General features: G+C 40.3%; 4 protein-coding genes across 16 annotated transcripts; 2 read left to right on the top strand and 2 right to left on the bottom strand.

Annotated features, from left to right (window-relative positions):
* Window positions 1-6,873: 6,873 nt before the first annotated feature.
* On the bottom strand, window positions 6,874-79,826 carry zic6 (zic family member 6). 12 transcript variants are annotated; one of them, XR_010929684.1, is made up of 8 exons: window positions 79,739-79,826; window positions 78,903-78,995; window positions 27,460-27,600; window positions 25,859-25,952; window positions 10,914-11,132; window positions 10,752-10,777; window positions 10,086-10,147; window positions 6,874-8,144 (listed from the first exon to the last, which is right to left on the bottom strand). XR_010929684.1 is itself a non-coding variant. In XM_067599620.1 (2 exons), exons 1-2 carry the CDS (start codon window positions 37,469-37,471, stop codon window positions 33,987-33,989), a joined length of 1,587 nt encoding a protein of 528 aa, XP_067455721.1. In that variant the 5' UTR covers window positions 37,472-37,707; the 3' UTR covers window positions 33,474-33,986. The 12 variants fall into 12 exon arrangements, 1 of the variants encoding a protein (XP_067455721.1); XR_010929683.1 differs by having other exon boundaries at window positions 10,086-10,399; XR_010929681.1 differs by lacking the exons at window positions 6,874-8,144; window positions 10,086-10,147; window positions 10,752-10,777; window positions 10,914-11,132 and adding exons at window positions 11,144-12,929; window positions 13,114-13,182; window positions 13,294-13,353.
* Window positions 45,124-49,800, top strand: zic3 (zic family member 3 heterotaxy 1 (odd-paired homolog, Drosophila)). The gene is made up of 3 exons (XM_067599619.1): window positions 45,124-46,446; window positions 47,318-47,481; window positions 48,099-49,800. Exons 1-3 carry the CDS (start codon window positions 45,456-45,458, stop codon window positions 48,279-48,281), a joined length of 1,338 nt encoding a protein of 445 aa, XP_067455720.1. The 5' UTR covers window positions 45,124-45,455; the 3' UTR covers window positions 48,282-49,800.
* A 35,832-nt stretch (window positions 79,827-115,658) lies between the features above and the next one.
* On the top strand, window positions 115,659-119,917 carry gpr101 (G protein-coupled receptor 101). Its single transcript, XM_067599621.1, has 2 exons — window positions 115,659-115,983; window positions 116,123-119,917. Exon 2 carries the CDS (start codon window positions 116,521-116,523, stop codon window positions 117,868-117,870), a length of 1,350 nt encoding a protein of 449 aa, XP_067455722.1. The 5' UTR covers window positions 115,659-115,983; window positions 116,123-116,520; the 3' UTR covers window positions 117,871-119,917.
* A 685-nt stretch (window positions 119,918-120,602) lies between these two features.
* On the bottom strand, window positions 120,603-132,821 carry tm9sf5 (transmembrane 9 superfamily protein member 5). 2 transcript variants are annotated; one of them, XM_067599622.1, is made up of 18 exons: window positions 132,510-132,821; window positions 131,836-131,903; window positions 131,633-131,726; window positions 131,386-131,513; window positions 131,080-131,209; window positions 127,641-127,768; window positions 127,360-127,474; window positions 127,158-127,237; window positions 126,945-127,050; window positions 126,451-126,501; window positions 125,941-126,073; window positions 125,206-125,325; window positions 125,034-125,091; window positions 124,691-124,850; window positions 124,412-124,563; window positions 124,172-124,283; window positions 123,662-123,833; window positions 120,603-121,683 (listed from the first exon to the last, which is right to left on the bottom strand). In XM_067599622.1, exons 1-18 carry the CDS (start codon window positions 132,645-132,647, stop codon window positions 121,616-121,618), a joined length of 2,013 nt encoding a protein of 670 aa, XP_067455723.1. In that variant the 5' UTR covers window positions 132,648-132,821; the 3' UTR covers window positions 120,603-121,615. The 2 variants fall into 2 exon arrangements, with proteins under 2 accessions (XP_067455723.1, XP_067455724.1); XM_067599623.1 differs by lacking the exon at window positions 126,451-126,501 and having other exon boundaries at window positions 132,510-132,820.
* Window positions 132,822-134,311: the final 1,490 nt, after the last annotated feature.

Here is a 134,311-nt window from a genome sequence, read left to right on the forward strand (position 1 = left end):
AGCACAGGATTGCTAATGCATGCTCCTGATTCATTTACATAAAGAAACTGCTTTTTTTTTTGTTAAAGGAATGAAACCCCTGGAAAACATGCAGGGACGTTTTATTTATGACTTAATCATTTAACTTTTAAATACCCCCCCCCCCCCAAAACAACTTGCAATTGAATTTCTGCTCATTATGCAACATATCAAACCTGAGATTGTGAAGTTGTATTTCTGTGAGGGGGGAAAACGCTGGGTGATAAAGATCTACTAATCTTGTTTTATGCTTATGACGGCGAGAGGAGATCCCCCCCCCACCCCTACCCCCCACCCCCCCGCGATGCGAAGCTCACCTGAAGAAGCAACCGCAGCTCCACATGACTCCTCCGCTGCTCACATCTCCGTGTCCTGAGAATTGGGATTTAGGGAGGATTAAAGCAGAATATTTCAATTTACCGCCGGAATTTACCTGGCTGTGCCAAAGTAATTACCTACCCCTTCTGGAAAAATGCAATTACGGGAACAAAACACACCTACAGCCGGGGAAGATATAAAGGGCTCTAAGTCGAATAAACAGGAAATCTAGGACTGTAATGAAAGTAATTAAAAAAACCGCCGCAGCTGCCAGAAGTCTTAAATTATTGCCTAAATTGTCAGTGGTGATTGAGCCGAAAAGACATAAAATGAGACAATACTCCTTTCAATGTTACTCCTTGATCGCTAAACTGTCCTGTTAACCCTTTAGTGTCTAGATTTCGGTATGTTAAATAGGTTGACGAACTCATTTTGTTTGATTTTTCGGAATTAAGTCGCTGAAGATGATGTATCCAAAACGGAAAGGAGAGAAACTTATATTTGGAAACATTTGGCATTTTTTAGTACATATTTTGGCTAAACAGATTGTAATTCGTCTGTGTTCAAGGAAAAACAAAAAGGAATCTTAATCAAAAATATCCATCTGGAGTATGGAATTATAATCGTGGAAAAATTATGTCCATGTCCAACACAATATATTGATATCATAAAATCCTCTATAATCTCATAAGGTCGGCCCACACACATTGATACGCGACGCCCTCACAGAAAAAAATAGACAATGTATTTTAATATATTTTTTCCTCGTGTCAAATCCTGTAGAATACATTATGGACACGTGCAGAATTATTGCGGCCTGACCTGGTTGTATTGTGGGAATCAATGACAGAGATGAAGAAAAAAAGTGCCTATAGCACGAAAAAACAAAAAACAAAAAAAAAACCCTGTCAAAAACAATCATTTTAATATCACATCAACACCCTGCAACTAACATCTGAACAGGCTGGTTATGGTTGGGGTTAAAATTGATTACTGATGTATTTAAAGTCCAGAATAGGTCCACTATAGATGAAATTTGCTTTCTGTAATTTCAATTCATTTTGACTTGTAAAACAGCTTTGATTGAATCTGCGTACGTAAACAATAAGTGTACCTTATATGCTGGTTATGTCATAATCCTTTCGGTTAAATCTGATTTAGTTCGTCTGTGTGGTGCGTTCAATTGTTTTATCGAGAGTTGTGTTTTTGTAAAAGGAAAAAAAAATGCCTGAACACAATAATTTGGTGGTCCTGCTTTTGACATTCGTTACAATCTGGTCTTGTTCTCATAATAAGTATAAATAAATGGACAGAACATAGACATAGACATGAACAGTCTAATAAATGTATTGAGGTAAACTTTACACGTTCAGCGGAGTTCCAACCTGACAAATAAAATTGTAATTATTCATCTTAGAAAGTAAAAGCTTTATAAAAGGTATGTAAACAGATGTAAATAAGTAAAATAAATCATAATTATAAGAAATAATGTTAGTATACCTTTTGTATATGGCCACATTACTTGTTTTGGTTTTGTTGCAGATTGCACTAATGATCATTCACGTGGCCCTTCATTCGCACGTGAGAGGGAAACAAAAATGAGTACCTCTGTCCGGTCTGACGTGCAGGGATGAGATGAGACAGAGGCCCTCTGTGGGTATATCCCATGTAAACAGGGCCCTGTGCATTGTGTAAATTAGGTGGATTAGCCCCTGCTTTTGTTGGACATGGTGTGTACACACGGACACTGATTCAGCTCTCTTAAAGCCATTTTGGCCCTCACAACTTTAAGGAAGTCTTACATTCCCAAAACCTTCAGCCGGAGATGATCTAAAGGGGGACTCCTTTTGAAGCATCACGGCATTCAATCTTTGTGTTAGTTCAGGGTTTGTTTGACGAAATGTAAAAACTGTTAATTCAGTCGGAACCTCCATTGAAGGAGAAGAAGAAAAACATCCTGTTGATGACTTAAACGTAACACATGAAGCCTTGAATATAATAAACTACTGAACCACAGTGACTATAGTCTATTATCGAATCAAAAATCATTTAAAGACGCCTGAACGATTGATTTGAGTGATACGTAATTTGTGTGGAAACGTGACGACGAGTTGAACACACCCCAATAAACACACACACACACACACACACACACACAGACTTCCAGTCTTATTGGCCCACCCGCTGCGTATGCACACGAGTGCACGCATGCAGGTGTAAACATAAACACTTCCACATATTTCTTAATAATTCCAGTATTTGGACCAATTAAGCCAAATAACTTTAAAAGCTGGTTTATTGGCTCCTGCTAATTAAAGCGTCCCCAGACAGTATTATATGTGTCTATCATTCATTCTAACAGATTCATCCAAATAATTGAAATAAATAAATAAATATACGTGTGACTCAATTGTCTGTGATACCCTTCAGGTGGTTTTGAGAGTATTGTCTTTTGAAGTTATCACGTATTTTGTATTTTCAATTTGTGCAAACTTTGCGGATGGGAGGGAAATACACTTCCGTCTTTTTTTATCTACCTGTTTCTTCCCCCCACTTCCCCCAGATAACCCTTTTATTTACTCTCTACAGCCTTTTTTGAGAATATGAAATGCAGCAGCAGACCTCTGAGAATAAAGAGGTAACTTTATTTCATCTGACACCAATTAATGTCGAATAGGCTCATATCTAATATCGCGACGCTTTTTATTATTAGTGGCTAAAATAAAGCTGATTGGAAACTAGTTTCAATGCGGATATTTTTAATGAGAAGCTAAATAAGCGGAGTATACATCAGAAGGCCTACAGGCCCGCACTCTGCTCATGTCTTCATCGTTATTCATCCACCTGTGGCATCGGAGCTGCTTTGGACTTTACACCCGCTGAAAGTTTTTTTCATAATATCAAAGTGGTTTTGTAAAAAAAAAAAAGAAAAGAAATGAAAATAAAAAATAAAAAAGCAATTTCGTTTGAGTTTATTGATTGTTTTGATATTAGTTTACTGTTTATTAGTAAAACTGGGCTGTTCTTTTCCCGTCATGACTGACGCCATTCTTCAAAGTATATTAAGACTGTCAATTTTGACATGAAATCCCGTCACATATCTGCCTGTAATGTGCCTTATGGTTTGGCAGATGACTCATTGTAACACACAAGAAAAAGCTCATTTATGTGATTAAATGATCCTCTCATCATTCAAACTGTAATTTTCAAATTACAGTTGGCAAATAATAGTCCAGCTGACCGAGCTGAGTAACTATATTATATTATAAATATGATAAAACAAACTTTTATTATCACTGGCGCTTGGATGGGTCTTGATTTTCTATCATTGAAATATTGTCGTGTTAAAAAAAAAAAAAAAAAAAAAAAAAAACTTTTTAAAATTAGATTTCAGATCGTCTAGCAGCCCGCAGTGACTGACTTTGATTCTGCTGAATATGAAATGAATTTGCGTCTTTGTGTCTGTTTGTGAGTAAGCGGATTAGACTTGGAAAGAGTAGTTGCAACATGTGGTGATAACCTCTTCAAAGAAAGAGAACATTTCAAGGGGTCATCACGATTTCTTATATTCCATTAAAATGACTTTTTTTAAAAATAAAACAGACACATAAAAATATAAAGTCACGCTCCTTATCACCTCAGTGAGGTCGAAACTGAATGGAGGGCTAATTGTCTCCAACATAGAAATTAGTTTTTCAGAAGAAATAAAGCATCACAGTGGAGTTTGTCTTTCTCAAAAGAAAAAAAAAAGCAACACAATGGTTTTTATTTTATAAAAACTTTAAACATGTGTTTGTGTATGCTTATTGTCCATGCTTATTAAAAGTAAATCTGCCCTCTGCCTTTGCATGCAGTAGAAAGTTTTAATAACACATTTCCTCTGTTTTGTAAAAGGGTGAATGTCTCACTATCTAATCCTCTGAGATAGAGACACACTCCTGTCCAACAATCAGGGGAAATCATAGAATTTCAGTAACTACTTCAAAGTAGTATGAGTCACTGGTGCAAAAAAAAAAAAAAATCTGCTTAAATAGTCTAAATCTCACATGTGATTCACAAACGTAACATCAGTGTGGGAATATTTTTGTTTTTATCTCATCAGGGTCCAGTTAAGATGTCTATGTCCATCTATCTGTGAACACATCTGACAAGAAGAAGACCAGCAATATGAAGCAGAACTGAAAGACGAAACTCTGCCTGTCCCCTCAAAAATGACAGTAAGAGAAGAACAGATTTAACATTTTTAACTCCTCAGCTACATCTGGGAAATTGGATGAACGCTTCACATTAGATTGATGAGGAGGGATGACAAGAAATAACATTGAAAAAGTTTGATAACTAAAGGTGAGTTTCCTGGAATACATATTGTTCAAAAATCATTTTTATCACTGAGCCGAGAGAAAGCTCATTTCCTGTTTCTTTATTTAAAGACTGCAGGGTCATTTAATTAGCTAGTGTGGGGAGTAATTATGTTACATGTCTAATTTTACAGTATACAGTATGTCTATGGACTTAATTGCGCCTAATTGTGTGTGTCCTGGAATGTGCATGTGCTCCTCATAGTTGTCTTTTTGTCTGTGCCTCCATGTACCCTATGTGCCAATGCAAGTGTGTGCCCATATGTGGGTGTATGAGAGCTCCACTGTTACTCTGTGCCTGCGTGTGTGCCCATGTGTGTTGTATGCAGCCTATTAGTGGAGTTTAACCCCTGTGTTCAGGGAGTCACATCCCCTCAACACACCAGGCTCCATTCTTACTGCAGCACGTTAACATTTTACTCTCTTCCCTCCCCACCCACCCCCTTCACTTTTGTCCTAAGAGGGCAATTAAGGAAACAAACGTTTTCCCCAAGATAAGCTGGCTGCCAGCTTTGCATACTAATGCAATGCCAAGTGGTTACAAATAGTGAGTGCTCTAATTACCGGCACTGTTTTCAATCAGAAATTGCTCAATTTCCCAGGATGAGGTCTCCATGGCTTGAGAAAAAAACACAACCTGACACAGGCAAGAGACAATCATCTCTATGTGGAGTGTGGTGTATGTGGATTTTGTCTATGTGTGTGTATTTCACGTGCTCACATGTGTGCACGCGTGTTGGTGAAAATAAGCTGATCTGCCTCTCTGTGTATAGACCCCGGTGCGACCCTCTCTATCACTGCTGCCCTTGACAAGTCCAGAAATGGATCCTGTCAGCCTCTACAGCATTTAGCACCACAATTATCCCCTTTCACAGCCTGGCTGCATTAATGTAAACCACACCAGGCAGTAGTTGCCACTCAGTGATGTGCACGATGTGGTGCACCATCTCTGGGTGAGCAATTTGGTGCAATTGTGTTGCTGTGTGATCATCAGTGCAAATCAGGGCCTGCTCATTTATTAAACAATTTCCTTTGGAGAAAATTAGAAGGAAGGCTCTTTTAATTTGGCAGGGGATAGTAATATCTCTAAAAGCAACAATAATGCATAATATGACTGACATAAAAAAAGGGGGAAATTCAACATTTGAAAGAGTTCAGCCCACAGGATGCATCAACCCATCAGTGAGGGGGTAACTATTATGAGAGGAATGGCCATCCTCATGTGGCCACCAGGAGTAGGGGGCGGCACAGACCAAAAGTGACAAGGACTCACTCCCTGGGTGTGAGAATGAGTCACTCCATAGGATGCGCACACAGGACGCATCCGTTGGCCTTAGCTGACCTTTAGCTCTAATGGCGGCTAATGGAGGGCTGGCCCTCGATCAATGCACTGAGAGACTGGGCTCCCCATCCCTGCCCTTTCACCGGGCCAGGAAGGGAGGGATGCTGCCAGAAGCCACGCCGCGGAGCCATCGACCCTGCCACTCTCCCATCCTGTGGGTGACAGCTGCGGTGCCAATGAGCCTGGGGACGCCACGCTGCCCTGCCACGTTGGAAGGACAGCCAGCAACTCTATCTCTGCGGTGGTGGGAGGAAAAGTCACTGATGATCTGCTTGTGAATGTCAGATCCATGTAAACAACCCCAGCAAACACTTTGGTGTTGAGTAGATGTTGATATGACAACCCATACTTATGTTTATGTAGCAAAATGAAACAAAATTAATAACCAAGTGCATTATTTTGTGGAAAAAGGATTAAATGTCTTCCTAATGTCACTTTAAAACTTATTCTAAAGCTGTTTCAATATGATTTTTTTTTTACATAGACATTATATCAGGCTTGTTAGGGTTGTTGTTGAACCTACACGTCATGTAAACATAAGAACAATTATCATCCAACAAATGCGCGCTTTGACTGCAAATGGATCCCACTCAGTTGCTTCAATATAAGTTGAATACAATTTGTCCAAATGCTGAGAACTCCTGCAACCTATTTTCTGTGCAAAGTTGAAGCCACATCAATAAAGCACAACTCCTGCATAACCCATGTCAATTGTTAGGAGTTGCGTTTGCTTTTTGAGTGTTCTTGGCATTTGTTGTGCACTTAAAATGTTACCATAGGGAATATATTTTCTTGTGCAGCACCATGTTGCTAAGATGTGCCTGATGTTGAGCTTGGTGGTGTACTTTGTAACCCAGATGGCACACCACTGTAAACCTTTCATCACAGCAGCCTTTTTTGTCAATAGGCAATGTTTGCAAAAAAAAAAGGAAAAAAAAATACTAAAACAGCATAATATTTATTGTGCATTTTAATTGCATAGACTTCAATTCAAACATGTAAAGATATTCAGAACAATAGCAGATAAAACATTCATTCCATATGGGGAGAGAAGGAAAAACATCCAAGAGGTTTAGCACAGATTGTTCTTTTTATTATCATTAACAGTAATGTGATTCTGAAGCCCCCTGTGACCTCCTCACAGCAGCACCTCATCTCAGAAGTCATTCATTAGAACAAACAGAAGGCAGGCAGAAAGACGGCGAGGAAGAGACATGGGGAGAGAGCATAGTATAAAACAAATTAGATTGTTCTTATGAGATGAACCACTTTGAGATTGTAAAAGAGAGAATGTTCCAAAAATTCAAAGGATAGCCAGTAGTGCAGCGTTTCAGAGATGAAGATGTCATGTGCAGCCCGTGATCCAGTTGTTGGGTCTTGTGCTATGTGTGTAATCACAGTTACACTTACTGTCCACTTTGGATTTGAAGGCCCAAAGGGAGACTTGGAATATGGGTCTGAGCGGTGTATGTTAGGATTGAGATTGGGCTGCAGTGTCTCTGTTCAAGACCATGGGCTGATGCAGGCTGTGGTGAAACTAATCAAAAAGCTTCTTATGTCTTCCTCGTCTGATATAAATGGATTGTACAGTCTTTCCCCCATGATTTTGCCCAGTGTTTACTGAATGAGATTTTTTACACTAGAGTCACAGTAAAGGCCACCTCTCTCAATTAAGCCCCCCTGGTTCCTTTTCCATAAGAGCAGTCAGACATATCTGCACCCCCCTGGTGCGTCTTATCTTACCAGCGTTGTAAAGGTCCAAATGACCCACCACTATACATGTTAATGTGTGAATGTATACATATGTAAGGATAAAATAGAAGGAAAGAAATGCAGAGTGGTCAGAGGCTCGGCTGGAGGGGGGGGGGGGAGGACAGAGGAGAAGGGGGAGAGGGGAGGGTGAAGCGAGCCGTGTGGATCCTTGGAGTGGTGTGACAGACTCCCCAGCCTCCTGGTAGGATTTGTTGGAATGTGAGAGAGGAGGATTTTAGCACCAGACGAGCCACGCCAGAGTGCTGCAGACTTCATGCCATCTGTCTCAGCCTCCATCCTCTCTTTGCCAAACTCATCAGACCTTTATTTCCTCTCCCTCTATCTCCTTCTCATCCCTGTTCACAAGAGTAGCAGACATACTGAGATCTGCTAATGTATTGGAGGGAAGAAAAAAAATGGCTGGGCTTAATAAACAGATTCAAAAATCTCGATTGATTAATATGTATTCTTGGAGCTAATTGTCCAACAGCCCTCATGGAGATAAAATGTGTGTTCGATAGCCCTGCCATTTGTTACTTGACCAACAGGGAAAGAGAGAGATTCATACCATAGATCTGTTGATCAGTTAATAATGAAACATGTTTCAAGTGAGAGCCAAAAAGTGGAATTGAATTTAAACCATTATAAACAAGCTATTACCTTAATTAACTTCATTTGTGAAGCTGTGAGAAAGATGTAGATCCTTTGCATCATACTATGTTATGATATATATATATATATATATATATATACATACACACACATATAGTCACTTGAAGAAAGTAGATGTCTTGATTAAATATTTAAGTCTTCTTGACACCTGTCCATGAAAACCAAAACTGATCAAATTACTCTCATGTTGAGTAATATGCATTCTAAGTTCGTAGTTCAATCAAGAGAAGATTTTCACATCAAATGGGTTTGTGACTGTGCAGCGTTTGGATGGGACTGATCTCTCACCCTCTCTCCCCGTGTGGGCGACTGGGGAGGAGGCTGAAGGAGATCACAGGGAGGAGCTGTACTCACTCCATGTCCTTAACCTGTTTGCAGAAGGGCAATGGAGGGTGGAGGGAATGGAAAGCAAGTATACCCCTCATCCAAAATGGAACACCAGGTGGCAGGAAGTGGGCAGGAGGCCTTTGAAGCTGACCCCTGGTCTCAGCACTGGGATGGCCCCGGCTATCGATCCAGCCAGAGATGGCAGGGAGGGGAGCCAGGTGCCCCCAGAGGGCCTGCAGACCACGCAGATCTATTATGGGTGAGGAGGAGAGTGGAGTCGGCCCCACTGCTCCCAGTCATATCACTGTACAGACAGCCAGAATCAACTGGCTGCATCCTAACAAGCAGGCAAATACTGACAACAGTCTGGTGCACAACAAGCTCAACAGGCACATTCTTCATATGAAAACTTTAGGAAGGGCCTCAACTGCAGAATGCTGTCATATCTGTGTATAAAACATTGTATAACACTGAATAATTAGTGTTAGCGTGCGTACATGCTGGTTTTTCTATGTTTGCGACAAATGGAATAGCTACAGGTCAATGAGCAGCTTTTGGAAACTGACAGCACAGAGCAGATTTTCAAATCAAACAGAAATGAGTTACTTTACTTCTTTAATTTATTTTTTCACAAAATACAACCGCAGTTGCAGTTGAATGACTTGTGAAACTGTGCTGCAGAAGTTGAAATTATGAGATTCAATAACGCTACATAACAGAAAAAAATGGGGGAAAAAACATCAAAAAGGAACACAAACAAAAAGAAAACACAAAAGCAGAAAATTAAATCAGCAGATGTTGTGTGTGTGTGTGTGTGTTTCTGCGTGCATGCGTGCGTGCACATGTATGTGTTTTTATGCACATGCACACACGTGAATGTCGGAAGCCGCTAAGTGATCCAGTAAATTGCCAACATCGCTCTGGAATTGTCAGAAAGAAAACATCAGAGCAAATACTAAGCAGCCATTATGTGTTTTGGGATACTTTTGTATGTAATACTAATGCAAAATATCTGGTGATACAGCTGAAATAATGAGAGAAGTCTGTATTCTAAGTAGGTTTTACGTGTCTGTGAATCAGGCGTTCCAACTAGAACGACAGTGGAAATCTGTAGACTGCTCCAGCATTAGTATTTTGGGCAGCTTTTGGAGGAAATGAGTGCTACCAGTGTCTCATCCTTCTGTATCTCTAAGATGTTTACTGCACACAATGTGCAAGCAAACACACATGTGCACACACACACTTAAATGCACAAACAGAAACTCAAATCCTGACCCGCCCCCCCCAAACACACACACCTCTCCTCTCCTGCTTCTCTCCTCGGGTGTGGAAATGAAAGCCGGGCACTCAGAGAAGATGGCTGGAAGAAATGAAGACATGTCTGATTTCCACAGCAACCAATGGCGATGCAGCGCTCCGTACAATCTTCTCTCTGATAGGTCTTTGTCACCCCTCTTCATCTCGAGGCCCATGTCATTCCCTCTAATCCCCCTCCCAAACACAAACAGGCCAATCCCAAGACAAGGCTCAGGGGCTGGGGAGGCATGCAGGGACTGAGACATGGAAGGAGTGAGGGATGTAGTTCAGGGAGAAGAGAAAGGAGCACCAGAAGCTGATGTGGTGTGAGAAGAAGTCAGTGTGTTATTATTAATAAAGCATTAAAAAAAAGTGAGCACATCAAAGCATACAGGGGCTATGCTATCATACATGAAAGTAACGCACTATGGCTTAATGTTTCCTAAGGCGTGTTATGGTGACGCTGCTTTGATTTGAAATGCATTGTGTGGAAAATGGATTTACAGGAGTGAGGAGAGAAAGCCTGGTGTGGGTGCAGACCATAATTTAAAACCTGACCTCATATGCTCTTCAAAGTCTCCGTGAGTGTGGATATTTAGGACTTATTTACAGTATGTGTGAGGGACCTAAACCCCAGCTACATAAACAACAAATAAATACATACATACATGCAGGCAAGGGACATGGAGGACACCTGCAAAAACAGAGGATACGCAATCAATGTCACAACATAATCAAGAATTAATAATTCAACATTTTGATCATTAGAGATGATTGGAACTAATTTTTTTCATTTTTCTTTATTCCTCCATGAACAAAGGGTGTCGCACCTGATTATATTGCACTTGCTCCTTCGCCGATTGAGGCCTGGAGGAAGTGAGACATCTTTCACGTCGAGCCCCCACAGCCAGGTAATTATCCTAATCTACCTTCCTCCTGTGCTCCAGCTCGATGCGCCACACCACTTGGCCACACTGGCTCAGACCACCTCTGTGGCTTCATTATCAGTGCCGGGACTCAGTAATGGCTTGACGGCATCACTGTGCAAGCTGCTGGCAAAGAGAGACCAGGGGAAATGGAAAAGGAAAAGAAGAAGAAGAAGAAGCAGGGAGGAGGAGAATGGGGAGGAAGAGGGGAGAAAAAAATGACACTAAAGAGCAAGGGCTGCCCTGAAGGTTAACATCTCAATCATGAGGGACAATACTCTCAATGCGATGGCTTTGGCTCCTTAAAAAGTTGTCGTTCGCTGATGGAGGATGAGGCTATAGGGCATCACAGTGTCAAAGAGGCAGTCATGAGATCGGCCAAAGTGCTCTCTGCAGGGTGAGATGACCATGGGGATGAGTGTGTTTGAGGTGACAGGTCACCGTGTTGCTGTGTGCTTCCCATACACACCCCCCACCTTGTGTGTTTGAAACAGCTATAACCTCACAACATACAGAAGGACTGGGGGTGGGAATTCAGTTTCACTTTTTTTTTTCTGACAAATGACACCCTGACAGTTGGAAAAAATGTTGGGGTCCCTGAACAGATTTCTCAGTTACAAAAATAAAACGTGTTGGATTAGACAAAGACAGACATTTTACATTCTACTTTTGAACCCCAATGAGAGCACTGACAAATGCCACCCCACCCCCACTCCGTCTGTGCCATGATTGTTTTTTCTCTCCAGAAATGTCATATAGTTAAGAGGTGATAATTCTATATGGCACAAACAGACACCAACTTCTTCCAAGTGTACATAGCATATAGGCTGACACAGATTGAGATGGTGCAATGTGTCTTTGCTTCACTCTAAATAGCCACGCAAGCTTTACACATTCTTTATATACCCAAAGATTCCAGTGGAAACCTTTTGAAATGGATGAGGAGCTAAAACACAGTGCCCTAGAAGTGAAAAAACAAATATTTTTAGGTTAAAAATAATGCAGACCTTAGTGATGTGTGAAAATCTATAGTTTCTGTGTGTAGCAGTCCACATTCCTGAAAACTCCAGAAATGCAGAAAACTGCATCAATAAACAGCATACTAAATCCCCTGAGAGTTAACATATTCAGTTTGGTAAGAGCAACAGCCAACAGATCATATGTTAAATGCATATTTAAAAAATGCTGATTGATGTCAGTTTCAGTGAATCCACTGATACATTTTTTCTGCTTTCAACAGTTAGAAGAGAAGTTCTTTTCAGATTTATATATATTCCCAACTTAAATTTAGCACATTTGAGTGTTCTTGTAGGCTTTAAGTGTAAAACAAACCATTTGAAAGGCTAAATCTGAGATACAGAACTTAACTAGAGCTGCCACTACAAAGGTGTACACTTCTATCATAATGAATGGTATGTGTCGGTGCACTGGTAAAATGAGAAAAATTCTTTTTTTTTAAACACTTCCAGATTAAAACATCTTCTTTCACAGACAAAAATTTAATTGTGCTCTTTTGCAGTCTGGTGGTAGTACGACTGGGACCAAATCATCATCAGAAACATTAAAGTAACTCAGCAGACTGCAGGAAGCCAACAAAATGGTCATTCAAAGTTGGATTAAAATTAATAAATTTGCTCAGGGGACAATTAAATTCATTGTACCTTCCCAGGAGAAAGTAAGCTTAATTGGAGCTATAAACAGAATACAACAAGTTACAGTGCGAGTGGCTTTTGTGTTAAAGTTGGATTGGTTTATCCAGATAAACAAAAACACATTTTCTCCCCTACCTCTAGATAGTTTTGAGATATTGATCTCTGCAACTTCTGCCTCTTCCTTTTACTGGACTATTTCTCTGGTATAAAGTAGTTGAAAGTGTTCACAGAGGGGTCTGTGGATGATCCAGGATAACGGACACTGTTCCTGGAAAGACACATTGCTGCTTAAAAATATGATTCAATTAATTCATTTCACCTCCATTATATTGGCCTGGAAACACAAATTTCAGTGATTGATATCTAAAAACCTGGGCAACTAAAACCAAACCCCACTGTATGGCCACATACCACTAGAGGAAAGTAAGGGCAAAAAACAAGGGTCAAATGACCTTTTGAGACGGTCATTCTGTCATTATGGGGGGATGTTAATGCCACCAGAGCTCAAGAGGTGTCTTATCCTAAAACAGAAAAAATCTTAAGTAATGGCAATGCAACTTTAAATGCGTTAAATGACAGTGTATTTAATAGAATTATAGCAAAATCTGAGATTTTAAAACATCTTTGCTCACTGCCAGAGTGCTGTTCTGCAGAATTCTCCTTAATGCTGCCACAGGTGGCTGAAGGTTATCCTGAGACAGAAGAGTTTAAAATATGAGGATGTAGTGAGAGGAAAATATGTTACAGATGATGATTTATTTCAAAATAGCACATGGAAATAACATGCTCTTGTACAGCACCCTTACATGATTGTGTTCTTTCATAATTGTGTTCTTATGTAGCACTTGCTCACAATGGCAGCAGTAAGGGAAATGTTACGCTCTTACACTCTTAATAATAACTATGTGCTAGTAACTATCTCACATCTCAGACATCAAGGACCCCCTTTTTTATTTTTCTGTTACATAGGTACACCACACATCACCACCACTCACCTTACAGTGTCATAACAGAGTTCTAGTTTTATGAAAAGCCTTTGTATTTTTTAAGATTTGTCAGATAAGGAAGTTCTGAGCTCTGGTAACATTTACATCCTCCTAAAGGTAGGACTTGAATGGAAGCCCACTATGAATAAGCTCTGCTTTTAAGAAATGTATGAAAGCAAATTAGCAAAAAAATAAATCATTTTCATTTGCATAACAATGTTGAAACAATACTTTCAGCAAAAAACACCAAACACCATTTTCACTATAGCAAGACTAAATATCAAAATGGTACCAGTATGAACTACTTTGTTGGACACCTATATTTGGTGAGCATGTAAGTGGAAGAATTAGGGTGACAGTAAATGTGTATGCTTAGGGCTCAGGAGGATATTAATGTATTCTCCACCTGAATATTGTTGTCAGAGTCAGATGGCACACACAGTGATCAGGAGGGTACAGCTCTGTGTGGGGTTTGGTGCAGACAAGCATGAAGTAATGTCTTATTTTTTTGTCAGGGGTAATGAGATGATACTTGATGCTATAACAGTCTTTTTATGCAGGATTCTTAATCAGAAACATGCTATAAATAAATATGCTAAAATGAGTTCTGATGGGTTTTTTTGGGGGAAAAAATGGCTTCAAATGTTTCTTTTTTCTTCCCAGAAAAACCCATTTAGTGAGAAAAGAGTTCTTGAAGGTGAGAGGTACAAGCAAAACCTTTTTCTGGCCTTTCCAGGTCAGAAGACTGCTTGAAAGGTAAGGGTCTGCTTATCTAGGTTGCCTCAATTTCTCTGGAGGAGATCGGAACCTTTTGTTTATCATCCTGTGTCATGCGGGTAACAGTGTTGGTTTCTGCTTCAGATCTAGCGCTGAGCAATGTGACCACATACCATGAAACACTGCGGGGTAATGAATCTAGGAAAGATTTTGCAGTGTGTAAAGTGTATGCGAGGGAGGATACAAGCAGTTGAAGGCAGAGGTGGGGCAGTTTTTTCACAGTTCTTTTACATATAACAACCAAAACCTTAGTCGCTTACATAAAAGGATGATGAAGGAATGTAAAACCTGCTCTTCTGCAGCTCTGCTTTGACAAACCAAAATAGGATCCGGCTAGGACGAGCATTCCTCACAAACAAGCATTACTACAACAGATGAAATATGGGTTTTCTGCTCTTTAAAGGAGTGCTGGAAACACATAAATAGCACTGATACAGAATACAGTGAACAAAACACTGTCATATAAAATGTTTTGCAGTATTTTGATTAATTGTAGTGTGTGTTTACACATGCAGCTTTACAAAAATGTGATTTACCGGCAGTTGCTGAAATATGGAGCAATAAAGCCATCTAGCTCTGAGCAACCCCACTGCCTCAAAATGGATATGTTAAGGTAATTTTAAGGAGATAAGGTTGCTCTGAGAGAGCACAGTATGTAGAAAAGTATAATATGTTTATCACTAACATATTTTGAAAGTGAAAGTTTGTTCTTGAACAATAGTTTTGCAAAGTAATCTTAACTTAAGGTCCACTTACTGGCTTTTCCCTGAGCTTTTAAAGGCATCTGAGCTTCCACCTGCAATATTCCACCACATGCAATATTCAATTATAATTTCTCATGATTTCTCTTATGTTGCATGAGATTCCCTTAAAGGATAGGTTCAATTTTTCAAGTCTGTCCTAAGGTACCCAAATGAACATTGAAAGAGGTTTTGCCTGCTGTAATCATTCCTCCTGTTCATACTGACAGTCAGAAGATCCCCTGAAATCCACACAGTCCTCGTTTTGAGCAAAAATGTATTTAAAAGTTCAACATTTTTGTATGGAAGGAGGATTGTGGATTTTGTCCCCCATCACTTACATTGGAAGTGCATTATGAAAGGATTTCTTAATGGTCAGTATGAACAGGAGGAATGATTACAGCAAGAAAAACACATGCCAATGTTGAATCCGGCACCTGACTATTGTTCTAGGACAAAGTTTGAACCTGTCCTTTTTCCTAAAAGGTAACATGTGGTGAAGGAAACTTGTCTTTTTCTGTTACTATATGGCCACTGATTTAAATGTCTCACATGCTGTATATACCTGTCACCATCCTTACAGCAGAACCTTTTCATACACTAATCTCGTGTATGAATCCCATGTATGATACAAAATCAATTTACGCAGGAACATTCATACCACGCTACTCTCAAAAGGTAAATATTGGGTTGTTGACACAGGAACTGGGTCTGTCACCGCAGCTCTGTATGTTGACAAAGTTTTTTACAATGTTCTTTTCTAATGAAAAGTACAATCATCACCGAGATCTAGATTAGGTGTGTATAGCCCATATCATGAACAGGATTAGAGCACCGGTTTAGACAATCCATGTTGACCCAAGGAAAACTTGTTTGTGTCTAAGTCGTTCAGTGTGGAAAAAAGTATAAAACATACTCTGATCCCCATCTTCCACAGTGTGCTGAAGGTGCGCATTTAACTGTACAGAGGAGTCTGTTAGTCAAACAATGGGAGAGCATTAAAACATGCCAATAGAGCAGTATTAGTCAACAGCCTGAGTCAATACACCCCACTGGGCTGCATGTCTTCCTACAAACACAAGCAATTGCTTTAGAAGGCCTCGGCACTAGATAGAAACATCAATTACAGTAAATTACACCAAAACAGTGTGTAACACTTCAATTTGTTTAATCTCCTGAGCTGTCTGAGCTGTTTTGGATGAAAGCAGAGCAGAGCACTGGAGTAAGATAACATTCAATAGCCCTAAGATACATAGCCCTATCTATCCTTGGTCGTGTTTATGCATGGAATGGGGGGTTTATTTATATTTTGATTCCTGAGACTTACTTCGAAAGCATTATTAAACACTGAGAATGGAATATTCTTTTCCTGTGTTCAGCCAACTTTTTTCTTATTAATGTAGACTATTATGAGCACTCTGTGGCAGCCTCATGACTTTTAAAATCCAAATCAGCTCCACTGTGTGCCTAGTGTGCTCTTGGCATTGGAGCCATTATAGAATACAAGTAGTACTCTCAGTTCTGTCCAAGTTTATAAAGCTGAAAACACTTGCAAAGGCAGGGTTAAAGACGTTTTATGTGTTTATTAAAAGGCTTTCATGTCAGTATCCTGAGACACAGGTTGATAAATTCTGCAGTAAGGCAACTCTGAGGATGAAAACAAATGATATAACACCATCTTGGTTTTTCCTGAACAGAGCAACCACAAATGATGGCCTAGTAAAGGTAGCGACTATGCACCAAAACAAAAACCTCTAGTTTCAGCTAAACTTTGTAGTTCTTCAATGACTTCTCTTGCTATGGTTGATTATCCAGGAGGGGTATTGGTTGCTGGGGACAGATGAAGATTTGGCTGTTTCAGGGAACATTTTGGAGGGGGGCGGGGGGGACTGGAGTAAATGAAAGACAAATGCGAGTAGTGCCCACTCAGCTATTTTCCCAGTCAAGATCAAAGGCACGCCGGACTGGCCGCTCCACGGGAAACTTGAGATGGGTCCTGCCTTTGTTTGCTGTTGCTAGGAGACCTGCAGAAGGCTGAAAGTGTTTGCAGTGGGGTACAACATCAAAACCATTTCCAATATAAATTTTTAAGACAGCCATGTATTTGTGTCCTAGGCTTTCAATTTACTGAGTACACTGAACAACACTAACATAATTATGATTCATCTGTCTGTGTTAGTCATGGAATTATTTTCTTGGTGTTTGTTTAAAAATGAAAAGTAGTTACAGACTATCCTACATGTGCAGGCTTTTCAAGGGCGGTCGTCAGTAGTGTGCATACTATATATAGCATCTGTGCTCTGATAGTATGTAAGCATCGCCAAGTTGATGTACACTCTAAATTCGCCAAAGAATCGTAAAACAAGATTAACACACTTTTTTTTGGCCCAACGCAGTAGCACGCAGCATGTGAAACTGCACACCGTGTACAAACACAACTTAAATATAGTTAGATATATTTGTAAGCTTAGGTTTGGCTTCCCAGTGAAGCTAATTACGATGCTTTTATCTATTAATGGGCCCCATGATAGTAAGGGTGGCTAGACATGTGTCACACAGAGCTCATTACATATCATTAGTTTAACACTCCAATAATGTCCACACCTGCTGAGCAGAAGATAATGACTTGGCCCCTGATATTTGCAGAACTATTGTCTACCAAGAAAAGCACCACCAAGAGGATAGGTCCACAGGATGGAGAGCTGCATGAAAACTGATAAAGCTATACAATAACTTAAGGTACAGTGGGTTTTATTGGTTGTAAGATGCTACAGTGAAGGCAGCAGGGCAAAGAAGCAGACAGTTTTTGTCTGGGTTTTAACAATAAAAGAATAGTTCCTACTCACTAAACAATCATGATGAGCCTCCTATGAGCCAGCTTTCCATGTGTACATGTGGTTCTGTTATATAAGTCTTAACAACTGAGAAATGTACAAGAAAAATATGACAAATAAGCTATGTGATTTGATGGTGGCTTACATCCTAATAAATGGCTTGATCACTGTGGTTATACAGTAACTCACCCAGTGTTACATAACCTCATCTAAAGAATTTGACCTCAATCTATTTTCTCTTAATTTCAGAGGAAAATCAACACAGGCACAATGGCAAAATATTGTGTTCAACTCGGTTAAATATGGACGTTATGAAGATCAACGAGTTATGGCCTGCTGTAGGTTATGTGTAGATGCATACATAGTATATGGAAAATGTCTCGTAGCTAATGGAACACATGAAAACTGCAATCGCCACAAAAGTGACCTTCGTGTCTGGAACGATGAAGATTAGAATCGTGCTGTGTCTGCCTTGTGTTTTCACTACTCGAGCCAATTGGCACAGCGCTGGCGTCCTCTCCCCGGCTACCAGTCTGCCATGATGACAATGGCAACCAGATACCGCATGGCATGTAAAAATGACAAAAAAAATACAAGCAAGCCAAGGGATTTTTGGAAGATCTGAGGATAATACAGCACAACTGGTCAATAGCTCTGTGAAGAAAATGTATTCCTGTATTCCATTGGCATTACCTTGAAGTCCATGTTTAGAATACAGTGTGTTTTTAATGGCTTACAAAAAAAGCTGCAATTTCTAGCTGGAAATAAGGAATTAGGTTCCTTAAGGATTCTAAGTTTGTATCCTCTAAAGAGTTGTATTTCCTCTAACTAGCAAGAATTAAAAATGGCCTATATTCAAGAATGCCACAAGCTTATCTGTTGTGTCCTGCTTTAACCTGCTTGATTTGGTAATAGCATGTGAGCTAGTGAAGCTTCAACAGAGAACAGGCAGCATACAGCAGGCACACACTGACAAGACAAAACAGATTCAAGATAAAAAAAAAAAAAAAAAACATCAAGGCTAATCCCAGGCTTCTATTGTCTTCAGCTGAGGAAGACAGAGTTGTCTTCTCCTGTCACTGCAACGAGGCATCCACCCCTGGGTGACATCACTGTGTACACACTGCTGCCAAATCCCGCATCCCACACCAATTAAATACACTTTAATTGGTGTGTAAAAAGCTGCTGCATTAACTGAACACCATGTAGATTTATGAATGCTGAGTACAAGTCTGCACTGTGCTTGAATTAGTTTTTGACTGAGAACGACTTTGTTCATTTGGCTGCCAACTGCCCCTCAGTAAAACAAATACGTCACTATGGTTAACAACACAGACTCGTAGCGGGTAGAATATATTTGCCAAAAACTCTGGATACATTCATGATTTCACCACCAGCAGGCTGCTATTCTGAAGTTTTTTTTTTTCTGTTTTAAAACATAATAAAAATTTGAAACCTCTTGTTCTTTGGGTGTTCTTCTCCGCAAAGTGCAATATCATAATCAATAAGTCATCTAGAACAGATTTTATTAATAATGTAGACTTATAGCCATCAGATGTTTGCATATATAATAACCATGAAAACACAATAAGCGAGCTTTGAGTAGAGTCATAAAAAAAGTATGAATAGCAAAAATATGGCTCATAAGTTCTTAATTTATGGTTCAATTAGATTTGATTGATAATTGATGATAACATTTCCATTCCAATGATCATCTTTACTCTGGTTGGTGTTTCAAGTTGCAGAATATTTCTTTCCAGTTTGAGATAAAGAGGTTGTTTATTGTGCACTAAAAGCAAGAACTAGTTCACAATGACGAATCCACTTTGTGTTTGTTGAGCGTCTTCCTCTCAAAGCCTCGACAGGTCTAAATGATAAGTTAGCACAGTAGCCATGACGCTTTTCTAAACAGTTCACCTCTGTTTTGGGGATGACTGCTGCCTGAACTCTGTACCCCCACTGAGACAATAAAACGGTTGGATGACTATAGGACTAGCAGAAAGGCCGACAGTTTACAACTCAGAGAGGCAAAGCTATACAGCCTGTGTGAAGATAAAGATTTAGTAACGGTAAGAGATTGGAATTCTCTCAGTCTGAGGTCAGGCAGCCAAAGTTACCTTTTTCAATTCCCTGAGGGCGTATGAGGAGACAAGCTGGAGCACACAGTAACATCCCTTCAGCTTTAGACAAAAGGAGTCGTCGCAGTGAATCAGAGGCCTCATCATTCCAGCAAATAATTGCTAACTTGGTATGTAAATGACATGCACTATCTTTAGTTGGACACAAAAAGGAACATTATAGTCAGTCTCATGTATTCACTTTGCTGCAACTTTTTACAACCTAATAGAACTAGTAATATATAGTATATACGAATGAGTACAGATGATGTTTTCTTTAAAAGGAGCGGCTCACCTTATTCATCGTAAATGACTCACAATGAGTTGATTCATTTTTTTTCTCCACAGATGTTATTTAGACCTATATCATTTAGTTGACACTCAGTGTACAAAGCATGCAAATGTGAAGAGGTGATTTATTTTCTTCTCTTTTAGGTCATTTTTTGATTTAATCTTAATTGAAAGAGGTAAATCACACCAAGATAAGAATGAGCGTCCTTTACACTATCAACCATTTCAAGTCCATTAATGTCAGAAAAAAATAGAAACAACACAAGAATTCAGATCCTCATTTGCATGAAGTAAGTAACTGATACAACTACAAGAACGTTTAAAAATACAGAGCGATTAACTAGTTCTTATTTTCAGTAGATAAATGTGAATAAACAGACATGCTCTATGTACATTCATATATAGACAACTAATGGTAGCATTAATTGTTGCATTTCAAGATTTTTCAATTAAAAAAAGAAACAGACTATTCTATAACATAATGTTCACAATAGAAAACAAATTAGCGTATTCTAAAATGTGAAATGTTTTGGCACTGTTTTAATTTGACTATTGTTTAAGTGCTGCTTTAGTTTTCAAGTTAACAGAAATATGTACATTGTACATACGTAAAACCTAATTTTGTTCAAATCAATCAAAACATTAAACATTAGACCAGTATTATCTTAAGAGTGACTGGTACATTATGATATAGGACTAGTTTAAAAGTCTTGATCTTTTCACACTCTTAGAAAGAACTGTTATTGGAGAGGATTTGCTGTGAGATTCTCTTTTCATTCTAACGGTATTAAAAAGCGTAAAGACCGGGAGACAGAGGAGTGAGGCTGACGTCACAGTCCAAGAGTCACCCGCCGTGTGTTCGGCGTCTCCAAGTAAAGACTTATCTGCAAAGAAGTTTGGACGGACAATATGGGTGGACAGGGCGTGAAACTACTATCATCATCAGTTCTGAATGAAAAAAAGAAAACATATCTTCCACAAAAAAGAAGGCTCATTCCAATTCAGCTGCGTTGTTAGGACAACGAGAACCATCCCTCAGATGATTAGTTCCACTTCAAAAGAATTTACTTTCCGCAGTGGAAATGTCCCCCTTTTGTGTCCTTACACAGGGTTTTCTCAGCCCAAAAGAAGAATCGTCTGTCTAGTCAGCCTGTTTATTATTCCTTCTGTTCACACTACAATTGTATTAAATAAATAGAGTACTACCAACAAAGGCCTATTAGCCCATAAACATGTCCTAGTACACACAAAAAAGGCTAAATCACAGCCTCTGCAAAAGAATTAAGATACCCTAAATGCTGGTAAAGACAAAAACTACATTGCTTGGGACATGGCGCCAACTCAGAATATCTTGTCATTGACATTATGAAACATGCATGTTATGTGGCACATATTTTGTCTAACTGGGGATTTGTTATGTGGCTCCATCTCAATTTTGACAGACGCCGCCCCTTGGAAAACAGCGCTAGTCACTGGTGATGCTGTGAAGCAGCAGTATGCACTGCAGAACGTTTTCAAAAGGATGAATGGATTTTGCTTGTTCACTTCTGATAAGCCTTGATAGGTAGCCTCATTGTAAGAGCTAAAAGTAGATAAGTTTGAAAAAAAAAAATCTACGGAACATGCTATGCACACTTTAAATTTGCAAAATATCTAATTAACTGTTACAGTGTGTTAAACATTTTTACATCGAATACTTTAACTTACTCCAGAATTTACTAAAATTACAAATGTTGAAGAACCCCTCAAAAGTCTGCAAAAATGTTATTTGCAGGTAAAATATTCTAATGTTTGGTGCAAATTACATTCAACTTAATGTGATTATTAATGTTTGGTTAAAACAGCAGATCAAAGAGAGCTTCGGCAGTTAGCTTGATTATTAACTCTGACTTGCTTGAGATTTTAAAAAGACACAATTTGAATGCAAAAAGGCAGAGTTGAAGCTCTGCTGGTTGCTCAGATAAACCGACATCTTGCCTGAGTCAAAATCCCAAAAGGGGCGGAGAAAAACATGTAGAACACACCTAAATGCAGATAAGTGGAATCAGGATGAAAAATAAAAATTTACACAGCCTGTGACTGGCAGCTGTGACATCTTGGTTACTTTTATTGGATTTGTCATTTTTTGAACATTTATTTTTTTTCTCTGAAGCTGAAAGCCCAATTCAGCCTGGAATAAAAATATGTCTACGGGCCTTTAGGCAACATGCACACAGTAGCAACAATAAGTAAACCTTTACTTTTGAAACACTAAACCTGTGTGTACCAAGGTTTCCCATATGGGCAGTCCAAAGGGAACTTAACAACAACAAATATAATTATATATTTATCTTTTTAATTGGATGAATCTCACAATTTAGGGTTATACCATCTACTTTTTCCTATCCATGTCTTGTTTTCATAAAATTCTACAACTGGAAATTCCCAGTTGATATTTTTTTTTTTTTAAGTGTCTTACTAATTCAGTCATGTCAGTGGTTGACTGCAGCACAGTCTTTGATGACTGTATATTCCAGTATGAATATTGACTGGAACTGTGCCTGGTGTGGCTCAGGAGTATCCATCCTTCCCTTCATGATCAGGCAATGAGCCTCTTTGTGACCTACAGTATATTAATATGCTCAGCAGAAAGAGGCCTCTTGGCATAAGACACACCAGCAGCAGCCCTTTAATGTTGGCAACTGTCAAAGCTTTGATTTCTGATTGATGAGTAAGGTCGGTGCAATAACAGAATGACACAACCGGTCATCTCACCCACGTCCCACAACAGGAAACATATCTTTTGACACAGCAATGCTGGCTTACCCCATTCAGACTGTAACAACTGCCACATCACCCGTTTTAAACTGTATATATACATGAGTGCCTCACAGCTACAAATGTACAGAATAAACAGGGTATATCTAACACAGGTAGGGATGCTGTGACCGAGCAAATATGGCCAACAAATAGAAATAAGGTTTCTTTTTCTATATGCCAGCCACGATGAAAGAGAGAGATTGAAAAGTGGTAGCCAGTCTATCTATTAACATGGCACAAGCCCTCCTGAGAGCTGAGGACTTCTTACTAAACCCATATTTTTTGTTATTTCAAAAGACCATTAACGGAAAGTAAAAGTATGTAGTAAATTTATTATATCAGGAAGTATATACTCAGTTGTCAGGGTATTATGTCCGCCGAGCTAAAATGAATGCAGTCCAATACATCAGCCTTGCAATAAATTCTACCTTCATGAAGGTTATAATGTTCAGCTTTAAAGAGGTGTTGATTCAACTTTATAGTCATTTTTGAGGCTAGTTTGTGGTGCTGTTGAGTTATATTGCATGATACTGAGAAGTGTATAATACTAATATTCTGCCCACTACATATATATCAAGGTAAACTAAATATTAGAAACACCTCTTATTATACCACAACATAATTCAACAGCACCACAAACAAAAGCCTCCAACATGACCATAAAGTTGCATTAAACTGCATTAGTGCTAGCTAGATGTACCTAATAAACTGGTAACTGAGTGGTGTGTGTATGTCACTTTAAAATGTAAAAAAGTGCGCCTACATATTATTGCCCATACAGCACTCTACACTACATGTACTAGCATAAACCACAGGGAGAACCATCACCAGAATATGTAGAAATAAATAAAGTCTTTTAACCCAAAATATGCTAAAACTGAAGAAGGAAACTGAAATATGGTTAAAATGCTTTTTTTTTTTCCTTTTTTCGAATAAATGAGGACGAGCTGACTTGAAAAAAGGACTTTAACTCAACTGCAACTAATTGCTTCTTTCATCTATCCAATTAAAAGCAGAATTTTAATCCGAGTAGTTTATTTCTTGTTTTGATAGCTCATCGTGTGCCACAGCCTTTTAATCAGCACAAAAAATGTGAGTATTGCATATTAATTCAGCACTGTGGGATGAGGCGTTATTTACACTACTGATTTCCATCATTCTCTCCAAGCGCAGGACTCCTCTGGGCAGATCCCACGATGACTGGGCCTAATTGACAACTACACTAAAGGATGTGCTGGCATAGCTAGCCGCTAACTGCTAACATTTTCAATCCATACCCACTCAGGTGTGTATGTGTGAGAGGGTGTGAGGAGGTTGTTAAAATGGTGCTGAGGATCAATAGGATGTTGTTGTTAGTGAGAGACCTTTCAAGGGAAACATCAGTAAGGTGGCATCACAAGTTGTCATGTGTGATGTTTGTGAAATGTATCTGGAATGTCTCCACCTCCAGCTGCCTGTATAAACAGTCAGTACCGACAAGCTCAGCTCCCCTGCATTTTCTGTGATGAAACAGCTCGGCTGCATGAGGTAATCTCACCCTTACCCAAATGAGATGGTAATGCCTTCACTCAGGGAATTCAGCAACACACAGCAGCACCTAGAAGGAGGGTATGCACCTCAAATGGGACTAATAATAGAGCCTCCATTCTCTTAACTTGGAATCTATATTATATGCTTCAAAAATGAGATCAACTATATGGGTCAGTGGGATTTCTGTGAGAAGAAAAAAAATTAGAAAGGAGCAACCAAAAGAAAATATGCTCTGCTGACAACAGATCTAAGGAACGCAGTAACTAATAAGAAAATTATTTGGGCAGAGTAACAGCTCAGAACTTTAATTAACAGAGCTGGTTTTAACTGATTGAAAGGGAATACATGTCCACGCTCGTGTGCATGGGAGCCTAATTATTTTCAACTCCTTGATTGTCTAAATAGGCTTTATAAATAAAAGCACAAGTGACTTGAAATGTTCAAAGGAAATTATTTTAGAAATGGAAATGATCAAAGAGCAGTCTTTCATAACTTCTGTGGTCTGTGGAGCTAGAATACACGGGGACTTCAGACCTCCATGCTGCAGCCTTGGTTTCATTTTAACTTTGGAGAAACACACACACACACACACACACACACACACACACACACACACACACACACACACACACCAATACTCCACCCCCAACATCTGGCTTCCTCAGGGGACAATAAAAGACATTTATTAGCCTCCATCTTTGCTCAGGCTGTCCACAAATTAATCTGAACTAATAGAAAAAACAGGAGTAATTAATATCAGATGATATGATGTATGATATGATATGAGATATACTGTATGATATGTGATATATGATATGATATGATTTCATCACCTCTATGCTTCTTAAGCATCATGGGTGATGGATTTACAGCATGCAACAACAGTGAAGCCTGTTTTATTATGGAGATGAATAATAAAACGTGTTTAGATAATTATGTCAGTGACTTCACGTTGCCTCTGGCATCTTGTTCACATGTGTGTATTAGCAACAGCCCACGCTGGGTCCTGATCCGTTTACTCAGTTTTTTATGTAACTGGCTCTTTACTCTATGTGCTGATAAAAGGAACTAAATGTACAACATTAAAAAAACAAAACAAAAAAAAGCACAGTTTGGGACTTACAGCTCTGTGGTAACAAGCCGGAGAGGGAGTGGCATCTTCTGTTTTCTCTTTGGGTTCCTTGGCATTATTCATGGCCCTTCTGACGTGGTATATTCTGAATTAAATCAATGTACAGAGCATAGTTAATGATGTGTTTGATCAAGTGGTAATAATACCAGTCAAATACAGTTCATGCACAGTTTTTAGTGATTAATTTATATCTGGGCTAGCTATGTTGATGCTCTTAAAAGTTTCAAATATTTTAAAATTTCAAACAAGAATGTCACTGTTTCTACAGTAAACACAACTTTCTTTTCTTTTGTTTTTTTTTAAGTCAGACTTTGTTTTAGTATTGACCTGATATCTGTCAAAGCAAGTTGGGGATTTTTAATGTTTTATATTTCATTGTGTTTTCATGAGAATATCTTCTTCTTTTGCAGATTAATATCTCTGAGATACACTCCTACTACACAAAAAGATTGCATAATTCTGTAAATTGCACAACTGAAGGAATATTATGACAGTACAGATAATGTAACAGATACTGGAGTGGAGCTGAGGACAAGTGCTAATTACCTCAGCTATATCCCCCTTTAATAATGGACCTGAAGGAACTATATGAAACACTCTGTTGTTGCATAGGAGATGGATTTTTGATCCCCTGCCTCTTCCAGATACACAGAACACAGGATTATTCCCTGTGGACTGAAATAGATGCAGTCAGTTCTGCCTTGTTCTTTTTGAAAGTCATCTGTAGAAGGGTGCAAACTTCACAGGTTTAAGTCAGCAGTGATACTGACATAATACTGATCCTGGGACAAAATCACTGCAGCTGTTTTTGATGGTAAATGTGCACACCTACGCAGAGCACACGTACACACGCTCACACATCGCATATCCCATTAGCATATCATAGTATGTGTCCAATACAAGGTTAGGCTGCCTCATTGATCATCAAAAAGATGAAGGGACAGTCCATCACTTTCCCTTTGCCACTCTTAAATCCGTTACCTGGGCTCCTCAAAGCTGCACTAGTGGCTAATTACTCTCTCTCATGCCCCTTGTGCTCCCTTTAGCCTGTGGCTAATGATAAACTATTTCCATCAATACTTCTTAAACTTCAGAAGGATCTAGATGTCACAGTGGTCTGTCTGGATTATTCATTCGATGACTGTAAATAATAAAGCAACAATAGGATACCTTGCATTTCTTACTATTGCTTTCGTGCCATTAGTGTGTCTGTCTGTGTCTGTGTCATGCTCTTTAGGGTCAACAACACACCAAATCACATTTGTCCCTTCCATTAATGTCACAGCCCTAAAGCAACATATCATCACAGCGCAAAGCTTGGTCTAACTGTAATTGAAAAGGCCCAAGGGGAATTCCTGAGTTCTGTGTGGGGGCCCCCTAACCCCCGCCACCCTACATCCATCATTGTAGAGTTAGGCCCTGGGGTGTTCTTGTAACGCTGAAGGTTAACAGCGAGATCGCCATGAGTTCCTCACTTACAGCCTCCTAAAATGTGGCCCCGTGGGGCCACAGTACTGCTATAAACACTAGACATCAGCTGAAAACCACATACAGAATCATGTCAAGTACACATTAATCTGGCGGCCACATACCAAGGAGTGCAAGCCTGAGCACATCAACACATCTATGTTCAGCGAATGGATGGACTTCAGTGGGGATGTGATCAGAAACAGAATCCTTCCTTCAGATGTCGAGTTCACAGGCTTGATTACACAGCCGCCTTGCAATGCATACTGCAACAGATAAAATTAAACACTTGCGATTACTCACTGCTTTGAAACAGCCTGGACCGTGATCAATGTGATCCTTTTTTTTTTAAGTTCAACCTCAAACAGCAGAGATTTGAGAAATCATACAACATGTATTCAAATGCTGTATCTCACAACACAACCAAATTGTTGCTAATGAAATGTGATAGTTTTGAGAGACAGCAAAGACAACAGGCACTTAGGATCTCTTTGCGATATTTTTGTCAAATCTAAGGCATTGTGCTCTTTAGGCGTGATGATCAAAGCCTTTTTAATATTTTCTAACAAACACTTCAAATCCATTCTGTAAAATGCGAATAATTAAGCAGAGACATTAAAATGTAACTGATAATTTCTCAAAGATCATATACTGTTAAACAGTTAAGAGGCACAGATGAAGATAAAGGCATCAATTTTTGCTCCAATGTGCAGATTTAAGCATATTCATCTGGCTCTTCACATACATGAAAGCAACCAGCTGCCCTTGCCAGAGAGTGGAGGACATTAAGGCTCAACCTGGTTGATCTCTGATGACAAGGGTCTACAGGAGGGATTAGAAGCAAGGGGACCAAAGTTATGGTCATTCCCTTAAAAGGATGGCATTGCATCTCATAGGCCTGGAGCTTGCAGGAGCTGAAAGATCTTCAAAGGTCTGTTCACCTCATACAACCTACTCCCAACTCAGAAAAAACCTTGGAAGTATCAATTTTGAAAGATGAAGAACTTTTAAAATATTATCTATTTTTCTTTTGCCTTGCGACAGGCCACAACAAATATCGCCATATCTAAAAACTTTTGCTTTCAGTTTGTTGTTTATTCTATATATGAAATAATCATTGCCAGTCATATGGACACCTCCTGCGCAGATGAGCTCCATTAAAGTCTTTATGATTTCTCAGGAACTGGCTCATCAGAAACTGTCAAAATATCCGTTATGTAAGGCATGGATAATAAATGAAAAAAAAGGGGAAAAAAGACATCTTTTAAGAACCATCCACAAGGGTAAATTGCAATGCATCAAAAGACAAATATGCATTAGATATGAGGATAGGCGGGGCCTATGTCCCTGTCCCACTGCATATCGGCTGTTCAGCAATACTTAGTTTTTGGAGAATTCTGCAACAATAGTCGGAGATCTGAGTGTTCGAGGGGTTTCAGCTTAAGTTGACAGTGGAGTGACCGTTGGAAAGAGTGAATAGGAGCCTAGTTTAATAAGCCCTGGTACAGGCTGGACTACACAGGGGGCTGGCACCGCTGAAATCAGAAAACTGCAGTGCAGATGAAAATGAGAAAGAAATCTGAAGGATCAGTCTGGTTAAATCATAAGAGCACAGCGCTGGGACTCACCATTACTACTCACCATTTTATGGTTTGTAAACACACTTTACACGTGCATATAGCTGTAATAATTACATTGTAATGATTGCACAAGAGCCCCGCTTCTGACGGTGCGTTTTTAAAAGCGTATTAATTGTCAAACTGTCATATTAAGACAGATGAAACAGATTACCGTACTAATGTTGTCAGAAAAGAACAAGTGAGCTATATATTCAGTTCCCTTCACTGTTTCATCTTATTGATTGAGCTGTATTATATACTATTCAATATTTTATTTACCTTAGAATCAATCCTTTGTTACAGTTGTTACAATTGCCCTCATTATGCATTGTTAGCATCAGAGTTGCCTGGATGCAAAACCCTTCAGAAACCACCATGCTCCAAATTAAAGCAGTGGTGCAGCTGCATCCAGTTTGCCATGCGGGGTTGCAATTTTCCATGGAGAGAGGGACAGTATACTGAGAAAAGCAGATATATGAGTCAAGTTCCATGCATGTTTGGGGGAGAATCTGGCGGAGGACACCTACTTACCATGGAACCACAATGGCAGAGATTAGGGGGCCATCATAAAGGAGCCATAGAGGGTGAAGATAGCCAGGAGCTGCAGGGATAGAGATAGATGAGACAGAGGAACAAGAGGACCTGGCAAAGAAGGGGAGGGAGCACAGAGGGGTGGATGAAAAGAAAGCAAGTTGGGGAGCAACAGCACCGCTGGCTTGACCTGGGGAGGATGGGGGGAAAAGCCAGAGATCCAATTAAAATAACACTTGGTCAGTCTCGTCACTAATGCCAGTCAGAGTCAATGCTGACGCAGCCTCTCCAGCCCCAGCCGAGTGCTTAAACCGTACTTGGAAAAGGTAAGGAACTCGCACAGTGTAAGTTATGCAAGATGTCATGGTTATGATGATGCATAAAACCAAAGACCTGGAGTGACAAAGCAGCCCTCCTCCTGGTACGCAGCTGGGGCTCAACCCAAGTATGGCATAACAGCAACCCAGGGGTGCAAAATGGCAATTCAATGGATCCCCAGGTGAAATGGATTTATTTACATTAAATTGATGTATACCCTGTACACCCTGTCCAAAATGGCGCCTGCCGCTTGTTGCTAGGCAGAGAGCGCAAGAGTAAAGATGGCGGTCGACAAGTGGCAAACTGGGAAGCGAAGGTCTAATCAGTTGTGATTACTGGGGGGAAGGGTGTGGCAGGGTTCAATGATTATGGAATATTACCACAGCTTGATCAAAAGGCTACATACTGTAGTCAGAGAAAAATCACGGTTTCGTTTTCTGCCTTTCGGCTTTACACGTCCTCGCAAAACAAACAACAGTTTTCCTCATACAAATACAAAGGCTTTTTTGAACACAAAATAATGTTTGATAACCTATATTGTGTTTTCTGTGGAGAGATTTACTGGAGAATTACTATGAGGTGAACTAAGCAGCATGTGGCAACTTCTGGGGTTTATAAAATGAGCTTAAAAATAGAAATACAAAATATCTTGAGAGTACTCAAAAAAACTGAGCAGTGTATCACCAAAAGCATTTAACGCAAGCTATTGATAAAGTTACAACATAAGAGAATGTGAGCTCATAAATTTCTGTCATCATATCATTTAAGTACGCTGATCAAAGCCAACCCAGTTTACCTCAATTTACTTGAAGAAAGAAGCATTTTGCAATTTATCAGCAACTTTAAAAGATCTATCTCGCACCGCATCATCACAAAACCTTTAACTACATTAAAAATGATTCTCCTTGTCAGCTTCGGTAGTATTGATGCGGCAGTACTTACCCAGGTGCACATTCAATAATCATTAGCTGAATAAACACTTAAAAAAAAGCTGTGTTTTGCAGGTCAAACAAACTTCAAAATTGAAATACAGATACGGAAACTTGTAGATGATTTTCAGAAAGATGCCTCACGAAAAGCTAGAAACAAAAATTAACTGCAGTCAAACTCATGGGGGATTTGCAAAACACATCATCAAAAATATCTGACTCTCCCTAAAGATGTATCCCCATGAGTATCATCATGTGCAACATACACTTTTAACCAGCACACAGCAACTTCGAACGCGTAAACAAGTTCATGATATCTTTGTAGCATCTCGAGAACAATTATAGCGCGAGCACCTAAAAATTTAGGTACTTACTTTGCATGTTGCTCGTAGAAATATGAAAACAGTTTTGTGTACTTTACATATCTTACATTTTTATATAGAATGGCAAATCTTGCAACAAAAATAATGAGTGGCCTATATGCCACTTTCGTCTTACAAAGAGTTGTAATGTAGATGGTCATAATAGGCACCCAAATTACAGCGTTGTAACAAGTCCTCTGAACTTTTAATGAACCTAAAGTGCCTTAATATAGACACTGCAAGGAAAACATATTCTAATACAGTTTTGGTGCATTCACCCCATGTATTTTTGTGGCAACCCTGACAACTACCCCTCCACTAAATCCTCTCACTTGAAAAAAATCTTTTTTTACAGCTAGTTTGCTGTCAGATCACTGTAAGCATATATTTCAAAGAAATGTAAAATTATTGCACTTTTGACCTGATTTCCTTTTGATATGTGTGAAGCAAATGAGTGTATATAATGACAGTCATCAATCGCATGTTTAATGGTATAAAATGCTGACATCCAGACATACAGGTACAAAGTATAAAGCTTTGCTACTGGCAGTGGAGCAGAGGTTTGATTTTCATTACCTTATTCATCATAATTGTGACCTATCTGACCTCCACGATAATCAAGCTGTTGCAGTACTTTGCTAAGCAGGGCAAGGACAGACACTTACTGTGTACATCATTTTTACACACCATTAAATGTCCTAACTGTACTTCAACCTCGTCCCTCGGTTTCCAACCACTCTCCATTTGAAGTAGGAATGCTTTTTACTGGGAAGTGTAATGTTTAACAGAGGAAACAAGGTAAACTAAGAATGAGCTATATGACAAAAATAACTATTCTGAGATGAATTTAGATTCTGCACCAGTACTAGCAGTGGCACTGAATTCAAGCTTTGCCGAGAAAGCTTCAAACAGAAATCTTCTCAGCATATTTTTCTAAAATAATGAGGCGGGGTTTTTTTGTTTTGTTTTGTTTTAGGTTTTTTTTGTTTTTGTTTTTTTTTTTGGTTGTTGAAATTTACATTCCAAAACGTACAAAAAACAAGCAGACATTAACAAATATGTCAGGAAAATCATAACTTGGATGAAGTGAAGCAAACATTTTACTACCACCAGTGTGTGCATAAAAAAAAGAAAACTTGCTCTTCTTTTGCTTTTTTCCCCCCAACTTTTTCAACTTTTATCACAAGCCAAATGAAACAGAACAACACATATCTGAGAGGTATTGTGATTTTGAATAGTAAAATCCAGTAAAGTTATTAATTCAGACTCAAAGTGAGGAACACAAATTTTATGAATGTAAAAACCTTAATGGAGTCAATTTTATGAATAAATAATGATGAATGGACAGTTTAGTTATTAGTACTTGGACAATATAATATTGTAAGGCTACTGGGTTATATTTGTGTGTGTGTGTGTGTGTGTGTAGTGTATGTGGTGTGTGTGTGTGCATGTATGTGTGTGTAGTGTGTGTGTGTGTGTGAGTCAAAGAGAGAGAGAAAGAGGGATACGGAAAGAGGGAGAGACAGAAATCGAAAATAAAATTGATTAATTGGATATAAAATCAGCAAAGTGGCCTTGAAGTGGAAGCCAAAGGCAATATGGAGGACGTGCCTTCTTGAAAGAAACACATTTGTGCGTGACCTCGGCCATTATTGCGGTAAATACACCTGGACTCCAAAAACGCACGCATCCATGGCGCAGTAAACTGAACTTAAATTTGATTGAAAGGCTAGCGCTATTTGGCAGAAAATATGCTGACTGATAAACATAACCACTAGATTTTAGCCGGTCTGCAATGTCACTGTACACTCACAGGATATTTACCTCAGTCAAGTCAGTTCTATGCATTAAGGCCTGGCTAATAACTGACACAGGACTAAAAACACAGGAAATACTGTAGGCCGCTGGATGTGAGGATGTCCTGCGTATCCAGGCCACTGCACAAACCTGCAAATATGGCTTGGGCTACTGGAAATTATAAAAAGGAAAAAAAAAGTTTATGAGTTCACTATGAAAATGCATTGATTGGGTTTAACCACACACGCCTGATCAAAGAGAATATAGACACTTTAATAAAATATAGAATACATAATTAATTATACAGTAGCCTTATGTACAGAACTGTAGGCCTATGCTAATTAAACGTTTTTAATAGTATCACGAACACTGTGGTTTATGCTCACACTGGTCTTACTTTGCACAGAAATGTGAAATATACATATAATACAAACAGGAATACGAATGTGTAATGAAAAGGGGGCGAAAAGTGGAACTTAGGGGAAAAAAACCTACTGAGCCTCGCAGTATTTTAATTACAGACAAATCGTGCTTCAGGCCCATCACGCAGGCTTGTTAAGGCTCAAAATTAAACTTGAGAAAAGATATTTCAGATATTTATTTCATCTTGCGAAATACATAAAGACATGAATAATGTTTCTATACTTCCCCGACATACATTACACCTAATTTACATTCAACAAAGACCCCTATACGTAGGGCTACATTCAGCAAGACTTACTTTCCAGTAATAGCCTATAAGTTCAGAGGACCAAACACGCAGATTTCCATAAAATCCTTTGTCATTTTTTGTCTCTTAAGATAGATATCTTTAATAGTTATGCAACACGGCGAACAATTAGGCATATACACTTTGTAAAAAGTTCCTATAACCCACTGTGGGGAGATGCAGCTACGAGCCAAACCCGACCGAACAGGCCTCACGACAACAGATAAAGCTCGCCACATTTCGCAATGCAAAATTTCAATAGGATGACTCAGGACGTGTTACTAAATATTTCATACAACATTCACAAACATACAGATAGTAATAGAGATACAGCTTAGGCTATAACATGAAAATATAGGCCCAAAAAAATTGGGTCCCAACAGGAACTCAGAGAGACGGAATGTTATTACACTGCTTTGGTGGGAAAGAGTCCACGCCGCTGTGGCATGTGTACCATCCATTCACAATACTTTTCTGAAACGGAGAGGTGGAGGGGAAAGTCCTCGAGCTCTGGGCAAAAGTGTGACCTGTCTGGCCACAGGGGTACTGGGAGGACTGGGACCTGTAGCTGCCTCTCTGTAGTAACAAAGGGTCCAAGAGGGGCTGTGACCTGTGTGGGGAGTAGTCCAAACTGCTGTCAAACGTGTGATGGAAACGTGACCTCGGGGTCGACTCGTCTCGACTCTCTGGGGACAGGGGGACTTCTTGGGTTGAGGTGGGGGGTTGAGGGGGGCTGATCGGGCCTCCATCCGGGACTCGGGTTGACCTGGTCTCCGCAATGTGACCCCCGTCACCAGGACGCGCGTCGCCGCTTTTGGCTACGTGGGCCTTGTTGCAGTGGAGCTTCATATGCTTTCGCAGGGAGCTTGGGTGGGTGTAACACTTGTCGCAGCCCCTGACCTTGCACATGTAGGGTTTATCACTGGAGTGCACGTGAGAATGCTTCTTTCTGTCGCTGCTGTTCGCAAACCTCCGGTTGCAGCCCTCGAACTCACATTTAAAAGGTTTTTCACCTAAACGTGCAGAAAAAAAGAAATGACGGCGAGTTACGAATATGCTTTAAAGCCCGTGCATGCTATCCTTTGCCATATAAGTTAATACTTATGGCATATGTCAACTGAGTGCACTCCATATCTAACCATTTTATTTAAAAAGGTGACCTTTAAAACCAAATATATGCACATCCAGACTCTACTGTCCACACTGTGAAATCACTATCAGATCTTCAGATCACCTTGATCAGTGAGCCGCTTCCCAGGCCACATCAGCCTTCATTAATGATGCCACAATTCTGTAATGATTTGCAATAAATTATTTAAAATGTGCAAAAACTGGCTACGACTTCTTAAAATACAGAGTCCAAACTAGTTGAGAAAACTTTAGTGCGGTCCTGATCGCAACAAGTGAGGCTGTGAGGCTGCGGACTAAAGCAACAAGGCTGGAGTTGTAAGTAGCTTATAAACCTGCTAGGCCAAATGCAAAGATATGTTTGACTGCAGTGCATAGAATGAATCATTGCTATCAAGACGCTAATTGACCATTTTGTACAAAATTGCCTACAGCTGCGAGCTGTCCCTCCTGCACACATAGTGATGGGGCAGACAATCAGGAGCTGGACTCATAAATAAAAGTTTAATAGTGTCTGTTAAATAATCATTTTATAGGTCTGAGTTAATAGATGTCTGGGTTTTTGATTTAAAAAATACCTAATATATTTTCTGACATAAAATGTCTAATTAACAATTCACTGCGCATGTGCAGTTGTGTAATAACATATCATTAAGCGTCCCTTTTCTGTCTCTTTGCTTTCATTATATTCACACCAGAAGTAAAAGGAGATGCTTCATAAAAAGCCTATTTTTTCCCCCTCAAGCCTCTCTTTTTTTCTGGTGGCTATTCACTTCATTTGTTAATTATATTTGCAATTTGAAATTCCACATATCAGTAAAAATACACCTTGTGAGATCACGTTTCTACCACAATCACTGATGTCAGTGAGAATAAGAATGAAATCATATTGCGCAGTAAATCTTTATAAATAATATAGATGATGTGCTCATGTCAGGGACGCAGTAGGGAAAGCCCAAAGAAACTGAAAATGAAATACATTTCATGACATAATTTCACACCACTCCATGACAAGTGACAGGCCGATCAAAGTGATAGATATTTAACGAGGAGAAGGCCATAAATGAATTGTCTTTTCCAAATAGGCCTCATCATGTTTACATTGATAATTATTTCCTTGTATTGACTGAGGTCATCCGTTTACCCACCATTAAATTTCCTCCTACACCACTGTGTGCTGTGCTGTACTACTGTTCCTGTGCACATGATATGAGTCCCTGGGAGGTAGAGACAGCGTAACGGCTACGTCACAGCTCTCCGGTGTCCCGGCATTTATTTAATAATTTCACTGAATGAAGTGGGAGAGGCACCCAAACCACTAGGCCCGCAGACTACACTCTTTTGCAGCTGTCTTACTACTACTCGTCTCTGTTTCCTGCAAGGAGCCTTTATATCCTTTTTTTTCTTGTAAAACCAGGCAGCAGCACTAAAAGAAAGGGCAAGAAGCAGCGCGAGAAGCTTTGCATTACAACATTTTTTTTTAAAAATGGAGGCCTAAATAATACCAGCACCCAAAACCAACGACAACAACAACAACAATAATACTAAAAATAAAAAGAATAATGCAGAATTTAGAAACACCCATAATCAATTAAATAATGAAAAATAAAAAATATGATCACACAAACAAACAGTGCAAAACTGATAAATATGAATGAAAGTTTTTGTGAAGTTGAAAAAAACTGACCACATTTTAATTAAAATGACACCGATCAAAATGTGTTGTTGTTGTTATTATTATGGTATTTTTAAATTGTACATTTTATCAGGATTATTAACTAACCTGTGTGAGTCCTCTTGTGGATCTTTAGATTTTCTGATCTTGCAAAAACTTTCTCACAGCCGTGAAAGGGGCAGGGAAAGGGCTTTTCCCCTGTGTGGACTCTGACGTGGTTCACCAGCTTGTATTTGGCTTTGAAAGGCTTCCTGTCCCTCGCACAATTCTCCCAGTGACACACATATTCAGAGTGCTCTGGTCCTCCGACATGCTCCACTGTCACATGGGTGACAAGTTCATACATGGTCCCGAAGGCTCTGGAGCAAGGCAGCTTCCCAGCCCCCTCTTGGCCGTCACTCCACTTGCACACCAACTCATGCTTCACTGTTTGTTTTGAGCACCTGAGGAAAGCGTCGCCTCCTCCACGCTGAATTGCCATGTTCAGGGGCTTGTACAGACCCAGGAATTGGGTGACAAGTTGCTGGCTGTTTCCCTTGGGGCTGATAGTTTGGCCATAAGGGTGAGTCCGGGTGAGGAGGTCGCCAGGTAGACCCAGCATCATCTGGCTGCCGAGATCTCGAGTAGCGTCGCTGGAGCCATGGGCCTGCTCCTGATAACTTGTGAAAAAAGCATGGCTTCTGTTATCTCTGCAGCCGGGAAAGTCACGATACCTTCCAATCCCGCCATGTTGGTTAGCTCTTGATGCCAGTTGATCAGTGACGGGTGGCATGCCGGCTCCAGTAAGATTGGCTCCAATGATAATGCCCCTTGGGCTGTGCTCTAACCGGTGGCTGCTGGGGTATCCAGAGTCTGAAAAATTGGGAACCGAATGGTCAACATATGCACTGGACCTCGTCTCGGGGTAGTCTCGCAAATTGTGCGAGGGGCAGAGTTTTAAGGAACTGCCAGTGGGGTGTCCCATGTGCTCTCCTGCCAAAGGTGGCAGCACCACGCTGGGTTCAGTATTGCTCTCCCCGGGGTTGACGCAAGAGAGAGGGCAGCCACTAAACCTCGAAAGGCTTGTCATGTTTTGTTGTGAGTTTGGCTATGCGTTTGCAAAATAAACCAATTCGGCACTCAGGATGCACCTAGAAATTCTGTTTCCATTTTCCGTGTTGTATATCATCTGCATGTGAAATTCTTGGCCGTAAACTTCGCAGAAGTAGGAACCAGACTCAATTTCGTTAAAGTTGGTGTGAGTCCCATGCCGTTCACTTTGCCCTCTTGATTTGTGGCAATAACCGTGGTAGTAAAAATGCTTCGAAACAGGCCATGGTGCAATATAAAAGCACAGCAGGCAAACCTGCTTTTAAAAAGGGAGCTTTGGGATTGGTTGGAATGCGCTGTGATTGACAGGCGCTGGGTTTGTTTTAAAAGGGACACGCAGGCGTTCACTGCACGACTCCGTTTTCAAATATCGCAGAGAAAATGCTTTGAAATGTGCCGCGATACTCCCAAATATTGCTGCCTCTTTAACTTCAGGCTCCTTATAAGACCCCTTCTCTAAATCTCTACGTGTGGAAAAAAAAAACCTACAGGTTAACGTTTAATACTAATCATCTGATAAAAGTCAAGTGATTAAATGCAGACATGAGCAAAACACAAGGCATTCACAGCCCGATCCCACATCTTTTATTTCACTGGAAATCTTGCCAGAGCAAATGTCCCACTCCTGCCCTGCAAGAATAACAGAGAGGCTGACCACTGCGTGTCCAGACCAATTACTGTCAAGACTCGCGTTTTGAGTGGAGTGCCAGTTTTGAAAACATTGAAAGTTACAGAAAACTCATTCTAACAATTAAACCAGCTATTTGAAATTATTAAAAACACCAGTAATGACCTTGTGAGCCACAAGCTTTTATGATCACAGAGTTGAAGGCAGCATGTTTTATTTAATAAAACATATGCTCTGATGGAGGTAGGAGTATCTCTGCATTACATTTTTACTTTAATACATTTTCATGAAGGCACATAAATGACTTTGTTGTCCTCATGTTATAGAAAAATAAAACTTTGCTAAACTAAAGCAACAAGTACTTCTACACGATGCACCGGGCCGCTCAAATATCTTTAATGTAAAAAAAAAAAAAAAAAAAAAAAAGAAGTTATTTCATGAAGACATTTTCCAGCAGTGTAACTGGGGAATACTACAGAACAGGGTGCACTATTGTACGTTTGAGTCCAAAGTCGGATTGTGCAGACCATGTAAACTATTCTATACACAAAACCCTTCTCATTAAAATAATTTAATAATCATTCATCTTGCAGCTAGCGCAGTTAGCAGAGGTTAAGCTGCACTGTTGATAAACTTTCTTACTTTGGGGTGCTGTGAGGACAAGCAGCTCCAAGCTCTCCATGCTCCTCTGTGCACCACATATTTCTGCACGTTTCCTCGCTTTGACGTACGTGGCCCTGATTCTATCAACGCTACCTAGACCACTTTAGCCAAATTCCTTTATCTGTTGCTTTTAATTTAAATCTAAGTGAAGTGGCATGGGCTCCGGGCTGCAGCTTATAGGTTTAAGGTGAAAACCCTTTAAGATTGTAGCTAATGGCGGAATTTTCAACTTTTTCTGTAAAAAAAAAAAAAAAAAAGAAAGAAAAGAAAAAAAAACCCTTTCTACATTGTTATGCTGACGTCACCTGCAGTAGATCCTAGTCAGAGACAAAGCAAGGGGGCCCACTTGATATTAAGTGCCGCAAAATAGTAGACAGGCCCAGGACTGGCCTAATTCAGTCATGATTGTAATGGACGCTCATGTTTGTCAACCTTTAACCCGATGCATTTCCGAAAATGATTGAGGGTTGAAGGCCAATAAACCGAAAGTCTCCTATCTGTCATTCAGATAGCATAAAAGGGCTGACAGACCTGCGCCCTAAATCAATCCAGGTCTTCATTTGAAGCAAAAAAGAAAAAAGAAAGAAAGAAAAAAAGGCTAAACAAGACCTATCTAGAAAAACTCCACATTTGTGATTTATTACAATACGATTATATGAGTCTGTTTAGGCTCATCTTTCAATAAATGAGGCTAATAGCCAGTGAAGTGTGCGTTATATGGGCCTTTCATTGCAATATACTGTTTTAAGAATAACATTATTTAAATACTCATAACATCTAAATTTGCCTAAATGTTCAAATTACTCCTAAAGTGTTCATAACTTAATTAGAGTTTAGCCTAATAAGCACTTTTCCATAAATTACAAGTCTATTAATTTCTCTGTAATACAGTTTGTAAGTCTAGTAATGTGAGTGTAAGAATTTAATGAGTAAATCAGTGTGTTTAAAATTTGCCAGATAAGTTTAACAAAACTTTAATTTTATTGAATTGCACTTGGAGTGATAAGTTTAGCTTCACAGCAACATACAATATGATTACTGTATCAAAGTAATGGAAAAGACGTGTGTACTGCAATTATTTGCTATTTTGTTTGGGACTTTGTCATGTTACTTTAACATCTTTCCAGATTTATTCTTTGAATTGGACAAAGTATCAGAAATCTGTAGCAACGTAGCATTTTAACTTTAACTACACATGAATGTATACACGGTTCCAGTCTAAATATCTCCATCATAACAAATTTTTGTTTTTTGACATCTACAATCCCCCCCCCAACCCTCCAGCTTTATACATCCATTTGTGTTGGTTTGGTTGACAGGCCAGACAAAATCCTAGTGACTGTTGCATTCAAAATATCACTCCCAACCATCAAAACATTCATGTCAGGGAATACTCTTTACATCCATAAGGTCCAAGTCACTCCCAATACAGTAAATATGGACCAAATGAAAGACAAAGATGCTACGCAGAAATGAAATGAATCAGCTCCCAGCACAAAAAACACAGTTTTAACGCCATTTTATAGACTGGACTGAAAATTCTGCAAATTTTCAATATTTAGCCGGCGATGGCGATGAGAAAAAATTCTTTTAAAATAACGTTAAAGAACTTGTTGGGAAAATATTCACAGAAAGGCGATAAACAAATGTGTACACATAAATATGAACAGACATGTAAATATGTGTATATGAATAAGAATCACTAACTATACTCCTCGGTGATTCAAGTGAATGTAACAAAAAAATATTGTGGAAAAATAAAGATAAACAAAAAAGATAATAAAATAATTTCATCATGTATCCAAATGCGTGTGTGGTAGACAAACATAAAGTAACTGTGTTCATCTACAGTATGTGGTACTAACAAGGATGCCTCATGTGTGTGTGTGTATTTAAACAACTGCATGCATCAGTGTGGTGTGTGCTGCAATATTACTGATGAGGGATGGCAGTGCACAGTCTTGCCATGACTTTATGAAATTTAGATGAATTAACAGGTTTGGGATGAGTCCATTTGCAGACAGATGCTCCAGTAAATCACAGCAAGAAGTCAATTAGTCCTCTCCATCAGCCATATGAAGGCAAACACCAAATAGCAGTCACTCAAGAGCCAGCTGACCATATAATCTATGAAATATAGATAATGATTTGTGCAGCTCTTGTGCTATAAGCAAGTGTAAACTTGTGTTGAATACCATGAAGCAAATGCAGAATAACGAAACACTTCTGAATCTGTGTTTCTCCAATGACTGACAAAAGAAAACAAACACATCCGCAGCACAAAAATATACCCGATAGCGATGTAATACAGTGAAGCATTACATTGTGAAATTACAAATTACAAACACAGTGAAATTGTCATTCGTCATGTAAAGCTCTAGTATCTATGGTGACAAAACCTGAGTAATCATCAGCTGCTACACTTGCACAAAAATATAAAACAACATTTGACACTTGCAGGCTACATATATTTGAAAATACAATGCATGATGTAAATATTTGCTTTGGCAAAACACTGAGCATTGTGAAAAATGGGAGGATGCGAATGTTGATTGTATTTAGTAAACAGTCGTACTGTAACTGAGACCAATGTGAGTCAAAATGGTAACTTATATTATTCAGATGATGTATGAAATCTGCTGTATCTGCTGGATTCAAATATGAATGCAAACCAGAACCTGAACCTTATCCTGTTGAAGGCTCCAAAGAAAATGTTGTGGAAAATGCACCCCATGCAGCATACAGAAAACAACAATTAAGTCTCAGTTTTAAAATTTGTGTATAAGCACGGTCTGAGAGTTGGGATATACCACATTAAACCACAGCAAAAACCTGCAAGTTCATTCAACACATTGTACATTTCAGCAAAACAGTGAATGACTGTAGCATTCATTTATTCATTTGCACCGCTGGGATACATTTACCATTTTTCTGTCTGTTCAGAAGGTAAATATGGAAAACACATTCAAACACAGTGATATTTACTAAATAGAGGTAATACTGGGTTATGATTTTGCAGAATTTCACTTTTGTTTGGTCACTATTGAGTTAACTGCAAGTCCACAAACTTGTCTATACCACTAGCAGCCTGAGCCAGCCAAGTATAGTTGTAGGCTACAGGCCAGACAACATGGATTTAAAAAAGAAAAAAAAAAAAAAAAAAAATCACTCAACTTTGCTTTAAAAAAAAAAAAAATCCTGAAATTTGGACTGCTACAGGCCAATTTGTTGAGATAAGAAAATAATTATCATGCATCTAGATCACTTATTCAAAAAAATGCAGTGAAATAAGCTTTAGTGTTACAGCTGCTGACTCTAACAAGTCTTGTTATAATAAATGTATAAATGTCAGTTGTTTACTATTAAGGCTGATGATTATTTTCTGCTCTTCAGCATAGGCCTACTGTCACAGAGGTATGCACACTACAATATTGTAATATTTTAAAAGGTAACGCGCATGCTCAGTTAGGAGAAGATTATGTTATAACCAATGGGGTATCCCAACGCCCAATGAGGTAATCCCAGCAGAGATAACTAAATAATCAAATTATACATATTGCACTCCTACAGAATAACCTGCTATATTTCAGACGTTACATTACGCCTACGTTGAATTACTCATAAAATTTTTCAAACTGTGTTGGACATTCGAGCTAAAGAAAATATGAAAATATTACCCAGCAGTTTTCTACAATTAAAATTAACATCTCTAGTGATTAAACTAAACACAACACATTGTATTTAAATATAAAAAAAGAAAATTCAACTAATCAAAAATTTTCAGAATTAAATAAAATAGGAATGTCAAAAAAAGAGGTGGTGAAAATGTCATAGCGGAGGGCGGCACGCTCGAGCACTGGTGTAAAATATTTTCTGGGGGAAAATGGCTGGTTTGAGTGAGCCAAACGGTTAACAAAAGTGCAGCTTTACAGGAGGTCTATAAAAGCTGTCTTTCCCTCTGTTTCTTAAGTTTCCCCATTTTCTATTGTCCAGTAAAAATACTATTAAAGCTCTAAAGCAGTCTGCTCCTTTCATAAAAGGCAGAGGCAGATTTTTTTTTTAAAAACAACAAAAAAAAAACAAGAATTGTATTAAACTAATATTCTTGCAATTCTAAGCATATCCTAGCTTTGTCACGTCACAAATAATTAGAAAATGTGTGTGTTGAAGCCTTCACAGTCTCATTTCACATTTGAAGAATTAATTAAATAAATAAATATTCAATAAATATCACTATACCAGAAGAGACCTGCAGTAGTTTAAGATTGTTCATCATGCAACAGTTGCTTTACATTAGGCCTAACTGATGACAGCCCCCCCGCCCTCCACCCCCCCTTTTTCTCAGCAAGAGCTCAGTGCCTACGCTGCTCTGTCGCTCACAAACCTTTGTGACTCATTTAAACCATGTTACTTAATTATTTCACAGTGATAATATGGCTGCAAATACACGGCACACATAACCTTAAGGGGCTTATTGAGCCTTCACGTTTCAACGAGCCAATAAAATATGGAGGGAATATAGGAAAACCTTAACAGGCTGCTTGTCACTTGTGGAGGTTCACAAAGGTCGCCATAAATCTCATACTGCAAAACTGCAAAGGAAAACTCCGTTAACGGTGTGTGCGTGCGTGTGTGTGCGTGAGTGAGTGTGTGCTTGTGTGCGTGCGCGCGCTTGTGTGTGAGATGTGTGTGAAGACGAGTGTGTGTGAGAGTGAAGGGGGGAGTAAACTGTTAGAGGTTATGCCTTGGTGGTGAGAGAGGGAGAGAGAGAGAGAGAGAGAGGGTGGGGGAGAGAGCGAGAGAGAGAGAGAGAGAGAGAGAGAGAGAGAGAGAGGGTGGGGGAGAGAGCGAGAGAGAGAGAGAGAGAGAGAGAGAGCTGCATACGGAGGAAAGGGGGAGATGGAAGGAATCTCATTCGTCGTTTTGCTTCTAGATAAGTTGTTGAGGTTATGTACAAAAAGCGCAAGTGTACTAATGTGCACGACGACCATAAAAAAGAGAGGTATGCAGGTCCTCACAACAATTAAATTACCATATGAGTAACAGGCCTAAACAGGCTATCTTCACTTCAAGAAAACTAAATCCCACGCAACCTCCAGAGCCCAAATATAATAAACTGTAGATTTACACATTTCCACAACATGCACTTCACACTGGCATACCTCATATCAGCTTCTTAGTCACACTGAAAGACGACAGATAAGTAAGAAAACTCACCTTTTCAATCTACAACTCTTTCTCGAGGAAATGTTCTGGGAGTGAATGCGGTAGGATGAGGGCGAAAGCAGAATGAAGGACTGATTTGAAGATTTTTTTTTTTTAGTCCAGATCCCCTAAAATAAAGAATGTGAGCTCCTTCCTGGGACAGATTGAGGGGGGGGAGGATGTGAAAGGCTTGGAGTTAAAAAGCGCCGCTTGAAGCACTCAGCGCGTCTCTGAACTTGATCAGATTTTATGTGTCCTGCAGCGAGTCAGCGGCAGCCCTGTGAAACTTGCTCAATGGCACGAATTTTTTGGCTGAGCGAAAAAATCTCAGGATATTACAATTACTGCCATCTTTCTTTCTGTCTTTTATTCCTCCGTCTTACACCCTATAGAGCTTTGCAAAAAAAAAAAAAAAAAAAAAAATACCCCCTCCCCTTTCAAGCGGCTTCAAGAAAGCCACATTTTGGAACTGTGCCAAGTACATTCAAGTTTTCAGTTAATAAGAGCCAAACTGGTGACATGAAAGAGAAAAAGAACGCAGATAAGTCAATATCTGTAGATATATCAATATATAGATAGATAGATAGATAGATAGATAGATAGATAGATAGATAGATAGATAGATAGATAGATAGATAGATAGATAGATAGATTAGTAACGTGCAGGCCCTCTAACAAGTTATATTTTCTTTCCAAATGTATTGAAAAGTTTTTTTAACCCACTAAAAATGACAAAATAAACGTATTTCACGCTGTAGATTAAGTTCAGAAATATTGTTTCTGTAAAATTTTATAAGTTCCTCTAAGTTTTGGACGGAATCTGGTTATTAAAAACCTGCAGCAAGTTTTACAGCCTGTACATATTCTATTTATTTATTTTATTTATACAACTGTTGTGGAGTTTCTTGTGGAGTAAATCGCGTATAGCTTCATGAGACATGCGCCGCACGTATAACACATAAGATCTGCGCTAGAGTGCTCTGTATACCTGCAAAATAATGCCTGTAAGAGCCAATCAAATGAACCCAATCGAGACGACCTGCCATCTTCAATACCAAACTGTGCCAATCACCAGAAATCTAGCCAATTAACACCCTCCTTCGAAGTCACGTGTCAGAGGGGTAGCTGAGCGCTGATTGGCTGTCGTAGCACTGCCTCCCGAGTTCATTTATGTTCTGGGAGTGAGTGATTGACTTTATCAGTCCAAGGACATCATCCGCCTGGAAAGGGGGGGAAGTTTGATCCTCTTTCTCACGGATCGCAGTCAACGGGAGTTTTTTTTTCTCCCAACTCTTTACGCATAGGATTTTTCCCCGTTTTGGCTTGGTTTGTTTTTTTTATTTCAGGATTTTTTTTTGCAAAAACGTGGTAAATCTCCGCGCGGCGTCTGCAGCTTGCGCGCTCCGCTAAACTGGATTTTAAATTTATTTTCTGTTTTCTTCACGTCTCCTAAGTTTGCTTCAAGCTCATGACTATGCTTCTTGATAGCGGTCCGCAGTTTGCATCGTTAGGAATGGGGGGTTTCGGGACACCACGGCACCACGAAATCGGTAACAGAGACCCTAGTCTGGGACTGAATCCATTCACCGATTCCTCCCACTCCGCAGCATTCAAAATCAGCCCTGTGGCTCACGATATTGCCTCCAGCCAGACATCAGCTTTCACCCCGCAAGCCACTGGATATGCAGCTGCGCTGGGACACTCTCACGGCGGGCAGGTGGGCTCGTACGGTGGGGGAGCGTTCAATTCAACACGGGACTTTCTCTTCCGGAACCGGAGTGTTGGAGAGTCCACAGCGCCGAGCGCCCAGCATGGGATCTTTGCAGCTTCGGCGGGGAGCCTCCACGGGCCGCCCGGGATCACCGATAACCCCGGACATCTGTTGTTTCCAGGACTTCACGACCAGGGGGTGAGCCACACTTCACCGAGTGGACATGTAGTTAACAGCCAAATGCATCTTGGCTTACGCGGGGACATTTTCGGAAGACCTGATCCGTACCGTCCGGTCGCAAGCCCTCGGACGGACCCCTACGGGGCTCAGCTCCACAACTACAACCATCCTATCAATATGAACATGGGGATGAATGTGCCGACACACCACGGTCCAGGGGCCTTCTTTAGATACATGAGGCAGCCGATAAAACAAGAATTATCCTGCAAATGGATAGACGAAAACCAGATGAACAGACCCAAAAAGACTTGTGATAGGACTTTCAGCACCATGCACGAGATGGTCACTCATGTGTCCATGGAGCACGTCGGCGGCCCCGAGCAGAGCAACCACATCTGTTACTGGGAGGACTGCCCGAGAGAAGGGAAATCTTTTAAGGCCAAGTACAAACTCGTCAACCACATCCGTGTGCACACGGGCGAGAAACCGTTCCCATGCCCGTTCCCCGGATGTGGGAAAATATTCGCCAGATCGGAAAATTTGAAAATCCACAAAAGAACACATACAGGTAGGCATCAACAATACGGTGTAGCCTAATGGTGTGCGTAAAATAACATTTAGAGCGCGTAGCTATTCAGAATAGAAGTGCTGTGCCTTAGATATTGTTTCAGAGTGCTCCAAAAATGTGGGTGCATGTTTTTGTTGTTTACAAGAACCATTTGAGAACTTGGTCCCACATTTAACACGCTGAATAGTTCTTAGTGTTGCTCTCAAATTGTTGTTTGTGCTGTTTTCTCTTTATCATTATTAAGCACTCTGATAAATCAGCTGTGGCTCAATAATGCACAAAAATGTGATGTAGTGCCCTCGAACAACTTTGGTGTGTTGTTAAGTCTCATTAATACGTGTAGCTTTTGTGCAGAGGAGTTGTGTGTATTCACTCCTTATACTGTGTATAACGATAGACACTTTACTCACTTGTCAAAGTTTAAGTGTGGTTCTATTAGCTGTGTTAGGCTATTTAGGCAGACTAAGCACTCTATGCTTTATGTGCGTCATGTACAATTGCTATTAATCATTTTCTGCCCGTGTTTATATTTCTCGCCCTTGTTCACCCATTACATAGTGCAGAAAATACCCTGTTGATTCAGTGTTTACTATATAAGAGCAGACGCACAGTGCAGGCTAGTAGTAGCATGAAGGAGCAGGCCTCTTGAATAAATAAAGCCTGACAGAGCAGCGTGTAGTAGTGGAGCTGTATCCATGTCTCCCCGAAAATGTAGGTTACTCTGTTATATAATAGGCTGCAGTCTGCAGACAATTTACATCTCCGGGCTTCTGGGTTTACAGGTGGTGTTACAATGGGAGTTTGTTTGTGGACTATTGGAGTAATTCACGGTTGTGTGTGTGCGTATGTGTGTGTGTGTTTAATCCTGCAGGTGAGAAGCCGTTTAAGTGTGAATTTGATGGCTGTGACAGACGTTTCGCCAACAGCAGCGACAGGAAAAAGCACATGCATGTGCACACATCAGACAAGCCATACATCTGCAAAGTGTGCGACAAGTCATACACACACCCCAGCTCTCTCAGGAAACACATGAAGGTAATTAACGTCTTCATTACTCCTTAAACACATTAACACACACATACACACACACACACACACACACACGCACATACACGCACAGACACTCCACCACCCCCCACAGACAGGGACTATCACAACTTCAGGCACTTTTTAAGTTGCAATATCACTGTCACACTGCAAAAAAAAACACAATTTGAGATGCATTTCATCTATTAAGGGAACTTAAAATCTTAGTTTAACTTAACTGAAATATAGTAACACGTGGGTTGTGCGTATTCCACTTGTAGTCATTCTTTGATACTACACTCACATTTTCCTCTTTGTTTTGTTTAATAAAGTAGCGTGTTTCAAAGAAAAAAAATAGTTATGAATTAAAACCCATTTACTTTTAAGGAAAACTACATTTTTAGATAAACACAAACTGCATGTTGATGTGGGTACTTTTTTTTGCAGTGCAGAAGATGCCGTACCTGTTTGAAGTTTGCTGTGCTGTTAAAGTTGCCCTAAATCCAAACTTAATCTCCTCTATCAAGCCACTTTAAATGCACATTGAGGATTAATGAATAGTATGATTCAGTGTCAGCGACTGACTGTTCATGTCGCCCTTGCTTTTTTTTTTTTTTTTTTTGCAGGTACATGAGTCTCAAGGATCTGAATCGTCTCCAGCAGCAAGCTCCGGTTACGAGTCGTCCACACCGCCAGTGCTGGTTTCAGCCACCACCGAGGACCCGACAAAAACACCGCCGTCAGCCGTGCAAAACACGTCTGGTCACAGCGAAGGACTGGCACCCAACTTTAATGAATGGTACGTTTGAAGTCAGAAGAACAAACTCTCTTCTCAATGTGGACTACGGGGTTGAGGATAAATGAGGATTAAAAAAAAAAAACCTTAAAAACTATTCCTGTTCACACTTCACACACACACACAAACACATACACACACGCTCTCTCCAACACACACACACACACTCTCTCTCTCTCTCTCTCACACACACACACACACACAAACACTGTCAGACACACACAAATGGGATTTTGGGACAACAACAACAGGAGATGAGAGCAAAAGCCAGCACCAAGCAGGCCACGTCCGTTCTCAGGATCACGAAATTTGACTTTTATTCCGCAGTTTTGAGGAAATCAAATCAATCACGAATAAAACAAAAACGTAATACTTTCTCAGTATAAATAAATGTTTTTTTTATCTTTTAGTTTACAGATTTCAGGAAAAAATTGTTTTATTTTTCATTTTATGTATTTTCTCAAATTTTTATTTAAAAAAAAGAATAAAAAGGAAGATTATTTCACGCTGTTTTATATGAAGGTGACGCGCTGTTGTCGCCTCTTCAATTGATTGTTGGAACTTCAAACAGTCTTAAGAAACGTGCCAAAGTCTTTGTCATGAACTTGAACACAGAAAAAAAAAATCATAAATAAATATTATACTCGTGAATGTATTTCCTTGTTTGATGGGGTCGAATCTGTTGTCAACGTCCGTTTTCAGGTGGAGAAATGTGGTATTAGGTTACGATTGTTACCGTTGAATATAACGTTGCCTTTTGTTAATACCGTTGTAAATACATATCCATGATGCCATATTTATCAATTTGTAATTTAATTATGGGTATAAGTTCTGAAACTTAAATGATATTTATGGAAATGTTTTCTAACAAGAACTGTACAGTTTTGGTCATAACCAGCTTAACATTGAACAAATGATAAACTCTAAAGCTCCAACATCGCGATTGTATCCTTCTGTTTTTTTGTTTGTTTGTTTTTTTTCTTTTCTTTTCTTTTTAACCAATAGGCCTACATGTGTCTTATTTGGATCGAAGAAATCATCTATATGAATATTATGGATTTGTCTATAGTATATAATGCAGATATTTCCGTCACTTTTATTTTGTTTATGAGACCATTGACATGTAAATCATTGACTTTGTAGAACTGAGTTCAGTTGAGCTGAGAAGCTATAAAACGGTTCTGTTGATATCTTTATTTTTGGTTAAATTTCAACTTTTTTGTGTATTTTACTTTTATAGAATCAGAAATAGATGTCAATTCGTAGCATAAACTCAGTATTGAAAAAAATAAACCCATCAGCCTATTGCACTCTTCCTATAGACGAGTGTAAAGTTCATGATTTCCAAATCAAGGTGACAGTATTTTGAGTCTTTCAAATTCGGGTCAAGCGCCCAAATATATGCGCCTGTATGGCAATCTTTATAGTTCCAGCAATGTCTTTGTGCAAGTATGTTTAAATGTGTGCATCGGCAACAATGGAACTGTCACAACACAGTATCTTCAAAAATAAAAAAAGTTTTTTGTCTGTCAGCTTGCATTGTTTTAAATGTAATTCTTCTGTGAAACTAAGCGTGTTATTTGTTGTGGTGTTGCATATAGAGCAGTTTGATTACACATTTGCTTGTTTTGTGTGAATAACTTGTCAAGATGGCATTTTTTGTGTTAACAAAATTTAGTGGAAGGAATTCTAGATCTATGTGGGTTGGGGGGAGAATACGTTCAGTGGCAAAAAGAGTTACAGCATTGCATTGTAACCTATTCTCAAGAATTAAATATTATGCATACACAAAGTATATTGTACTCATATGAGAACAATTTCAGACCACCAGCACTACTTTTAAAATAAAATGTAAAAAAACAGTACCTCGTGACAGTGATATATGAAATAAGTTTATTTAAATAATTTAAGGAATATATGTTTTATATGCTATTTTCTATACCTTAATTTAAAAGAAGTACTTTTTCTTATTCCCGCCACCTTTCTGCCCCATGTCCAGAGGTCAGAGAAAAATATCTGATGTATAAACACAGCTAGAATGTGATGTTGTAACACTTTCTGGGAGAAATGGGTCACACTCCAAGTTATTCCTGAAGAGCAAAAATGTTTTACTGATGAACTGTGTCACTGTGCCACATTGAGGCAAACCATGTTACAACAGCAGGCCTATGCGTTAGCCTTTGTAGCTACCAGAGGCAAAAGGTTCCTTGTACTTTTTAGGCTACTGTATGTTGGTTGATTTGTTTTACCAACTATTTATGAAGAAATGTGAACGGAAATTTTGATTGAAATTAAAAAAACATTATGAAAAGAGACTTTCAGACTGCGACGTTGATTATTATCACCATGATGTTGTTCTGCTCCCTGCATCTATGCGCATAAAGCCGACACTCTGTTTGCCATGCTGTTTGTATCAGACTAGTAGGAGTCACTTGAACTTGACACTGATTAAGGCGCCATCTTAGTATCTTGGCTGTGTGTGTGTGTGTGTGTGTGTGTGTGTGTGTGTGTGTGTGTGTGTGTGTGAATACTGGGAAGTGGAAGTTAGAGAATCACTTTTCGTGGCAGAGAGTAGGGGCTTAGACTGGGGAGGGGGTCTTTCGTGTATGGCTACAAAAGTTGCACATGCAAAGTTTTTTTTTGTTTTGTTTTTTTTTAATGAGCGCTTACACATTATAATAATCCTAACGTGCAGACTGGAAGACGGGCAACTGAGGACACTGTGTGACCGTGAAAGTGGAGTGGGATACGTTGCCAAAAGTGGCGCTGCCTCAGCGTCTCCCACTACCCGATTAACAAGGAACCGCTTCATAAAAACAACCAAAGGAGTTAACTCACATCAATGGACGCCATAATAAGCATTTAAACGGCGAAAATAATCAGTCTGAATCACAACAAGAGCTCATGCACAGGCCTGAAATCTCTAATATTATACAGTGTCATTTATCCAGTGTTTTAGTGAACAAAATCCGTTTAAATGAAAGAGAAAAAACAACAAATGAACGCTGTGCTATTTGAAACACTAATTTAAAGCGGAGACTTTACTGTTTTACTTGCCATTGGAGTTCATCTCAGCTAAAGCAGAAGAGTGTTACCCTCACAAGGTGTTTCAACCCCCCATCCCCTCACACACACACACACACACGTATACATACACAACCCAACCCAACCTTCAACTATATTCTATTTATTTAACTCAATATTTAGGAATATTGACTCACATCTGTTTCTAACTTTTGCGCAAGCGCACCCATTGCAGTCCGTTTGATTTCATTTCTTTTCACCCCCTTCCCTCAACGCCCCTCTTCCCCATCCCATCCTCCCTCCCTCCCATGCCCGGCTAGTCTAGTCGCACATTTCAAGTTCCTCCTCTCAGACACCGTGACGTCAAATAACCGAGACCCGGCTTTCTCCGAAACACGACGGGCTCACATGGAGGCTGCATTTTTACGCATGCATCAGTGATGTGCTTGTTGCCGCTATACAGAAAGGTGTCTGCGCTCTGACCTGCAGTAGGTGATCATCATAAGAGCAGAAGCAAAATAGGTTAAATGAATACATAAAAAAAGATTTATTTTTTTTAAAACACCGGAACATGGATTAGGCTATATCTGTTCTACATTGCCATTACACCGATTTGATATGGATGCGGGTCATTGCTGTCATATTAAACTGGGTGTAATTCTGCAAATAAAACGGCGGGTGGCTTTTAGGTGTGTTTACCTTCACTAGCCAGTGTTATTGACTATGCACGTGCTTTATGCTGACGCCCAATAGGCTGCAAGTCATCGTTGCCAGATTAGGCTATATGAGAAACTGGAGCAGGCGATGCAATCCAGAGAGGAAGAGAAAAAACATGAAAGGCTCCTTTCTGGTGGATTCTCAATGGATTAGAAAGCAGTGACGGTCACGTGGATGCAGTTGTGTGAAGACTAGCGGCTGTGGGCTATCACAACAATGAATCCGCTGCAGCAGACTACAACTGGCTCTGAATTACGTTAGCGCTCATTCATCTCAAGTTATTTTATGGATTGCTATACTGGGCTGCAGTCTGTGGACCCGGAGGATGGCAGCTGAGTGTTGGCAGCGTGCAGTAGCCTATAATCTCTATCTGCCTATAGGGTCTGCCTGTAGTATCCGGAGGAAGAAGGGAGAGGAGGCTGCTGGGGGAGAGTGAGGGTTTATTCTCTTTGAAAAAAAATAGGGATGACTTGTAGACTACTCCTGGCTCGCGCCTGTCGCTGAAGTTTGATATCGGATTGATTGGTCCACCCCGTCTCCCTTCCTCCGTCTCTTCAGTCGCAGAGTATTTGCTGGCTAAGCAGGAGAGCGCGCTCTAAGAGGATAAACCGACTCAAGCAGGTCCCCAACGCCTTTTGTCACGCAACGGAGGCTGTGATCTTAATAAGCCCAGTGGCTAATTTATCACTCATTCATAATTTAGCAATTATTAGACGCAACATGCATAGACTTTATCTCAATGAATTTAAAAGTTACCCACATTTGTAAAAAGCTATAGCTGTGCATGGAGGACTGCTTATTTGATGCTTTTAGTTGGCGCTGTTAATGCTTTTACAGTGAGTGAGGTTGTGCAGGCTGCAGAATCTTGCTCAAGGGCACTTAAGCAGGGCACTTGATGGCTTATTGGCTGATTAGGTTTGCTGAGACATTCGGGATCGCAGTTAACCCATGCACATCATGACTAAACTCCCGTCTGTCACACCCCAGGATGTTGAGATTTCCTCCCATTACTGCTCTAAATAGACAAGATGCCGCCAAAATTGAATCATCGTGAATTAATTCAGTAATCTGAGCGTGTGTGTGTGTGTGTGTGTGTGTGTGTGTGTGTGTGTGTGTGTGTTTGAAATGCAGGGTTTATCTTTCCACATATAGCAACGGAACAAGTTAACATAGTGGATTACTGAGTATTTCTGGCAGTGGTTTCTTTAATCAAGGCATTAAGCCTGCACGGGTAACCTCAATATTTTGTCACTAAACGCACCGTGACAATTAGATTGAAGTGAGATGGATTTATAACATCATAAGGAGGAAAATATGTCTTGATAAAACAAATAATTGCAAAAAAAAAAGCTATAACATACATCTGATAATTGCTAAACCGAGGGCTTCCATTAGCGCGGAAGTTGATGTGCTCGCCAATTATCGATGCTTATTTCACCTCCAGCAGGGCGTTGAATATGCATTCACAAAGTACCTTAATCCACGGTGTGTCTTTATATTTTAACGTGTTTCATGGTTTTTGTGATGCAAACTGGTTAACACAATGGCTTTGTCTTTGAGTTCAATTATTCGTCAAATGACTCTTAAGAGACATTTACATACATCCCACCATACTGTATAGTTTAGCCTGCAGGCATTTCTCCTGATGAGGAAATGAGTGAAAGTGTTCGGCCTGCCATTTCTGAAACATTAAGTGATATGAAGCTACTCAATGAGTGCAGTTCCTAAAGCACGTGTACTGTACTTGGATATAAGTAAGCCTAAAAAATACCTAACAGATCAGTCAAACTCATTGTTTCAGTGGCCAAATGTGCACAAAAACAGCCCACAGCACACATAAAACATCCACCTCTCAACTAATATTTCTATTATGCTATGAGTTGAAAGACACTATTAGTAGGATGTCCAACAGGAGACAGCCCTAATTCCCCAACATCTGGCGGGGTGTCAGAAACTTGATGAATTCCTTATCAGAGCAGGCGCAGAAATCAACGCTAATAGGTCCCCGGAGTGGAGGCTCCGGCAAATGCTCATTCAGCAAAGCAGATGTTCAGCAATTGTGCTTTGCGTTTGTCTTTTGACAGATATATTTTCAACACTTTTGAGAGGTGGTAAATGGATAAATGAGCAATTGACATCATTTTAATGACCCGTTGCTCTGCCCTGCACGCTGCGGTTTCCCCCAAAACCAGCGCAATAACAAGAAGTCCCCCAGAGGAGTGCAGGCTACAGTTTTATGAATCATTGAACAGCAGGTTATTGGAGAAGGTGTGATGATGAGTTTTTAATTGTTCAGCAGACCAAACTGCCATCGTCTGTGATTCAATTTTAATTAAAAGTAAAGCAAAACAATGCGTTTAGCCGTTAAGTAGTCTGCAAAGTCAGCTAAAAAGCTGGATTTGTTTCTGCTTGCGTGGATGGCGTGAGTCAACACTTTGAACGAACCTTTCACCTGAGAGCCTCCCCTCTGTCCCGGGACAACCTCCAACTCGCAGGACGGCTCTCCCCTGAGGGGACGGACAGCAGCGCTCACATATTCATCACCCGCTCAAAATAAAGAGGACAATGCTCGTTAATGTCCCCCTTTCTTGAGATAATGAATTAGAATTGGATAGTGCCTTTCCATTATTTAAAGACTTCATTCATCGCCTCTCGTAGTAATTTTCCTGCGCTTGCGCGATAGATAGATAGATAGATAGATAGATAGATAGATAGATAGATAGATAGATAGATAGATAGATAGATAGATAGATAGATAGATAGATAGATAGATAGATAGATAGATAGATAGATAGATAGATAGATAGATAGATAGATAGATAGATAGATAGATAGATAGATAGATAGATAGATAGATAGATAGATAGATAGATAGATAGATAGATAGATAGATATTCCATCACAAAAATGTATCACTACTACAACACATTGAGAAACAAAAGTAGCCCTTATCTCTTGCACAATCCCGATTTGTGCCCCAGAAATGCCAATCAATGCAGTAAAAGGCGAGCTCTGGTTGCATAATGTTTGCGCAATCTTTAATCCGTTATGGATATGCATGAGGCAGGGATAGCACCGTGAATAACAATCCGCTTGATCCCGCCACAGCCTCAGCACGTGTGTGCGCGATTCCTGGCATCGTCACACAATGAGAGGTTGACACACTTTTTATTTTAGGAATAGAGTTCACTCACCTTTATAGAATGACACTAATCTTTGTGATGTAAACTCATGGAACACAACATGGTAAATATCGCCACACTGATAGTAGAGGCTCATTCCGCCAGAGGGAATACACCAATATGCTACTGGAAATATATATATTTTTTTGATTTGTTTGTTTTATGATAAGTTCATGTCAGTCTTTATCCACCTGTTTATTTACCTCTACATCACTGTCTCCATCAGGGGCGGCCCGTGGCATAGGCCACATAGGCCCAAGGCACGGATATGCTTGCTTTGGAAATACGCACTGGCATGTTTTCATCTGGTTTGATTTTCAAAGCCTTACTGGTCCGTCAGCTTTTCCGTCCGACAGCCACAAAACTTCATGTGCTACCTCAGGCCACGCCAGCAAACACACATTGAATGGCACCTTGACCCCCACTTGTCTTTTGTCTGGAGGACTTGGGGGTGCTTGTCTGGGCTGTAGGTACCATTGTTGCACTTCATTTTAGTGCGAGTTCATTTTGAAGTTCATGGACTGGAGGAACTACTGTTGCACTTTTTTGGGGGCTCCAATTTAAATCTCACCTAGGGCATCAACATAGTCAGGACCGGCCCTGGTCTCCAATTTCTATTAATAACACCCGCTTCCAGCATAATAAAGTACATAGAGTCAACATTGCCGACTGTTACTCAAAGAACATTGAAGTCATTATTTCCCAAAAGATGAAGAGATCTGATGTGATTCAGATTATATTGGTGCCTTCAGTGAATCTAAATATTCTTCACAATGCATGCATGATAAACCTTTTCAAGTGCTGTCTCCTGTAAGTGCTGTAGACTCACTGAAATGCAGTTGATCATCATAGTATAAAAGTAAAAATATGTAAGTGAGTAAAATGAGTCCCAAATTTGTCCTCACACTTTTAATTGTGTTAGTTTTCACCACTTATAAACTTTGAATTTCAAATTTGACTTAATTTTGACCTTGAAATTACATGTGAATTTTAAGCAAAGTACTCAGAAGGAGCACATTATAAGATATCTACTAAATAAATAAATTTTGTTTCAAAGGTAAATTTCCTAATTCCTTGCCAAAATCTCTACAAGTTCCATCATAATTTAGAGAATCACTAAACTGCTGTAACAAATAATTTCTTTATAAATAAACAAGAAGTATCCTTGTGTGCATTTTCAGCTGCTTTCTAAATGATTACCAGGACTAGAAGCCACTACAAAAAAATATTACTGTGTTTTTTAACATCTGTGGCTACAGGCAGTGTGGGAAGATGACTGTGAAGAAAGAGGAAATGAGAGACATAATAGCAAACAGAAGCCTGAATCCATAACAACAACAACAACAACAACAACAACAATACAGGCTTGATTTTCCATATGTAGCGCTCAGGCCCTTGTTGTGCTCTTGTAAGCCCATAATCAGAGGCGATCTTACTGTAATAAGATGAGTTTGGGTAGCTGGGCCTTGCAGGAAAGCACCAGGTTTGTGGGTGTGTGGGTGGGTGGCAGGGGTTCTACTGCTAAAGGAGAGTGATATTCAACAGCTGTGTTATACAGGTTTTCAACAGCCATAATAAAAAGTGTTAGACATAGCACCAGTTATTTTCTCCCTACTTTTCCACTAATCTAGACTCAACTCTCCCACTGTGCCTTTTGGCCCACAGTACACCAACTGCCTCATATTTTCACAGCATTAGATATACTATTATTCTGTGTTTTGGGTTGGGGTTTTTTTTTGGTCTTTGGATATTTTCACGGATCTGTGTTGAACTAACCAACAAAGCAGTCAAAGACATTTTCTCCCCTTGAAGTATCAGCAATCAGTCCCATCATGATGGGAAACAATACAGTGTGATTGAACACCTTCAACTTCTGCCATACTTGCTGGACAGTACAGATTTTTTATTTTTTTTCTATAAAACGGTCCCCATCCTGGGACAATAACAGGCAAGCCGTATTTGGAAAGGGAGGAGGAGGTGTAGGAGAAGAAAAAGGGAACCAGGTAGGAGGGCCTGGTGAAGGGAGGGGGGGGAGGGAAAGCCAGGTGCTGGTGGAAATTGGCAGGCGATTGCCAAAGCGACCTCATGCCAGGATAATGCATGGGGCCATAGGTGTCCCCCAAGCCAATCCCAACCCTCATGCTGATAGCTTTTCAATGCCTGTGGGACAATCTCTCCAATAATTGCTTTTCCTGTTTCAATTCTGGTCTCAGGGCCAGTAACAAAAGAGAAGGGACTTTGTTTCTCACAACCATGGCAAAAGTGAGTATTGTATTTGGAGCCATTTGTATTCACCATATAGTTATGAAAGGAACTACAATTTATCTTAGCATGTTATGCAAAACACCAACCAGTGGGTTTAAATTTTGATTAAAAGATCACCCCAAAAATCACACCCAGAATGATTGAGAGTATGCTTTCAAAGTCTGTATGATTGGCAGATCCCTCCTTAATATATCACACATTTTCCTACAGGGAACCCTTGGAGGTTGCAAACTAATCTCCTGTTTGCTAAAAAGTAACATAGCCAAATATTTTCATATGTATCTCTGAGACACCCTATCCATCCTCAGCTATGATGACCGATGACATATTTCTCTCCTGATGGAGGGAGAGAACCTCAGCGGGCCGCAGTGAAACCTGAAACCTCTCTCCACCGTTCCCCCCCAAAAAAGTCCCAAAGTTAATGGAAAGTTTGACTTGTTGCTCTAATAATAATAGTAATTTCAAAAACTTTATTTCCCCTTAAAATAAGTTATTCCCACTTAATATTTTTTTCAATTCTGTGTAACTTTGAATATTTAATATTTTAAAAATCCTTAAATCTCTAAAAAGTAAGTATATTCAAAGTACAATTTGTTAATATTAATACTGCTATTATTAAGTAGATAGATTGGGATTTTTAAAATTATTATTATTATTATCATTATTTATTATTATTATTAGTTTATTTATATTATTAAACTCGATGCTCAAATCAGATTATGTGAAAACTGCTGCAGACTTCAACTTTATTTTTCATGTTTGTTCATTTGATGTCTGCATGTAGCGCATTCAGAGTTAAAAGAAAGCAACAAGGCCCGTTTCTTTCAGCAGTAATAACCTTCCTTTTGCCGCTTTGCACAGATCAGAATAATAGGAAAAAGAAAATGTGCGCATTTGTAATTATTAACGACTCACTTGTCTTGTCTTTGAAAGGTTTGGCCGCAATGAAGTCAAGGAAACCGATTCCAATCAAAGCAGGGACACTTTCTATAGAAGCAACTCTTTCAAGCATCGGTGCAACAGTGAGGAAACCCCTTTTATTTAAAGAAACCGTTCAGTAAGTTTAAGTAATTACCACGTTGCGTCGGCAGAAAGGAAATATACTCGACTTTTGTTTTGGACAAAAAAGGGTCAGCATTTTAAAATTCAACCACTATCAACTCTTAAAATTGTAGAAATGCGCTTATTTTTATTTTCCATTTAAGCGCGATACTTTTATTCATAATAAAGATAACGTAATTTAGATAGATTTCTTCTCTAAATAAAACAAAAGGGTGGGGGGTTTTGACTCAAGCTGTGTGCGGGTCAGGGTACAGTTTAAGACTGAGAAACGTTACCACGTAGGCAGTTTGTTTTCATTCTTGCGCAGCATAAATAATGTAGAAGCTCTCCTGTCTGTCAGTTACATTGAATATGCCGTCGTTCATGCATTAGAAATGAAGGTGGTGGAAGCTGTTGTAAAAGGTGATATTATAAGACGTGACACTGGGAACTGGCTCAACCTTCATGGACCAAGTTCACACCTTGAGAAGAGATAAAGAACTTGGCCTTTTTTTCTTTTTTTTAATTACTACAATATGGATAAATAAGTGAACAAACTTACATGGCAGTTTCCAAAGGGAGTTGATTTTATCAGAGAATCGTTTCAGCTGTAAAATAACTGGGGAAAGAAAAATGCAGGTTTATGAAGTGGAATAAAGTCTGTGTAGAGCTCAATTTCATTCCCAGCGTTTTACAGTCAAGTTTATGTGGTGAAAAAAAAACCCCAGCTCTCCCCTCACTGTGTTTTCTTTTGATATTCTGTTGAAATTGGCAACAGTGTGCCAGTCCAGTACCCAGTTTAATTTACCTTGTCTTGGGAATGATTTTTCTCTATTACCTAAATAAGGTGAAATCTGGGGCATGCAGACTCTCTACTGCTTGTCGGAATCAGTGGAGTGTGAAATTGCAACACCAGACAGCCAGGATAATAGCTCAGAAGGGGGCTAATGTCCCTGCTACATTCACAGAACATTTTTATAATGACTGAATTAAAAGGGAAAAAAGTATAGATTTATGCTATAGTCCTTTTTTTTTTGTTTTTCACTTTATTCCTGTCTTGATCTGTGTTTTATCTTTCTGTAGGTGCATTTATCCTGTTAGGATTAAGGAGTGTAAATAGATTTAGATCCAAAATGTTGTTTGTAAAATGGAAATAACCAGTGTAGTGCAGAGCAGTGTGGCCTTTCCTGGCTCTCATTTGCACCCTTTAAGACCCTCCTTACTCAGCCTGCCTTGTCAGAGGAGGAACAGTTGGACCAATTATTATTACTGAGTGCTATTTTTGCTCACTCAGTCTCACATACATGACCACAGATAAGGCACACATGCACTTTCAAACTCTTACAAACGTCTTTTTTCTCAGTCTGTCCTTGAAACATATGCACACACACACACTTATACTCCAACACACACTTAAATTACATGGGGATTATTGAGACTAGTTCTGTTCTGTTAGCGATGTCACCAGCAGGGCCTGATTTGTCAGGCTTTACTGTTCCCAAATTTGGTTGGTAATACGTCTGCTTTTAGATCACTCCAAATAGCCCCCCAAATCCCTGAAACTCACCATTTAACACTCCCACTGGTGCTAAACCTAATCTTTCCTCTGACTGGGGTCACCATTCTGGTGGTCTTAGTTTTCCAGCCACTGGACCAACTCTTACCAACTCAGTCCACAGTCTGTCCCCCATCAAATCACACAGCTGACACAATGGGAGGTACACATGTTTTTTTTTCCTTCGTGTATTGACAAGGCAGGGTGGAGCAGTGTCAATAGGTGCTGGAAATGCAGCCATCAGGTAGATTTATCAGAATTTACGGTTGTGTTTCACCTAAAACTGTTTGTAGTTAATAATGAATGATAAAGACTTGTCCTGCATTTGCTTCATTAAAATCATAAACAGAAGTGGAAAATTAATTTAAAAAGTTGATCAATCATTGTGTAGAGAGAAGACTTACTCAAAAAACACACTCAAAGTAAAGTCAAAGTCATGTTTTTTTCTGAAGACATTCTGGTGACGTAAAAATGTCAGTGATAATCCTAGCTTGTTCTCAGTCCCAGAACCTCATGAAATGTGTCAAAATAAGCATGTTTTCATGTTCTCTGGAGCCCATAGACTAAACCCAACCCTCTTCATTAGGAAGATATAGTGTTTTTAGATTGTTTTGATGTAGTCGGGTAGCAGACGGACCATTGGCTAAGCATTGGAAAGAGCAGACAGACAGACAGTCCAAGCGGTTTAGCCTTGTTTAAAATTATTAATCCACTTCTAATTCCAGCTGGCCCCCTGACAGCATAGAACCCTATCAAAAAAATCAGCGCCTCCATTGTGAGGCCTGGCAGAAGGGGACTGGGCGTATTTTTTCTGCTCCAATCAGTTTCTAGAGGTTGGGCGATTAAAAAAAGAATCCCGAACCCCCCTTCCTTGCACAGCGGGGGAATAACGGAATCATTAATTCCCCATTAATTTCAGAAAAAAAAAACAAAATGTCAACTCGATGTAGTGCCTTAGACAAAATAATAAGACAGGAGTGACGGACAGGAGCGACAAGTGCTTTTGGTTGCCCAAAAAGTGTTGAAGGGTGACATTCCAAAACTCGACATAGCCTAACTTTAACATGATATTTAAATTCAGTGTGTCAAATATACAGAAAATATAGATTATTATAGTCTTATTGACGCACAGGAACACATCTGTTTACAATTTCATCAAAGCTGATGTCTTTCGGAGTTTTTGTGTACTTTTTGTTTCCCGTTTTGTAACGATTTTTTGGAAAATAATTTTTTTGAAGTACTTGGTACGGGAGCATTCAGGGAGGTGTAGTGTCTGTTTGGGGCAGATACATGAAGATATTTTGGGGGGTTATGATGTGCAGTAAGACAGAGTTGTTTATAACTTACACTATTAGTCTTGAAAACAGTGACACCTCAGTCTTCAGGCGTCAAACGTTAAGTGCACAAAGACAAGTACATAAACATATCTATATATTCATACATAAACTCATAAACATGTCAGATTTTAATTGATATATGTTTACTCAATGAAAAGTGTCTCCAAGTTTGAAGTAACTAAATGACAATAGCAAAAACAATGGTGGACCATATTCGGCTGTTTGCCAATTCTCAGTATGTGGCACTGAAACTCATACATCTATTATGTTTGTTGAAACTAACCTGTTGATTACTTTGAGCTTGTTAAATCTGTTTCTCCTCTTGTATCTCATGCTGTTTTAAAGTCTCACATAAAATGTGGATGGTCAGACTCCTTATTTAGCAGGTTAAATTATGGTAATGCGACAAATGATATGAAAGTCAACCAGTTGTGAGCCACCTTGAGGCAGTCTTTGTGATTAAGTCACTTCAGTGTTCAAGTCCTTTTTCCATGATGGGTTTATATCATTCTTTGTAGCCCCCGTACAAGCTGTTCATAAATACAAGGATGTTCCAGGCTGCTAACCTCACATACAGCAGGGTGGCAGGAAGGGAGGGTGGAGACGGCAATGTCAAATCTCTAGAGGGGACAAAGAGGTGGTTCTGCTCCATCTCTCCCAATGTAAACCCCATACCACAAGCACACTGATGCACACCCAGCCAGTGGATGGGTTTTGATTAGGAAGCATGGTTGGGCCCCAAGTGTGGGCCCCTATCATCACCCTTTCATGAATACACACACGTACACACACACACATACACACACGCTCGCTCATGGGGCCATTATAGCTGTCTCTGTTTAGAGTGACAGCCTTTCATATTTGTCTGTCTCCAAGCCAAGTGGTTATCATCTATGCACCCCAACCATTAGGAAATGTCACAAACACACAAGCTGACACAGTCATGCGCACACATACATGCGCGCACGTGAACACACACACACACACACTTTTTTTTCAGGAAATGAGGTCCAATTAGACATAATCAATGGCAGATAAGTAAAAAGCATTTCAAAAAACTCAATGCTTTTAATTTTTTTAAATTGATTTTTCCACTAATTTCTATCTCTCTCTCTTTCTCTCTCTCTCTCACTTGCTCATCCGCTTTCTCCCCATCTCTCAGGGTGACTTTTGAGCGTTCAGAGATTGACAGAACAAAAGAGATTGTTGTGGAGATACTAATTATTTAATGAATTCTTTCTTTATTTTAAAAGTTCCCTGGGTGGCGATGTGCCCAGACTGTTACAGTAGATGGAAAATTACAGGCTGGAAGACAGTGAGTGACACATGAACAGAGACAGAGGGGCAGGCCGTGCCATCCAAACATGCCCATGCCCTTAAAGCCATGGAAACACCCCCCCCTCCCCTCCATCCTGCCAGACCCCCCCACCCCCAACCCCCTTCAACCACCCCCACCACTCCTCCCCACCTCCATTTGCCACATTCCATTTCAACAAAACTGCCATATTAATCATGTGTGCTCGCTTCAATCCAGCTTCTGTTTTTTTTTTCTTTTTTGATTTTTGTTTTTTGTTGTAATGCTCCGTTCAAAGTTCCAATTTTCCAGAAACAATCCTTAAAATGACAACAAATGACAGCCAATTTACCTCAGCGAGGGGCCGTATGTCCACTACAATGAATGCAAACCGCTAAAATATCTTTTCTACACATAACAAGCTTTTGTCAAAATGATGTGTCCTCATCCCCCCAAAACCGATAAGTAGGGCATGGGGAGAGTAGGCCACTAAAGACCGGGTCATTATTGATTTGACAAGTGAGTGAATAATTCATCTCTAGTGGCAGGCATCAGCTGGGACAACCGTTTACCGCTACTACTGTTACTATAAGAGACATATCCCAAATCTGACCTCTCCTACGTGTCCCCCACCAGTCTGTTATGTAGTCTAGCACTCTGATACTGCTCATCCCATGCTCTACCTCTGTTGGCCTTCCACACTTTATAGGAGCTCCTCTTATGGTCTCTAGTAATCTTTCCAAATGTTCCTTTCAATCCCAGATTTTGTATGATTTCTTCAGCCAAGCGCTGCTTAATTTACGATCATTTCCAGCTTCCCTGTAGCTCTTGGCCAGTGGGACACAAGGACAGCTTTATGCATGGGTGTAATTCACACACTCGTTGGCACTGGCCTTAGCAACTGCCTTCTATACAGAAATACTGATTTACACACTACCTCAATAGAAGATATTAGAAAACAAACAGTTTTGATTGGCTGAGTCATGTTCAAAGCTGTTGCCTGATAAACACAGATGTGATTGCTGAGCTGTTAATATAAATCTGCACTTACTCCAGTGCAGACTACTATACTGCTTGGTGGATGAATAACTGCTAGTTAGTCTGTGGTTACGACATGCACAGTAGTGCAAATCTGCTGTAAGTCAGTCTTGTTAGTGCTAACAAAAACACAAGGGAGATTCAAAACAGCCCTTGTAGTGGTAACCTCACGAAAAGGTCATAGGCTGATTCCAGGATTTAACTAGCTAATGCCCAGTGACCATCTGAGACTAACAAATCAATCGCAAAGCCATGACTCCAATCCTCCTTCTTGATTTCTTTAAACAAGTATTACTTAAACACAGGTATTTCTTGATCATAAAGTTGCAGTCTCACAGGTCATTCCAGTAAAATCTGAATTACATCAAGTCTTTGACACACACGCACCTTGTGAGAAAATGACTGGGATCTGAGCAACCCTGAACCTATCCCATCTGTACACAATAAAAAATGAACTCCTGCAATTTATTTTACAATAAAGGAACGGTTGTGTTCTTGAATAGAGCTCTCGGGGTGTGTTGAGCGCAGAAAGGCAGAGTTAGTTTCAATCTGTACTCAGGCTACCTGCTGAGTTACCAGATCCCTAGCGAGTGTGAAGTCAAGCAGACTGCTTCTCTGACTCACTCTGCTTGCCACCACCTCCACCACGCTGCATCACGACCATGACAGCAAGACGTTGCAACTGTAAGATTAAGACACATTCTGCCAGATCGCCTGACACTGATCACCTGGCGGAGAAAAACATGTAGACATGTGTTTAAGCATATCATACAGTCTCTACATCCACTACCTATACATATTCAGATTTAGTTACATTTTTCCATATACGGTACACACAGTATATGCAGACACCAGCCCACACGAACACACACACACACACACACACACACACACACACACACACACACACTGCTTGCCTGTCAGCAGGTCAAGGCACCATAAAGAGTGTCAGAGCGGGCTGAAAAATGAAGAGTTATGTGCTTGAGCTGTCTGTGACCTTTGCTGTTTGTTCATATGATATGATCACTCATAGAGGAGGGAGCTGCGTTACGCCTCAGTCTTAATCCTGCCACTTTTAACATGCATAACAGTTTCAGACTATCTACACTTTGGGAGAACATTTCTCTACATTTGGAGTATACATTAATTCTCTAGTCATCTCATTTTCTTTTTCCTTGAAAGCAGCCGTGAGGTTTGAAAAATCGCTTTTCTTTCTTGCTCGCTCGCTTCCTTTCTTCCTTCATCTACATCTCCCCACTCATTCAAACACACATACACACACACACACACCACACCACACAGGGGCTACAGGGAACTCCAAGTTTCCATTCATGCTTCTCATTATCGGGACATGTCGGTATTTTATGAGGCCGTGTAAACCACTGAATAACTGCACTTTAAAATGCATCCTGACACTATTACGTGACCATGTTGATGGAAAGGCCTTTCATTGCTGGGGCGAGGACCTAAAATGGTGGACGACAAAAGAGCATGACTTGTTAATTATTTTTAACTGCCGGATAAAAATGATTATGAAGTAAGGCAGGATACACAAATGGCTGAAGCCACATCATAAAATGACCCCCTGTCTATGGAGAAGAAATAACTTTAGTTTTAGAGGGGAAATGTGAATACACACCAAGCAGAACAACACACCATCGTGCCCGCTTATAAAATACACTTTATTTCATCTAATTGAAACAATTAAATAACACTATTTACAAATGAGTCACAATTTCCTGTTTGATTAGGAAAAAGATAAACAAATTTGGCTTCAATAATGCACAATAGATTTTCAAGCTTGTTTCTGTTATTTACAGATCAAAAATAAATCACATCAATAAAAAACGGATCAACCTAAAATTCATGATGGCATATTAAATGGTGATGAAAAATGCATTGCAGTGAATTCATTCAATTTATTCTGACATGCTATATTAATTACAGTAGTAAGTGAAATAATTCATCACAACTGTCTTTCCAATTTAATAAACAAGCACTTAATTAAGCAAATTTCTCATACTGACATACACAAAGTACTTCTGAGAAATATCAGTGGATTGTGTGTGCGTGCGTGTGTGTGTATGTGTGTGTGTGTTCCAACCCCTGCCTGTACAGTTTTTGTGCTGCTGATTTTTTCTTGCATAAATGCATTGATTAAAAATAAATTTCTACAAGCAATTGTCAGCACAAGTCCAAAAACAATAACTCAAACCATATCTGCCTCATTAAAAATGCAGATATGAATTTACATCTACTATTTATCATAGCTGCTGTTCACTAAAAGATCGTTGAATGCTTCAGATTTGTGTACAGTTATCTTAGACATTTAATTTTGCTGATAAATCTCACTGCTGAGGGATATTATGTCAAATCCTCCAAATTGTAGGAGAAATAATTATTATAGGGACTTTTTTTTTTTTTAGGATACTCAGAGTTCACGCTGCAGTCCTTTGATGATCTATGAACCTGTGATTCTTTTATTTGTTACATCACATATATAATGTAACAAGTGAGTCTCACTCTCTCTCTCTTTCTACACCTTCCAGTACATCTATACTGCTCATATGCTTTACTTGACCAGTGCTATCATCAAAGCCGATTCCAATCTTTCCAATCTCTTCAGCATGCCCTCGGGTTTTCAAGTGTGTGTGTGAGTGTGTGTGTTGCTTTGCTGCGAGTGTATGTGGGAGTGCATATGCCCATATGCATGTGTGCACGCACATTTGCATTCCTGCTTGCATGCCTGTGTTTGTGCACAAGCCTGCGCACATATGTTTCGTGAGCGTATCTCTCGGAGAGCCACAGTGGCGGTATAGCCAAGGCAGGAGCAAGCTGTTGATCGGCAGAGTGGTGACAATAAAAGGTGGCAGACCAGTCAAAACAAGCCCTGTTCTTCCAGGCTGGGCCAAAGTGCTGTTGAAGAGGTTCTTTTGAGGCACCCTTAATGTGGTAAAGTGATCTCCTCCACAATTGGGACACTCCAAGAGGCCATCCCTGACAGCCAGACCAAAGCAAACTCCCTCCCCTCTCCCCCAGCCTTGTCAGTTTCCATCTTACCCTCTTGGCCCGGATCCTGTGAGTCGATATCCACCAACATGGGAGACTTATCCATCCACAGAGTAAAATGATTATATTAACACATAATATTCAACAGGTGCTATATATAATAACATAATCCTGGTTGCTTGTGCATTCATTTGCTCATTACACCTAAATATTTTCTGAATAAAGAGTACTTTGAACGCTTTGAACTAAAATCAGCTGAATCAACTTTTGGCTTACTGACAACATGCATTTTTCACCTCTATTTCTGTCATTACCCTCAATATCTTAGTAGCAATTTCCGCTGTGTTATTTATTATCTGTATGTGGATGTGATGGTGACTTTGTGACTGAGCCAGTTTACCAGGGTAACCTCAGTTGGCCCACATGAAAAGCTTCTGACTTTGTGGAAAAGCTGTCTGAATTAAACAGAGGCCTAGGTTGAGAAAAAGCCAGACAGTGCCCAGAACAAGAGAGCAGAGCCCAGTTGGCCTCCTGACAATTTGGCCGACAATACCAGCAGACTTAGCACTCACTTTTTACAAGGGCTGCCTCAAATTGCTTCTCTCTTTCTCTCTCTGCGGCACTCACAAAAGAGAGAGTGGCAAATTGAAACCGAACTTTATTAGAGGCTGTAGCCAGACATAGTCCGTAATAAGTATGGTTGCCCTGATCCAAATAAATAATCACCATCAAAGGAAGCTGTCTGAAACACAGATCTGACCGTTCTGCCTAACTCTCCGTAAAGCTTCCAAAGTGGAATGGAACTTTGGGCTCAACTTAAATGAAAAGGGGATTTCTTTTCTTCTTCTCACCCTATTCTAACTCTTCCTCTTTTCTCTCTTTACTTCTTCTTCTTGTCTGTTGAAACATGTGGTCAGCTGTTATGCTTCCATGTGGTCAGATGATCAAAGCTGGGGAGCAGCAGTAATTGTCCCCCGCTGAAGCCCTGCCCCGGCTGGGATCAGGATCCCAGCAGGTGGGGGGGACAGCCATGAGAACGGAGGGAGAGGGTGGAGGAACGCAAGAGGCCCTGCCTGGCAGAAATAAAGACTTCCTAAGGGCTGCTCTCTGACAACAGAGCCCCAGAGGGAGAGTGAAAAATGAAGCCTCCACACATTCGGAGGGGTTTTCACTTGGGGAAAGGGGCCGCCATTGGGGTGAACATTTGGGAGAGAGGGCAAGATGGAAAGCATAAGAGAATAGGATTATAATATTTGCTCAGAGCGAAGAGGAACAATTGTGCGCCCATTTCACAGTGTCCTTAGAACTGAGCCTGTGTCGAATCCAAGAAGGGTTTTTTTGATGGTTCATGAAATATGGATGCTGTTTATTTCACCTGCTAACCCTGACTTCTCTGGTCAAACACCTTCCACTGGCAAACACTGTTGCTGGCAAAAAAAGAAGAAAAACTACAGAAATAAACTTGGCAGCCTTTCTTGTGGAACACACAAATACACGAGCCACTGACATGGACGTAAACACAAGAAAGTCAACTCATTCCTCTCACAAGCGCGCCAACAAACACATTATTACCATACACAAACAAAAATACACACACACACACTGAGGTGGGGAAAGACCACGCATACCTCGACCGGTCAGTGTTTACCTGAAAACCGGAGGGAGCTGTGAAAGCTCACAAGTCGGGCTACTTTGCATGTACGTGGGAGCCCGCAAAACACTTCTCACTGCTGTCCGTCATTTTGATTGCCCAGCACGACTCCTCCGCCCCAAACCTCCCAACACCCCCACCTCACTATGACCCCCCCCCCCACTCCACCCCACCCCAGCCAGATGGCTTTTTTTTTTTTTTTTTTTTTTTTTTTTTAACTGTCTGTGGTTCTCTTGCACCTCTGCTTTACCACACTAAATCCCTGAGATGGCTGGGTGGAGTGGAGGGCTTGGGAGCTCTGCGTGGACAAATGGTTCGGAGGTAGCAGAGCAAATAAAACGGATTAAGAGGAGTCTTTTCACAGATACTTCAAAACTATTTTGGCGCTGAGCCATGGATCCCCCCCACTTCCCCCCCAATACTCCCCCCTCGATAGGAGGAAAAATCAGACACCCACAAAGAAATTTTCAGAGCATACAGACCTTGTCTTTGGGTGATTCGGCCGTGGGCAGATTGTGCATGTGTTGCATTAAAGTGAGATCAAAATACTATTACACAAGACTCAGACATACAGTGATCCACAAATGAGTATATGGAAAGTATTTACATCCTTTCTGAATTGTTGCTCCATCTCTTTAAAACAGATGGTTTCTAAATATTGTGATATTAATCTAACACAGAGTCAAAGTATACAGACTTACAGTGGCTACTGTTGCATTACTAAGTGCTCAACAATCTCATATAATAGAATGATCATGTCATAAGACAACAACAGAAGTTTCTCAGCTTCATAACTCAGCCCTGAGTCCTCTTCCATTTTGCATTATGGGTATAATCATGATGTTTTTCATTTTTCTGACTAGCCAAGTATCTTATGTCCTATGAGTAGCAACATAAAGCCACTGATAAGTAAATGCACATCTATACAGAGCAGAATGACTCATACACGTCCATATGTAAGGACTGCATAACAGCATTGTGCTGCCTGACATTCATTAAATGTTTTAAATTTTCTCACTGCATTTTAAAATGTTTTTCTTACAAAACATGCAAAAACACAGTCACTTTAAAGCACACTTTATACCATTTGAACTCTTAAGTGCAATACAGCCATAGTAAGAGCAGTGCATCAAAAACGGTTGATATGAAGGAAATCCAAATGTCACCTCTTGGCTCTATCCAGCCAAAGGTTAGATTCTTGACTCCCCGCTGTCTCCTGTCATTAGGTTGCTTAGCAACGGACTACAAGCTATAATTAGCTTAGCAAAATTAAGATTTCCATTTTGTTAACACAAAAACACTTTTCTGAAAAGTGTCACATGTTCACTGAAAGAGATTCCAAAGGCATGCATTGAAATATGAGTGATTTTTTTTCTTTTTTTTTTTTTTTCTTTTTTGAAGACTTGGCATGCTCTGACTGTCACCACTGAGTGAGATGTACACGTGCAGCTGTTACTTAATGAAAAATCATAAGATGGAGCATGATATCACCCTGTGAGCATCTGTCAAATATTATTCTCATATGTTCATAGCATACTAATTTCGAAACAGTGCCTCCATCCCTTCATCTTCTTCATTATGGTATACCTGCAGAGAGGAAAATTCCTAAAGGAACAATAAACCGTTTACTTCTCCCTACAACACTTGCATTCATCCACCCACGCTCTCATAAAGTCATAGGCCAGTAGTTGGATATTTCAATGATTCAATGTGCCTTAAAGCACGGTGATTTCAATCAATGTTAGCTCTATCAGCCCTGCAAAGAAACAAAATTGGTGACAGCATCAATGCAGAGCCCTGTCCATCGAACCACATTCACCTTGCTTCCTGACCAGAGTATATCCACTGCATCCACCACTTGTCTATCTACCCTCCCATCATTTCATCCAACCATTTACCAGTATATCCTACAGCCCTCGTGGAGCCAGACGCCTAGTTATGACTTTAAGCGGAGGGCAGCAACACCAGCTCCTGCTGACGTGTTACCAGTCAGCGACGTCAGGGTCACCAGGATCACTCAATTAGCAGGGGTGACAAAAGACCCAGCAGGATCCAGCCCAGCATCCCCCAACCCTAACAGAACATCAGCAACCACAAGCAGGGGCCCGCCTCCCGCCACCAACCTGTGTGTATGTGCTGTTAGCTATCATAGACGTTACTAAAAACCAATGCCTTTTTATTGAAGCTGCTGAATGTTGATGTTTTGTGCCAATATTCAATATGTTCACATTTTCATGCCAAACAATGTAGGGTTTCAATGCGTCCTTCGTGAGTGGTCTTGGCAACTCTCTACACAGCATTTATATCATCATGGCGGGTAAAAAGGCTCCATTTATCTTAAACAATACAACTCAGTCCAGAGATGGAGATGGTAAAGTAGGGCAACTGTGTCTCCTATTTGTTTTACCACATATGATTTTCAGGGAAGCGTAATTGCTGCCAGGATTATGTTCAGTGGCAACAGTTTTTCCCAATGAAAGAAGTGCTGCGTACTTGAAACCGGAGAGCGGGGTACACATCCTGAGTCCTGCATGTGGTTTAGACAACAAAAGTACTTGGTTGAGGTTAATTAAAGATTGTAGTTTCTGTTAAACCTTAATAAAGTAAGCACCAGAATCTTTCCTGTCTTTCCTTTCTGTCTCAACATAACCATAAAAACATTGATCATGCTTAGTTGGTATTGTGGATATTGTAGGGAAAGGAATTATATTGACTGTAAACATTTTGCACATATGTTCAGTATGAGCATTTTGCATCTTGGCAGATATATACATTAAAAATGTTTCCATATTCTGTTGATAAAAACTTAATTCAGGCAGCATGACATTTCTTTTCAGAAGTATTTGCTGTTGCAAATTAACAGTATATATATATTTCTAAGTTCTAGATGGAACTAGGGCTGCAAGTAATGCTTATTTTCATTTTAAATTAATCTACCAAGTATTTGTTTAATTGTTTTATTAACCATTTAGTGCATAAAATATCAATAAAAAGTTGTTGTTTTTTTAAATCCATCACAATTTACAAGCACCCAAGGTGACATCTGCAAATCTGATTTGAAGATTTGTCTGACCAAAAGTCCAAAAACCAAAGATATTCACTTTACAATGACATAAAAACAGAGAAAAGTAGCAAATCCTTGCATTTACAAGCTGGAACCAGAAAATGTTTGGGATTTTTTTTTAATTAATTCAGAGAGGCTGTAATTGAAAAATTCATAGAAAAGAAAAGAGCATATCATTGCAGGCTCTTCTGGCCGTACAGGTCATGACCAGGGCATCATATCGAAATTGGGTGACAGTGATAGGCAGGGATTTAATAGATAGCCAGTAGTGGTCATATATATACTGATTTATTCCTCGAGTGCATACAGTACATGTGAATGCGTAATCCTGTGAGGATTCATTACAACACACCACTGTGCTCACACGCTCGTGCAGGTATTTACATGCATATACATCCTGTGCGTGTGTGTGTCTTTGTGTCTGCCTCTTCATTAGTCTACTTTTTTCTCATCCTCTGTCTGTCAGTCTGTCAAGGCCATCTGTGTGTATTTCCCCTTTGTGGCAACCTGCCTGCCTGTATTTCTCCCCCCCCCCCCCCTTACTGTCCTATTTGCAGCAAAATGACTCCTGTCTAGATCAGTGCTCGGTATTTTCCTCACAACAAAGAGTACACATAACCCTAAGTGTGTTTTGTGCATTCCCTGTTGAACGGATACTTTAGTGTTGAGGATATGGAAAGTTGAAGAGATATTGCTGGAGATAGAGGTGTCAGCGAGAATGGCAGCATTGTTAATTAGAACATTCCCCTTGATGGGTCTCCACTTCAGCTCCGATATGTAGGGCAGTAGTAACATAAAACAGACGCCTTTGATTATAGAATAATACAAACATGCATGCACACACACACACACAAGAGCGCTATACTGAAACAGCGATGGAAATAAAAAGATTCAGAAAAAGAAAACAACTCTCCTGAGTCTTTCAAAGGCTTCATCTATGAGAGTGTGTATGTCTGTGTGTATGTATGCGCGTGAGGAGTTTTATGAAATCACGTGACCACTTGTATATTGTGTGTGTGTGTGTGTGTATAGCGCTCTAGGCAGGTCCTGAATCCTTGGAGGGGTTTTGGGAGGATGAGTAAGACTCTTTAAGCTTCCAGCTACCTTGAAGTTCCTGTATTCAGTGCTTTCCCTCCGTGATCACTGGATCCCACTGTCACTCACAGAGAAGACTCACTTCCATCCAGTCAGACAAAATTGATTTTTTTCTAGAACATTCAACCTGCAATAACAACAACCACAACAACCACAACGACTCTGTTATCACACAGGAGGGCAAAGATTAAGGAATGGCTGCTGCCTGTTGCTAGGGAAAACAAATTGTTGAAGTCCATCATTTCACCTATTTTCTGTCAGCCTTTTTTTCAAGATAGGAGAAGTAAGAGTTAAATCTGTGAACATATGAGTTAGCTGACTGATTGACTGAATAATGAGACTGGGATGTTATTAGAAAGCATAAGAAAGCAAGTGAGCAGCAAGAAAGCTGATGGAAAGGAGAGGCTTCCACATTAAAACACTGTGTGCAAGCAGATATTGTGTTTCATAGTTACTGTATTTTGTTCTTCATTTTAATGCATTTACTTTAGCAAATTTCAAGGACCAACATGCAAGATAAATAGTGGTGTAGCAGTGCAACAGCTGGCACCACGATCTGAACAAGAAGACTTGTACAGCTGCTCTCATCCGGCAGATAAATACAGTCATCAAAATAAACACGCCTCAGAGACCAATGTACTTTATGTCTCAATTCATTGCATTTGCATGGCGCAATTTAAATTCCAAGTTTGTTTTTCCAGTGAGTTAACCTTCTGGGTTCTCCTCCTCCAAGCTCCCATCACACACCATGCAGGTATCACAAGTTTACACGTCACTAATGGTTCCCTTTTGGTGCTCATTAATTGCCCAATGATTATCCTCACACTCAAACAGTCACACGTCACCTTGTGTCACCACAGAGCTGACAAACTGGCCAGTGTAGGGTTGGTTTGGGAGGACGGGACTGGGAATAGTAGGCGCAGGTTGATTAAAAAAATAAGTGGTTCCTAGGAGAGGTTCAATGTGTAGAACAGCTGTACTGTAAATGCTAACCTACTAAACCTCTGCCAACAATGAACAATCAACTGTTACACAAAGACATATTGCCTGTCATGTAAATGTAGAGTAAAATTATTTCATGACCCTGCTACACCTTCAGATGAGGTTACAACACTGTATCTTATTTAAGACTAAAAACAGTTTAGTCTTTGTCTGAACCAAGACAAAACTGTCCTTAAATCCTTATAGAAATCAGAGAAAAATAAGAGATATGATGATATAGCCTCCTTGGCAGAGATAAATCTAGTGAAAGTCAAAATATGTTTAACAATTAATAATACTCTAGCTGAATGTTTAAGTTAAGACGTTTAGAAAAACAACTCAAAGTAGGGTTGTACCCAGTGTCTCTGCTCCTGTGGATGAGTGGTAAGACACTGCAGGGGAAGGTGGGTGTATGACACCTCTGTCCGTTGACTCTACACGTGTGTAGTATTTAATTAGCTGTAATCCAATTGAGGGATACAGCTTCCTGTTAAGAAAGGTGCAAAGGGTCGAAATAAACAGCTTACAAGACTATTAAACCCTAAAGATGCAGCCTATAGGAAGACAACCCCTGACCTTACTGACACACTTAGTATCAGTCCACTCTTCAGGTGTGACCTGACCTCCGGGAATGTTTGTTCTGCTTTCGCTTTGTCAGATCGATGAAAGAGATTTTTCTTGTTACTAAAGCGAGAAAATAGGAAGAGAGACACAGAGACAGAGGGGAAAATTGGAAGGATGAAAGAATTAAATAGAAAGGACATGGGGGATCAGAGTAGAGACAATTTGGGTTGTTAAAAAAAAAACTGTCTTATCTTATCTCACTTTTATCATATCTTGCCCAGGAGGTGTCATTAAGGTAAGTTTTTGGAAAATGTCATTTTCAAGGGAGATCAAAAAGTAAGGCTAGCATGTGTTTCTAACTAGAACCCCAGCTCACTCACCGAACACGGTGTTATTAGGTTACTATGATAGATATGATCTCTTTCTCTCATCAAAGCCTCTGTTTCAAAACCACCCATGAGCCAAAGGTGTCAGCTTGTAAAGACTATCTCTCCGACGCTCATCCAAGCACACTCAAATCTTCATCCAAACCTCCTACCCTCCAGATAAATGAAATTCAGTATATAGATGATTTAGAACAATTGGTCTGAGTGGTACAACAGTTGGTTGATGCAGACGGCATGGGCTTTTTTGAGGAATAAATAAAGCTGAGTGGTCAAAAAAAAAAAAAAAAAAGACTGATTGGAACATGGGTGAAAACCATGGTAACAGACTCCTTAGTAAACAGTTTATGGAAGCCCAGTAGGAAACCCGGCAGTTGGGTAAAGACAGCCTTGCGCTAATCAGTGCATACCAACACCTCCAGTGCCCAAACCTCATGAATTTCTCAGGAACAGATGTGTCAACTGTGCCGGCCCCTACGCTGTGCCGCTGCAGGGCCTAAGCCAATCAGAGCTGTATTAATCAAAGGTTGCATTAATTATTGTGTGTGTGTTGATGCATGTGTAATAATGGTACTTTAAGAATATTTTAATGTATTTTGAAAATCTTTCAGATTTAAATGATACTCTCTTTCTCTGTCAGCTGAGACAAAAGGACAATTCCTGCATTTTATGCAGTCACTAAAGCAGGCAAACTCTACAAGAGAATCAACACAAGTCCTTTCTTGTTTCTGTGCAGGTGCCAGTTCAAGAGGTCAAACTTGCACAAAACTTCAAAGAGCTGTACAATGTGCTCTAGCATACATACGCAGCTGCAATAAAAACACTAAATATTACATTAGGTTCTTGTGGAAAATCGAACATCAAGCAGCATCCTTTACATCTGACTAGAGGAGCAAATGGATAGGAAAATGTTGGAGATACTTAAAACTATATGTTCAAAGAGAAATGGAAGAAGAAAAAAAACATCTTGACCCATCTGCCTATAGTGAGGAGCCATGTTGTTAAATATAATGTTGTGACTCGCTGCGCTGTGATCAATAAGCCAGCAGCAGAAATAACGAAGCAATCTTACAGGGTACACTACAAACACCACTCATCTAATCATCTTCAAAAGTTTCACAGGCCACACAAAACCCACAAACCCTGAGACCAGCTCCGAATCACAGACAATCACTCGCCGACAACCACGCAGATACAACACCACATGTGCATCCATGTACATACACACATATGCAGATGTGCACAAACACAGAGACATCCCCCTCTGAGCAACTTTCAGCTGTACTCTTCCCAGTCACAGTCTGCTCTTCTCCCAACATAACTATAATGTATAATTCACCCCTATCATTTATCAAAATAATCATCCGCTGGAGCAAACTGAGAAGCTTGGCGGTGAAGTGACACATTTGAGGTCAAGGGGAATCATCTTTCACAGACTGCTCTGCACGCTGGGTTGTTGCCAAGCTGCGGCACTGGATGGTGAGGTGGCCGTGGCGATGGTGGACAGGGAAAGGAGGGAGGCGTGGGGGGGCTGCCAGTACAGATGCCCGCAGACAGACTGCCTTGCCTGAGAGACAAGAGCTGCCGGAGCCTCAGACAGCTCTCTCCATCACCCCCTCCAACTCTCCCCTCCCTCCCATCACCATCTGTGAAGCACACACACACCCACACACACACACACACACACACACACACATATAAAGAAACACGGCACCCACTAACTAAGAGGCCCAGGGACACTTAGCCACGTTAGCAGCCTTACTAAGACCGCTGCGCTGGGTAACTGCTGACATGCTTTAAAAAGACTAAGAGAGAGTGAGAGTTAGTAAAGAAGGGAGGAAAAGCAGAGCTGCTGAGCCAGATGGTTGGTCTAAGCTAAGCTAAGCACTGAAGAAGATTGAGATACCAGCCAGGTGAATTTTCCTCTCGATTTTTATGACAGGTGGGCAGAGGAGAGCCGTCTGGGGTTGACAACGCTGCCATGTTTTCAATAAGCAGCGCTTTGTATGTGTGTGTGTGTGTGTGTCCTACCGTGTGGCATGTGCAGCCATGCTGATGGTGCAACTGTTTTTGTGTGTGAATATGTATGTGTGTCTGTTAATCTGTTTCCACGTGTCCATATGGGCAGCATGTTTGCATGTATGGTCACATTGTGTTTATTTTTTTAATGTATGTGTATGTGTGTGTGTGTGTGTGTGTGTGTGTGTGTGTGTGTGTGTGTGTGTGTGTGTGTGTGTCATGTACGGTAAGCCTTGGTGGTTTAGCCCTGCACTTGCATCAATTACGTTGGATGGTGTTGACAAGTGTAATGACAGAGTTAGGACCTCTAATAAGGCAGACTGTCACGGAGAGGAGTAAGTGACTGTTTTCAGCACTCTTCATGTCTCCGCTCTTCTCTCCTCTCTCTGTGCTATTCTTACTTTTCTCCCTTGTTTTTTTCCACTCTTAGCCTTTTCTTCCTCTCCTCTCCTCACCTCTCATCTCTGTTTATTTTCCTTGAAGGTGGAACCAGAAAAGAAATTGGTAACTCATGACGCCACTAAACTGCACAGCACGATTCTGATGGTTATATTAGAATCAAGGGGTTGAATATGTAGTTATTGAACTACAGTGTGGTTCATCTTTTGTATCTGTGAGTAGCAATTCCATATTTTGCTCCTGTCAAGATTTTTGTTGAGGAGAAGTGGCATTCAATTCGAGGCTTGATGAGCCCCCAAGTTATTACCACAACTTGATTTTGTACCCATAGATTTTTTTTTGTCCCACTGACACCAAACTTTCTTCTAGAGCCTTGATCTGGATTCATAGACTCATAAACAACTGGTCGGGTGAGGAGGCACTGGACATACAATTTGTGATTGAGGTTTTAAAAAGGCACTTCATGTTTCACACTAATTTTACATCTCTTTGATGCTGATGACGGTAAAAATGACGTTTTGGTAAAAGTATGAAATATTCACACACTTCGATACATACTTCAATCAAAGAAGTACTTCATGACAAAAAAAACAAGACACAAAGAACAGTAAATATGAGTTCACCTTTATCAAAATTTTCTGGGTTTGAGACATCCAAGCTGGACGAAACTCCCGACCAGAGACTTCTTGTAACAGTTTCAAGCTGGCTGATAATTCTGTATCAGTGCATATTTTCTCCTCTGTACAATTATGCTGAAAATTTGTGTTAAGGCAGCTCACTTTGAGCTAGATAAGCTCACAAATCCTGCAATAAATCATGTTCTAATTGTCTACCATTATCATAAAGACTCAATAAATTCTCACATTTTGATTGATAATGTGTCCTAAAATGTATTTAAGAGCAATCTTAATCATCTAACAGCGGGTAGCTACTGCATCGATCGGGGATGCCAAGTCCAATCTGCCGTTAATAATTAATGATTAGTCTGGGAGAGGCAAATGCATTTCGTGATCACGCCGGTGAAAGGAGACAGCGCTTATTTGTTCATAGAGGATAAAAGTGCTCCTGCACAGATGAGCAGTGCAGACACACAGACTCACACAAAGACACACACACAGTCATGCGTACACAGTTGCATTGGCTCTAATCTGTAATGCATCCAATATGTGGAGCTATCGGCCAGCGCTCTGGGAGGCAAAACTACATGGCACACAGAAACCTGCACGCCAGGCTCCATACATCTATCCAATCAGCATCTTGCCTGGCTCCCGTGCCAGTGGGCCAATCAGAGGCAGCCCACTAACCCCCTCACGGAAACACACACATACACACAACAATCCAGCTGTGATTCTTGGACATAATCCAAGTTGCCTGTCAGGCCAGTGTATGTAGTGCGAGGTGGTGTATGTGTGTGTGTCAAAGAGATAATGTTATAACATAAAAAGAGAGCAACATCATATCAGCAATCTTTGTTGCCCATACAAGGAAAAACAGAGAGGTGGTGAACACAGAAAGAGGTAACTCTAAAGAAGCAACAGAACAACAGACATATAAGTGAGAATTACAGAACAAGAGAAACAGTACATGAGGAAGAGAAAACATAACTGACAGCTACAGAAAAGCAGCCAGTCACTGAATCATTCTCACACACAGGGCTTTGGCCCAGATCAGCCAGAGAGATAAAGGAAGAGGATTATACTCTGGCTGAAAGACTTGGAAGTATTGTGAGTCTCCTCTGACTCTCGGCCACTTCTACAAAGTCACCTTTGACAATGAAACTATCTGTTAGCAGAGGGATAGATCAACAACACAAAACACAAGAACATTTGTGAAGTACACTGTTATGATGTGGAGGTCATTTAGACATCCCAAATCAAAAATATATTATACTGAATGGGTAGATAAGCAATGCCTGGTGGGTTGAGGGGTCCACAGCGAGGGAGATGTGGAAAATAGAATCATTGCTCCATGAAGTTGTGCTCTGTTTAAATTGTTCTCAAACTGGACGGGACTCACCAGAGGTACAGACAGCTGGTTTGATGCCATCCAGAACAACAGGTGTCAGACAGCTCCAATCAAAGCAGGGAGGCCATCAGGAAGACAAATGTTCTGTTAGGGTTAAGAATGAAAAACAGCATTAGTTCCACCTAAAAGGCTTTAATTTAAACATCGGGTATTGCCATCATCTCTTTCTCTTGTGATAACACTGTTCTTGCCTAAGTGATTGCTGAAGGCCCTGCAAAATCAAACAATAAAGTCCTACAAGGAAAGAAAAATGAGTGATTAGATAATTAGACTGGTTGTAAACAAGTCAACACTGTATCCAGATAATTTAAACCCCCTTAACCAGAAAATGAGCGAACCTGAAATGTTGCTAATAATCCCATATTGTACTGGAAAACTGTGTGTGCGCACAATTTCTTTAAGTACATAGAGTAAACAGGTCCAAGTTGAACAGGGAAGTCTGTCTGTAAACTGCACTAGATGTTTACAATAGTTTGGACAGTTTCACCTTTGTTTTGTCTTCCATATAAGTTTGGCTAACCTGGTGGTTTGTTTAAAACATGTATGACTGTGTGGTGGTGGTGGGGGAGGGGGTTACCACATGCCCTCTAATCTGAGTTAAACACCTGCCCACCACAGCCACCTAGCTAGCTTGTACTAAAGTGTCTGTGTTGTTTGATAACAGGTGCTGAGTGACTGTTTGAGGCCTGTTGACAGTGATTCCATTCATGTTTGTTGTTCATTGTTTGCTCAAACTCACACATTGGATTGCTTCTTAGTCCGCAAACATCACACAAATTTGGTATATTTCAACATTTTAATGGAAACTTTGTGTTTGATTTGCTTACCTCTCCCCTATGCTGCACTTTGCTATCCTCTGTTTTAGACCCAGGAAGTGCCAAACCTAGGCCAGCCCATTTGGACACCCTTTATGGGGATGTGGTGGAATGCACCAAACATGGGATAGGTGGAGGGGAGGTTCTGATGTGTTTTGAGAAGATGCTGATTTTTGATTCGATTGAACGTTTTTGACATGTTTAGTGATCTGTTTGTTATTAACTTATATTTAGAAACAGATAAATCACAGTTTATGACTTCATTCATTTGTTAATTGGTACAGATTACGTGGTACAGCTATGACTTATATATGCAGAGGTTGGAGCTTTTTTCTTAAAAACAGATTAGACTTTGCTGGCAGATATAGGCCAGAGTTTGTGTCTTGAAGAGGACCAGCTGACTTAAACCATAGCTTAGTGCACAATTGTTTTTGTTTGTTTGTTTGTCTGCAATTCATTTTTGTCTTTTGGGAAGTTGGCTCAGTTTTGTTTTGTTTCATTAGCCTAGGCAAAACAATTTGCACTACATATAAGCCGCACATACTTCACTGCAGGAAAAATTCAAAACACTGACACTGATAGTTTCAAGACCAACTATACACAAACCTTCTTTGAAAAAAAGGCTTTATTCCATCTATAGTTCTGTCATTCAAAATAGTTTGGGAATATTGAAATAGAAATATTTTGCCCCTTTTCTGTTTTGATTGGTATGTTTTTACTTTCCATAGCAACTGTACCTCAGAAAGTTAACTTGTTGTGAACTATTGGACAAACTGAAACTTTGACTTGATGATAGCTTTAAATGAAAAGTCAAGGAATCACCCTCCTTTTCCAGTATGCCAAAAGTTATTAATATTCAGCCTGTGGGGAGTATTAATGTCTGTGCAAAATTGCATAACAATCCGTCCAATATTTGTCAAGATTTTTCAGTCTGGACACAAGTTTTGGACCAACTGACTGACCAAACATCCAACTGACCATCACTGCTATCCCTAGAGCTCCTTCATTAGCGTAGCCAAAGACTGTTTCCCACAATGTGAATCTGTGAGAAAATTTGTTGGTCACAGACTGTATGTGCCATTCTGCATAGCAATCCCAATTTCACAGTTAAAGTACTTAGAAGCACATGTTCAGTGTGTTTTGTAATATCCTGAATAAATGAGTTGTGAATAATGGCGTGCACCTTTTCCAGGGTGGCAGTGAGAGTTAGTATGCTTTTACTTCCCGTAAAAGCTGGGCGACGGTGGTGATGCTCTCTGATGACCTTAAATAGCTTATTGATTTCTGTAAAAGCAGGATTGGACAGATTGCAGTTTTTTTTCCCTGCCCATCTCCTTTTGTGTTTTTCCTCTTTCAAACCACTGGAATTATCAGGGTCAGGCTTATTGTAGTATAAAAAATAGTTGTTTACTCGCTCTGGCTTCTGCTGAAAAGAAAAACAAGAACATACGCAAACACATAAACAACCCTTGCTATGGTGTGTGTTAGAGTCTAAGGGCAGCCGTGGAGTTATTTAAAAGGGTCAAAGGCATAATGGGTTATAATCTCCTTGTGGACAACCTTCCCACCCAACAACACTGCTACTTCTAACAAAGACCTTGGCCTCAGCCCTCAGCTGTCGCTCCGATGACTGGTCCATTGTCGTCCTGCCTATCGACTTGTTAGATGAATTCAAATTTCACATGTCAATTAAATGAGTGTTGCCCTGGTGATTAGCAGATCCCACTCTCCCTCGCTGCCTCCCCCTCTTTCCTCCACTTTTTTTTTTGCCTCCCTCCCCTCCTCCTCTTGCTCTCCTGCCATTTTCCACATGGAGGAGCAGGGAATGGGGCTTTGTGCCGTCGGGCCCCATGCCCCATGTCAAAGATGGCTCCTCAGTCTCTTCCCTTAGCCATGCTCCTCCTCTGAGACTCCCAGATTCCCTTTCTCAACTCTGGGGTGTAAACGAAAAATGGACATAAAGGCTGTGTGTGTGTGTATGTATGTCTCTGTGTGTTTGGAGGGCACATATAGATCACAGAAGCGTGAAGAAATATATAGGGTTGAGTGGATATGCATTTCATCCTGTTTGGGCCACAGCACCAGGATACAAGACTGAATGCTTGGAAGCATCCAGCACCGCAATCCCATGTGCACCTCACAGACATGGGCACAGAAACACCCTCGTTCTGATACACACTCCCACACGTGCACCCTGGCAGATAATTACCCCAACAGCCTCTGGAGAGCAGAACGCCCATGTGGGCCCCATAACCGCTTTAGACAAGGGCCATGGCACACCCAAGACCCTCCTTCTTTGTCTGTCTCCCAAGCCATGTGTTTGTTTTGCTTGACTCAATGAACTTGATCTGCGGATCTTCGCAACATTTTGCTCCCTGTGCATCCCAGTGGTGTTGAAAAATGCGAAATCACGTCATGGAAAAAGTCTGAAAATATTATGTGCAAAGGCTGCAACCCTAAAAATTACATGATTTTCTAAATGTTTGATTTAGACATTTTTTTTCTCTGTTGCAACCCCCTTTTGTTTTCAGCTCCAAGAAAATGTTAAACCTTCAGTTTTATTTATTCTAAAAGAGAATTTCACACTTCACCAAAGTAAAAGTAAAAATAATGGAAAAGTTAAGTAGTATATTTATAATATTATTTGGTAATATTACCAGACTTCACAACTTGGCAGCGTTTCAATCTTTGATCCATAAACTCTTAAGATCACGTTCAAGTGTTTGCTTCAAGCTTGGCTTGCTGAAATGTAAAATCTTCACGAAATGACTGCGTATTTTGTGAGTCACCCAACCTAAACAGTTACTACAGGTGTTGAATGAATGCATTGAAGTAAAACTGGGATATTTCCCACACGCACATCAATACACCCACACACATATGCCCTGCTCTGATCACTTTGACAAGTGTGTCATGTTGGCGCTATCTGAGAACTCTACAATATTGGGATTTTGAAACCTTTGAAAGCAAGCAAGACAGAAAACTCTCCTCCAGTCTTAAGCAGAGCTCTAATCATCCCTCATCAAAATTAAACACAGTGGACAGCAGCTCCAAACACTGGGTGACATCTTAAAACTGTGTGAATGGTCCCTACCCTCAGCAGCCCCCGCCCACCACCACCCCCCCTAATGTTCAACACTACCCAAGCATCACACAGACCTACATTCATAGGCCGGGCTACAATGGAAAACACTGCAGCAGGCCGGTGCAGCACAGACGGTTTCGTTTGCACTTTATCAGACCATACAAAATAGCAACGCCTCATTGAGCCACAATTTGCTGCTAGTTTCCTACAAGAAGCAAAACAAAGAATGGGGCGGCCTGGACTTCCTTTTTGTGCCAAAGCAGCGGACCAGAGAGAACACACACACACACACACACACATATACACATAGCCAGAGTAGAGGCAGTACAGGCAAGGAGAGAAAAAAGTAAGAGCAGCAGAAAAAGCCACTCTAGCACATGTCTTTCACATCCTTCAAAGTACGACATGAGTATACTGCTGAGCTGTACAGCCTTAAACCCGCCACGAAAAACACACCTAAGAAGCTATTAACAAACTTCTAATTTTACTTTTAGTACAAAAAGTATGTGTAAAATATACTTTGTGGCAAAAAATACAAGTTTTCACATGAAATAAGTAAGTACTGCAACTTTAATTCTTTACATAGGCTTTGCTACAACAGCTAGAGGAAAGAACAATGGCTTGTCCTCATGACTGGGTCACGGACATGGCAGTGTTTAAAAACCGCTTGGGGATAAAATACTTGTGTTGGGACAATCGCTCTTCTTTTCCCTCCCTCTGCTTCCCCTGTCTCAATGCCTCTTTCTCTCTCATCTCCCTCACTCTTCCTCTCTAGTTGTACTACCACGATAATTCCTGAGTGAGTAAGCGAGTGTGTTTTGTGTGCGTGAGCCAGTCAAGGCTGAAGTCCTGTTTGTGCATTTGTGTAGTCATGCGAAAGCGCGTGTGAATGAGTGTGTTGCTCGAGGATGAGTGCTGAGGCAGCGAGTGTGCTGAGGGAGACAGAAGTCTGCAAAGCAAGAGGGGCTTACTTACTGTACAATCAGGCTATCAAACAGACAAAAAGCCAGTTAGAAGTTCAGCTGTGGCTGCCCCTGTGCGCACAACACAGGCAAATAAAAAGAAACCCTGCAACCGCTGCAATTATCTTTGGAATGAGGGTAATGCAAATGACACAATAATGTCTGAATGATAAAGGCTCCACATAAAACCATCTAAATAAACAAAGGCAAAGAGTTGCTTTACAGTGCATACATAAGACCAGATTCATTAGCATACAAACTGAGATCAAAAGACTTTCTCAAGTTCAGTACATCATAGCCTTCTCCTCAAAGAATTCCTTATCAGAGTACAGTCAAGTGCACCCTCCACCTTCCCAACCACCACCAATATTACAGTGCAATTTGAAACGGAGAAGAACAGCCCCTTTGGAGGAGTAAATTACGTCGCCATGACAACGCTGAAGAAGTTCAACTCCTGACAAGAAGGTGCAGATGATCTACTGATTGTGCCTTGTGAGTGAAAATGTCTGTCGTTTGAAATGGTTCCTCCCTTTTTCACTTTACCACACCCTAACTCTGCTATACCCTCTTCTAGCTGGCAGCTGTTGGTCCTAGTACAGGATGGGTGTGTGTTGTTTTGTCTGCCTGTGTGTGGATAAATAAATGATGAGAGCGTTAGACCTTTGGGACAGGGCTAGGCCATGGGTCTGGCCCGCTGCTGCTCCTCTGTCCTGCCAGCATGGCGAAAAGGGGTCCGAGATGACCACTAATTGAAAGTGGCGAGGTGATCTGATGACACTGCAGGGATACTCTGGTTTGTCACAACGTGTAAAGGCCCTCACATTTCAAGGGTGGCTGCCTTCAAGGAGGAGTTAATCATTGCACAGCTTAACACAGACTACTCAGGACAGAACACAGTTGCTGGTCCCTGGGTAACTGAGGTTAGCGAGACAAAATCATCAAGACATTTCAGGAAGACACTTACTTCCACCGCTGACTTTGAAGCTATTACAACATAGTTTACAGAAACTGTGCCTTAAGCAATACATCACACAAAAAACTGTACCAATATATTATGTCATCACTGTCATCTAAAAGAGACAGACAAGCAGACAGGATTCAATGATTCAAGGACCTTTATTGTCATCTCACCACAGTTACATTTATGCTTTTCAGTATTCGATGCTGCCTATGAAGAAATGAAATTGCGTTCCCTGGGATTGGTGAAGAGGTAGCATGAATGCACAGGTATTGAGACTATATAAGAATTAAAATTTAAGGTTTGAAAAAGAAAATAATTGGAAAAAAAAAGATTTCGGCTCATGATTCTGGTATCCTACCTCAGCCATAACCGGATAGCAGACAGCACCACATTCTGCGGACGGCCATCATAGAGAGCCTGTAAAAGAGAAGATAAAAATGCATAAGCTTGGAGCCTCAATCATGGTCAGAAAATAGTGATTCCATACACAATCAATTTCCATGGTGTGTTCACTCCCTACAGCACATATGATACTATTTCCCAACTACTTCCTTCACACTCACGGAAACATTTGATATGGGCCACAGGGAGATGGAGGGGGAAAAAAGATGAGTGCCTATGTACGTGCGTGTGCCGAAACGTGTCATGTGTACTCATCTAATTCTCTTCTAGAGTGATGAGCATCAGACATAATACACCTCTCGTGTCTAAACCCACTCCTCTCCTTTTTCACTTACTCTCTCAGTCACACACACACATGCACATTAACAGCCACCCTTTACGGTGCGCTACACTGACTTGTAAAGTTGTGATTTACACTTGTGTACTAAAAACAGCTTGAGACAAACAAACACATTAAAATCACAAATACTGAGGTCTTCAAAGCGTGCCAGCGGTTGGGCTAATTTATTGAGGTGTCTTTAATGTAATACTGAGACAAACACTAGTTGTTAAAAGCTTGTGCACCAAGCATTTTTTTTTCACATAATGAACTTAAGCTACAAGGAAAGTTAGAAATCTGACAGTTATCTAAAAGTTTCTCCATATTTTTTCTAGAACCCTCTATTACACATGAAACCTGGTTCTAATGTATGCTCCAAGACCACCTTTGGTGCTACCCTAAGTGAAATTAAGACCTTTAGAAACCAATTTACATTGTAAACACACCATGCAAATCTTGTTTGGCATGTTGGGGGTCTGCAGGCGCGGAGATTGCAGGACTGAGGATGGAGATCTAGGGAATCTCCCTAGGCCACCATACATATATAAACACACACAGTACTCACCCTGCACCCACTGACTGCATGCCCCCCTTGGAGAGAGTGCCCACCTCCTGACCTCCTCCAACAGGGGGGTCAAAGGGAATTTAACACAAGGATCCCACATTCCTCCAAGGTGATAATTGCCGTAGCTGCTGGCAGGGGGCCATCAGGCGCAGGGTAAACAAGCATTGGCTCTCTATGCACCCTCCCACCCCCATTCTCACCCCGCTAAACAGTATGCATGGCTGTGACCTGGGTAAATTATGCCATCAAGCCTGGTGTGACAGCGTGTCACCCATCACAGTGAGCTGGGTCTATTTGGTGTCTGAGTGCCCAGGTGTCAGTTAACTCTTACTAAACTAGACAAGCCACTTCACACATACTGTCAACTACAAGCTAAAGGCTAGAGGCTAGCTGCTTTAAATAGACTGTTAGCTAAGAGATAAGTGGAATATCCACTCAGAACAACAGCTCCGTAACAATAAGATTTGCGCAGCCTAATCACACCTCTCCATCTACTTTGTAGCTTTACAAACCTGGGAGCAGGTAAAGAGAAGGTGATGGATGGAAGCAGGGAAACAGAAAGGTCAACTGTGCTCCATCTCCCACACTGGGTCTGCTTCTTTCATCTGCTCTCTATTGAAAGGGGCCTCGCCCGCATCACATTATCCACAGACCAATATTTTACTGTCTTATCAAGAAAAACCAGCTTTCTTAGAGGAGCTATTGCTTAAAACAGAAGTCTGCTGCTATGTGACAGTTCAGTTTAAACAACAGTCACACCCTTTGTGCCCAGAAAATCAAAAAACTCTTATAAGGGTGGTGATGTTATGTATTGATCCTACTAACAAGTACTGTCTGTATAGCCAAAGCCTGATCTTATTTCTCTGTGGCGTACAGATCCATTGTTTTTTACAAACATGTCAGTGAGTCACATACTACATACAGTATAATATCCTGCTGCTGTAAATACTCACCAGTGCACCAAATGTTTATTCATCAGTGTCTGAAAAAGGAAATAAGGAAATTACTGTCATTTTAAAAAATGATACTATATGTTTTTTTTTCCACTAAGAACCAATGTGCTCGGGGGCTGACAGCTACAGACAGGGTAACGGGAAGTACTGAGAGATTTACTAAGGCATTGTTTGTCTTTTGTCATGGTTGGTTGATTAAAAAAATATAAAATGACGGCAAGCTTCAGAAATTTTATTATTCATTTAGCATACTAAAGAAGACAGTATGCATGCGCTGGTGTCCTGTGCATTGTTAGTGGTGGTTAGTTTAGATAAGGGGAGGGCCTGGCAGTGCTGTTATTTCCTCGTCTCTGCCCACATGTGGTTCCCCCCCCCCCCCCCAGCCACACACTAAGGCTTGGGAAGGTTATAAAAGCCGAGGGGGTGATTAAGAAGCAGGAATAATGGCCTCCACAAAACTAGGAATGCGTTTAACTGCTACAACGGCTCCGGAATCATTCTAAATCGGACTGCCGCCGTTAATATCGGGAATTATTCTGCTGTTCTTGAGCAGGGAACCTTACAGGGGTTTTAACATGATTTTCAAAGGAACTGGCCCTGGGAAAACATGAGAAGCATAGGCAGGATGTACTGTAGGTTTATGATTTATGTCTGAGGGTGACCCGGGAGGATTTAGGTTGGGTATATCTAGAGCTGTGCTGACCTACCAACCAGTTCTTCATTGTTGGAGTTTGGTGGATCCCTCTAAATCCAGGATTAGAAAAGTCAAATATACAAACACCTTCACCTCTTTTCTCTTTCCAACTCTCTTTCTCACATACAGACATACCAAGAGGAGGGAAAGGTAGAAAGTGTTACCGTTGGCTGCTGCCTGCCTGCTAAGCATGCTCAAACCCAAAACCCCATCACTTTCCTCATTACTGGAGCTTCATGGCTTTTTAGGGCTCTGTGCTTTATCTGGGATTTCACATTTCCCAGCCTGCCACTTGACATGGCTCACCCAGCTGCCAGCAATCAAGTAGCAGAGGGCAGCAGTGGGGCCGGCTGAGTCTTCAGGCTGCACCTTGATTTGAGAATTGCACATCACAGCCACTGGCCCCGCTAAGCTTCGGTAATTACAGGCCACACATCCCATCGTGCCTCCAACCCTATTTCTACCCCACATCATACACTGACCTGGCATAATGGGTGGAGGGGAGGGGGAAGGAGGTGTGCATACAGAGAGATAAAGATGGTCACGGGTCAGGGGTGGATTCTAGGGATGTGGATCTGTGCCTCAAAAGGCGTAAAGTGTGTGACAGAGTTGGAGAAAGAAGTGAGAATATGCTCCACTAAGCATCCATACTGTCAATCTTAGATGGTAGCATGTATGAAACATCCTTGTTTGTCTTTTCATGCATGTGTGAGTGTGCCCTTGCATCTACAGTACACACATTATATGTGTGTGTGCCTAATTGAGAGGTAAGCAAAAAAGTTGCCTTTAAAGTTGCCAATAAATATCCTGCCAGTAATGTTAAACACCTGCCCGTAAAGCCCAGAGGAATGCTAAATGAAACCAAGTTGCAGAGCCTGTCTCCTGTCTGGGGTCTCAAGTCAAGACAGCAGGATTTGTAATGGCTGTAACCAGGATTATTGAGTTCAAGCAGAACAGCCAGGAAGCAAGAAAAAAACATGACATGGTCGGCAACACTGCTTTTCGTCCCTTTAACGGCCAGCACAATGACTCATGTGTGTCCTTTTTACAGTAATCCAGATTATTCCTCAGTGTAATTGCACAGCAGAATCAATGCTAGAACTTTTGGCATCAGAAACATGTCAAAACACATCATGGCAAGATTTCTTCACCACTGCTGTTACAGCTGAGTGATCAAAGCTCCTCATGGAGTCTTGTATAATAGTAGTGGACACATGGGTGTTTAAACAAAAAGTGTTCCCAATGTTCTTTGTGTGGTTGTGAGCTAGATATAGTACGACAGATGATTACTGCAGCTCAAAACATGTCCCCCTGATCTTCTGACCCCAATATTACACACCCCTAAACCACCCAACACACACACACATACAACCCCCCACCCCCCTCCACACACACACACACATTTAAGAACACATGCCTGTACACGCACAAAGATAACTGTAGACACATGCACATACATTCACAAAGATACAGTGTCAGGGCAGGAAGAGGCTCTCGCTGGGCTTTGGAGCCTCCTGGGGTGAAAGAGAGCATCTGACCCCAAAAGCCAGAGACGCTGTCGTTTGGCCTCATCTCTGGTTTCGATTCCCTACACTCCTGACGCCTTCCTCCCACTGCACCTGTCGAGCGCCAATAGACCCCCTGCCCAGGCCCTTTCACCACAGAGAATATATGGCCCTGCTCCCTGGTCCAGTCTGGCTAATTACTATTGGCCTCAAACTGGCCCCAAACGCCACAACGGGCTGGGGCGTTTAGCTGCTGTTGCCACCCTGAGGCCCAGCTCAGCAGTTCTCCTTCTCTTTGGTCCCCCTCCATTCCTCAACAAGGGCCAGATAAGGCTGACCGAGCAGGGGCATTTACTTCCAGAGTCACAGACTGCCCCATTCAGCCCGGAGATTAAGCACTGCTGTCTACACGCAACCATGAATAATGAAGCTATCACTCCAGACAGGCAGGCAACAGCAGTGTGAGTTATATACACCAGTAATCCCATAGGCTGCTGCACACACGTGCCAAACATATACAGTAGCAGCACCACTGTATGTATGGCTCATGCATTATTTCACACTGCAGAGGACTCACTTATGACCAATTAAATATCTTCAATAATCTTCATTTTGAGTACAAAGGTCCTATATTATAGGACAATTAATTGATGTGAAAACAAGTCGAGGGGCCAAGGTGCAAAGAACTGCTACGTGGCCCCACTATGCACAAATTTTGCACAAGTATCTTTAGGAACTACTTCAAGTAAGTCACAGCCTACACAAACAGATTATTTGCCACATTTGTCTAAGTCAGCAAAATGCAGCATAGCTGTTTTGTAAGGCATCAGCACAAGATATGTGGAAATATTTATTTAATGGATGCACATTAAAATTATCAATGTTAATATATCAATTTGTGTTTACATTTCAGTTCAACTGTTACATTTAAGCTGGTTACCGGGAGGAGAAAAGTAAAATCTGTCACTTTAACAGCTAGCAGTAGCAATGATATTAATTTGACAGGAATTTATTGCTAGGTGTAGTCGGAGCTGTGTTTCTATAATATCACAAATAATTATCACCTGTAAGACAAAATATGACCTCTCTAAGTTGTGTCAGGCTAAGTGCTGGCCGTCAGTACAGCAGATGGTGAGGTTCATCTTCAAAAATAATGTCCATCTGTCCATCTTTTTTTGACAGGTGATGAGGCATCTAAACTGGGATTATTGTATCAGAATATGAAGGTGTAACACACTTTGAGTCGTAGAGTGTAGTGTAGTGTGAGTTTATTTCAATACAAATAATTTATTTTTGTACTGCAATTAGATTATTGGAATTATTGTTTTATTTTTTCACATTTAGACTGAAATACAAATAGATCAGTATTATATTCTATCCATTAACAATGTTATACTTTTTAATTCTATCTATCTTATTTTTAGTTTACAAACTTACTAAAGTCCCAATTCTCTTATTCCTACATCTTTCTCCTCTTTAATTGTGGAACAAAACACTCCCTCACACACGCAGCAGTAGGCTGTACTACCTGACGTTAGGGTGGATAATAGCAGACTTCACGTGACTGCAGCACTTTCCGTCTGGACGCACAGCAGGGTCTGTCAGAGCCTCCCTGGTGAGGACGACACACACACGCACTGGACGGATAAAAATAGACGCCATTCATGCGTTGAGAGGACGCTTACAAAGCTACATGATATACATTCAACTTGGTAAACTTCACAAGACCCGCTTGTTTTTAATCACTGGTAGTATTACAAATCGGTATAGAAATATTCTGTCCAGTTTATTATATCAAAATGCGCAAAATCCCACCGACCAACCCGCAATGATTCCACTCCTCCACTCCCAAGTCAAAACAGAGGTGTTCTCTGTTCCACCGCACCACACAGCTCAACCCCTGTCTGACAAGAGCGACACCGACACAATTCGTTAATTCACACAATATCGCCTCTACTATGCGCTGCGTCACCGGCTTGAGAGAGGGGCAAAGTATGGCACCATATCTGAACTTGCATGAATGAAAGTGACGGCATTAAAGCACTCAGTCAGCAGGCGACTCACTCAGCCTCCAGTGCGTCTTTCTGTCGCGCCTGTGAGGCGCTCTCCTGCATCCTTCAATGAGCATCACTTTGTGGAGAAGGTGCGAGGCATCCTCCTTTACAAATACCGGTCCTGGACATCCTAGACAGCCCGTCCTGCGACATATTTTTAGTTCGGACCCGTTGATGTCACTTCCTGCCTGGGTAATAGCCTGTACAAGTGAGCACAGGGATGTGGAGGGGTGTTCGGGGAGCCTTTAGAGGGAATTTTCGAGGTCACGCGGCAGGCAAGTTCACAAGGTCAAGCAGGAGCGAAATTTCCAGAGGTAGACGAGAAGCATGTCAGTCTTTAAAATGACAACCATCATCCCATCTGGCTTATTCCCACTGTGCCCTATACTTTTATATAACCAGTCACATCTACATCATCCTACCCCCCTGTGATGCGCCGGCGAGTTTCATTTCCTGGTATGCTGTGCGCATTTACGGCCATTATGCAACGATGAAGGCGGCTGTTTTGACAAATACTGTGCATTACAGCAGGTGAAGATATACTAAAGCATACAAGCTGGGGCGTAATTTCCACAGTCTTTTCAAAATCCCGTTTGATTGGAAGGCAACTCAATAATTTAGCCCAGAATAATCATATTTTTTTTCTAGAACTGCTGATGTAAGGCCTTGCTGGGTAAAATTGTCACTAAACAATAAAGAAAGTAAGAGCTTTTTCTAATGCATATTTAGTACTTTTCTGGCTGAATTTAGCATGATGATCAACTTAATTATTTCTTGGATTTTGTATTGGTTACTGTAGTCCCTAAATGTATGTAGAAATGCAGGAAATAGGATTCAAATCTCTTTTTTTTCTGGGGCCCCCCATTTTATTGTGTCCCCCCCACCTCTTCTCAAACTAAAGTTACGCCCTTGCACACAAGGCAGCCTGAAAGCTACGGTTATCACACTGTACTGACACCTGTTGATGTCAAATTTAAGTAATGGCAAAAAAAATTCCTATAGGTCTCCTGTTCTTTATTGTGTTTTTTGGACTTTTTAGTCATTGCTGTGTTTAAGCTCCAAGCTACTCACTCCTTTAAGAAATCTGCATGTCCTTTGACACACAGTCAAGATAAGAGCAATAATAAGGACACATATTTCTCTTTAGGGTGTCTGGAGGGGAATGATTTATCTGTCTGATGAGGAGTTGTGGTAGGCACACTGAGGTGATCTGGGAGATGACTGTTGGAAGCCTGTCGCAGAGTCGACTCCTGCCAAGAGCGCTATCCTCTTACCTCACACAGGTCTCTGGTCCTTTACCTTTGAACCCAGGCCCAGCAGCCCATCTCTGATCTACAGAAGGTCTCCTCTTACCCCCATCCCCTTTGCAGGCCCCCATGATAGATGACCATCAACATGCCAATACTGCACAATATTTCAATTTCCTGCCCAGGAAGAGGAATTTTAGGGGGTTGAGTGAAGTTCAGAAGCACAGTGTGGTGCCTCCAGCTCGCAACCAGCCCCCATCCTTGTGCCGAAGACCAGAGACCCAAATATTCAGCTGAGAACATTCCAGAAACCAGGTCCTCTCTGTGTCAACAAAACAACCCCTGTCGCCATCGTCCTGCTTGACAGACAGCAGCGCAGAGGACACTGACAGGAGACCTATCAGCCTCAGTGAGTTCAACTTTACAAAGACAAAAGATTTTTTTATTCAACAGTGAGTTTTCTGTCTGCAGGGACAGGTTGATGTTAGCTTGGAACGGGCCAGCTGTGCCACCCACTGCTGATATGACAGCTATCGCCTTCTCCTCAGATAAGGATACAATTTGCAGCCAAAAACAGTATTTCTGGTAGATGGCAAAATTTCTACAGTTACTGAATATTATAACAAAATATTTTGTCTGTCACTGTCATAAAAAACCTTTGTTGCTTTCAAATTCAAATAATTGTCACTTTCGAGTTACTGAAACACAAAATGACTAGTTGTAATTGTTGAGCATGAGAGGTCATTCTTGATCTGACAAAAAAAAAAATCTCGATTCAAGGTCCTCTTACAAGCCTTTGCCAGCACTTTTCTTTTTGTCTATTTGACTATTTTTTCAATTACCTTCTCAAAAAGCCATAGCAAATACATATATTATAAATCCTTACAAATATTTAGAGGAGATGTAAAGGCTAAACTTTTATGTGGGAATATGGGAATTACATTCCTTTCTTTATTTTAACATTTTTTTCATTAACTGTAACACATGTACACAGACTGTATTACAAACACAAGGATAATGAAGCTGTTTACTTTGTTATGTGGATTAGTTATATTTATATGCCACGGTGATACAAACAAACAGGATTATGTATATTGTATCAATGTGAGTAAGGCGGGCAGATATCCAGTATGTGTAGGACTGTGCGTAAGTATACATGCGTGTACAAGTGTGTAGTGTAGTATTTTTTGATTGGATGCAGCTCTCATGTGGCTCTGTTGTAAAGGCCTACGATTGGCGGGATCAGTCAGAGGGTTGTGGCAAGCAGGAGGAGAGGCTGGGAGGCAGGCAGTGCGACCTAGTGGTGGAAGAGGAGTGTGTGGTGCAGAGGGGAGTGCACTATGGATCACACAGATGCACTCACACACACAAATACACATCTTCTATCACACAAACACATACTCAGAGTCAAACCCACATGCTTTGTTGACTCGCTGTATAGTAATTTATCTCCTTGAAACACATGCTCTTAACCTCTAACCCATGTGTTTGATCTAGTGTCCTCAATACATGACATAGTGTTCCAGGTTTAAAAATAACACATAATTCCCTACAACCCACCCACATACATGACTTAACGCTCTCTAACTAGGTTTGTATGCATTTGTTATGTCAGCCCACCCTCCAAGCCCCTCCACCTCACACCCCCCGCTCCTACTTCCGTCCTCCCACAGCCAGGCCCTGCTCTTGAACCAAACTGCACTGATGGCAACTTCAAAGTCAGGAGCTCTGTTACTACCCAACCTTCAAAAAGGAACATCCCTTTGCCTCTGCTATGGAATATTAGGATAGTATAACTAGGCCAGCTGAGGTGTCCACTTTTTTCCAATCAACCAGCTAACACTCAGCCTAGCTGTATTTGGAGATGATCAGTGTAGGATCACAATTTACCCACTCCCCTTCCCCCCCTCCCAAAATTACAGATTACCCCACCCTTCCAGATGTGTTTTAGAAGAGATTGAGTGGACAGAAGGAGGAGCTTTGATAAAGAGGGGGCTGGGTGTAGTTGGGTGGGTGGTGCTGGTCACCAATTTTGGGAGAGAGAAGAGTGCAGCATAGACAAGTGGAGTCCCAAAAGCAGGTTTTAGTTGGGGCCCAGCTCTACCAGAGCCACGGCCCATTTTGCCTTGAAGGGGATTAATAATGAATTAAGGCGCTCCCACCCCCCCTTCTAAAAAGATATTCATGCATGCTAATGCATCCATTATTTATATTGTGCATAGAGGCTGGCTAGTGGTGGCCACATGCAAGTGGGAGGGATGTAAGGATGAAGTGAGGAGGTGGGGGTCTCTTCCCCCCGAATGAAGCTTCGAGGCTCTGGAAGCAACATCCGCCCATTGTGGCTGGGCTGGAGCTGAGTGGGGATGGGATGGGATGGGATGGGATGGGGACTAGATATGGACAAGTAGGGGGAGGTGGGGGCTGAGGGGACCTCGCTGCCAGACAGGCAGCTCGTGCATCAGGAGAGGGCCGCCAAGTGTTGTGGGGGGAGGGGTGGATTAAACAAATAAATACATGATAAGAAATAATCATGCCAGGGAGGGAGGGCGCAATGGAGACAAAGAGGCTAAAAGGGATGTGTGGGGTTGAAGTGGGGGGGTGGTGACAGTAAGTCAGACAGGATTTACTGTCTGGACGGGCCCGTTCTTGACCAAAATTGTTGTGAAGACATAACTTTTTTGGCTCTCCTTTTGATTTGACTGTTTGGTTTGTTAATTTGCACTTGTGATACTTTTAAAGAGGAGCTAACTAAAGCTTTTCTACAATGTCAAGATGATATCAGTAGCTGAAATATTCTGAATCTGATTGAGCTCTTTATATAATTTCAATGCCAAGTCTACACACATAATATTAGGCAGCAGTGAAGGATAATTTAATAACGCATTACAGAAGTTAATGCATTGACAGCAAGAGATGAAATGTAGTGATGTGAAATAGATGAATAGGTGAGGGTGAGAGACGGAGGTAGACTGGGAAGAGGCTGCAATCTTTTCATGTGCGCAGCATGCCAGGTATGTGATGATGCAATGCAGAAAGGAGTGGGGCGAGTAGAGTGATAAGATAAAGAGAAAGCGTGAGCCAGATGAGTTTTCTACCCTACTGATCCCCATATTAGCATAGATACAGAGTCATCAGCATGGTGACACCAGGGGCATGACACCCCATCTCATCTCCATAGATATCACTGGGGCCATGCAGGCAAATCAGGTTCAATCAGGCTTATCTTTGCTACGTCTGTAGTGCATGCCATTCTGCCAACAAGCTGCCACCTTAAATTTCAGTAATCTTTTCAAGTGATTGATCCTTAATACTGCTTTGGTTGTCCCCAAATTTAAGAAATGAAACACTATTGAAATGATTCTTAAAAATGATTTGCTGCCAGAGTGATTGTTTTGGTTGCACGCTCAGCATTATGACAAACTGCATGATTTATAGATAATCCTGGAGAGGCTACTTAGAGTTCAGTGTTTATGTCCTTGCATCTTGCGTGCATGAACACACATCTGCTTGAGATGTGGGAATATCTGGGGTAAGAGGTTATCAGTGTGGCTTTGCAAAACCTGTTTCAGTGGGATTGTCCACCCATTTCAAAGTGATGGCGTGGTATTATACCCATGACATGCTAGTGAAGCAAATCCCCTATGATGGAGTTATGAATGGTTGTACCATAAATGGATCAAATATTGTTACAAGAACTGTATGATTCGAGAACAATGCAGGTAACAGCCAGACACCCATTAATGGCAGACATGCAACATGTTTCTCAACAAGTAGTACCGGAGGCAAGACCTCCCAGAAGGGAGAATCTGCATTGTGCAAACATTGCAACCTTTGTTCCCTGACAAACGCAAGGTGAGGCACTTAAGTGTTTTTTAATACCAAAACCTCAACCACACACAGGAAAATCCATAAACATTGGAATGATGTCAAAACAACATTGTAAGGTTTGACGGTTTTAATTTTCCACTGCTCAAGTAAAAATGTCTCCTGCAACATTTCCTGCACCCCTGGTGATTTTTATGACAAATACAACATCAGCTTAATTATACATGCGACCACCGCCATAAAAGCAAACCATTAACTACCATCTTGTTAACACAGAGGACCTGCCTTGAAAGTGCTAGAGTCGCATTTTAAAATTTTTTCACTCAGCGCCTGTCTGCTGTGGCAGATTGGCACCATTTAGAGGAAATATAAAAATTAACGTGGCAGTGTGTACATGCCTCATGTATGGATATGTGCTTTGACAACCCACTCTCACCTCAAAATCTGTAATAGCTACGTTGGTCCACAGCACAAAACGTATTCGTTTCACAGTAACGGCTCTAAAATTGTGAGATGGCTATGTTTTTTTTTGGCCTATTGTTTTCTATTTGCCTGCATCCATGTCACATGTCTGTCAAGTTTCTGTCTGCAAAAACAAAACAAAAAATGGCTGGCATTACAAAGATATTTTCAGGCTTTCTATCGTTGCTGTAGTGGTTGCTATTGACGCTGCTATCGCTAAAACCACGTACTTGCATGTTGTTTGAATCATTGCCTTTGCGTTGTGTATGATTCGGCAACAATGCAATTACATTATGGTATAAGTGTTATTTTATGTAACTGTTTGAAGATGTTCTGTCAATAAATAAACAGATTTTAGAGTGCCCCAGGGATAAATTTGATTTGAAATCTAGAATTTGAAGCTTTGTGTTTGGCTGATAGGATGACCCGCCGCCCGGAAGTATTTTCTTCACTGTCACCATATTAAGTTTTTCTTTCAATGATATCTTTAACATTTCTTAACACCAAAACACGAAAGTGTCCTTGATAACTCAACAATACGATAGGTTAATGTTAAGGCCATCTGTTTTAATTATTTCTCCTTTGATTCTGAAAAATAAAGTTTTTTTTCAGTTTTGGATAGTGGTAGGCTACGGAAGAGCGTTGTGTTGTGGGCGGATGTGGCGCATTCGACTACTGTTTTGGGTTGTCTGCCATGGGTGGGCTTCATTCCATTTCAAATTGTCGCCGGGCAACTGCAACCTGAATCCAAATGCCACTATCTCTGATAAGAAAAGACCTTTTATAGCCAGTGATTGTAAATTGTGAAGTTGCTCATTTAATTTTATATTTCCAATAATATGTGGCTGAGGATATTTAATATGAAATCATCTTTCTTAAAAAATAGTCTTCCTCAATTAATATTGAGCCACGTCATCCAATGAAGTACTCCAATGTGTGTGTGTGTGTGTGTGTGTGTGTTCATCAAATCTTGTATCATGGCCATATAAACGGGATGAAGATGGGGTTATCAAACTGGACTTTACATTTCACATCCCTGCACTTGTCACTTTCATATATTTCATGAATCTGAACTTAATTTCTTTGTCCATAGCACAGTCCATATTTCCTTTGCACAGTCAATATTTCATTTATTTTAGTTTTACTTTGTTTATTTCATTATTATTACCTTATTTTTGTCCATTTTATTCTTCTGCATTTTTGGGAGCAAACGCCAAGACATATTCTTTGTATGCTTGCATTGGCAAATAAAACAGATTTTGACTGAATGGACTATGTCATGCAGACATTAAATCCCAAAGCCAAGAATGATAAAGATACAAAAAAATCTCCAGGGTATGGTCTAGCCTATGTAAGCATCAGTATTTGATGACCTGGGAATGAGAACAGGTTGGTCTTTTTCAGCCCTAACCCTAACCCTAACCCAAGCACTTCAGGCCTTCCTCCAAGCCTGTAATAATGTCCCAGATTGTCAGCAGTATTGTAATATCTGAAAAGTGACTCATTTTGGTCACTATTTCCACTAAAAAAGAAAGAACAAAATAAACAAAAAGCTTCATTTTATATATTGGGCCTTCAAAGTGCTCTCTGAAACTAGGCCTGGGATGGCTTGTGTCCATGAAATGAGAAAATTAAAAATTTGTTGTGAAGATAAACCAAATACATCGTTGGACAGGTCTTGGCTTGGAGAGTAATATATGTCAGTATGAAGATCCTACATGGTTCCTGCTTTGAAATACTGACCTTTGAACCTTGACCTTGGTGTGTGTTTGAGGGCTTATAATTCAGCAACTAAAGGGTCTACAGAAATGGCACTAACTGTTATAGAGAGCTTTTGACCTCAGCTACCATGTGAGTATAGTCAAAAACTGGGGGCATTGTCGAGTATGGGCAAAATATGGTTAGAATTAATTTTCACCAATTTAACTATTAGATATTTAAAATCTGATTACACAAATGTGTTTACCATCCCCTTACACTCCTTAGTGTACTCTCAATTCTGTATTTACAACTTCTAATTCTAGGAAAAGCACTAATATTTTTTTTAAAAACAACAATTCCCTAGAGCCGCACCATGCAGCCTAATAAAAATCAGCACCACAGTAGTTCTTCCGGTTTGCAAAGCAGGGTTGTAAATATGGTCGTAAAAAGATATAACTACTGAATATATGAAATATGTAGTACAGTTGAACTAGTAATTACATCTAGATGATCCATGTTATGAAAAAGTAAAGATGTTGGTTTATTTCGATATAACTTTATTTCTCAAAATCAAAGGAGAACTAATTAAAACTGATGGCTTTAACATTAACCTACCATATTGTTGAGTTATCAAGGACACTTTCATGTTTTTGTGTTGAGAAACATGACATGGACGCAGGCCAACAGAAAAGAATAGGCCAAAAAGAAAAGAAAAACAAAAACATGGTTTCAGCAATAGCAGCATCTACAGCAACCACTATAGCAATGATAGAAAGTGTGAAAAAATCTTTATAACTGACAAACTAAACATCATATACATTCACTGAATAAAGATTATGAAAATAAAATGCACATTTCTCACTAGAGATGTTATCAAAACGCATTTTAATGCCAAAACAATCTTAAAATATTGCATTTTCCACTGAGAATGAAAGGAATGTCAGCCTTTTTTTTGTTTGTTTTCAGTTTTCAGACAGAAACGTGACAGTCATGTAATGTGTGCACAGGCCAATAGAAAAGAAAAGGCCAAAAAACACATAGTCATCTCACAATTTTAGAGCTGTTATTGTGAAACTAATGTGTTTTGCACTGTGGACCAATGTAGCTATTACACATTTTGATGTGAGACTGGATTGGCTTTGAATGAACAGGATATTGACCACTGATGGTAATTATGGCCTATTCCTGATACACTGTCTAAAACACAATGAAAAAGATATGACTAATCCACAAACACAATACTTGGGCACAGACACTTTCCCTGACTATGAGTTCATCCTACAACTGCTTGGATGCAGGAAGAAAGGTGGCTTCTGGTGTCCCTGACCTGCCCCAGTGTGTCCAAGGAGAAAGCTTTGGAGTCTCCAAATAAGAGTCAACTTCCAACCTCTTCCTGAAGAGACTTTGGTTAGGTTTCAAAGGCTTCCTGGTTTTACGTTACTGGCCAAACACGCCCCAGCTGTACACAAAGTGGCCACTCTCAATGAGACCCTATGGAGGCAGAGGGAGATCAGGCACCCCTTGACGTAACCAAACATCCAGTTAAAAGCAAAGTGAACAGAGGGGATGCCATTGATGTTATTGCTTGCTTGAACAGGTCAGCGTTCACTCATGGCAAGTGTGATATTACAGAAAGTAATAACATACTTGAGAGCAATGGTTCAAACCCAGGGGCCTCTACAAAGAGAATTCAAAGTTTGTCACTGTCATGAAGTAGAGCAGCCATGTGAATATTTCATAGTCTGTCCTTCAGTCAACCTTATCCTTAAGACGTCCATATGGACTTCATAGAATGTGTCAATCGCTTGAGTGATAGAATGTAAAACCCACAAAACACCCCCCAAAGGCAATCCCATCAAGCACTATTCAGTAGGAGATGTATAGCCCTATGTTAAGCAAATGGGCAGAGAAATGGCGACCTACTGAATCCATTATTTCTCCTCCTATATCTATTGTCTTACAGCCTAGCTGATGTGCCCAAAGTGCCTTTAAAAGACATGTTGAGAGAAAGGAGCTCTCTGCCTTGGAATGAGCTAACTTAATTATCATAGCAACTGGCAGTGCTCTTTAACATGTCAATGGTACTTGGCCTGCATGCATAATTTTGCTGTGTTATTGTGGTGGCCTCTGCATTTCTCACTGACAAAAAAAAAACCAAACCACAGGCACGGGGGCCTATTGTCATTGTCGCATCCATCTGGATCAAGGCCATTAGAGGATATTTGCACTTCCTCTGTGGCTCCTGGCTCTTTTTGACATGCGGCAGAAGGAGCAGGCATCACCCACCAGTACAGGGCCAATTGAGGTGCAGATTGACCAGAGGGACAGTGGAGAAGGGCAGCCAGCAGGGCAGCACTCCTGTCAAATCCAGTGATGGACACCCACGTGGGGGCTGGTAGTTGGCCTGTGGTTTCTGAGGTCCTATAGCAATTGATGGGACATGACGAGGCAGGCGCCCTGGTTTTATTCTTTTGTCCCTAGGGATGTTGGAGGGTGTATCAGAATGTCAGAGGCTCTTGGCTACAGCACACTTCTGGTGTCAACTGCCAACTATATACAACTGCCCCTTGCCTGCCCAAACATGCACCAACAAGGAAACAGATATTCAGGTGGCTGTGATGTAAGAGTACACTGTGCATTTGAAAAGAAAAAATGGTTATTTTCTCTTTTTTTGTTCAAACTCAATACATGAATGAATAAAACATGAACGTATGGAACTTATGTGCTATGAACACAGCGTGCATGTAGCTGAGAGCGCAAACAATCTGAACACAAATATATAAATGGTGCCCTTTGAAGCAGTGGAAACATGCTGATAAGGTACACAGATAGGCCTGATGTGGTTAACACCACAGCATTCACAGGGGCCTTGAATGTTCCTTCATATATACATTGTATGTATGGGCATGTATGTATGTGTGCACAGGTGAGAAAGATGATTAACAGTAAAGATCTCTATACACATATGGCAAAACAGCTCACTGAGACATATCAAATAGAACCAATTCAGCTCCAACACATAAACATATTAGCTGTCAATCCATATCTCCCCACATGTAACTTATATGCTTGTCGCTGCATATGCAGCCTCTCTGAGCTGTGTTGGAATGCTGACAGCACAGAGATATGAATCTTGATTTGATTACGAGTCAGAGTTGAGGGTGTCTAAGCGCTGGAGCCAATATCTGTTCGAGCGGGTGGGCAAGGAGACTGTTGCGAAGGAGGTGAGGTGGAGGGGAAGGGGCAGAGTGTGATGGCAAGGGGGTGGCGGTGGGGGGGGTTACCTGTGGCCCTGGCTCCAACTGGGAGTAATTTGGAACAGACTGCTCCCAATGTGTTCATTAGGTTGTGATTGGACTGAGTGCAGGTGGGGAGGGCCTGCCCAGCCTGACGCTGAATAGTCTTGATTGTGCCCAGCATAAAACACCATCTGTTTCAATGAGGGAATGAGGGAGAGAGAGAGAGAGAGAGAGGCAGGAGGAAGGAGGAGGGAGCTACCGGTGAAAAGTCATGTTTTATGATGTCTGGACAATTTTGTGTATTAACAAGGGGACAAAAATTAAGAGGATGAAAAATTAATGTACAGCGACATTTGCAACTCTCTTGCTGTCTTAAATTCATTTTGGGGTAGAATTAAAAAATCGGCCATTCCCTTGAATACAAAACAAAGTCAATAAACTAAATTAATGACCAGGTGTTGAAATTGTTGCCCTGTAACCAAACTTTGTGTTAAAACACAAATGAGCCAAATGAGACTTATTCTAGAGGAGAGGTAAAATGGCGCCCATTTCCAGTCTAAATGGCAGGTTTGAGTCTTGCTGTGGCTTGCCACTGTGAGCAGACGGCTGAAGAGACAAGGGGATTGGAGATGGGGCAGCAGAGTTTATTTATGGGCCGCCTGCTTCAAAGCTGGGATGTTTTTGGTTAATCCTGTACTCATACCGAAAGCAGACGTGCAAATGTTAATCTAGGTGTTTACACGCAAGTTTACACTGTCTATTTCACTGTAGACACAACATTACCCGAAATCACATTCACAGGTCTCATGCGGGTGAAAACACAGAAGACAAAAATATCTTTTTACTCGGTCAGCCTCTCTTTCTCTCTTATTTTTTTCTCTCACTGCAAGGCCCTGGGAAGAAAAAGAGGAGAGCAGAAGAGAAGAAGGCCACTGTTTGCTGCTCGACTTTTGAAGCGTCTTTATCGGGCTTGGCAGCGTGGTCCTGCGTGTCCAAGCCTCGTCGTGCTTTTCATCCTTTGTGCTGTCCAAGGTGTGTCCAATGCACTGGGGCTTTGTGTGGGGAGGGAGACGACACATCACATTCTGTCTTCTGTCCTGAGCTGGGGGATGGGGGGATGTGGGGGGGGGGGGGTTGTACAACAGAGGGGGGACAAAAAGCAAACTTATAGAAGGCCGCGGCTCTTCAAAGCTGCGATGCACAAAGGCTTATAAAGCGTTACTTCATGCAGAGTTGTGCCAGATGTAATTGCGGGGTTCCTGGAGATAGAGAATCACATGCAATGCTTAGCTCCGCCCCTGACACCATGAAAGGGCTGTGGCTAAGAAGCTTCAACTGCAAAGGGGGGTGAGCAGAAAACTTTGCTTCACTTTGATGCACAATAAACAAATGAGCAAATAAGTTATCTTAAAGGTTCTGGGACAAATCCACAACTTGCTGTCTCGGAAAGGGTAATTTCATGCGTGGAGCTTGATAGATGCAGGCGGACTGGTTGTCTCCATTAGAAATCAGGAAGGGTGGAAACTGCACAGAGCGACAAGTGAATGCCCTCCCCTTTTTCGCTCCGCCATCAGCTTCGTGGTATAGGCTCTTTCAAGTCTGAATGCTGCTTTCTACAGAAAATTATCTTGATTCATTGTTAATAAGCCCAGAGGTTGGCAGGGTGAGCACAGTGCATGGCAGGTATAGGTAGGCTGTAGTTTTTCTGATCAGCCTGACTAGTCCTCATCTGTTTCCTGTGACCTCCTGCTGAGATGGGACGGGTGTTGAGTGTGCATTGTTAAATATGTTTCAGGGCACAAATGCTGCCACTGTCAGGTACATTTGCACAGCCTACTCCTCTTTTCAGTGTGTGTGTGTGTGTTTGTGTGCGGGTAGGTACGTGCATGTGTGTCTCTTACTGACAGTGAATAGTGATTGCTGTGGAGGAAAGGGTGGTACCATCACTTTAGGCCTGCAGATGGGGTTCCCACAGGAGGGACACGCCCCGGCATTTTCCAAAACAGAGACGAAGGCAAACATGGCGGCAAATCTGTCTTCGCATCTTAAAGGTTCAGCACATACTTGTAGTCTAGTTAAGTTCTTGTTGTCTCTTTATGTGTCATGTGTCACATGTCAAGGCCTCCTGTTAGGGCTGTGGAAACTCAGCTGTCTGTATCCACAAGGTTAAAGCTTAGATGTCTTGTGCAAAGATATTCTTTTGCAGGCCTCATTTTAAATATAACAGAGAAAACTAAATCATGTAGTGCTTCATCAAGCTGACATAGCACAATAATAGCATATAAATGTACATCGGTGGGTCTCATCTTTGCAGGATGGGTTTACTCAGGGACCTGTGTTTGTTTTAGACCTTTTTCTTACCACTATGGATCAGACCTTAAGTTTATTTTACATCTTCATTGCAGTAAAAGGGCCTATGTTTGTTCTATACTAGCAGAATTACAATGGCTGTTCATGGCACAGTGAAATCTTACCTGTGATTAGAGTGGAAATGAAGGATCTTGTGTATATCCAAGTAATATTAAATGGCACCTGGCAGAGCAGGGGCGCTAAAGCCTCACCCGGTACTCCTTTGCATATCAATAAGGAAGCACTCGCGCGAAATGGAATAATTCAAACACCGGTATATTGGAGTATAGGAATTGGTTTTGACGGCAGGTCCACAATTTACTTACTGTATAAAATAATCACTAAAAAAATGATTTTTTAAAAAGTGGAACAAATGGACAGAGAGCTTCCAGAAATGTTGCCACTTCTTGGCTTTGTCTAAAATCATTCCCTCATTCACTCATTGATTAGTTATTAATAGCTCACTTTATAGGGAACAGTAAATTAAGACACCGACACTACTTTTTTCATTCCATTATTGGATTTCTGCACTATATGGTGGATACATTTACATACTCCGACATATTCAGAGACTGGCGGACAGAAAATATGCTGCACTATATAGGCTGGTGAATAGGGAGTGATTTCAGACACAGCTTTTGTTTCATTAGTGCAGATGACATTGGAAAGAGGTAAAACATTTCATGCAAATACAGAGAAACATACTGTAACAACGTTCATAATAGCTCTAGTAATAATGCCAAGGTAAAGTGAACAAAGGTGCGTGTTCAAGAATCATTTGGTGACTCACCACTGCAACCTGATGAAACTTTTGGATTAGCTTTAAACTGGCCTGTATCTCTCCACATGTACGCACCATTCTCAGGTCACAGAACAAAGCACAAGGGCCAGCGAGCAGGTGTCAGGGGTCACGGTATCCCAAGGGTACCTTGAGTCTCATCCCAAAACCTCTAACATTTTTCAAAGCCCTCCTGCAGCCCAGCCCCTCATCAGAGAGTGCCCCCAATGGCCCCTTGCACATATGCACTACCCCACACTCCTCTCTGGTGGGTGAAGGGGGAACCTGAGTGCATCACCTGGAGCCCCCAGTACGTGACGAACAGGCTCAGTCTGTCCAAAATCAGCCTGAGACCCGGTAGGGGGGGCAGTAATGATGCTGAGGGGGCAGAAACACATACAGGGGGCAGATTTCATTTTCTCCATATTTCACAAAGGCTTTTCGCACATTCTTGTTGGACTCAAAGCCTAGCTAGAAAGGGTTTCACCCCACGAGAGGTAATTACTCATAACCTACATGGCCCTGTTAGCTTGGGTTCATATACACATTCACTCAAATTTCAAATGTTCTATCACCTTATAGCTAGCTAGGTTTACTCAAGCAGAGTCACAAAAAAACAACTTCTCAGTTTGCTTGGACTTAGAGAGTGGTCATCTCTTCCATTTCAACTTTTAACCATAGACTCACATAAAAATAAGCCAAACTTTAACTACCACGGGCTTAGGGAGCAGGGAATAACAAAGGACGATCATTTCAAAAATACAGGAATACTACTCATACTAGGCCTGCATTCATTTGATATGTCTGTGAAAGTGTCCACTCGGCCTTGATAAAGTGATGTGGTTGAAACCATTGATGCAGTAAATCTAAACCCCCATCTCCTTGTCTGCCCAATCAACCATCAATATAATCTCTACTCATCACTACAGCAGACAATTACAATACAGGCCAAGCCCCACCTTACATAGGCTAAGAGACTCCATGGCACGTTATGTTACATGCAAGAGGCTGGAAAAAATGAAGGTGTTATATCTTGCAGCAGATTATACTTTATCCGAGATGAAGGGTTGAAAAAGAAGGAGTGTAGTTCAGTCAAACTAGCTAAACGGGTGAGAATTAAGATGTTGTAGCGTGGGATGAGGCAGTTATGCATACATAACATGTTGAGGCTGAGACCCCCTACTGGGGAGAGGCACGACAAAGCCTCTCTAACAGCAATACCTCTGGGACAGCTAATGATTAATTAGCTTGTGTCATTAAGTGAGGCAAATGTCACCCGAGCTTCCTGGGGAAGCTGTCACACCATGTGTAGGCTACTCACAAGTTTCCCCCTCAGGTGCTGGTGAAGGTGGAGGGTGGGGGTTAGTACACTGTTACTAGTCAAATCCTGACATCTAGTGGTCAAATACAAAACTACATCAGTCTCCAGTTGCCATAATATAAGTCTATCCAGAAAACTTTTTTCCTTTTTCTTGAGCAATATAGATTAATGATACAGAAAAAATACTCACATACAACTTATTTTTAACATTTCTAACAATAGGCCTACAACAAAGAGATTATCCAGATTCAGCTTTGGGATTACTCGTTGATCTCTGATCCCTGATCACTAAATTAGGTGAGGTGACCTCTGACCTTTAAGTGTCATTCACCTCATTGACCGTGTCACTGACGTCAAAATTAAAGAGCTAATACTTCCTCACACTCAAGTTTCTGAGGAGGCATGTGCTGGCATACAGGCATGCCTGGTGAAGCAGGCATTTTTCAATTGCCCAACCTGGCATCACAGAAACACAATCTTAAATATATCTTTCTCTATGTTAAACTTATAGTTTGTGGTGTTAAAAAACTAAAAGCAAAGTTGTTTCAAATGTAAAAGCAGAAAATTTAAATTCTCTTACCAAAGATCCATGATGTAAGCTGGGTTTGACGACTTTCTTGCAGAGTTTGGGACTAATCCAGACATGAGGGACAGCAGAAATGGTAGTTTGAATCAAGTTACTTACTTTACTTGCGCTATTTTCTCTATCATCTACCACTGGCTTTTCACTGCACACATTATTTCTCTCTCTCTTCATCCCAGGACCAGTTAGTCTGACTCTTGTGAAGGTCAGCACTGAATCCTGGCCTGCTATAAGACCAGACCAAGAAGAAGTGAGAAGGCCCCTCTCTTTACCAGGGAGTGGCAGCACAACGTGGAGAGGCTTAACACACACTCACACATAAACGCACACACATATGCACTTCATGTCTGTGATTATTCACATCCGCAAGCATGCGCACATGCACACACACACACACACACACACACACATACACAATCTGCCTCACCCTCACATAGACATACGCATACAAAAGCACACCTGTCAGGGCCTTTCCACTATGTGAGCAAAAGCAAAGAAGTCTGGCCCCCCCTCTGTCTCTCTGTATGTGGTATCCCATGTCTGTTATATTAAAGCAAATCTATTCAGTTCCCACTTTCTCATCTGAAATAATGGCATGAGCAATTTTCACATTTAGGCAAGCAAGGCCACATGCAGTCTCTCTCTCTCTCTCTCTCTCTCTGTTTCCCTCTCTCTCTCTCTCCCTCCGCTTAATGAATGGAATCGGATCTGGGCCCCTGTGGCTGCAGTCTAATCTGCCTTTGAAGATTTCTACAATTTACCGATAAAAAATAAACCCACAACTCCTTACACAATTGTATTGTTTTGCTTAATACACAAATAAATAAGTCATCTACTCACATCTACTTATACATTTACTCATATCTATAAGTAAATGTGATTTTTGGGTTATTTACAGTGGCCTAAAGGGCCCAAGGCCTTGCCAGGAGCCTCCCGATTGTGCCAGTCTACTGGTGTGTGACGTCCATTTGAAGGGTCTGAAGGAAAGAATCTGTCAAATAGAATGATTGAATTAAAGTGCACTTTGGTCAGGAGTGCTCTCTCTTTGCCACTTTGCACCATAACATGTCTTGTCCTAAAATAATTAGATTGAGGCCTTGGGTGGTGGAGTGGCCGGATCCTCAATGGTCAAAAGAAGGAATGGCCTGGCTTTGAATGGAAGCCTCCCATCTTAAAAAACACTTTATTTCTTTACACTTGAGGTTTGTTGTCTTTTGTGACTATTATCCCCATTCACCATTTGCTTTCATGCAGCTGTGCCCCTCTTAAAAAAGCCTTTGTGCCAGCACGATGAATACAGGGAATGTGTCCATGGCAGGTAGCCCTTATTGCAAGTTAATCTCCTGAAAGAGCCTCATACAAGTACTTTTAAATTCTCCCCGAGCCACAGAGGGCTCATCATCAATCGAGCACTTCTCCCCTTTGTAGGACTGATGAGTGTGGTGCGCGGCCGGTGACAATGGCTGCCAAGTGTGGCGAAGTAATCACCTTCTGGGGAAAACACTAGTAATTACTTCTAAACTGTTTGGGCTTCAGAGACAACTACTATTGTGCAATAAAATGAAAGGCTCTCTTTAGAGACCAGTGCTGTGATGGTTGCTCTCAATCTGTTTGTCATCTGTTTGTTTACAGAGATTTCTCTTTGCAGTTGCCCACAGCAACCATGCTTTATCATATATGTGTGTGCGTGTGTGTTAGTTTATGTGTGTCCTCATGCCAACACACTTTTATGCCTGAATTCCCTACCAGAGAAAGGACGTACTGACACTCATCAGGCATACAAAGACACTTTACATTGTAGAAGCTATAACGTGAGGAAGAATTCATTACAGTTAGACAACTGAACAAGTCTATTTTCCCTCCATTCCTAAAGAATATGTTAATTAAGCACATTCCTGCATTCAACCGGACACATATCTTCTATTGAGCTCTGGATAAGAGTGATGAGAGAATGTCTATGACTATTTCCTGAACTGCACTGGGGAGACAGTATAGTTTTTGTTGATCAAGCATTACTTCTGTTATCACATGACATGTTCATTCTGTGTCCATTTGAACTCATCTGGATGAGAACACAACTGGACAACGGCAGTAAGACAGAATATAAGGACAAAAACAAACAAAACAACAACAAAAGACCAATCTTAAATTTCAGGCTACTAAATGATGGATTGTACTTTAGCCTTTTTGCAGTTGAATTACTGTTTATGCCCCTGCCTAAATGATCTAAATATTTACCTTGCTCATATTTTTTTTTTCACTATGATTTTCAGTAGCACCAATGGGCAACTCTAACTCTGGTCTACTGCCAAAGATACAGTCACCTTGATGGTTACTTAAACTGCCATACCATAAGAATGTGAAAGTATTGCATTATATCCAGGAATGTTGCTAATTTTGTTTTGACCAGGTGTGATTACAGCTTCTGACCAAGTGGGATTTATTTTACTAGTAAAATTTAGGTCCATTGCTGATAAATAACCACTGCACCCGAGATGGAAAATGAAGTCTTAAGCCCACATTATGCTGTCAAAGAAAAGTAACAGAGCATTTATAGATTCAGGTGCATACAATGCAGGGACTTGCCTCAAAGGTTTTTTAGTTTTAGTTTGCTAACACTGCCATATTCTTCAAACAACTATATATTACACAGCATTTTAAGAATTGCAAAGCTTCAGCAGTGAATCTATATTTGTTTTATTCACCTCATTTTGAACAGGAGAAGAATACTCTCTTGTGACATCATTAGTGAAATATCAGTGTTGACTATGACATAACTTGTTAACCTTCTCTATGTATCTTATTAAAGAGTGTTTCACTGCCAAAATCATTTAATTTACCAGTAATAAAACATCTGTTTATTGAATTAGTAAGGGAAATTGTTAAAATAACTGAAACACTAAGACACAATCTTTTTTAAAAGAAACTGCTCATATAACCAGAAACTTACTTTAATGACAGGAACTTTATGTTTCTTGTGATTCTTTTAATTCCTATATAATAATCACTCTGCAAATATCTTATTACTTAATTAACTCAAACATTACGTCATATTCACGTTTGTACGTGTTTGTGTGTGTATGACAGAGAGAGATAGACAGAGAGGTTCAATGAATACAGGGATAATCAATAAATACAGAGAAACTACTTTTCAAATATGATCCAGGTCTTTGTACGGTAACTTTTATTTAACTGTTGAAAGAGAGACGCTCACACACACACCACGAGCTTTTACCTTAGCTTCATTTTAAGCTCATCTTGACAGTTTGACCCAGCCATGCAGGGCCTGAAGGAAAAGGCACACTGGGCCATTCAATCTACCAGAAAAATAAATGTAAATAAAATAACCAATAAGAATTTTGGTTTTAATCTATTTTAGACAGCAGTGGAATTTTACAAAGTCTGGTTGAAAGAGTGGTTGCCTGCCAGAGGAAAAATATGCAAACATCATCAGTTAAAACAACATAGAGGATGAGGAGTATTTCACCCCTATTATTGATTATGTGCCATTTGAATCAATGTCTGATTTATGGTTGCTCTCATTTTTTATTGTCATAATGTTTTCATGTATTTGCTCTTGCAACAATGGTTAATAGTCATTCAGACACAGAGTTGGGACAGAGTTAATGTCTATTTCCTGCTGTAGGTTGAAAATGATTGGTAAATGGGTTAGTTAAAGTCTGTGTCCCCGCCACTAATAAGATAACTAAGAGGGGCTAATTACTATGACTGGCTGGCAGTGGTTGTGACTGTGACTGTATCTGTAGCTGTGATTAGACTACTGGCATGCCTAACGTTAGAGCTATGGGCATTGCTATTGCTGTGGCTGTTATGATTAGCAAGGCAGCAATACACAGATATTGAATGTGTAAGACTACCTAACGTACAGTACATGCTCCAGTGTGAACTGATGTGGTTGTGCTGACTATTGTGTATCATGGTAAAGCTATTCCTGAACTCCTGTGGTGTACACATCTGTCATATCTGATAAAGAGCCATTCCTGCCAGGATTTGAACCTGGCAGGAATGGCTTTTCAACACTGTTTTGCTGTCCAGTGTCCTAGGTGCAGTAAAGAGTAGCTAACCAGTCACAATCACAGCCACAGCAATAGCCATTAGCTTCAGCTACAACCATAACCAAAGCCATAGTATAGCTACAGAACAGCCACAGCCACATTCATAGCCCATGACAATGCCAACTACAGCCATATCCACAGCCACAACAGTAGCAGTCACATATGAAACATTGTGTATCTATCGGTTTATTTTGTTTTTCTTCTGCTCCCTAGTTGCCAAACATCACAAAATGCAAAAAAAATAAAATGGCTAACATACAAGCAAATAATTACCTTTACTGTCACATTCAGCAGACACAAAGCAACATTAGCATTCATTTGGACTTCTGTTTCTGGTCACTTGACAAATGTAAGCTCAACATTTACTCACCTTTTAGCTCTGTTTTTGATCTCCACCAACTCCAGAGAAAAATATCTGGCTCTTTAGCAGGCAAGATACTAGTTGTTGTGTTCACCGGGCACTGGGTAACTGTATGGATATATAATAAGATATGAAATACATCCATGGGTAAGTGTCTGCTGTTTTGTGCTGACCAGCTAGAAAGCATACAGTGAGTTACTTACTTTCTTTTTTGCTGTTTTCTCCATACCAGCAGACACAGGGGACTGTTTTTTTTTTAGCAAATTCTCTGATAAACCCACTGTACACTGAGCCAAACAGCAGAAAATAGAAAGGCTGGTTGAAGACCCAGATATTTTTCTCAGGAACACACTTTATTTATTTATTTATATATTGGCAGTGAGTACGAGACAAATGTTTGCTAATACATCAGCCATAACATATTTATCAGGCAATATGCCAGGGCTATGTACCTATCAGCTTGTTATGTGGTTCCTCTGCAAATTCTAAATGGCTAACATGCTAGCAAACAATTACTTTCAAGTTCAGTGGGCACAATGTAGTTTTAGCATTCATTTGGAGTCCTTTTTCTGGTCCCTTGACAAGTATGATATGTATAGTTCAACATTTCAGTGTTCAACATTTGCACTACTTTATATACAGTTAGTTAATTTAGTCTAGTGGTTCCCAACCGAGGGGTCAAGACCCTCCAAAGGGTCACCAGATAAATCTGAGGGTTCTTGAGATGAGTAATGGCAGAGGAAAGAAGAAAAAAACAAAGTTGATACACAAATCTGTTCTCAGTTTTTGGACTTTTTCTCTAATCTTTGATTTTTGGTGAAATATTGGATCATTTGAACATTTATTGAAATGAAACCATATGAGAAGTTTAGAGGGAGAAATCACTATTTGGTGGAGCAGTTAACAACTCATAGACATCTGAAATGTGACCCCAACTACACACTGCTTTTTGTAAGACATCAATAGCCAAAAAGGTTGGAAACCACTGGTTTCATCTTTAACAATGTGTTGTATCTTAAAAGCTTGTTGTATTATCCATTGTGTCAAATCTTCTGAAAAGTATCTAAAGCTGTAAAATAAATGTAGTGGAGTAGAAAGTATAATATTTCCCTCTGAAATGTAGTGGAATTTAAGTATAAAGTAGCATCAAATGGAAATACTCAAGTAAAGTACAAGTACTTTAAAATTGTACTAAAGTGAAGTACTTCAGTAAATGTACTTAGTTACTTTCCACCACCGCCTTTTAGGTCTGTTTTAATCTCCACCTACAACTGTGAAACATGTATGGCTCTTTAGCTGGCTGAATACTAGTTGTAATGCTCACCAGGCACTCTGTAACTGTTACTGCTGTTTGGTGCCGGGAGGTAGCCAGCATAAAGTGAATTAGAGCTTTTTGCTGATACCCTGATTATAGTCACAACATGGAGCTTTTTGCAGGAAGACTGACAGTAAGACAGAGCTCAAGACCCATATTTTTCTTTGATGCAGACAGTTTTTAGGCAATGGGAACAAGGCATTTGTTTACCAACAAATCAGCTATAAAATATTTACAAAGCAATAGGGATGTAAATCTCTTAGCTTGTTTTATAGGCCTTCTGCCCCTAGTGGCCAATAATCAACAAAATCAAAAAAACATCTTTATCTAATGAAGAAAGGAATTACTGCATCAGCAGCTACAGTCAGAGCTCAGCTTTCCACCAGGCTAAAGGCTAAATGAGTTATACAAAGTATGACTGATGATCATTGTCACTACGAGATTGTTCTAATAACCTTTGTAGCAATGACTGTGGTAAAGAGCAATTTTATAATTTTTTTTCCATTGCCCAATCTATGAAACAGCCAGAGAGAGACAATTTAAGAAATTCACAGTACTTGATTTCAAAAAACTGTATTTCTTGGAAAGAAATCCAATTTATGTCAGTGCTTAAACCAACATTAGATCTATAACTGCATTGTTTATACGCAATATTTTATCTTCATAAAATGAATAATAATTAAAAGCAATGAAAAAGATTCATATGTAATTATGTGTACTACTTTAGCAAATTGTACATTTACAGTCATGTCACTAAAGCACCCATGGACTGAATTTGAAAAGAAAGAGAAGGTTACGCATAGGTTGTGAGCTTGCAGAGCTGGTCCTTCCTGCCCATTGTGTGCTTCATTATGTTGGCCCATAGGTGTCAGTGAGTGACAGCAAGTGAGAAAAAAAAAACTGTGCTGCCAGTCTGATAATTCCATGAGGCAGCAGGCCTGTGGGTCTCCCTTTGAACCACAGTCCATTCAACAGAAGAACATGGAAATATCTCCCCACCCTTTTGTGGTCACCAGCATTTCATTTGCAATCTAAATCTAAAACACATGAGTCACATCAAAGGGCTTTTTGATAGCTCGGATAGAGCAAAGACTTGAAATAAAACGGCTAATTACGAGTGTTGATTAGGAGGCCATGTAAGCTACAGACTAATTGGATTGCACAATGCAGTACTGCTTTACTTTTCTGTGCATTTTAATTAAATCTTTTTGCTATAAAAACTGAGATATTCAACCCATTTCTGTGTTTCCAGCAATAAACATTATAGCGTATATGAATATGTATATGATAGACACATAAACAAGAGATGTAAAGTCTGAGGTTGTGATTTGTTTGTTTTTTACATCTAATGTAAAAGTCTTTTTTTTTTTTTTTTTTTTTTTTAAATTCCCCATGTATATACATTTTATCTCAGTATAAGTTCCTCTTTACCCATTCAGTGACTATGGTTAGAGCATATCAAAGTCAGGTTTACAGCTTTATCCTGTCGGAGGTTAAAGACCCCTCCCTGCATGTTTCAAGACATATAAAATACTCTGCATTGAATAATAATTTGTGTCTGATGTGTTTTTTCCACAAAAGTGAAAAATCTAATTGCTTGTATGCACACATGTTAATATGAGATCTTAGGTTAGCACAGAAAATTTTTCTTCCTTCAGCAAATGGATATGAAAAGAACCTTCTAATGTCAAATACATCACTCTGCACAGTGAAGGTCAAACATCCAAGTGAAGTATCAATTAGAAAAGCACACTTTTTAGTGCCTGTAAGGGCTTGCAATAATGAAACATCAAAGAGTTGTAATTATGTGATCTGAAAACAGTTTTCTTTATTTTCTCATTAGTAAATGAAGATTTTAAAGTGAAGACTAATTGCTTGCTTGCCAAGTGCTTCTTAAAAGGGTTTGAAATCTACGAATGAATATGACCTGAAACCAAATCTGTGTATTGATGTAATACATGTATTACAGGTCAGAACAGCAGCCAAATGACTATAACAGTAAATGTAGAGTTAAGATGTGCAGAATGATAAAGTACAGTACTGTGGGATTATTACTGTAACAGTATAGGGCAGGTAAACCAGTGCAATAAAGTACAAAATTAAAAAAAGGTATCCTGTCCTCTTCTGTATGATTCCCAGGGAGGACAGGAGTTTATCTGGAAGGGTGCAGAGAGACAGATAAAACAAGCATGAAAAATCTATCCTCTGATGAAGATCATGTGATACGACTGAAAGGACCACATCAGCTACTAAATGGACCATGGGGTAAGTTTGTTTTGTCCACTGTTGTTTCTAAAGTCAGTAATAGAAAGGCAACATGGGCATGGAGTCCTTAAAGTGCTCAAAAAAAAAGAAAAGAGAAACTGAACATACAATTCCATGAGCTAAACTCAACCTTATGATATACTCAAAAGAGATTGCTGTCAACAACTATGTTACTGCTGCTCACCCGAGACTTGAAAATGAGGAGCAGATGTCATTAATGGCGTGTCCCAGGACTTTTTGAAATAGGCGATTGCTCAAAACAATATAGTTTGTAATATGGGATCTTGATATATTGCCTCTGGAGTACAGTAAGGTTTTGAGCTTCAAAGACTGTTTCACCAACCGGGATGTTAAAGCACTGGTACTCTCCTTACTCACATGACATTATAATCTCAAACATATTGCGTAGTATTCTGCAGAGATGCCTGCAATGGAGGTTGGCTTGAGTCCTAATTTGTTCTCTGCCCTGAGAGCCACCCATTTATTCGAGGACCACATAAACAGCCATCTGATTGAATCACTTGTTGTTACTAAGGAGACTGGCTGAGATAGGCTATGAGTAAATGGAAAATCAAGCCTTTTATTGGGAGAAAATAAAGGACACAATTAATGATATTTATTATTAACTGTTTTCTGCAATGATATAAGCAGGAATATGGTTGCTGAAAGGAGCAAACATTTGGCTACATAAATGTAATGGACTGTGGTTTTTTTTCCCCTTTTTTCCACAATATTCATAAAAGAAAATGACAGATTGACACAATAAAGACATGGGGATAACGTCTGTATCTTATGATTCTACCTTGTAAAAAAAAGTGTCAGACAGGATCGTGAAAAGCACTTGCACATTCACAACAAAAGAGGATAACGGTATGGGAGGGGGTCGGTGACAACCTCCTGCGGGGGGAGATTTCAGCGCAGGTGTCCTTGGTTTTTTCTGACACCTCGGAGACAAGACCCGACCGTAAGTAGCCTAAGACTGTTGAGGGGAATCAGAGCTGATAAAATAATAAATGTCTGATCTGCCATGAAATCCGAAAAAGAGCAGCAAAGGAGAGATACGCTCGTCTGGATGAGAGACCCCCGCTGGGCGAAGACACGCAGCGTATGTTAGCTGAGCCGTGAAAGCTCGCTGCCATTGACTGGAGCTGATGGGAGCAAAACGATGAAAAACCGAGCGCAGGAGAGAGAGAGAGCATCCTCAGGCTAGACATCGCATCACTGGTCATTTTAAGGTATAATACATCATTTACAGATTAGCAGTCCGCAATATTTGCCACTGTCTGGACGTTCACAGTCGATGCTGACGGCTTGCACGGTGGCATTTATGGTCGCCAGACAAATTCTTTTTTTTTTTTTTTTTTCATTCTGCAGATGTGGGCTGCAAGAAGAATAAGGCCTGTTCGGTGGGTGAAACGTTCAGGGATTAATCACAGATCACGATGATCATCAGCGAATCAGTGTTGATAATCTCCAGCTTTGCAGGTTCCTCGTGGATGAGTCTGCTGGACTGTTTTCACATGTTATGGATGATATGCATGTTTGCATTTAAAAATAATGTTAGATGCATGTTGAATTTTGCACATGAGATTCACTGAATAAGGAGCACCCATATCTTATTGTTCTGTCATCCTGAAAAGCAACAACATCTGAGCTTGTTTTCTCTCCTGTCATAGCTACCGTTGATCAAGATGAGATTAAACTGACTTCATGTCAACACTGCTGGATGTGAGGTCACACATGCACTCACTGGCACTGGTTTCGGACGAACAATGCCGAGCTCTCAGGTGCAAGGTATGGGCAGAAATTTCAGTGATGTTCCCTGGGAGTCTGGCCTCACTGGCTCCAGTCAGGACTCAGTCTGGTCCTCCACTGCTAACAGCGTGGTAAAGATCGTGCTCATATCTCTGATCGTGTGTGTGTCCTTGTTTGGAAATGTGGTAGTTCTCCTGGTGTTCCAGAGAAAGCCTCAGCTTCTTCATGTGGCCAACCGCTTTGTTCTCAACCTCCTCTTGGCAGATCTACTCCAGACCATATTAGTCATGCCCTTTGCCATCGCAGCCACTGTGCCAGGTGTGTGGCCTCTAGATGCCCGACTATGCCAGGCTTTGGTGGTGCTCATGCACCTTTTTGCATTTGCTGGTGTCAATACCATTATAGTCGTTTCTGTGGACCGCTACCTGGCCATCATCCACCCTCTGTCCTATCCCACCCGCATGACCCCTCACCTGGGCACCAACCTAATCATCTGCACCTGGGTGCTCAGCTTCCTTCAGAGCACACCTCCCCTCTATGGCTGGGGGGCCATTGACTTTGACCACCATCACAAGGTGTGCTCAGTGGTATGGTCCTCTAGCCTGTCCTACTCTGCGGTGGTGTCCACCTTTTCTTTCTGGCTGCCAGTGTTTGTCATGCTCGTATGTTATTGGATGGTGTTCAGAGCAGCTCGGAGGCAGAATGCACTTGTGCACCCCATACAGACACAAGCCTACTCCCAGCCCTGCCCACAGGACTTCCAGGCACCTGGCAGCCCACAGCGACAGCCCCAGCTCCAGCTCCAGCAGGCAAGTTCACCCGATGGCCCCTACTCGGCCAGGGGGTACCCTGTTCGAGTTAGGCATCGACGTTTCCACTACCACTGCAAGGCAGCACGTGTAGTTTTTGTGATCATGGCCTCATATATCCTCAGCATGGGGCCTTACAGCATACTAAATACTATATCTATGAGCGCCAGAGCAGCTGTACCCCCCTGGTTGTCCTCTCTTGCCCTTGTGCTCTTCTTTCTGCAGTGTTGTCTACACCCCTACATTTACGGATATATGCACCGTAGTGTGAGAAAGGAATTCCTTGCTCTGCTTTGTGGTCTGTTCTGCAAACAGAACCGTCCCAGCCAGAGCTCCGCTGTGGAGAGCTGCTTCACCACTACTGAGGGACGCTCCGGTGCTCATCCTCACCTGCCCAGCCTGGCTGCTCGAGTCTTCCCCCTGCGGACGTGGGAAGAGTGCACCACATCCTCCTCTCCCACTTTTGAGAGGAAGTCAAGGGACAGCCGTAAAGAGACCACATCGACCAGCGTCAGCTCTGAGAGGGAGCTCACAGTCCACAGCAAGCAAAGCACATAAACTGAAACTGCCTTGAGGATTCACTGGATAGTTTAATGGTATTTGCTCTTACTTCAAGAGCTTCTCATACAGTATGCCTTTTTGACAACAGGGTTATTCATTCTGATGTTGCTGGCATTAGGAATAGCTGTATTACCTACTTGATCATCTACATAATGATCTTTTTCTATTTTGTCATAAGCTTGATTAAATGATTAACTTGACATTGAATATATCTCTTTGAAAAATGACATGGTCCATCCATTGTTGCATTATGAATGTAAAGTAGAACTGACTGTGTGAAAGAAATCCTAAACAATGAATATTACTTTGATTTCACTTTATCAAATTTTGTATGTAAATGGGTTTTATATGTAAATGCAGTTTTAAGAGTTACCACATGGGCCAGATAAGTCCGAATGTGTGCAGCTGTTGTATTTTGTCTCTACAAACCATCTGTACTGTTTTAGATGTATGCAATTATTGTACTAGCCACTGTTACATAAAATGGGCATTTAAATCAATCTCAATTTTAAAAAGAAAAACTGAAGTAAAACCAGAAACTACATTTAATTTGTATTTTACATATTTGCCTGCAGGTCTATCATAAATGCCACTTATTTTCAGTGTAGGATTGCTGTGTTAAGATAGAATTTGTTATGCTGGATTAAAGATATTGGTGTTCTGACTACTTTGCTCTAATTATGGGCCATAGATGTCTCTGATAAGGTATTGATCTGCAGTATCTGCACAATACCTTGATCTCCTTTAAACTTTCTGTGTGTTGTATTCTGTGTGATCCTGTCTGAGTGTACAGGATCTACTGTCATTGTGTTAGTGCGAGCAAGCTTTGCCTGCAACTAATGAACTCAGGGTATGTTTGTGGAAGAATTTGTAGTGCCCATTTTTGGACAAAATCTTGTTGAGCAAGTGAAAATTACCATGTCTATGTGTCACTGTCATAGTAACTATTCTTAGTCTCAAAGCGCCTTTTAAATAAATGGATAGTATAGTGATATTGTGCCTGTCTGTACAGAATACACAAAGGGTTGGTGACATCCCTTTCCTTGATGGGATGGTCACACATTGAAGTTTGTCTTAGCCTCTTTGTTTCCTTTAACTCAAGCTTAACAGAGGTGGAATTTGTTGCCTCTTATTTCAGTGTGCTACTGTATATTTGGATTCAGTATTTGCTGCCTTTGTAAATTCAGTCTTTCTTTGAGAAAGTACAGTATTTCTGTTGAAAAATACTGTCCATAGAGAGCAGGTTGTGATAAAAAAAAAAATGAAAAAGAAAAGATAACTCTAGCGGACTAGCACCAGTTATTCAATGTTGGCTTCATGCCGCAAGATCTTATGTAACAAATTTCTTATATTCCACTGAACACATGTAGGTTTGTAAAGATACCTCCTGATACAGTATTTTCAATGGAAACTTTGTCTGCTTGAAGCCAAGTAGAGGGTGGGTGTTTATGCAAGTATCATGTGCTTGCCATGACTCATCTTAGAGAAAGGCAATCAACCGAGTTGATGGGGTGAATGAAGTGTTGCCAAAGGATATCATAGGTGCGTCACATCATTGTGAGCATTATCTAAGTGTGTGAAGTCCCTATTTGTCAAGTTTTTATAACCTTTTAGGAGATAGAAGAAAATGTTTGGGAGAATGAGCCAGAGTGCTCCTGGTTTATTATTATAATTATTATTATTATTATTATTGTTGACTGTGATATAAGTTTTCTGAGAAACCACTCACAACTGATCGCACCTGACCAAACTGGTGTGGACTTGAGCCTTGGTTTATTCAGCTGGTCACTTGTGAGAAATCCATGCTACAGTATTATAATTGACAATCAAACTTGTATAATAAGTTTGTCGGTGTTGCTCTGTAAAGGACAAAGGGGTACGGTTCAGTATGTAATACAATTTATCATCAAATGAGAGAAAACTATGTTTTCAAGTGCTTTAAAACTACATATTTTTGTGATTTCTATTGTGCTTTTGTATTATTTCTGGTTTCATTATCCAACATCAAAAATGTATGTTGTTTAATAAAAGTTAATTATATTTATTGTGTGTAAAAGTGTCAAATTTTCTGTTAAATTTAACGAGTTTTTCATACCAAACAAATGCTCGGGACTAAGTCGACTACAGGAAAGCATGTGAGTGTCAGAGTTCTTCCTTGTCCCCATCAACCAATAACTTCATAAATGACATCTAAATCAGCTGGACTGTTTTAGTTTTTGAATTTTCAGCTAAAAAAGTCATGCTCGGCAGAAATGAAATAATAATCAAACAAAAGCCTGATTTTCTTGAAGGTTTTGCAGTTATAAAGTTCTACATTTTCATAGCCAGGACAAAAAAGAAGAGCTTCTCTGGGGAGAAATTCATGAGCACTAAACTGAAAATGTTTAAAAAGTATTCCTGCTTGTCATCCCTGCCCTCATCAAACTGTAATCGCCGTTAAAATACAAACATTTGGGTTGTGATTGTTATATACAATATGCAGGTGTGAATACTTCTGACTGAGGAGGGAGAATAAGACGTGTGCCCTGCATTTATCTGCATTAGGTCAACAACACTGTTTCCTTACATACTCATCCTGCTTTATGTTATGGTTTCAGCCATGAAAACCTATAGGTATGAACAGAAAACTGAATCTTATTGTATTATGTTGAGACAAAAGTAAGGAACAATATGGTTAAAAGTATTGTTTCAGTATGCGTTCCAGTGGCTCCAAGAAAAAACATGTGGCCTTCATTTTGGAATTAATTGCATTTATTTGTAAAAATGTTATCACCTCGGGTGATGACGCCACACTGCTTTGAAGCAAAAGACAGCAGTGTTTTATGTAGTTACAATTCAGCAAACCGCTTATTAACATCTAAAAGGGTGCATCTCAACGGTGCATATGTACTTCATCAGTAAATTCATGGACTGCGTTATGATTAACTAGGTGAGAATCTCCTGTGGCCGAAAAAAATCAGGCATGTCACTGAGAGATCATCCTTAATGTGCAACATACTGTAGCTGTAGCATATTCATCTATGATACAGATGTGCTTTTTAACCAAGGATACCCTTTGATTTAATTCAAACTTAAATGTAGCCATTAAATACAAGAGAAGGGACATGTATCAGAGCAATGTCAGTGTTTTATATCATTTATGAACTACAATACAGGCTGATATTTGAGGATTTATAGCCCCATCTTTACCTAAAAAAGAAAGAAAAAAAAAACTCCTACAGAAGGTTTCATAATGGTGACAATCTTTAAGTAGCATTCTCTCGCTCGCTCACTCTCTATACAATATATGTACACACACATTTTTTTTCATCATTACAATACAGGTAATGAAAAACAAAACCTTTTGCCATAAGGGAATAGAAAAGCAAAATAGACAACATTTTACTTTCTTTAGAAAATTAAAATAAAAACATTTCAGATTTTCTTGTTAAACCCACCAAAACAAATGGTTCACGATGACAACTAGATCACAGGAACCCACGATGATGTTCAAGGTCCCACTCAAAAATATTACTGGTCAACAGTGAACACAAAATTATACATATATTTAAAAAAAAAAAAAAAAAAAGAAAAATATAGCAACATAGGTTTAAAGCACAAACGAGGACGGGCTCTGCTCTTCAGGTCTTTTCTATGATAAGTGATGGTTTCAGTTCAGGACCGTTCAAATCACTTTCTCACACAACCAGCACTGAGGAGGTCAGTACTGTGACAGCAAGGAGTCAGTCTTTCCCTCAGTCCTCTAGTCCACCTTGACCACACTGTAGATCTTATTTACAAACCAGAAGCAGGCAAAGAAGCCAATTGTACCTGAGAAGAAAAGACAGGTTAAAGGAATGACTTGACAAACACCTAGGTGGGACTAGCTGCGTTTAAAATCTGTTTCTTAATTCGTGCAGCTCAGTTCAAAATGGAGCAACGAGACATTTTAAAACTAAAAAGTCCACAAAGTCCTGAAAGTAATGTATTTCAGGAGCACAGACACACACACAAAAAAAAACTGTCAAGTGCCAATTGGTGCAGTCAGCTTGCTGTTGCTGCACAACCAAACTTTATCCACTAAGCTTGACTTTTGACAGTGTTGCGGCTGCAATCTCCACAAGACCGCACAAACACCAGCAGCAGCGCTTCATTTTGTCAAGGAGAAAGTATATTTTCCCCGAGACCCCCTAATGTTGAGAAGCCAGATTGGTCAAAATCCTGGATCAATTCATCTGGGTATAAAAGTCCTATCTGACTGCTCAATGGGGGCCAAGCAGCCCAATCCCGAATTAAGTTGAGATCAAAGTTGGGGATGAGGTGAATAAGTAAGACAAGAATATAAAGACTTTAAAAATGGGAAATGAGAGAGATTAGGATTATTTAGTTCAAAACTGGAAGCAAGGAGGGAATCTGATAATCTTTTCCTTGAATCCTTGGATTATTTCTTGGTGATAATCTTTTGACATCTCGTCCCCTTGCTACTTACAGCTCTGTCTTAAGATAGTGTCAAAAAGTGCTGCAGTGACAAGCAAGGCTACAGGCTAACTTTTATCTGGCCTAATGACAGTGTAACAGCAGAAAGTATGTCATCAACTGACATCATGGTGAGCCCCATATTTCTGGGCGGCATAAAGACTAGGCGTGTATTTGCTTGTTATCTAGTTCTGTACTTTATCCTCTTTCTGCATATATCCCTAGTCTCATCTGAGTGGGTGTGCAATAGAGCAGGTCAGGGCCAGGGAGTGCTGTTACCATGTCAACATGTGTCAATCTTTGTCTCTCTTAACCTATAGAAAAAAACAACAAGGATCTTATGTTCAGCCCTGTAATGACGCGTGTGGTAGACCTGTACACCCTTAGTCACACGGCTAGATTTTAAGTGCAAGCACAGAGAAATCGCCTTAATAGCAATGGTCAGGAATGCAGGAGTGCATATGGGCTTATTATCATCCATGGCAACGAGTGAATGTGGTGTCTGTGTCTTTTGATCGACAGAACAAAAGAACAAAAAAAGGAACTCCCTGATAAAACTAGGCTGTGGCTTGTCAGACAGCAAACCACAGACAGTAAAATTGACCCAAATAAGTCTGCAAAACTAGATCTGACCAAGAGGGACTTTGAACGTTCTAGTCTCATTTCCCATAGTCTCTCTGATTTCCATTAAACTTCAAACAGACTAAAACATGACAGTTCAAATGGGACCCTTGCAAATAAATGCTCTTTAACTTCATTTGACACAGTGCTTCGTTACTGCCAGTATAGCAAATGGCCAAGGCTTGGCTTTAACTATATGACAAGCAAACAAATCTTGCGCAATTTCTAAGAACTACTTCCTGGTGTTTCATTTCACAAGATGTATGAACAGGACGGAGATCCTGAATCTACAGACAACTGAATTCATGTTAGGTGTCATGTCACAAATACTGAGCAAACAATGACTATGACTACAAACTACACACCCCTCTGATGTACAATAACCTATTGAAGCCTTTTCACTGGTCATAAAAAATGTGATTGGATATAATATATTTAACAACCACATGTACAGTGTGCAGTGGTTAATTTTGATTTTCACCTTATATGTTCCTGGCACCGACCAACACCTGTCTGAAAATACTGGCTGTGCATGGGGAGTTCTGTCCTTGGATATAATATATATTAATGATCATTTGTAATTTTCATGATCTCACCAATAAAAATAAGCACTTACGATATGATGTCAGTGCATTATCAAAATATGCCAAGACAAGTGAGAAATCCCTGTGGATGCTAAAGAGCTCACATGTCACATAACAAAAGGCCTCACCTGTGAAGAGGAAGAAGATGAGGACCATGATCATAGTGTATCCAAAGTAGAGGAAGGTGCTGGCTGCTCCAATTATTTGCAGCTTTGAGAAGAAGTAATGCACAGCATAGATAAACAGATAGACTGCTGTGAAGCCGCTGGTCAGGAAGGAACGCCACCACCAGTGATAGTCCTGGACACATTACAAATGAAATGTTAGGATCCAGTAATGAGGATATATGAACTGAATTCTGAACCAGATGGGAAAATACAGAAATAAATAAGCTTAATTGATGTTGATACAGTTTTAACCAACACAAAAATAATAACAGCTTCACATGTAGTCTCTACAGTCCTGTGACTGCACAATATTTAGGACATTAACCATAGCTCTTTGTTTAGACAAGTACATTGGTATTATAAAAATATAGTATGTGTTATTAACAGTGGATTCATTTTTAAGTGAAAGTAATTCATTGTTATGAAAAAAAGTTTGATACATGAGACAAAATTCTCAGAACATTCAGGTACCTCGGCACATAGGTGGAAGTAGCAGAGCAGAATGGTGGCCTCAGAGCAGGTGATGAGTAGAATAATGAAAACCAGGAATAGGAACCCAAACATGTAGTACATCTGATGAGACCTAAGACACAAGCACTCCATGTTAGACATGTGGCTTAGATCACAACTCCTCCTTGCTGTAAAGGCCACAGGTTATTCAAAACTAAACCAGCTAGCCAATCAAGAAAGACAGCATTCCTTTCTTCTTACCAAATGCTGTTCAGGATGAAGAAAAGCTGGATGAAGATGCAGCCAAAGGGCAGGATTCCACCCATTACTATACCAGGGATAGGCTTGGTAAAGAATGACTGCTCAGGAATCTGACGAGGGATCTGGTTTGTTCGCACTGGTTGCTCAATTGCCTATATAGGAGCAGAAAAAGCGATTAAATGATTACAAATTCACATGCGCGCATGCACACACAAACACATCTGCAATCAATTCATTTCAAGTAAGACAAATTCTTAAACTAGTGGAGGCTGCACTTACAGGTTTCTTGAATCCAAAGTAGGCACCAATGAAGGTGAGGGGCACAGAGATTCCAAACCACAGGGCCAAAATGGCCACTAGGGTACCAAAGGGGATTGCTGCTGACGAACCCTCCACCCAAAGGATCAGGTTCATCAGGAAGAAGTCTGCAAACACAATCCTAGGGAAGAGTGGTGGATAAAGGACAATGACAGAGAAAGATAAAACAAATGAGAGCGTTAACAGCAGTTTGACAGGCAAAAGAAAGGGCATTAACATGTCATTCTAGTACTCCAGGGTAGAAATGAAGTTTGAAAATGACACAGATCAAACAAACTTAAGCAAACATGGTCAGTGAACGTACCCTGGGCACAGGAGTGCTGTCAGCAGGACGTTTGACTTCCACTTTTCACCTCCAAAAGCTGAAAACACAAACACAGATGGATGAAAATATCATGATAAGAAAGATGACACTGTCTGTGTCGACTCTTAAGACTATAATGAACTTTCCTATAAAGTTGTCACAGGACTCTTACTTTTGTAAAGGCGAGCAGACACGTAGCCAGCAGGGGTGCCCAGGAGAACCCAGAGGACCACAGCACACGTCATGAGAGCTCCTCTGTTGGCCGGTGACAAGAAGCCCAGACAGGCCAGGACTACGGTAGAAAAACAGTCATCATCAGTGCACTCATTCAGACATGCCAGCGCTACTGCTCGTGGAGTGCTGAAATATCAACACAGAGGCTGCTTTTAATGCGACTCCATTCAGCTGGGGTAGCACTGCTGTCAAATAACTTCAGACCGCCAAACCTAAAATTCAAAAATCTAAACTGGCTTGAAAATGTAAATGCCTTTAAATGTGTCTTCTTGATTAATAATGTAGTTTGCTATAATTTGGAGGCTCCAACAGATGAACCCTCAACCTTGTTGTTAACTTTGTGGAAATACTTTGACATAAACTGTTCTACTGCCTTGCCAGCTATAGGGATGTACATTACCATAATGAAAAAAAACTGCTATAGGAATTAAACAAGGTATGTTGGGGAAGATAACCAGCTAAGCTAAGCTTTATCTTGGAACTTTCAAATAATTTGTTTTATGTTAATTCATTTAATTATTTTAATCTTTTCATAATCACTATTTTGGTTAACAGCAACATGGCAGCCACTCAGTGTAACACTGACAGCAGTTTGTAAGAATGAAACTCTAATTCACTATGTGTAACTAATAGTGATATCACATATTAGAGCATGAAGCAAAACAATCCTTACAGAGTGTGATGAAGGTCATGATGAAGATCTGGGTGCCCTGTCCGAGGAACACGGACAGCAACATGCCTTTCCTGGGGGGACGGAACACATCTCCGTGCACTTGCTTCCACCCCGACTCCTCCTGAGCGTCCTCCTGTGGAGGGAGCCAGACAGCAAATACAGTAGCAGTCACAATCAAGGAAGTAGGTCACGTTTGCAAATGATAAAAGTAAAAGGTTAACCAACCACCACGCAGTAAATACTACCTCGAAGTCTGACACCTACTAGCAAAGCAAAATAAAGTGAAGAATGAAAACACTTTTACCAAGAGTTGTAAAATTTGGTGTGAAAAACTCTACAGTCAATTCATAAGTATAAGCCGTTTTTTTTTTTAAACTGGCAAATTAAAAAAATATCCACACCACATTTTACATTCTTCTCTAATGTGCCTGTTTCCTGCAATCACACACCCAAACCCCTGATTGAATTACCATAATAGGTTTTGCTTAAAATGGCTTTCAATAAGCTTACATAGGGTAGAGAGGATTTTTCCTTGGTCGATGGAAGCTTTATCAAGTCTGCCTGTGAAATGTAACAAAACATTTATAACTCTGGGTACTTTACACCCAGTGTGCTGGGTGACATTTCACATTGCAGATTTAATGCATCAATATAATCCAAATAATATATGGTTATCTAGATAAAAATAAGGCTGCTTTCAAAGTTCCCTGGGAAGCTGTTGGTTTTTACTGTTTTATTGCTGGAAATATGACACCTTTACCTAACGACAGAGAAATGGCACCGGCTACTTTGAATAGCTCATTTGGATTGTGACAACATGGTGCTCTCCAGTACACAAATGACACAACTAAGTAGATTGAAACTGTGCCCATAAGAGTGTTATCTATTTCTGGTATATTCCTGCACTGCATCTTCAGGAAATCTTCACTAGTGTGCATGTGTATGCAGTGAATTGTATATATACATCTGGATGAGCTCCGATTGAGCTAAAAAAACGCCTTTACCTGGTCCACCTGGTTGTATCTGGCAATGTCCTTGTGCAGAGTTCTCAGCATGATCATGGCAACCATGCCAGACAGGAACAGAACAATGACCAAGGAGTTCATGATGCTAGAAAAACACAAAAAAAAACCAAACCCTCAGATCAACTAACAAGCATCAAGAGCCAGAGTGTTTCATTATTTTTATGCCTCACAATGTGAAAAATGTCCTCATACCTAAACCACTGGATGTTGGTGTGAGGCATGGAGACCAGGATGTAGTCCCATCTGGACGCCCACTTGATAGCATTGTTTTCCTGTTAAAGGAAGCAAAATTATTGCAAAAAAAAAATCACAATTAGTATATTATATCTCACAGTAACATAGAAATGATTTTATATTAGTTAAATACAATTTTTCATATAGTTTGGAGGCCTACCTCAAATGTGACCGAGTAGCTGTAAACTACAGACACATCACTATCAAACTCCCCAGGGACCTCCATTGGGTTACCTCCTTCACAATTTGGGCTTTTCTCGTCCGCATGTTTGATACTGTTATGCACAAAACACACAAAATCCTTCAGGTCAATTATTCATAATTATGGTGATAGTTTGAATGGGGAGTTGTCATTCTACTGAAACATGTTGAGGGAGATTAGGCCTAAGTCAAAATCATAACTATCATCATCATAACTATCTACTACCAACCGACATTTACCTCTTCGGCTCCAGAGTGGCTGCGACCAGCCGAGCTCCTCTCCATCCTTCTGATGCACCACTATGGTAAGTGATCTTGATGTCTACATGGTTGAAGACGTAAAATGTATTCTTCTTGTTGAACTCAGACTGAAAAAAGAAACCGTATTCAATACCAGGTACAAAAAGATTTGTAAACACACATCTGTATGTTGTTGAGCATTGTCTATACTGTAATTATTGAATGCAAAAAAACAGCTTCACCTTTATCCTACTTATGTTAATTGTACTGTTGTGTATTTGTATGGCCTGGGCCCATCAATTCTGATAGCCATATTTTTAACGATCAAATACTGTTTGAGTTTACTTTATATTTACTCAAATGACAGTAAATTAGCTACTAACTGTAAATTATACTATGTATTAAAAAAACCGAACAAGAATCCTATAAATTCTATAAATATTCACTAAAATAAGCAAAAAATATTACCATTATCAAACTAAAAATTCTCAACTTCCAATTTTATGACTTTTAAGACCTTTTTAATACCTATAAAAAGAAAAAAATAATACCATTTCCACTGAAAAAAAGTTAAACTATAATACAGTATACAATGTTGTTGCATTTCATAAGTTAATTAGGAATGCACTGCTGCCGACTTGAACATACTTGGCTAATACAGAAACTGATTGTTGACGGTATAGGCCTATATATTTAAAAAAGAAAACAGGCCTATATCTGCCAATACCGATAGTTGGTTGTTTATGTCTATGTTATTTGATTTCTTTTTCATCTGCCTAAATATCTGAAGAAACACAATTTCAATGAGGCTACACAACCTCCAAGTGATGTAGCTACCACTAGAGCTGCATTTAGGCTTTATGGTTTACACCGTTTACACCTCCACAATCAAACTTTTGACTCAAACAACGAATAGGGGTGATAGTGAATTTGAAATTATTTCCAAAAGATGTTCAGCTAATTTGAAAAGATGATGACAATGTAGGCCTTGCCCCACACAACTATACAAGCCTAACTATAGCCCGAGGTAATACAAATGTTCTCACCAGAGGTCGTTATGGTTGGTATGATGAATATAACATAAGAGATGGCTTCTGCTCAATATGAACATATCTGCTGAAACAGTGGAAGGGTGCAAACAGTCACATCCCTCTTTACATAGGCCTACTTGTATTTTTCCCCCTTGAAATCTTCACAGAATATTTTATAGTTACATAATAGCGCATAGAATCACAATTGTTTATGGTTAGAACAGCTGTTTTGTCAATCACATTTCTATCAAACCATGAAGTAGAGATGCTACGATTATAGACTGTGATGGTATGATTATAGTCTGGGAGGAAAAAATCACAGTTTCATGATTATTATGCATTAATTTACTTCACAAAACTACAGCTGGGTAAAATCACATGAGCATTTGTTCAACCCACTGTTGAAGTTCAACCCACTGTTGCAGGATTCTGCAACAGTGGGTTGAACTTCAACAGTACCAGAGGTAGTCTTAAGTTAAAAGTAAATAAGAAAAATGAAAATAAATAATCCATGCCAAGATTAACTTTTATTGGACATTGCAGTAATGACTTTAGTTGATTTCTAATATTTAAAATATAGTATTTTTTACTATTATTATTATTAATATAAGATTAAAATGTACTTTATTGATCCCCGATGGAAAACTATTACTAAGTTAGGTAATAAACTGAAGTGTTTTTATTATGAACTGTCATCCATGCTTATTTTTAATTCATTTTTAATAATTTATTTTACTAATGAATCTACTTTAAATGTGGCCTGAGAAATTCCTATTATTCTATTATTGTTCTTTTTTTTTTTGCAGTTTTAGTAAAAACAAAAGAAATACATTTTTATGCAGGTGTTATTAATCACTGAATGCAATTAATTAGATCCCATGGTACAATGCTGGAAGTCTACAAGATCCTAATGTTAAGTTAGTCTTTTACACCGAGCATATTTACCTACCATACCAGTGTTTGCTCAGCACAGATAGGAGAATGCAACAGGATGTGAATGGTCACACTGAAGCCCACTGCTTCTCTTCTGCTGATTGTGAGTGACACGTTTATATTTACTTCCCTACCAACTCAATGTCTCATTAAAGTAATGTTTGCTAACTTAGTTATTACTTAGTGTATCACCTTCACTTAGAGCATGCATAGCTGGATGGTGATCTCAAAGTTGCATTAAGTTCGAGGTGTTGAATCCTTTAGCAGTGACTTCTCTTTGGTAAGTTTTAACATTGGGGATCTGTCCTATTGATCAACCCTTTGGCCATTCTTTATGTATCCAAAATACTCCCACACTGACAATTTAAGGTCTTTTAGTGAATACAACGCTACAGTGTTGGGTCCCTCAGCCACTGCCAGGACACTTCTCATCTGCTTTAGTTAATGTAGGCCCCCTCAAACACAAATAAAGGAGTTGCTCTCGAGACAGCTTGTCTAACTTTGCGTACCTGAACTTGTTGCAGCACAGCATTTCAAGCTGGTAAACCAGGTTTGTTTTGGCTCCGCCCGCAGTCTGTTGGTTGCGCCTATGGACTTTTTTTTTTTTTTTACACAACTGTCGTTATAATTTTCTTCACAGTACAACTGTTGTTCTGGAAAAATAATGAACCATAATGTCCCTTTTTTTGAGAGTGAGAACAGAAACACTCGGTGTAGCTGAGCTTTTACGGTTACAGAACTGTGACTTTTAAAGAGCGGTTAATAGTGAAATTAGTTCATCACTGCATCCCTACCATGGAGTGCTATACCTCGATTTGTTCAGAAGAATGAGGCCTTTCCAGTCAAATTAATCTTACAAGTAAGTGGAAATATCTAAGAGCATGACAGCTGAAATAAAAAATGCCTGAGTTTTGCTGAATTGGGAGATTTCCTGGGTAAACAAACTTCAACTCCTGCTCCAATGAGCTTGCATCTAGGTGTTATTTTTACATGTCCAGACACGCCTGCCTTGCCTTCAGGTCTTAAGAGGAATAATGAATATATGCATAATGATCATATAATGATAATGGTTGTATAGGTGCGGTCTGATATTCTTTGACATGTAAGCTCTAATAGCTCTGTGAGAGGGCTAGACTTTGTCTTTTTTGTGCTACACTCCTGTTTGGACTCTCTTGCTTCCTCTAGTTGGATAACTGATGACACATTCACAGGTATTTGTTACACATAATTATATAGGTTTGTCCCTGGTATTATTGGAAATGTTAATATCTATCCTCATTGTTTTTATACTGATCAAAATTTAATGCCACCCCTCCTATAAATTAAGACCAAAAATTATTAACACGATTTAAGACTCTTTAAGGATCCACAGGGACCCTGAGTGGATATAAAACTTCTAAACTTCACAAGAAGCTGACCAATTAGGTCAAACTTAACATGTGAATTAGAGAACAAATTTGAAGACCAAAACTCACATTGATAACACAAGCATCTTTAGATCTGCCATCTGAGGTAACGAGGCAGCCAATGGGAAAGCCCGGATTGCAGTACTTCTGACCATCTTCCACATCATAGCACCATGTGACCGGCATGTTGTCAATGATCCTGAAAAAATAATTTGTTAACCTCAAAAAGTTTCTTGATAAATAATATCTGAGAAGACACCTGCTTGCTAACAAGTCTTCCCTGCTACTTCCATCTATCTTTCACTCAACGGCTCCAGGCTAAAAATAACTCACTAATGAATAATTACAGTACAGAGCAGTATATTTGTTACTAACCAGTGGTGCTGGTAGTTCAGCTGCATTCCCATCTTAAGAAAATCCAGTTTGGTGGCATCCTCCTTGTTGCCTTTCTTGTAGGTTTTTGTGCATACTGCCTGACATTTCACATCTTGTTTGAAGTTGAACTATAAAAGGCAGATGAGAAGCGTGTTGCATTAATAGAGCACATTCAACATAGAGGGCTGAAATGGAATCTAAAATATGCAACAGAACAATCACCATGCATACTTAGATTTACAAGTACCTTGTACGGTGAAGACTCAATTCGTTCACCAAACAGCACCTGTCCAAGGTTCTCAGAAGGCCTCTTTTCCTTTGCATCTTTGCAAAAGTCGAACCTTTAACAAATTCACATTGTCACACACAATGAAAGGATGATTTAGAGCTGGACAACATATATCCAGACATTAAACAACTGACTTCAGACATAAACTAATTGTTACTTACACGTCATACTCATAAGGCAGGACTGACTCCACAGAATCCAAGCGATTGACGAACAGCTGGATCACTGTCTGTAAAGACGCAAAAATAATTTGTCTGTCATTCTATATCTGCCTAAATTAAAACAAATCGGACTTTCAAGCCCAAATTGTGGGCTACAACCAGCCAGAAGTTGTGCAGTTAACAGGTTGTGCATGTTTCGTGTCGACTGATGTAATATAAATAGGAAGTAAATGACTCAGTTGTAACCGAAGATTTGATGATCTGTCTCTCAAAGGTGAAGGAGTGGATCCAAACTTACCTGGACCACGTAGCCGAGCGGCGGCCAGTCAAGCTTACTACAGTGATGGCTATTAGCGTCATCTGTCATCTTTCATTATTTGAATCAGTGTTAATTTGCTAACAATATCGTGCTAGGCTGGTGAAAAAACCCGACAACTCAGTAAGAATGAATATATATTTATATATATGCCCCCTGTCAACGAGGGCATTTACATTTAGCAAGCACTAGAATATGATGCTAGTCCTCCGGCTGCAGGCAATGGAGGAGCCGGGGCCTAAAGAGAGTACTGGCTAGCTAGCAAGAGTGAGTATAACAAAATAACATGCCAATTACATTTTGGGCAGAACATTTACAACACTACAGAGGAACTGTGAGTTTTATTAACTAACCATACCTGGCAATCTTCACCACCTTTGTTATCTTCACAGAAACTCACTGGGGCTAAACCCGGAAGATAAAACGACGAGCACGGACAGAAATGTGAGACCAGCAAGTAGACCAGCACAAAACCAAAGTGTATCCGCCTCTTCATTTTATCGCGGACACGGTTAATCGCAGATTTTGTCTTCTTATGTCAAAGGAGAGTGCTCCTTCTTGTGAGGGAAACGGTTTCTTGACGTTAGCTGTGCACGGTTAGCTAGCTCTTTCAACTCGAGACGCAGTGCCTGACCTGTCTGTCGCAACTAGCTCTGCCAAGCTATGCGGAAACGGATACATATTCACCGGAAGTCAAGTGTTTTGACTTTCAATAGAAAATATGTAGTGTTAAGTATATAAAATAAATACATTTATAGCTGGTGTAGATATACACACAGTCATTGTATATTTTGTATGATACTCGTGCATACATTAGTATAACAAAAACGGTTACAAACTATTGCATTTTCAAACTGAGCAACACTTACAGTTGCAGTGATTTTATTTTGAAAAGAAAAAAATCGGATGTCATATTCTGTTCTGACCGACTTGACGCCGTCGAAGTAACACTGACGTTGCCTATAGGCTACCTCATTACACCATGGATCCTTGTTTTCTTTATATACATATATACATATAAAATAGTTGAGTTTTGCACCGCACATTAGTAAGACACACGTTTTGTAATAAAAAGAATAGCTCGTCAAAAGGTGGCAGTGCACGAAATGAGAGATAAAAGTATGCGAAGAGAAACTATTTTTAGATAAAAGAGATTATTGTAAGAGGCGGCTGGACAAACCAGAAAAACAAGATGCAGCAAACAGCTGTTGTCATGAAAGTTGGTAGAATTGCATATTTTCGTCCACTACGTCTTGTCCTAAATTCATGTTGGGATATAGTTTACTGTGTTTATTAAAGACTGTACAATAACATAAGCAGGAAGATGTCATAAGAACATACAGGACTAAATACAACAGGCTGAACAAGGAAGAATCAGATAAATGCAAAGAAACTGTTGAAGGAGTGCCTAGTTTAGTCTGTATGGGAGTGGAGTATTGAAAGGTTGCTGTAGATGGCGGATAAACAGAGGTAGGTTTTTTCTTTATTGACATTAAAAAAACCCAATTTTATTCAAAATTATTCTACAGTATAATATACGTCATAAAGTTTTTTTGATTCTGGGTTAGTGGCTGTCAGTGTACTTACAGACAACGCAACAACTTCAGAAATATACATAAGGAATGTCTGTAAACAGAAACCGTTTCTGTGAACTGTAAGCAGGATACAAATAGTGCAAAGACGTGAGGAGTGCTGAGATAAATATTGGATGATAAGAAAAAGTGACATGTTACTTTATATACAGAAGGTGGTTATGCACGGTTTATACAGCCTGTTCAAATATACAGCAATGAATGTAATATATTACATTTACAGAAGAAGAAAAAAACTCTGAGTTAGGGGGACTTAAATTCATACAAAGATTTTAAACAAAGAGAAAAAAAAAATGTTTTTACAGCCTTTATATAGGAAGAAAAACGAATCGAGTCAATGTAGTGTTTGACCTCCTTTGTGAAGAAGTTTTTGTGTTGACGAAGCTTTTTACCTGTAAATTTGCCTTTATGAATATGAAATTGTCGGCCAATAAAATTAAAAGATCAGTGATATACAAATTCTAATGAGTGTCATCTTTTAGTATGCCAGACAGTACATGTTTCCGTACAAATAAAAAATGATAACAATTTTCAATCAATATAGTTGTTGATAAAAAATACACGTCAT

The sequence above is a fragment of the Thunnus thynnus genome, chromosome 9, assembly GCF_963924715.1.
Source record: "Thunnus thynnus chromosome 9, fThuThy2.1, whole genome shotgun sequence".
In the NCBI taxonomy this organism is placed as follows: Eukaryota; Metazoa; Chordata; class Actinopteri; order Scombriformes; family Scombridae; genus Thunnus; species Thunnus thynnus.

Excerpts from the sequence above, each read along its gene's own strand:
- zic6 (XM_067599620.1), bottom strand. The coding sequence starts at position 37,471 with ATGACAAGCCTTTCGAGGTTTAGTGGCTGCCCTCTCTCTTGCGTCAAC. Across the intron at positions 34,613-36,510 it reads CCACAAGAGGACTCACACAG|GTGAAAAACCTTTTAAATGT; the intron begins GTTAGTTAATAA and ends CTGCACGTTTAG.
- zic3 (XM_067599619.1), top strand. The coding sequence starts at position 45,456 with ATGACTATGCTTCTTGATAGCGGTCCGCAGTTTGCATCGTTAGGAATG. Across the intron at positions 46,447-47,317 it reads CCACAAAAGAACACATACAG|GTGAGAAGCCGTTTAAGTGT; the intron begins GTAGGCATCAAC and ends TTAATCCTGCAG. Across the intron at positions 47,482-48,098 it reads CTCTCAGGAAACACATGAAG|GTACATGAGTCTCAAGGATC; the intron begins GTAATTAACGTC and ends TTTTTTTTGCAG.
- gpr101 (XM_067599621.1), top strand. The coding sequence starts at position 116,521 with ATGCCGAGCTCTCAGGTGCAAGGTATGGGCAGAAATTTCAGTGATGTT.
- tm9sf5 (XM_067599622.1), bottom strand. The coding sequence starts at position 132,647 with ATGAAGAGGCGGATACACTTTGGTTTTGTGCTGGTCTACTTGCTGGTC. Across the intron at positions 131,904-132,509 it reads AAGGTGGTGAAGATTGCCAG|ACAGTGATCCAGCTGTTCGT; the intron begins GTATGGTTAGTT and ends GCGTCTTTACAG. Across the intron at positions 131,727-131,835 it reads CTGCCTTATGAGTATGACGT|GTTCGACTTTTGCAAAGATG; the intron begins GTAAGTAACAAT and ends AATTTGTTAAAG.